The sequence below is a fragment of the Thunnus maccoyii genome, chromosome 10 (genome assembly GCF_910596095.1).
Source record: "Thunnus maccoyii chromosome 10, fThuMac1.1, whole genome shotgun sequence".
NCBI classification, from domain to species: domain Eukaryota; kingdom Metazoa; phylum Chordata; class Actinopteri; order Scombriformes; family Scombridae; genus Thunnus; species Thunnus maccoyii.
The window spans coordinates 14556817-14694711 of record NC_056542.1 but is presented as its reverse complement, the minus strand read 5'-3'; the positions used below and the strand labels follow the sequence as shown (position 1 = coordinate 14694711).

General features: G+C 41.2%; 17 protein-coding genes and 1 long non-coding RNA gene across 31 annotated transcripts in view; 7 read left to right on the top strand and 11 right to left on the bottom strand.

Moving 5' to 3' along the window:
- The window catches only part of si:dkey-17m8.1 (C-Jun-amino-terminal kinase-interacting protein 4), an 11547-nt gene extending 6208 nt beyond the window's left edge, over positions 1 to 5339 (bottom strand). Inside the window, exons 1-10 of one of the 2 annotated variants that reach the window (XM_042425026.1) lie at positions 5191 to 5339; positions 3548 to 3945; positions 3218 to 3412; positions 2974 to 3094; positions 2709 to 2779; positions 2526 to 2590; positions 1490 to 1562; positions 1228 to 1400; positions 768 to 1045; positions 176 to 233 (exon numbers count right to left, since the gene is read on the bottom strand). In XM_042425026.1, the coding sequence (XP_042280960.1) occupies positions 176 to 233; positions 768 to 1045; positions 1228 to 1400; positions 1490 to 1562; positions 2526 to 2590; positions 2709 to 2779; positions 2974 to 3094; positions 3218 to 3412; positions 3548 to 3646 (1133 nt within the window). In that variant the 5' untranslated portion in view covers positions 3647 to 3945; positions 5191 to 5339. The remainder of the gene's footprint in view (positions 1 to 175; positions 234 to 767; positions 1046 to 1227; positions 1401 to 1489; positions 1563 to 2525; positions 2591 to 2708; positions 2780 to 2973; positions 3095 to 3217; positions 3413 to 3547; positions 3946 to 5190) is intronic. The other variant, XM_042425027.1, reaches the window with a different exon arrangement.
- A 3569-nt stretch (positions 5340 to 8908) lies between these two features.
- Positions 8909 to 9483, bottom strand: LOC121906385 (transmembrane protein 100-like). The gene has a single exon (XM_042425228.1). It carries the CDS (start codon positions 9344 to 9346, stop codon positions 8909 to 8911), a length of 438 nt encoding a protein of 145 aa, XP_042281162.1. The 5' UTR covers positions 9347 to 9483.
- A 4132-nt stretch (positions 9484 to 13615) lies between these two features.
- rcvrn2 (recoverin 2) lies at positions 13616 to 17629 on the top strand. The gene is made up of 4 exons (XM_042424585.1): positions 13616 to 13919; positions 14039 to 14541; positions 16106 to 16217; positions 16648 to 17629. The coding sequence occupies exons 2-4, from the start codon at positions 14161 to 14163 to the stop codon at positions 16734 to 16736; spliced, it is 582 nt and encodes a 193-aa protein (XP_042280519.1). The 5' UTR covers positions 13616 to 13919; positions 14039 to 14160; the 3' UTR covers positions 16737 to 17629.
- Positions 17630 to 17737: 108 nt separating this feature from the next.
- si:ch211-149k23.9 (germ cell-specific gene 1-like protein) lies at positions 17738 to 22522 on the bottom strand. Its single transcript, XM_042424691.1, has 6 exons — positions 22185 to 22522; positions 19803 to 19985; positions 19601 to 19648; positions 19326 to 19478; positions 19054 to 19165; positions 17738 to 18940 (listed from the first exon to the last, which is right to left on the bottom strand). Exons 1-6 carry the CDS (start codon positions 22378 to 22380, stop codon positions 18568 to 18570), a joined length of 1065 nt encoding a protein of 354 aa, XP_042280625.1. The 5' UTR covers positions 22381 to 22522; the 3' UTR covers positions 17738 to 18567.
- Positions 22523 to 25095: 2573 nt separating this feature from the next.
- On the bottom strand, positions 25096 to 28612 carry atg12 (ATG12 autophagy related 12 homolog (S. cerevisiae)). Its single transcript, XM_042424130.1, has 4 exons — positions 28432 to 28612; positions 26406 to 26542; positions 26221 to 26283; positions 25096 to 25304 (listed from the first exon to the last, which is right to left on the bottom strand). Exons 1-4 carry the CDS (start codon positions 28523 to 28525, stop codon positions 25245 to 25247), a joined length of 354 nt encoding a protein of 117 aa, XP_042280064.1. The 5' UTR covers positions 28526 to 28612; the 3' UTR covers positions 25096 to 25244.
- isoc2 (isochorismatase domain containing 2) lies at positions 28601 to 32006 on the top strand. 2 transcript variants are annotated; one of them, XM_042424127.1, is made up of 7 exons: positions 28601 to 28692; positions 28854 to 28954; positions 29877 to 30001; positions 30122 to 30334; positions 30589 to 30659; positions 31406 to 31523; positions 31843 to 32006. In XM_042424127.1, coding segments are annotated over exons 2-7 (594 nt in total). In that variant the 5' UTR covers positions 28601 to 28692; positions 28854 to 28953; the 3' UTR covers positions 31909 to 32006. The 2 variants fall into 2 exon arrangements, with proteins under 2 accessions (XP_042280061.1, XP_042280063.1); XM_042424129.1 differs by having other exon boundaries at positions 28602 to 28692; positions 28894 to 28954.
- A 250-nt stretch (positions 32007 to 32256) lies between these two features.
- On the top strand, positions 32257 to 38036 carry foxj2 (forkhead box J2). 2 transcript variants are annotated; one of them, XM_042424153.1, is made up of 10 exons: positions 32257 to 32497; positions 32776 to 33122; positions 33271 to 33345; positions 33476 to 33568; positions 34310 to 34456; positions 34558 to 35044; positions 35379 to 35564; positions 35689 to 35790; positions 36800 to 37141; positions 37318 to 38036. In XM_042424153.1, exons 2-10 carry the CDS (start codon positions 32802 to 32804, stop codon positions 37428 to 37430), a joined length of 1866 nt encoding a protein of 621 aa, XP_042280087.1. In that variant the 5' UTR covers positions 32257 to 32497; positions 32776 to 32801; the 3' UTR covers positions 37431 to 38036. The 2 variants fall into 2 exon arrangements, with proteins under 2 accessions (XP_042280087.1, XP_042280089.1); XM_042424155.1 differs by lacking the exon at positions 35689 to 35790.
- A 501-nt stretch (positions 38037 to 38537) lies between these two features.
- On the bottom strand, positions 38538 to 51990 carry epn1a (epsin 1a). Of its 3 annotated transcripts, none has more exons than XM_042424150.1 (13): positions 51884 to 51990; positions 47503 to 47663; positions 47055 to 47156; positions 46514 to 46672; positions 45874 to 46002; positions 45386 to 45506; positions 45109 to 45266; positions 44845 to 44916; positions 43216 to 43299; positions 41865 to 42174; positions 41051 to 41215; positions 40567 to 40809; positions 38538 to 39807 (listed from the first exon to the last, which is right to left on the bottom strand). In XM_042424150.1, exons 3-13 carry the CDS (start codon positions 47121 to 47123, stop codon positions 39341 to 39343), a joined length of 1977 nt encoding a protein of 658 aa, XP_042280084.1. In that variant the 5' UTR covers positions 47124 to 47156; positions 47503 to 47663; positions 51884 to 51990; the 3' UTR covers positions 38538 to 39340. The 3 variants fall into 3 exon arrangements, with proteins under 3 accessions (XP_042280084.1, XP_042280085.1, XP_042280086.1); XM_042424151.1 differs by lacking the exon at positions 51884 to 51990 and adding an exon at positions 51328 to 51870; XM_042424152.1 differs by lacking the exon at positions 44845 to 44916.
- Positions 51991 to 57022: 5032 nt separating this feature from the next.
- sbk3 (SH3 domain binding kinase family, member 3) lies at positions 57023 to 62448 on the top strand. The gene is made up of 4 exons (XM_042424741.1): positions 57023 to 57431; positions 59458 to 59605; positions 60109 to 60311; positions 61324 to 62448. The coding sequence occupies exons 1-4, from the start codon at positions 57375 to 57377 to the stop codon at positions 62095 to 62097; spliced, it is 1182 nt and encodes a 393-aa protein (XP_042280675.1). The 5' UTR covers positions 57023 to 57374; the 3' UTR covers positions 62098 to 62448.
- Positions 62449 to 69054: 6606 nt separating this feature from the next.
- On the bottom strand, positions 69055 to 77952 carry LOC121905570 (adaptin ear-binding coat-associated protein 1-like). Its single transcript, XM_042423896.1, has 8 exons — positions 77763 to 77952; positions 75927 to 76027; positions 75345 to 75449; positions 75088 to 75169; positions 74858 to 74966; positions 74348 to 74495; positions 72663 to 72771; positions 69055 to 69138 (listed from the first exon to the last, which is right to left on the bottom strand). The coding sequence occupies exons 1-8, from the start codon at positions 77861 to 77863 to the stop codon at positions 69075 to 69077; spliced, it is 819 nt and encodes a 272-aa protein (XP_042279830.1). The 5' UTR covers positions 77864 to 77952; the 3' UTR covers positions 69055 to 69074.
- Positions 77953 to 78088: 136 nt separating this feature from the next.
- On the bottom strand, positions 78089 to 79710 carry aicda (activation-induced cytidine deaminase; the record flags this gene model as incomplete). Its single annotated transcript, XM_042423647.1, has 4 exons — positions 78089 to 78734; positions 78844 to 78959; positions 79074 to 79353; positions 79525 to 79710. Coding segments are annotated over 4 exons (633 nt in total), but the record flags the coding sequence as incomplete, so codon positions are not given.
- A 3736-nt stretch (positions 79711 to 83446) lies between these two features.
- Positions 83447 to 86231, bottom strand: nat14 (N-acetyltransferase 14 (GCN5-related, putative)). The gene is made up of 4 exons (XM_042423895.1): positions 86064 to 86231; positions 85365 to 85523; positions 84372 to 84677; positions 83447 to 84261 (listed from the first exon to the last, which is right to left on the bottom strand). Exons 2-4 carry the CDS (start codon positions 85443 to 85445, stop codon positions 83818 to 83820), a joined length of 831 nt encoding a protein of 276 aa, XP_042279829.1. The 5' UTR covers positions 85446 to 85523; positions 86064 to 86231; the 3' UTR covers positions 83447 to 83817.
- Positions 86232 to 87477: 1246 nt separating this feature from the next.
- znf628 (zinc finger protein 628) lies at positions 87478 to 95539 on the bottom strand. The gene is made up of 9 exons (XM_042422881.1): positions 95406 to 95539; positions 94364 to 94942; positions 93534 to 93606; positions 92499 to 93437; positions 92157 to 92327; positions 91667 to 92000; positions 91248 to 91402; positions 90042 to 90284; positions 87478 to 89898 (listed from the first exon to the last, which is right to left on the bottom strand). The coding sequence occupies exons 2-9, from the start codon at positions 94750 to 94752 to the stop codon at positions 87844 to 87846; spliced, it is 4359 nt and encodes a 1452-aa protein (XP_042278815.1). The 5' UTR covers positions 94753 to 94942; positions 95406 to 95539; the 3' UTR covers positions 87478 to 87843.
- A 375-nt stretch (positions 95540 to 95914) lies between these two features.
- Positions 95915 to 103503, bottom strand: il11a (interleukin 11a). Its single transcript, XM_042423067.1, has 5 exons — positions 103468 to 103503; positions 102516 to 102673; positions 97910 to 98005; positions 97615 to 97776; positions 95915 to 97488 (listed from the first exon to the last, which is right to left on the bottom strand). Exons 1-5 carry the CDS (start codon positions 103472 to 103474, stop codon positions 97309 to 97311), a joined length of 603 nt encoding a protein of 200 aa, XP_042279001.1. The 5' UTR covers positions 103475 to 103503; the 3' UTR covers positions 95915 to 97308.
- Positions 102708 to 121725, top strand: LOC121905093. 4 transcript variants are annotated; one of them, XR_006098343.1, is made up of 4 exons: positions 102708 to 103026; positions 103713 to 103833; positions 104643 to 104737; positions 110439 to 113110. It is a non-coding gene; the product is annotated as an uncharacterized LOC121905093 (long non-coding RNA). The 4 variants fall into 4 exon arrangements; XR_006098340.1 differs by lacking the exon at positions 102708 to 103026 and having other exon boundaries at positions 103567 to 103833; XR_006098342.1 differs by lacking the exons at positions 102708 to 103026; positions 110439 to 113110 and adding an exon at positions 117921 to 118007 and having other exon boundaries at positions 103568 to 103833.
- Positions 114549 to 127350, bottom strand: rasip1 (Ras interacting protein 1). Of its 5 annotated transcripts, none has more exons than XM_042422894.1 (17): positions 124901 to 125218; positions 123624 to 123674; positions 122770 to 122891; positions 122020 to 122471; positions 121578 to 121838; positions 121236 to 121477; positions 120989 to 121153; positions 120207 to 120411; positions 119746 to 120044; positions 119485 to 119646; positions 119040 to 119080; positions 118583 to 118737; positions 118338 to 118450; positions 117911 to 118205; positions 116909 to 117072; positions 116691 to 116832; positions 114549 to 116573 (listed from the first exon to the last, which is right to left on the bottom strand). In XM_042422894.1, the coding sequence occupies exons 3-17, from the start codon at positions 122889 to 122891 to the stop codon at positions 116395 to 116397; spliced, it is 2997 nt and encodes a 998-aa protein (XP_042278828.1). In that variant the 5' UTR covers positions 123624 to 123674; positions 124901 to 125218; the 3' UTR covers positions 114549 to 116394. The 5 variants fall into 5 exon arrangements, with proteins under 5 accessions (XP_042278828.1, XP_042278829.1, XP_042278826.1 ...); XM_042422895.1 differs by lacking the exon at positions 124901 to 125218 and adding an exon at positions 124416 to 124521; XM_042422892.1 differs by lacking the exons at positions 123624 to 123674; positions 124901 to 125218 and adding an exon at positions 127279 to 127350.
- On the top strand, positions 125379 to 126153 carry LOC121905082 (late histone H2A.2.2). The gene is made up of 2 exons (XM_042423069.1): positions 125379 to 125483; positions 125673 to 126153. Exon 2 carries the CDS (start codon positions 125680 to 125682, stop codon positions 126094 to 126096), a length of 417 nt encoding a protein of 138 aa, XP_042279003.1. The 5' UTR covers positions 125379 to 125483; positions 125673 to 125679; the 3' UTR covers positions 126097 to 126153.
- On the top strand, positions 127277 to 129945 carry LOC121905089 (cytochrome c oxidase subunit 6B1). 2 transcript variants are annotated; one of them, XM_042423081.1, is made up of 4 exons: positions 127277 to 127358; positions 128085 to 128223; positions 129150 to 129250; positions 129592 to 129945. In XM_042423081.1, the coding sequence occupies exons 2-4, from the start codon at positions 128118 to 128120 to the stop codon at positions 129643 to 129645; spliced, it is 261 nt and encodes an 86-aa protein (XP_042279015.1). In that variant the 5' UTR covers positions 127277 to 127358; positions 128085 to 128117; the 3' UTR covers positions 129646 to 129945. The 2 variants fall into 2 exon arrangements, with proteins under 2 accessions (XP_042279015.1, XP_042279014.1); XM_042423080.1 differs by having other exon boundaries at positions 127281 to 127369.
- The last annotated feature ends 7950 nt before the right edge of the window (positions 129946 to 137895 follow it).

Here is a 137895-nt window from a genome sequence, read left to right as displayed (position 1 = left end):
AAGATCAGGTCAGGTGAAGAAAGCAAATAGTTCCAACAAATGAGTGACTATAACATTTTTCTCTTCTTGTAAGTTTGTGTCTACTGGAGCAAGAAGTATTTGGAAAATCCCCTGAACACTCAAATAGTCACATTCGACTAGTAACAAGGTCAAAGAACTTAAATAAAAGACTCACTTGGTGACTTTCAGTTCCTCATACTGAGAAAGAATCTCCTCAAACTGGTCGGCACTACCTACACAGAGAGAAAAAGTGTAAAAAAAAAATGCTTGAGCACACACACAACTCTGACAGGAATATGATAATACATCTATCATCACTATTTACTCTGCAATCACATCCGAGAACAAAAGGCTCTGCAGGGAATGGTGCAAACGTAAAGAGGGAAGTAAAACTTAATGAAACCTACAGACAGAGGAGACGTGTTTCACTGATGTACTTGCACTTCATGTTAGCTTGGTATAAACAGTTTCTCACGATTGCCAGATTATTTTTAGACTCAAACCTTCTGTCACCTCCGACGTCTGCGATCACTTACTTTGTGTTTCAATCCAACATATAACAAAAACAGGCTCTGTCTTAAAGATGCGTGTGTTTGTCTGTCTCTGCTGTCGGATGAAAGCACAACTATTTGATTGTGGGTCACAAAATGCTAACTGACTAATACACTTCCTGGCCAGTTTTGTGACCCTTGATCAAACCCCTAGTTACCATGAAGGGAAAGTGCATCAACTGTGTTTGTGAAAAATGTCTATAAATGTGCATTTACCTCTGACGCTGGCCCCTCGGTCTACACTCTCCACATAATCCCGACTCAGCTCTGACAGTTCAGAGAACACAGAATCTGTGTTGCGTAGCTCCCACTCCATGCTGTCATCTTCCTCCACCTCCTCCTCGGCTTTTTCCTTCATCTCTCCTTCCTTCTGCTCTTCTATTTTACACTCCTTCTCTCCTTCCTTCTCCTCCTCCACCTCCCTCATCTCGTCCTCCAAGCTGGTCTCCAACTCATTTTTCGTTGGCTCTTCCGTGTTGGGTCTAACTGGGGAGCTGATGATGATTATGATGATGATGATGGCAAATAAAAGTAAGAAGAGAGTAAGAAATGTGAGAAAATACAGGAATGTTTGATGTGATGTGGTTTAGTTAAGGATTAAACATAATTCACATACTTTCCACTCAAATCTCCAACTGAAACAAACAAAACTAAGTTCATGGTTTCGGATTATTACCTTGCATCCACCCAGCCATGAAATTGTCTCAGTTCAGGAGTGGAGCTTATGATGTCACTGACAAACTGATCTGAGGTGGACTTCACTGCGATGTCAATCGCCTTTTCTCCCTTGGCTAGTAGATCTTCCAGACACGGAGGTCCAGAGTTTGAATGTGGTCTTTGGATAGTCTGCTAAAAAAAGAGCAGGAGACAACTGCTACTTCTCTGTCAGAATATTATATTAAACATGTTCAAAATACAGATAAATAGAGTCTGTTTACCTTATCATTAACACTGGATTCTGACGAGACTTGGATGGATGGAAATTCTGAATTCTTGGGACGTATGTGATTCCTAAATGTGACATGCAGTGTAACGTAGTCGACAGGTCAGTTGAATTAACAATATGAATTTTGTGCTTCTTTCCTACATTTTGCAACACTTTTCTGTAACACTCTTGCCATTACTGAATCATTACTGAATCATGTGACTTGTGATAAACATCAACCAACAACTGTATAGCTTTCTGACAAATTAGCTAATACTTTCTGCAAATATTTCATTTAAATGAAGAAGCTGATATTACTCTATATTTTCCATGTTGTCATCAAATTCCATGAAAACCACACAATGTGTCATCTCTCAATACTTAATAAATCCTCTATCATGTCAGTGGCCCATTAGTTCCCACTGAAGACATAAATTCCTTTTTTTTAAAAAGGCAAAGTCATTTCCTAAAACAACTGGGCACTGTAGTGTTTAGCCAATGTCATTCAAAACAGTAAGTAGTGCATCTGTGTATGTGATCTTTGGATAGGAATGGTAATAGTTTTTGGACAAAAAAGAAGGCCTGTGGCACAAAGGAATAAACTATATCACGCACACAGACAATACGTATTAGTATGATCAATTGTTGGCTTTGGTCTTTTCATGGGATTTTTTGACAATAATCAAAATATAGAAAATCACCAGACTTATGCTTAACAGCAATGAAACATGGCAAATGTGCTCATATGTTGTGTGGCTAGTGTGACCGAAAGGCTAAATTTAATTTACATTTGCAAAAAATGGCCTTCAAACTGTCGTTTTTAGTTTAATACAGTACATACTGTGCTAATAACTAGATATACTGTTGTTACTGTTATGTTATGCAATAGTGATTGTTAAATTCACAAATGTATGGTAACATGCAACAAAGGATTCAATGTAGCATAGACCTGGAGTCTGATTTCTTGATTTTGTTGTTGGCTATGGTCCACAGTAGCACGTGTATGGTTCATTACAGGAAATAAAATAAAATGTTTATTTCAGAACAACCTTAGAGGTGAATCTCTTTCAGAGTCCCTTCTCTTCTCCAACAAATCCCGATGTGTGTGAGCCAACTAAAGTGGAGAAGGGCAATGATATGTCAGAAGGAAAATGCTGACAAAAACATGAGCTAAGTATTGTATGATAAGGTGTTTATGGTGATAGTTTTTAGACTAAACAGCACTATCTGACCTTGTTGTAAGTATGCTTCAGTGTGCTCAGCTCTCTATTCAGGTTCGCCTTCTGCTCCTCCAAGGCCACCACTGCAAGACAAACGCAACAAATGTAGTTTTAGGTGTTAGCATCCCTCTCTAGCGATAAAACAAGAAACAGCAAAGGGATCTAATTTAGTATAACTAAAAACTTTATATCTCAGCTTCAGCAAAGGTTTAAAATATATCTATTCATGATATGCATGCGAAAGATGAAAAAACTGGATTAATATTCAAATACTCACATTGATCAGCTTGCTCTCTCGCTTTCTTCTCTAGGTCTCTCTCTCGCCGTTCTCGCTCCTTTTCCCTCCCTCTCATGGCTCTTCTTTCTTGTTCAGTTTGGTCATCCAGCTCCAGATACCTCTGAAGTGAAACAAAATGATTTAACAGCAGTCAAACACACACTTCAACAGCTTTTAAAAAACATGTAAATTAAATCATGCTATAACATACAACATCAATACTCAAAAATCCATCATTTCTCACCTCTTGACTTTCTTTCCTCAGTGCTTTCTCAGCTTGGTATCTTTCCAGCAGCTCTTCTCGCTCTGCTTTCTCTCTCTCCGCCTCCTCCTCCCTGTCTCTCAGCTGGGCTTTGCAGCTGGCCAGCCCCTCCAGTACCCACACAAATATGGGTACCAGTGACTCCACCACACTTTCACCATGGGTCTCAATAACTGTCTGTGATAGGGCAAAGCAGCAGAGTTAGAAAACATTAGTGTGTGATCACAACAATCTCATTCAAAAAAATAAAAACATTGGCATATTTTCACATGGAAATTCTTAAAAGAAAGAAAAAAATAGGGGTTTCTTTACCTGTAGTTCTGAATACAGTTTTCCTGCCTCTTCACTCACAATGTTGGGATCCAGCTCCACCTCCCCGCTCCCGCACAGAACTCTCTCACTGTACTCCATCAGCCAATTATTTTTATCTGCTTTATTTAGTGTCAAAATGGACTCCCTGACTCAACACCAAAAGGTAAATGATTTTACAATTCTATGAGCCAATTTTGTGGCAAAAAGTTGTTCTCCTGACTATATATCCTTTCCAACTAATACAACTAGTTTCTAACATTTCTCCTAACACCAACACCACCCATCCTCCACAACTTTATGTTCCATTTGTACTTGACAGGAGCAGCATCCTCTTAGGCTGCGTTCAGCTAGCTGTCTGTTAAGTTTATCTGATGTCAGGAGGTGTTTTAGAATCCATCCTGAAAAATAAAAGGAGAAAATTAATGATATATGACGGAAATCTCTTCTACACTGCAGCAACGTAATTGCAAAAGGACAGTCAACTTCTCTGTGCAGTATTCTAGCTTGGACATGCATTTTTCTCTTTTTTTCCACCTAATTTTTCTAAGCTCATAATTGGTGGAATGTGGTCATGTGGTTTTCTGCTATTATAATCCGTGACTAACCCGGTTTGTTTAACAGCAAACAAAAACAAAGTACCTGTTCAGGTAGGATGAAATTTAAATACCAATGGTTTTTGAGTCAAGGTTTATATTCAAAAGACATTATTAAAGATCAGAAACTTATTGAATGTTCAATGAAACCTTCCAGATGTATGTAAACATACTGTTTAGGTTACACTCAGCCACACATTCATGTCTCGATGGATTTCCCTTTATACTTATATCAGCAGTTCAGTGGTTTGAACATACTCAGCCCATAACCTCAACACAACTTAACCAATGGATAGAAAAAGCAAAAGTGTCAAACAATCCCTAGTTTCAGTTTCTCAGTTTTAAAGATTTCCTGCTTTTCATTGTCTCAATTGATAGTGAACTGAACAAGAAATGTCAAAATGTTACTTTGGCCATTTTTCACTGTCTCTTGACGACCAAATTATTAACAGCAGAATAACAGATAATGAAAATAATCATAAGTAGAACATCAATAAGGCTACATACATGGCAACAAAATGGTATCTTATTTCAAAGTTGAATGTGATTTATGGTTATTGTTACAATACTTGTTTTCTTTAGGCTTTCCTACTGTGCTCCAAAGCTCCTTTGGTATGTAGCCAGAATATGAAAGAAAGTGTCTCTTTTAAATATTTAAACTTCTATCATAAGGAGTGAGTGTCCCTCTCTGTCTCTCTCTCCCTCTCTCCCTGTGTGTGTGTGTGTGTGTGTGTGTAACAGCCCCACAAATAGCACACACACATATTAAAACGGTTAAGTCTAAATGTAGACACTCAATCATGACTAAGGACAGCGACAGGTTAGCGTTAGTTACACAAGTCGATAATTAGCCTAATCTGCCTTAACGGCTGGCTAAGAAGAACACAAATCGATTAAAATGACTCACTTGAATTGACATACTGTATAAATTAGTAACATGACTGACAGTGGACACCTTGAGATGTTTGGCCGCGACTTTACAAAGTTGAGACTTTGCCAAAAAAACAAGCCGAGTCGTCGTGCTGCTCAGCTGCCGTTTAACAAACTCACCTTGACGGAGGACTCCGGAGTAACTTTCATTTCATTGCTCCAAAACAATGAAATTCCAGGCGTTTTATATCTTCGTTGGAAGATATCAATTACACATAAACGAGTTTAAAGAAGGGGGTGTTGTTTGATTCTGACGTGCGCGCACATATCCACCGTCTGACCAATCAGAACGCTGTAATTGTAGGCTGTAACCAATAGGCGGGGAGAGGAGGCGGGACATGGGCAGTTTTGTTTTCAGAAGGAGAAAAAAAAGTTTCCTGAAACTTGAACGATGACACGTGACCAAGAAGGCTGCAGCAGGCAGTCAGGTGATCTGTAAGTTGTCCAAGAACTGTACCTGTCGAAATGCCTCACATACCTGAGAGCTGGCTTAAAGCTTATACACTAATTCTACCCTGAAAGACTTTTAAGAATGATGTTAATGTATAGTGTTCATTTTGTTCTGCACATGTTGAAGCTGTCCCTTATTTATTTTGGCATAGTTACTAAAAGGCTGTGACAAGAGGCTTATTTTGCTTTATTGCATGAACATATCCTGTTAAAGTGACAACAGAAAAGAATAAGAAAAGAGCTTACATCATCAAGTTTCATATTCATAAGTGTGATTGCCAACAAGAAACCTCTCTCTTCTCAGGTTTCCATAAAGAATGTGAGCAGTACTTACAGACCATTCAATTATGCACTGATAAGAAGGCTGCAAAACCTGTTGATAAGTGTTTTTAGTGTCTTTCTTTAACTTTTTAAACTTGTTTTATTGTCACCAAGTGCTTGCTCATGGGGAAATGTTGAATCTCTGTAAATAATATTGTAAAGCGGACAGTCTAGACCTGCTCTATATGAAAAGTGACCTGAGACAACTTCTGTTATGATTTGGCGCTAGGCTATATAAATAAAATTGACTTGACTTGACATATTTATTTTATGTATTTATTTTTTATTCATTATTTTATTTATTTATTTTTAACTATTTCTTATGTATTGTTTTATATCTCAGGCATTTTGTTCCCAAGAATGTACCTCATGTTCATTCATGTACTCGATAAAGTGTGAAAAAACACTGAGAGCTAGCTAGCCTCTTTCAATATGTCGCTCCAAGTCAGTGAAACAGTGTCAGAAAGATAACAGTGTTTGCATTATGAATGGTGCCAGTAGATACTATTGTTCAGGTATCAGATTTAATCAAGACACAAGAGATGACAGCAACATCATTTCTTAAAGAAGCATCTGTGCAGAACTTGGGCAACAGTTGGAGCTAGAGTTGCTATTTAACACAGTGAGGGGCAGTTGGAAACAACACTACACAGTATTTATTATATTAACTCATAGCAAAGAATGGATGAGTGTACAGTTCGTTTTACTTCCAGCAGATGGAGATACAAACACATTTTACCTGTTTTACCCTGTCATCTCCTTCCTCTTTCCTCACCCTCTTGATATCTATGGCTGTTGGTGTCTTGTCCTGTTGACTTGCACCAAGAAGCCTTTAAATTTAAAGTCCTTCTTTTTTGACCTTACTTTAATATCTAGTATAGTTTCTCTTGCTTAACCTAAGTTATTCGTAGCAATGCCAGGTTTCACTTTTATGCATAGATGTTATATACCTTTTTCACAGCAGACATTTCGACATGTAAAAACAGTAAACACACAGGTACAATCAAGAATATTAATGATGGCTGAGTCCCAAGTTCATGACCCTGGTATATTACATGGTGGCTCACCAGTATGGCTTCCTTGGACCTTGAATGGAACTGAGCCATTATTAAAGGACAGGTTCACAATTTTTCAAGTCTGTCTTACAACAACAGTCATTTGCCCAAATGAACACTGAAACAGGTTTTTCTTGCCATAATTCTCCTGTTCATACTGACCATTAGAAAATCCCTTCATAATGTACTTACAATGTAAGTGATGGGGGCCAAAATCCACAAGACTCCTTCTGTGTAAAAATGTATTTAAAAGTTTATCTGAAGGTAATATGAAACTTCAGCTGTCCAAATTAGTCAAATCAAGTAGATATCTGTCAACGTTACAGTCTTTTAGTGCCAAAGTTCCTGTTTTTGTTACTATACTTCCACAACAGCTCAACAGGGAAACATAAAGAGGGAATTTTGTGCTAAAAAGACTGTAAATGTGGCAGATATCTACTTGATATGACTAACTCAGACTGCTGGAGCCTCATATAAGCTTAGATAAAATGACTGTGTGGACATGCTGCATTTTGGCCCTCATCTCTTACATTGAAAACACATTTGAAGGGGATATTTTAATAGCCAGTATGAACAGGAAGAATGATTACAGCAAGAACCTCTTTCAGGGTTCATATGGACACCTGATTGTCTTATACAAATGTGAACCTATCCTTTAACATGATCAGTTCCACTTGTCCTTTTCCTGCAATAACAAGTCAAAATGTCTATTCATGCTGTTGCTAATAGCAACCCCTACTGGCACAGTCCTGTAGCAGTTGCAGTTTAACTGACAGTTGTTATGTGTTTTACTCTGAATTTACTCTTTGTACATGTTTACCAGATGAATTATTGTGTTGTACGTCCTCTGGGGACTTATTGTTGTTCTGTTCACTGGTGATACTTGCATGCTAACTAAAGCTATTTTGACTAATTAGCCTTTTTCACTGAAGATAGTTTTGACAGTTTTGACAGTGGGGAATGCACAGATGTAAATAATAAAATCAATGATTGAGATGTGCCTATTTGGACATTTAGTTCTACTTACTTTTATGAATCCTGTTTTCTTGTTACTATACTGATTCATTTTTACAATACCTTTGACTTAACTTTTGTCATCTTTTTCTGATTTGACCCACAGTTGTTGATTTTTTTTGTGTTAAATTCACTACAGTTTTAACAGGTCAACCATTGCTTCCATTAAACCTTAAAGGCCAACTCTTGTCTTAAACCTTTATTGAAAGGCTGCATAGCTGTGCACCTGCACACACAGTGAAGCTTTAAAAAAGCTTTTAAAAATGAAAAATCCTAAGATCTCTCTGTCAACAACTTTCTATACAATCAACTTTATACAAACTGTTGACAGTGATGCCTGTTGGATATCTGCAGTAACCCGACATTGTTTCTGAAAAGACATTGCTGTTGAGTTTCTCAAATGTCATTTTTCAATGCAAATAAAAAACACTTCCCCTCCATTTTATTAAGGTTGTAGCTGAACACAAGTATCTTAAAACCTAGGCAAATAAAACCAAAACTATCTGCTTGGCTAGATACCACTATAAGTAGGTAAGAAAATATGTTTTTGTGTGTGTGACATTCGTGTGAACAAACCTTTTAACAGACTTCTATTCTCTGTAACAATGTCCTTTATTATTTTCATCCTCTTCCTTCTTCCATGTATTAATCCTGTGGTCTGTTTTTCTTTCCCTTTTTTTCCATTTTCTCCATCTCTCACAGACACAAATATATACATTTTACATACAGTCCATTTCTACTATACCATATGAACATTACAAGTTCTGTCTACATGGTACATGCAAAATTGACACTTGTGAGGATGAAAATACTGGCATCATGAGTAAAGGCAGTGGTGAGAATACTACTATGTGCTACTTAAGTAAAGAGTGGTACAGACATGGAGTAGACTTGAGCACAACAGGAATGATATTCCCCGCCCAACATGACCGTGTTATTTAGTCCATTTGGAAATCTGTGCATATTTTTCATACCTTTTCTTAATATTCTACCACTGATTACACTGTGACTTTTTTAATTACTCTCTCATTCTCCTCTACAAGAACTTCTTTTCCATCTTCTCTCTCCTGTCGGGTCATCTCTCTCTTCTTCTTTGTCAGGAAGTAAAACGCCACCACGCTTCCTACCACCACTAAACTGAGGCTGAGAATCACAAACCCCAGGATCAGTAAGTGAGAGGTTCCCCCTTTAGACTGGTTTAACTGGTCCCACAGCCCGACAGCTACACAACTGAATCCAATGAGAGTTCCCCAAAAACCAAAGGCCAGCATACATGATCCACAGGACAGTTCAGCACCCCCGGTCACCACGGTGATGCCCGCCACTGAGACGACCCCTCCTGGTAAGGTCACTGTCTCAGATTTAGGGTCGTAGGTGACAGTAGAAATGACAGCTGATAAAGCAGAAGGATCAAGGGTTTCCATCTTGCTTGTCATGTTTTTATTCCTTGGTAGATGTCCAACAGTGATATTGCATGCAGATTCTTCTTCTTGATTACCCCTAAAACATAACACAGTGTCCCAATCAACCTCTTAACACATTTTCTTTACATAGCTTTAATGTTGGACAAATCATCTTACTTACACTGAGTGAAATATTCAAATCTAAGACTCTTGTTTTATGGTAACACTCTTCCATCAAATGGAAATATTCTAGATGTCTTGTATTATGTTTACACACATTTCCCAAAAATGTATTTTAATTTAAAATAAATATATATGGGTGTGAACAATGTTTGGCTGTACAACACAAATTTGTAATGTCTGGACAACTGGCTAGCTGGGTAAAATAAATACAGAAAAATAATTTAGGAGAAAAAGCCATTTAATAAAATTTTAGATACAAAGTAAAATCTTTGTTTCTTTGGCCTGCCCCCTTGGAACCACTTAAGACTGTAGACTGCATGAATGCCTTATTCAGCAAAGTGCAAAACATAAGCCTCAGTTTCTTCAATCCATTGGGTACTAGCAGGTCTATCATTATATAATCATGTTGTGCAACCAAAATTGTTCAAGCCCTCTAAGCTTTGTCCCTAATTGAAATTAAGATCCCAGGATCCCAAAGATACCTGATATTTTGGGCTGCATATCTTTCATATCAGTTGGATAGAGAATAATATGAGTGGGGTATTTGCTTACACCAGAAATTCGGATGGATTGGTTAATTGCAGTCAAGACAATAGGCAGGACATTGTGTTAATATTGATAACTTTAGAAAAACAAAAATGTTGTATTTTATACAAAAAGTATGACATTGCTTACCTCAGTGTTGAATCGAGAGCTCAGATGTCAGCAGAAAATATCAAGATATATGAGTGATTTCAGCGAAAGCCTAAAAGTGCTTCAGACTTTCTCTTTGGACAATAGATGTAGAAATGGGAGCAGGGGGCCGAACGCTATTACCTTTATCCAATGCGTCACAACATGAGGCCTTACAAGATGGTAGACACAATTGTCAAGATTGTTGTCATCGTTTGTTTGTTCCTCTCTTTCCTTGCGTTCAGAAGGAAGCTCTCGTCTGTCATTAAGCCTCATTATAACCCATTAGCTGATATTTATCTAGGAACTACTCCCTTCCTCTGTTTCTCTATCTTTCAGTCTTAAGAGTTGAGTTGTGTCCCACCAAGGCATTGTTTGAGCTGTGTTTGAGCTATTAAAACATTTTCCTATTTAGCACATGTCAACGGTAGCAACTCTTCCTCCTAAAACTTTGACTCTAATTAACCACGAGACGGTCGTAAAATACGATTGGGAAATATGCTCCTTGAACTGTTGGCTATTCTGAAAACAATTTCTCTATTCTTTTTATTTTCACTGAGCTGTTCATTCACGACAAACCTTTAAATTGCAAACAAATACCTTGTTTGATAATTCACATCAAGAAACACATGAATACATTAACCAGACCCGCTGTGTTGACACTGAGTGGGGCTTATTTGCAGTATATATGTCAGTGTTGACGTAAAACTGTCTGACAGTTCGATGCTGTAACACAGGTGAAGCTTGATAAAGTCCATTAATGCTCTATAATGCTGCCTAGACACCTGGGATCTTGCCAGTGGTGAGTCACAAGTCTAATTGCAGGTATTTATAGATGTGTTGATTCCCGCTATGACAAACTTTCACCTGTTATTACACATTTTTTTATGTGTAGTATATGCAACTGCCTGCAGTGAAATATATATCACATTTAGTGTTGCAGTGTAATAATTAAAGAAATTATTTTCATTTGTTTCTTTATTAAATTATATTGTGCTTAAATGCCAGACATCCACATCACATGAATCCTCACCTTTTCCACAAGGAGAAAAACATTTCAGAAGTGACTACAAATCCCTGTTTGCTCCAGCTCTGGCAAATTAGCCCAGCCTAGGGTATAGGTCAGATGTCGGGGATTGTTGGAGAGGAGGGGGTAATTCTATTGGCCATGGCAGTCACAGGATGATGATGATGCTAATTGGCTAAGTGTTGGATCGGGTGGGACGGGACAGGGCATGAGTAATCCAATAGATGGACTCACTAAGCATATTTATGGAGCAAGTAAATCCTGCTGCAAAACAGGCATGGCTGATGATGGTGCAATATAAAAAAAAATGGTACATATAACAGAGGCCACAAATGCTGACAAACAATACTTTCATCTGCAATCTTTCTATATACACATCCTTTGTAACACATGAGGTCTGCTATGTGCCCCCACTTCCCTGTTAGGTTAACCTAACAGTTAAGACAATCAAGATAATACTTTCAGTCTAATCAAAATAGACACAAAGAAAACAGACTGATGACGTAAATGTGTCTGCCAAAGTGTTATTATTGCTGTGACCCCTCCTGCAGGGTGATGGCTGCTGACCAAAAAGATGGGGGCCATATACAGAGAAGCCTGAAGAAAGACTGAAGAAAAGTCTTAATTTACATAAATATAGGCAGGGAAATCATTGCGCATGTTTGTATTGATCATTGAGTGAAACAGCCCTTTAGTGCATGAACTAGAACTTTGATGAGGAAAAAGGAAATACAAGTTGAGCCTGGGACCAAAAAAGGCTAAGAGAAGGGATGACAGGGCTGCTTAGCTTAGTAAACAAGGCCAAGCAGAAAAGTCAGCAAGAGTAAAGCAATATCATAGCTAGGATGCAGGACAGGAAGGAGGTCATGCACGGAGAAGGCCGGCAGTGATGATGTGAGGGCCGTAGATGGGATTGTAGGTAGAGGGAGAGGGACTTTAACTGCTTGGACAGATGGTAGTCTGGAATTAGTTGTCAGTGGTCAACTAAACCCATTGAAAGGCCACCACTGAAATAGCGGCTATATGCTGCCGAACACCCTAAAGCTAGCTTTGAAACTCTACCAGGAGCCATGTTCACTGTTCACAGGAACATGTTTGCAAATCTGTTTGGCAGTTTACTTTTTAAAGTAATGTTAAGTGTGCGATCAAATTCTTCTCAATTTCATGAAGGGGTCCTCGCTACAAAGGTGCACTGAAAGGCATAGAACTTCTGTTTATTGATTAATATTGAGTTACTAAAGGGAAACTTTGGTATTTTCTAACCTGTACCCTATTTTCCCATCTTTTTGTGTCTAAGTGATCAATGGGGACAACAATTTTTGAAATTGGTCCAGTATTGAGTGAGAACACTGCAACTGGCAACTGTGAAAGAGGCTGTAATGTCACCTGATGGGGCAATAGCACCTTGTCAATGTATATGTCCACTAAAAGTGCTTGTTTTTGCCACTGACATGCTCAGATTATTATTATAAGTGTCTGACACCATTGTGGAAAGGACCCTACAGAGATTTAAAATGTTTTTCTCTGCCTTTCGCTTGATCCGGTCTGTTTGTTATTGTGTCTAACAAAGTCTTGCTCAAGGAGAAGTCTGAAATCTTGCATTAGTTATTGAGTTGATTTTGATATCAGCTAAATATTCAGCCATGACAGAGTTGGAGTGCCAGGAAGAGTTTGTTGTATTGGCATACAGAAAGTGTAGCTTAGTTTTATCTAAAAGATTTTCAAAGTCATGGCTGAATATTTTAGCTAATTTCGACGACAACACAACTCAAGATTTCAGAACGAAACTTATCCTTGAGCAACTTAGTTAGACACAATAAAAAACAGAGTGGCTCAAGTGAAAGGTAAAGGAAAACATTTTATTTCTCTGTATGGTCCTTTCCATAATGGTGTCAGACACTTATAATAACAATCTGAGCATGTCAGTGGCAAAAACAAACATTTTTAGTGGACGTTTACATTGACAAGGTGCTATTGCCCCATCAGATTACATTGCAGCCTCTTTCAGGGTTGCCAGTTGCAGTGTTCTCACACAATACTGGACAAATTTCAAAAAATATTGTCCCCATCAGTCACTTAGACACAAAAAGATTGGAAAATAGGGTCCAGGTTGAAAAACCTACCTATACCTAAGTTTCTCTTTAAATACAATTATTAACTCTCCTGTTGTCCTCGGGTCAATTTTGACCGAGGTGTCATTATGTGCTGTCATCAAAAAAATTGAAATGGTTTTAAAACAGTATCCTGACTAAACTTTTACATATACCAGTCTGCCATAATCCATCAACATATTTTCCTCTGATCTCAACTATAGTTAAAATAATTCATAATTTCTTAGTCAGGATACTGTTTTGAAACCATTTCAATTTTTTTGATGACAGCACATAATGACACCTGTTGTCCTCCTGGTCAAAATTGACCCGAGGACAAGAGGAGGGTTAAGCAATAAATCAGAATACATACAGTTATTAAACAGTTCAATAAAGGAATGAACTGAACACAGTCATACAATGTAGATCTTTCCAGACTTCCAGATCTAATAGAGAAAATTAGGATCTGGGGGTTCATTTCAGTCAAAGGCTCAGCCACCTTAAATCCCGCATTAACAGAATTAACCCAGTCATCCAGAGTAGGAGTGTGTTTCCCCCTGCCCTCCTTATCTCTCACTGTCTTACTGCTGAGACACTCAATTCTTCAGCCATCGTCTGTCCGATCAACACACAGGTAAGCCTTCCCTACACTTTTCATCATTCTGATTGCTGAGTAGTTTTTTATAAATTTAGGATTTCATACATGGACTATACTACATGTGTTTATAACATTCTTTTGCAATCACTTTTCAGTTTGGCCTCTGAAAACAAAAGAAGAGGACAAGCCTGTGAACAAAAATAAAGGAGAAGTTCAGTGGCAAGTACTTGCCGGCAAGTTTGTCACAGAACAGACAGAGAACTGACAATCAACTACCATGGGGAATACTACAAGTAGTGCAATATCAAAGGAAATCCTGGAGGACCTGAAGCTCAGCACCAAATTCACTGAACACGAGATCTGCCAGTGGTATGAGAACTTTCAGAAGCAGTGCCCAACAGGACGTATATCGCCAGAAGAGTTTGAGGAGATCTATTCCCGCTTCTTCCCTGAGAGCGATGCCAAGAGCTATGCACGACATGTGTTTCGCTCCTTTGACACCAACGATGACGGCACTTTGGACTTCAAGGAGTACATCATTGCACTGCACATGACCTCCACTGGGAAGACAACCAGAAAACTGGAGTGGGCTTTCTCTCTGTTTGATGTGGACAAGAACGGATACATCAACAAGACAGAAGTGACAGAGATCTGCCAGGTAAAGGGGTGTGGTGGACACTAGTGATAGTAATGAAAGGATGAGAGATAGTCATGTTATTGTTGGACTGCATTTTACTGTCAGGTTTTTCTGTTATTTTGTCTACGCCTCATAAAGTCCATCTACGGTGTGTTGCCTCTGTTTGAAAGTGGCCATCCCTCTCATGGTATTTAGATCACAGAACAAACTGCCTGCTCATTTGGGCCACAGACTCCCTCCTCCTCTCTGTGATTACAGGTTTAGCTAATGGAGAGTTTGCTCATTATCCCTGAATCTAATCCAGGTTTCTTTTATATGTGAGGCTGTCACTTTGGACTATTTTTTATGCTAATTTTGATAAATGCCAGCCATTGTTTTTCTATAATCAAAACCCAGTCTGATGGGCGTTTCTTGTCTTCTGATTTAAGACAAGTGATGATAGAATCATAAGGGGTTTAGACAGATCAGTCAGGAATCCAGCTGGCATTGTAATTGGATTTAACTCCTGGCCAACTGGCCTGAGTCCATTTGCATTATGTTTACAACCACTATGCACAATAGCTACATTTTAAAGCCTTTATAAAAGCTCAAAAACTTATGACAAAATGAGATTATTCCCAGTCTGTGAAACAGTCAGATCTGCTATATGCACAGAAACTAAGAATAACCCTTAAAGACCTCATCTGCTCTAGATGTGGGTTTAAAGCAGGAATAGCCAATATTAGTTCAGTTCAGTATTAACCAGTCTAGCCTTGAGTACACTCAAGCGCCAGACTGGTTAATAATAAAAGGGTGTAAACAGGGTCAAGTATACTTTAGTTGAGGGTACGCTGCAGCTTGACACTGCTTGGTTTTAATTTCATAACTCAACGGTAAGTACTTGTCATCTACAAGCTCACAGACTGAACTATGCAGACCACAGGATCAGAGGGGCAAGATGGAGGGAGAGCACAGAGAGAAAAGAGATGACATCTTAGTGTTTGGCCTGTGGCCTGAGTCTTGGCACTAATCCATGTTAATCTAGGTGTCTTAAGTGTGGGAGATGAGTGCTTCCTCTCTAAGTGGGACACACACTTAAGGGCCTGAACGTGAAGTACACAATCATTTAGTCATTTAAAATCGTCTGGATTCTAAGTGGCCCATAGCAGATGAACTACATGTGAAAAATGACACACAGGTCTGAATCATGCTGCAGCGGCCTGCTGTATTCGATTAATAATTATAACAGAACCAACAATTTATAGTCTATATGTAGATTGTGATGCTCAAGTCCTCTAGGATAGCTCTTGTAGTTGCACTTGGCAGGCAGATCAAATGTAATGTGCAGGCTACCTTTTTCTGTAAGATTTAATTAATCCAAATTGCACAAATTATACAGTGGCTCCTGACAATGATGCTGGCTGGTAACTTTTCTCTGTATGTAAAAGAATAGAACATCAGAGCTCACTCACTCATCCTAAAGTCGATATGCTTCTTGGCTTGGACACATTTGTATTATGTACTGTGTTGATATTCTATACATTATTTGTATGAGAAAGATGATGGAGCATTATCACCCATCTTATACCCAACCCCCCTCTCACAGGCCATATTTAAGCTGATCCCCAAGGAGGAGCAGGCCTTGCTACCAGAGGATGAGAACACACCCGAGAAGAGAGCCAACAAGCTGTGGTCGGTCTTCGAAAAGAAAGACAGCGGTAATGGAAATAACACGCATGTATATACATTGTGCCCCCACTGTGCATGACAGGTCATTGTGTTCTCATCACTATGTAGTTATATTAGAGAGAGATAAAAATCTGTTTAAGCTCTTACTACCTTTCCTCAACAGCTGTTCCTACATCCTGTAGTGAAGATTACATTTTACAATCAGCTGTTTGGCTTAACAACAATACAAGCAATAAATCCACCTGGTCCCTAGTTACAGCATCACTTTTGTCATGCAAGCTTTATTATACAGCCATAGATGATGAAACCTTAGGTGATTCCACTTGCATGCTACTGTCTCACACACACACAGAAGATAAGACTATATTTCTTAGATGAGCTGTATTGTTGCTGTATTTCTTTTTTTTACTGCTTTCCTCCCTCTATAACATTTCTTACTCTTTCTTTTTTTCCTCATAGAGCGCCTGGCTGAAGGAGAGTTCATCCAAGGAGTGATTGAGAATGAAAATGCAATGCGTCTTATCCTCTATGAACCACTTAAACAGTAAAGTGACCCTCTTTTGTCTTGTTAGACCCTTTCCATACTTCCTCCTCTTCTCCTCCACCAAGTATCGGATGATTTCCCCTCTTTGATCCATCCATCCCCTTTATGTAAATACTCTTCTATGCAGTGTCTTGGTCGCAACTAAAATTTCCAGTAAGTTTCATCATACTGTATGTGAGATTGTTTTACTAATGTTTGTCAGTGCATTTATATCAAATAGAGGCTAATAGAGACAAGTAATAACATAATGTTTTAAAACATGTACAGCCAAGCAATTACAATAACCCAATATGAATGCTGAAGAATATAACCATATACCATATATACAAAGACTGTGTATCATAAATATTACAAATGTTTAAAATGACATTTTGGCTCTAGATAAATTGATTGTTAATAAAAAAAATTATATCAGTCTCATACCTGAGTGTTAGCTCATTAAAGCTTTTTTTTACAGAAGTGGAAATGTCCTACAAGAGGTTTAGCTCTTGTGTGTTGTAATCTATACGCTGTAAAATAAATAAAGGTTCGCTCATACATCTGTACTTTGAAAAAAAGTTATTTATCTGACCCGGGAAACAAAAAAAAATCTGTTTGACCTAGAAACATACTGTGTAACATAATGCTGGGGGTTGACAAAAATGGTGCTTTAGGTCTTAAGTTTTCAATTGTATTTATCCCAGACAGTAAATCCAGGATTATCCCAAATGTATAACCTCCAGACATTCAAGGTAAATTTATTTAGCTTGAAATTTGACAATTTTAAGTTAGACATGTGAGGAGTAGAGTGAAATGTCCATATATAAGTGATAATTACCTTGAAAGTGTGATGTTTTCACTGTACACATCACACTGGTGTTGTTGTTCAAGTGTGTGTGTGCAGTCGGTGGGTGTGCGTGCCGGCGTTTCTTTTCAACTTTGATTCCGACCCCCCCCTCCCTCTCCCTTTCCCTCTCCCTCTCCATCCTTTCACATGCCTCCCATCTCTCCTCACTCTGTTTCTCCTTCTTTCCATCCAACTCGGGATTACTGGTTTACACATAATCTTCTGTTCAACATCAGAGAGCAGACTTTTCGAAATCTCTGTAATCTTTCTATCTCTATGTGTCTATCGTATGGGTTTGTCTGTGCATCTGCAGAGAGACCGTGTTTGTTGTATCATCTGGGATACATGCGTTGCATCAGAATACTCAAAGTTTGACAAATGAGCAAAAACATGGAAGAATCCATGCAAAAACTGACTTCACAAAGATTGCAAAAACAAAAAATGTAGTAAAAGACTGCTCCTCCATATCTGACAGTAGATAGAAGAGTGTGGAAAAGAACACTTTTTGAATGTCCCACTCAGATAAATGAGATTAAATTGCACATTTACTCTACAGGACAGGCTGTTCTGTTGGGTATCAACAGGAGAAGAAACATCCGTTCGGTCTAAGCTGTGAAATAACAGAATTATTAAAATGACTCTCATACTGACACATTGCAAGTTCATCTGAAGGTATAAAGAATGAATAATACAAACATGTATATGCATTTACATACAGAGACATACATTTGCTTTCCTACCATGAGGCACTGAGAAATACCCAGAAAAACATGCAGTCTTGCATGTCAGTGTGGCCTACATACTGTATACAGTACGTTGTGGGTTTCATATTAGATATGTATCAATCATTGTCCTTCAAACCTGATAAATACGTCCAAACTTCACTGAAAGTCGAATGCAGGAGAACAATAAAAGCATCTGTTTGCTCACATTGACTCCAGCATGTCGACAATGTCTTTCCTTTTTCAGTTTTTCAGCCCTTTTTTAGTTGTTGGGAGTAACTGATCTCTTAACAAGGTGAATCAGCTCGGTCCATGGCCTCCTCCATTTCGTCCATCTCTCTCTCACAGTCTTCACACCCTTCTGGCCCGCAGCCTCCTACTAAAACCAACGTTGGCACGTCCCCATTTCCCACTCCAACCACACTGCCATTCGGGGCCCACGCCACATCAATCATGCCGTCTGGGCACTGCAGCAGGCCACTGACAGAGTAGAGCCCGCCCCCTGGAACCACCTCATCGTAGGATGGGGCGTGAGTGGCGGCTCTTGCTTCCTCCAAACGCAGCCTCTGTCTGCGACGGAGCTCAATGATGGTCTTTGTGTAGGAGTTGAGAGTGACCACGGCAGCCCCCATGCAGCAGCTGAAGGACACCCAAGCAAGACTAGAAGAGAAGAGAGGCATATCATAATAGCTTGTAAAGCAAGTATTTTATGCACATGCTTGAACAATATCGGCTTGTAGCATTTATGCTGTTTCTGATTGGCAGCCACCTACGCAAATGACCAGCCGTAGTCCCAGGACTGAGGCCTCCAGTCTTTGGGGCCCACAATGACTGTCATCTGAAATACAGTGGTGTACATCATATGGGCCACCATCCCAAGAAGACCTATATGGGTGATGAAACAAAGAAAAAACTTACAACTAAGTCCAGGAAAAGCAGATGACCAAGTAAATTGTAGATGAAGAGATAGATATAGGATTACTGGTCGTGTAGGGAGAAAAAAGACACAACACAATGTCAAACTGAAGGGTACACCAGATCTCACCTGATAGCACAGTACAGATAGCTGCATAAGCATTGATCTTTAGCGAGTGCATCTCTTTATGGGAGCACAGGACTTCCAGCCACATGAGTAAGAAGCCCATCCCCAGTAGGCCGATGTATGTAAACTCTGAAATGACTGACAGCCAGAGCACACCTGCAACATGTACAAACACACACATACACAATGCACACAAACACATAGAAAAAAAAACTTTAATATTGGTCGAAAAGAAGAATTTAATATTTTTCAGCACAGGAAGGTTCGTTGAAGCTCACCTTGTGTTTCTCCAGGAGTTAACTCAATAAAGCTTCGGCATTTCTCCCCTGCCAACATAATTCACAGATATGAACAAAATGAAAACATTATTCTTTGAGTTGAAGGGCTAAAACTGAAAAGAACCATAAAAGCTGACCTAATATTGAGACCAGGTGAGAGTAAGTGAGTTAATATATGATTGGATGCCTGTGTGCTTCTCACCATCGCTGTGTTTCTCACAGCTCTCCCAGAAGCCGGTGTGGAAGTATCTGAAAGCAAACTTGTCTTCCCCCGTCTCCCAGATGTAGTGAACTGCGTTGGCCAGCTGCCTCTGTCTGATCTTGGCCAGCTCCTCCCTCCTGGCTGGAGACAGCGTGCGGTTGAAGGGGCTCTGAGTTGGACTCTCTGTGTGAAAGCACAAGGTGATGACACTGAGAAGAGCATTTTTATGTTCATTTTTCTATCTTCTTATAATACATACAATATATAATAGAGTTGGTGGCTGGTCAGTAACACAGCAGACACTGAGCGGAGGGCCAGTCACCATCTCTTTCTTCACAGCTCACGAAAAAACAAAATACACCCACATCTGTGAGCAATCTGTATTTTCTAAACCTATCCAGACTTTGCTTTAGAAAGTTGAAGGAAACCCACACAAATGAGTGCAAAATCATGCAAACATCAAACAAACACACTCTTCCTGTGAGATACCATCACAAACAACTGATCCACTCTGAGGAGAATCTAAAACAGAAGCGTACAGTAAATGCATATGCAAGCAAGCAAATACACACACACAAACACACACAGACGTGCATACTATACATGCACATATTGCTCACTAATATTTAATGGATATGTTGACTGAAAAAAAGCAAAACATAATGCACCAAAAGGTCATTTCCAGTCTGCACCTTGCATGCAGGTGTGTGTTGATGGGGAATGAATGGAGGTGAGTATGTCCTTTAGAGTGAGACAGGCAGAAAAACAACTGCAAGTATGCAAATCACACCATAGCCTCAAAAGTAACAAGCCTCTGTGTTTTACAGTAACATGCAGCCACGTGTGTGTTTGAAAATCAGGTTTAGAAGTGTAAGGGGGGGAGTTAAATCCACCACTGTGCTGTTGGTAAAGGTATATCTTATTTTTGTGCAAGTACACAAAGTACATAGTAATCAAAGTTGATTCCTTTATGCAGTAAGAACTGTTAATCTCAGCGTGGATTAAGCATGTCTGTTAAAAAAAAATAAAGCACAGGGAGCAGGCAGTGTAAAACCTCTCTTTAGGAACTACCCTCACACCCCGCAGATTAAATCTAAGCCACAGTTAAATTCGTGGTCAGACAAAGGTGGGCAAAAAGAGATTAAAACCAGGGACATTGAGTTTCTAACAGGGGGAGAATCCAGTTGGATTAGTTCTAGATATTGGTTGTTTTGTTGTAACAGAGTGCAAAGATCAAGAAATTCAATACTTATGTAATGAGGTTCAACAGTCAAGGCAGACTTTTTTTAGCACAGTCAAAATCAGACAGCTGCATTTAGAAGACTTATGAGAAGATACACATGCTGACCACCTGGTCACACACACATAACATGCTGCACTGTACAAACTATGTACTGTATACACACAACAACCTCAGTTTGTCTAAAGAGTGTTTTAAGTTACTAGAAGAGTTTACATTAAGTTTTATATTAAGTATCACGGAAATTGAGTGTGACTACTCGCTGACAAAACTCCATCCATGTCAAGTCCTTTAATGAAGGCTGTGATATTGCAGTTGAAACCTCTTGAGTTAATATTGTTTTGTCAAATAATAGCAATCGTGCAGATTTCTCAGAAGCACACCAATGCCGCAAATATCCTACACTATTTCATTCACTTGTTGCTCTCCTGAGTTGAGACTTCTAAGAGCCAAATGCTAAAAAAAAACAAAAAAACATCACATAACTGTTGACATCAGTTAGGATGAACTGCTGCTGTTTACAACACATTGTGACATGCCCTTTAACGTGTTGCAACAAAGACTGAGATTAGTCACCAGGCAACAATTTTCCCACTCATCAGATATCTAGCTTTACTGTCGTTAGTCTCTGTTCATGTGCTCACTACAGCTTCATGCACACACATGTTCTTAGCTGACAGCATGGGAACCTGGCATGGTCTTTTTTTTCTCAAGGCCAACTCGAAGCTAAATGTTCTGAAATGGTCCTATTCACACAACTGCTGTTGTTTTGCACACCTGCACATGTAGAAAACTATTTTAATGGTAGAGTTTAGCCACAAAAATCCTAGTAGCATAGCTGTTTATGAGATGCAGGAATCTGCATATCTGGCATAATGGTTAGTATTTTAGCCACACATCTTGCTCACTCTAAAGATTAAGAATGAAACCTTGACAAAATGAGAAGAGCAGCTTGTAAAAACTGCAATTTGTACCTCAAAAAAAGTGGCTAGTCAAATGTACATTTATGTAAGGGCTAATTACAGTAAAGCAGCAATCTGAATTATACTTTAAAGAAAGAATAAAGCATCAGTAAGCGCAGCACAGCAGCACAAAACAGTTTTTGATGTGGAGAGGTGAAAGACAATGTGACTTCTCAGTACCTGTGGTGTAAGGCTCGCTGTTGTTCTGACCACAGTTCTTCATTTTGACAGGCGACAGGCAGAGGGGCTTGACCACCTTGTGAGTGCCCTCACACCAGTAGGACGTGCAGAGAGCCAGGATGGAGAGGGCCAGAGCCAGAGTGGTCAAGGTCAGGGAGAGCAGGGAGCGAGAGCGACGTGACATACGCTCCAGCATGGCCACACAGGGGAGGAAAGAGGAGGCAAGGGGGGAGGTTACAGAGAGGGGAGACAGTTGGGGCTGAATGAGGATACTGCACGTAGAGACAAGACAAAACGGGACAGCAGGTATGACTAAAGTCACAGATGGAGCTGGGAGAGTAGGACAGATGCTTTGGTGTGGGTTTAAGATTGCCAGGTTTAAATGGAAAACAAAGATAAATGTGATGTAACAGTACAGAAGATGACAAAGCAATACTGTAAAGTCAGTGTGATTAAAAGAGAGGAAGATAAAGAGAATGAGAGGAGATAGCAGCGGGATAAGATGCCCTGAAGATGATACACGTGGGAAAGGACAGATGGGATGAAAAAATGAACAAGAGGGGATTTAGATGGACACTGGTTCACACTAGGAGAGAACAGTGGGATGCAAGGACATAACAGTATGCTGCTCAGACAGCTTTAGTGTGATATCCTGCTATTGATCCCTGGGGTAACTGATGTGGCCATACATCCTCTGACCTCAAACCTTCAAGGCTTTACACTAGCAGATGTCTGACAGTATTAGAGCAATGTGACCGTACTAAAAAAAGCATAAAGTCATTTAAAAATAATATAATTTATCACTGAATGCTGTGTACATAAAGTGGAGTAACAGGACATCTTCAAAGGCAAATGATCACCTGGGAAGAAAGTAAAATGAAATGGTTGAGCGGAGCACACGAAGGCTTCAGCCAAGGTGTCCATATGGTGACATGTAACTTTGTTGAATATTCCTGGAGTAAGTAAGAGTCATTATACTAGCTGAGGTCATGTAAATCTTCCAGTTGCCCAGCTGTTTTGATAAGAAGGAGTAATGTTTTCTGTCCTGTGACCCAGGTTAATATCCTCCTGCTTCCTGATTTAGACACTCCAGCCTGCCAATCATTATGAACCCTGTCGCTGGACACTAAGTACAAGACAAGTCAGAGGGGCGCAAAACAAGAGATTACTTTTTTGATGAAATTATGGATAAGCCACAGATCCAAATGAAATTTTTGCTAGTAATCCCAGTTAATCTTTAATCTGATAGTGTTAGGTGTGTTTTGGTGTGAAATGCACTCTGGCCATCTCCGCTGACTCTCTGTGTCATGTGATGTCTCCCTGTCAGCCCCTGAAATACAACAAAACACAGGTTAAACCAGCTGGATTTAGTGTCAACAATAACTGATCTACATGAGAAGAGCCCACTCAGGGAGGTTTCTGTTTTCTTTATAACGCTGACCATGAAAAATGGAAATGTATCAAATCTGAGAGGCAATGATAAGATTTCCCTTCAATCTGCACAAATGTGAACATTTCTGTAATCTTTACATAGAATATTTTATAAATATTTAAAAAAATCTATAAAATGTCCAAAGGATAAGGCCGAAGTGTCCTGAAATGAATCAACTATACAGAGAACTACACATCTGTCAAATGATTTTATAAGACTTGAACTCCATACTGCATTTCCCCCATTTATTATCACTATTATCTGCCTCCAAACACAGTTTCTTCTCAGTTACCAACATCACTCTTCAGCCTGGATTTTACAGTCAGTGTTAACATATTATACATGTGCAGAAGTATGACCGATAAAAGTTGGCAACAGCATGTTAGCAAGTTGGATGCAGCCTAATCCACTGAAGATTTTGCTAGAATTATCAACAAGCAGGATAAAGACTTTAATACTAATATTTATTTTTCTAGAGAAAAGTGAAAATTCATTCCTCAACATAAACTGAATTCTGTGATAAACATTAAGTTATTGGTTTTCAAGTGCATGGGCAGGTTTTTCTGTCTTTACAAATAATTAAGATCAATTAAAAACTAGACACACACCATCTGAACCTGCATTCACTTGAAACATATTTAACACATCTAGACTTAAATAACAAGCAACAAGTGTTATATAGTGCAATTATTGTAGAATAATCAGTTACCTACCAAAGACCTTTTCTTGTCCCTTGTAGTACTTCAGGTAAAACACAACGGAACTACTACAGTCAAACAACTTTCCTTTCTCGCAGTCCTCTAAACCTACAATCCTTGGTCCTCTCTGCCTTGTTCAAGAGCCTTTAATCAAAAAGCTCCTTAAGAACTTGATTTTAGTTGCTCCATCTTGAACGGATTCCCCGTGTCACCATCCTCTTCATCTTTTCTCTCTGTATCTGTCACCAATATTCCTCTTCCAGGATGAGCATCAGTGACCCTTACCTCTCCAGCTGCACTCCCCCCTTTAATCCTCCTGGCCAATAGTCGGATGGAGATGCAAGACTGATAGAGCGACTGAGTGTCTGTCTCCTCGCCACTCGACTCCCTTTTCTGTCTTTCTTGGGAATTTATGTCACAAACCCATCCTGAATCATGTAATCCCTCTAAGTCCATCTGTTGCTGTGGTGCCCCCTCTCTTCCTATGTCCTATCCCTTTTCAGTGGCAGTTCCTACCCAACCGTCAGACACCATCGCCTACAGTTGAGGTTCTTCTACATCAAAACTTTGTTTTTCACCTGATATTTAATTGTTACACTAAGAGAAAGGATGAAACTCTCAACCAACTTATCCACAGAATGGGCTTTTCTTATTCTTTTTTCCTTATCAGCACCACTGCTGTACAAAGCAAAATCCTGTGTCCACTAAGTGTTTATTTTTAGATGCCAAATGCGATGCCTAAAAAAAACAAAAACAAATTTGAAAAAAATCACTGAAAAGATCTTTATATAGTCACAATAATTTATTTACAATATGTATATACATAAAAACTTAAAGAAAACAAATTGCAAAGAAGCAAAAGCAACATTATGTGCAAGCTTGGAGGATGAATTTAAGAAAAGGAGTCCCAAATGGAGGTGTAGGAAGCAGTTAGCCCCAGGCTTGAGATTTACAGTAATGTAGAACCAGCTTGCCATCACTGCCAAAACACTGAAAGAAACAAAAAAAACGTACATTTTGATTAGATATCGGCCCGTCAAGTAGTGAAAGCTGTAGGACCTTCAACTGTCCACTGAACTCTGGACTCTGAGGTCTTTACTGTCACTTATGGAGACATTAATCAGTGGCCAGGGACACTGGCACGTGTCACATGGAGAATCCCTCTTATTGCCCCCTCTGCTGGTCAGTGCTCCACATGACCCATCCACTGGTGCGGGCCAGGCCCAAAGGTCTGCCTGTTACCCATGCTATTAATTTATTATTTCATCAAAAGGCTAAGAGACTATATTAAATAAACCACTGTATTAAAGAAAGTTATAGTGGGGGTTGTATCCAAAATTGCTTCCTGATTGAAGCCTGAAAGTTTATTTGTTAGCGCATGTACATATATACAGTATATCTCCTATAATAGGGGGGAGGAGGCAATATTACGACTTTCTACCGAGTAATACATACTTTAAGACAAGAAACAGTCTCAGATAAATTGACTGTTAAGGCTAATGTCATGTTAATAATCCTGAAAATGTCATATATGTAATATCTGAAAGGACATTGCACATTTGCTAAACTTACAAGATTTAAAAAAGTAAAATATATAGTATATTGTTGGCCAGTACTGCCATAAATCTTGAAAAAAATGGTATTTTGTGTATACATGTGTACGACTATGTTGCAATAGCATTTGTGAATATGCTTTAGGTTTGTGTGACAAAATAATCTTAACTCAAAGGTACACGGACTAGCTTCTTTTTTGGGGGTGGGGAGTTCAAAAAGACAAATGTGACTAGTGTTTATCTAATGCTTTTTCCTGCTTAAAACAATCATAGCTAAAAGACATTACATCTGCTTTAGAGTGAGGAAAATGAGCAGTAAATACAAAAAAATACAGTTGTTTATATGTACTCACATCAAAAAGAACCCCTACTTCTTGATCCGGTGAGGGAGCAAAAGATTGGTTAACATAGATGAACTGAAAGAAAAAAAAGAGTTATATGTAATAAACTGAAAGAGAAAGTAGCAGAAAAATGCTGTTGAAGCCTCCAAGATATGATTTGGGAATTGGACAAGCCAGTAAACAAACTTATCACTTACCAGTTGTTCACTGGCATCAAACTTGAGGAAGCGAGCGATGAACTGAGAAAGAGACTGTACCGTCCTTCCCCTGTCCACTGCCCATTTCTTTGTTTTCATTATCGGAGTGTCTCCCACCGCTTTCAACAGCACATCAACTATATAAAAAAAATGGACAGAAATTAAAGGTTGAAACTGCTGCTGGTGCTGCTGCCACCCAGACTGGTCCAGGCAATTCTCAACTTGAACGCTTCAGGGGAATTTCTAGAGAGATGCCAGTTAAATCCATTGATGTATAACAACTATGCTACAGTGCAAAAACAAAAGCTATCAGGGCTCACTTCTACTTAATACTTCAGATTTACATATCTTTACAATGGACCCTCAATTATATGTGTTTATGGTGTAAAAGTGATGTGAAAAGTTTGTGCAGGGGTTAATGCACAATTTGTTATGCTGCAATTTTTTTGTGTCAAGTATTTCCCTTTTCTTTACTCATTACAGATATCAGTTTTCAATATTTTGATTTCCTGGTTATATTGATTTATTCTCAGATTTTGTGTTAGTTGTACCTGAGGAGATTCCTATGTATTTGGATCTTGGAAACTACAATTATTGACTGAATTTCCATATGTGGACTTCCATTAAAGGGCATAAGTGTGCTCAATTTGTTCTCATTAGAAGCTTTGAGATTTCCTTTTCTCAAGACTATTTAATACTTGCATTGAATGTAAGTGTGCTGAGGTTTCCTTTCTCCATATTTTATGCTACAATTTTGAAATCAAAGTTTTTGAATGAAAGACTAGGTAGACAAGGTAACTAGATTCATTTTAGAGTTGCAACAATTAGTCGATTAATTGATTAGATGCCAACTTAAATTAATTGACTACTTTAATAATCAATTATTGGCTTGGAGTCATTTTTTGAGAAAAAAAGTCCAAATTTTCTGATTTTAGATTTTTAAATGTGAATACTTTCTGGTTTCTTTAGTCTTCTGTGATGGCAAACTGAATATCTTTGGGGTGTGAACTGCTGGTCAGGACAAAAGATGTTTGAGGACGTCAGTTTGGGCTTAGGGAAATAGTGATCAGCATTTTCTGACATTTTATAGACCAAACGACTAATCTTTTATTCAAGAAAATAACCCAAAGATTAATTGATAGTGATAATAATTGTTCGTAGTCGTATTTCATTTAATCTATTTATTCTTATGAGGTTATAAAATCTGGATAAATAAAATTTTTTCATCAGGGATTAATTTAATCACAAAAATATATGCTATACTTATGCTGCCCAGACCTGATGTTCAAGTTGGAGCTACAGTTTTTGAACATTGTTTACATTCACAATTGTAGAATTTTAGTCAAATAACTATGTATGATTACGTTGATGATTACGTTAACCGTGACTTGAATATGTAAAGATAAACTTAAATTTAATTTAGAATTAGTATTAGACTAATGATTAATGGTTGTTGATAATACACACATTTAATAAGATATGTCATACAATACTTCAAAGTTATGTGGCAGAGTTGCAAATATTGTTTCCTGGAGTTGAAAGCAATAAGGAAATTTTACAAAGTTTGAGTATTTTTAGCAGTTCTTAAGCAAACTTATGGAAAATTTAAACGTGAAACTGGACATTTCCAACAAACTGGACTGTGGTTTTGACAGTTTTAAAGCTAACTGGGGCTTGTTAGCCTTGATAAATGACCCTTTATACGAGCTGAGTTGTTGATATATATATTTAATAAACTATAGAAACACATAGCCTCTCTGTAAAGTGTTGATAAGAGCAAACAGATGATATTTTGCCTTCATAAACATTAGCTTTAGCTTTAGCTATTCCCCAACCCAACAGTGTTAAAAAGCTGAAGGCTTATTGGCTAAACAAGAAAATACAACCATCCTATTGGCCAACATTACTGCCAATTATCTTTTACGTCACATACCCGGAATTGTTTCCTTTAGCATTAGCAACAGTCCTCGTAAACAACTATTATTCGCTAAGTGAGTGCTAATATCAATATATTACGCTTTCGTACTTTTTTTCTTCTCCTCACTCGTCGTCGAGTCGTCTGGCGGTGACTGTGACTCCTCTTTTTGCGTTTCAGTTGGAGACTCTGCGTTGTCAGACATCTTCAATCGTTCTGGTTTCCGCCTTTCTGAGTTAGCGAGGCTCCTATTGGCTCACAGAAACATCAGTCCCCAGAACACGTAATTCTATTGGTCAGTACGCTTCTTGGAAGGCAGTGTTTATCACAGCGAGACCCTTGCACTAGTGTGGGTTCTTCGTTACATGCAAGGTTAGTTATTATTTTATCTTTGAACTATACTGATTTTAAAACGATTTCAGATATTAACTGTCCATTTGGTTAAGGTTGTGATAATGCTTAACCAAACGATCAATTTGTATCTTCCTCTTTCACCTGCAAGTAAAATATGTACATTTTCTATTGGTTTCCAGTTGGTGGCGTCACCTATGAACTAAAACTTTAACCTTTCAGTTAAAGGCTTCTGCAGTCACCCCCTCCTCCAGCTCACAATCTGACCACTAAGACAACAACAGTAAGTCATCTTTTAAGTACCCTTGAGGGACCTTTGGTTGCAGCATTTACAGATGTCACTCAAATGTAACTTTGTGTATTTATGTTTCTATCATCTTTAGTGTAATCACAGTGAAAAACCTTTGAGGAAATGTATTATGTGCAAGGAAGAAATGTTTCTTCCTTATCAAGTGTATGCAAAATGCAATTAAGAAAAGAAGTTCAGTTTCTTTGACAAAGTTAGAGTCCACCCTTAAAGGATAGGTTCATAATTTTCCAGGAACAGTCAGGTGCCTATATGAACACTGAAAGAGATTTTCATCATCCCCCTGGTTTATACTGGCGATTAAAAGAGTATTTACTAATGTGATTTTAATGAAAATGATCCACAGTGTGTCCAAACAGTCATTTCCGTACAAATGCATTTAAAAGTTCATCTGAAGTTTATGTGAGGTTTCAGCAGTCTGAGTTAGTCATATCAAGTGGATATCTGCCACATTTACAGTCTTTTTAGCATCAAATTCTCTCTTTGTGTTTCTTTGGACAGTGTTTCCCTGTTGAGCTGCAGTGGAAGTATAGTAACAAGAAGAGAGACTTTGGTACTAAAAAGATTGTAACGTTGAAAGATATCTACTTGATTTGACTCATTTGGATGGCTGAAGCTTCATATTAGTTTCAGATAAACTTTTAAATACATTTTTGCACAGAAAGACGACTGGATTTTGTCCCCCATTGCTTACATTGTAAGTGCACTGTAAAGGGATCTTCTAATGGTCAGTATGAACAGGAGGAATGATTACAACAATTCACTTGGGCACCTGACTGTTGTTTTAGGACAGACTTGAAAAACTGTGAACCTGTCCTTTAATAGTGGAACAAAACATGTTGCATCAATTAATGTATCTGAAAACAATTTGTTCTTTTGTGCAATCTTGCTCTTGCAGTGGCAAGCATCGGCAGGCTCTCCACCAAAGATTCAGTGCTGTTGCTGTGTGACATGCAAGAGAAGTTCCGACCCAACATCTTTCAGTTCACCAACATTGTCAGCAATGCAGCCAGACTGCTCCAGGTCGGAAAATGACATTAGTCATACCAGCTATCAGCCTTACTCATGTGTAAATCTATTTGTTATTTGAATAGATATCTCTACCTCTGATTAAATCTGCCTGCTCTCTCTTCCTGCTCATAGGCCTGTCGTGTTCTAGGCATCCCCCCCATCTTGACAGAGCAGTACCCTAAAGGCTTGGGACCCACAGTACCAGAGCTAGGAGCAGGGGACCTGACCGCTCATGCTAAAACCTCATTCACCATGATGACAGAGGATGTGGTGAAGGAGCTGCAGACCCTGGGGAACCCCAAACAGTTCATACTGTGCGGAATAGAGGCACACGCTTGTATCGCGGTAAGAGCGCATCGTCATTTTGGGAGTTTAGCTGTTTACATGACATGACTCCTCCTCTGCGCCATTGAAGAGAACATACAGACGATTGGAAGCTCCTTGCCTTCAATGAAAGCTATTACGCTATATTAATATAATTAGGTGATATTCTTTTCTACCCTGGTGTGTCACAGAGCCTCCACAGTCTTAATAAATGCACAATGAGTTTGGTGTAAATGCTAAATCCATTTTACCTCTGCTCCTTGTGTGTTTCTCAGTGTACAGCGTATGACCTGCTTGAAAAGGGGATGGAGGTTCATATCGTGGCTGATGCCGTCTCATCTAGAAGGTAGCTGTGGGGGTTTTTTTGGGTTTTTTTTGTTATACAGTATTACCATCACTGGGAATAAAGGGGACATACTATGCACATTTACAGTTCTGTATTTTTAATCTGGGACTCTACTGAAATATCTTTGCATGATTTACAGTTTTAAAAACTATTTATCTTATACTGGTTCAGCCTCTGTCTGAAAGAGGTCATTTTAGCTCCTGTCTCTTTAATGCCCACCTCCTGATGAGCCCACTCTGTTCTGATTGGTTAGCCCCCAAAAGAGCTGCACCTTGGCAGACATTTTGGAGGCTATGTAATCAAACAGTAGTAGATTTAAATGTCAACTTCTCAAATGTTCGAGATGAAATCTGATCCGAAACAAACGAGTGGACAGACAGCACAAACAACACATGGAAAAACCTCAGCAACAATCTTAGCATCAAAGGCTACAGAACGGACGGCCGTGTATGGACATGCTCAACGAACTGACATCTGGTAGAAAAAAAACATTGAAAACAAAGTGTTCAGAGCAGGCTGAAGCCCTGACCTTTGACTTGCAGGGAGCATATCTACATACGCCAACCTCAAGTTTTGGAACTTTGACCATGTTTAACATATACATCTGACATCATAACAGTATATAAATAACAGGAAATCACAAAAGCATGATATATATACCCTTCAAATATCAATTTGTTGCCATTTGTGTGTTTAGAAACTGTAGATGAGTGTGTTACGACAGACTTTTGTGCTTCCCTCCACAGCCAGACAGACCGTTTGTTTGCTCTGTCCCGACTGAAGCAGAGTGGAGCTTTCCTCACCACCACAGAGGCTGTTCTGCTACAGCTGGTCCAAGATGCCAAACACCCCAACTTCAAGGAGGTGCTTAGTATAGCTGCTCTCTGTTTGTTTAGATGTGTCATACATATAAGCCTGACAGGAAAACAAATTTTGCATGTCACCACAGTGAGAAGACCGCCAAAAATACACCATTATCACAGACATTGTCAACCAGTTGCAGATGACTTTGTGTCAGGGTGCGGTGAGACAACATACTGAAGTGATCACAGCTAAATCTGACACTTCTTTTCAGTCATAAACCCTTGCCAACATGCCATAATTGATTTCATATTGAGTATACTGCCAGATTAAGTATTGCAAATGACAAACATACTGTATTTTCTTTCAACTTTATCGTCAGATCCAGAAGCTTTTGGCCCACCCGTCCCCCGACACCGGCCTCCTCGCCTTCTTCAGCGCTCTGTAGGGAGATCAACATCTATCGTTCTGTTCTATACATACTGTACAGAATCTCACTGCTTCCAACATACTGATGCTTCAATAAAGTGATGCTGCTACTTTAAATTTGTCTGTTGTGTTTATCTATCTGTATCATACTCTCATGCCTCGTCATGGGTCAAAAATGCAGATACCCTGAGGTGAAACGTATCATTTCTTCCTCTTCCCTGATACCCTGATAGGCCCACAGCTGCAGAAACTTCTACTTCAAACAGTGACAAGCTGGAGAGGTGGGACCGGCCCACAAGAGGCGGGAGCAAAGAGTGATGTCACCAAGGGGGAGGAGTGGGTGACGTCATTCATGTACAGACAGAAAGGGAAGGGATAGGAGAGAGGGAGGGAGAGAGAAAAAGGAAGCTCTCCGATAAGTTTTTGTGTATTTCTCCAAAGTTACACAAACCAAAGGTATGATTGGAGGACTTCTGAGGATCGACATGCTGAAGCGAGAGATCTGAAGGGGAGGACGGACACCAGTTTGTTAGCAGTTGTGCACAACTGATGACCACATAAAATATTAACAGTTTGTAAGGCCTTGGGCCTCGAGTAACTGTAGAGAGGTAAGCAAGTCACTCTTCTTCCTCAGAAATTACAAAGTATAGGGAGCATTGGCACATTCAAATGCAGGCATATTCTTGAAACGTGTTGTCTTTTCTTGTGTCTGAACCAACTGGTTTGTAATTGATGCTGGGTGGAAGTACAGGAACAGAACGGTTGACAGTTTTACATTACAGGCAGAGGGGAATCTACTGTGGCATTTCTCAGTGTTTGTTACAGTGTTTTAAGTAAAGAGAAAGTAAAAACTAACAATCCAGTGCTTTCTAATCTGATGCCCCAGATCCTGGACAGATAGAAAAAGAGACAATGTCTTCTGACTTGGACTCCAGTCTCACCAGCATAGACTGGCTGCCCCAGCTGGGAATCAGCAGCCTGCGCTCGGGTAAAGAGAGAGGAGGAGGGGAGAGGGACAAGAAGAAAGACAGAGGGAGGGAGAGGGGAGACTTCATACCCCTTGTGCCGGACCCCTCCTCTGCTAACTGTAAAGGGAAACCCCCTCACAGCTACGCCACTCTCATTGCCATGGCAATAGCAGCTGCACCTGAGAGGAAGTTGAGTCTGAATGACATCTACACCTGGATCAGTGACACTTTTCCTTATTACAGCCGAGCAGGCCGTGGATGGAAGGTAAGCCTGAATAGTATTAACCATGCTACTCAAGTATGAATTTGTTAAAAGTGATTTTAATATTATTTGCATCACCAACTAGTACGGAAAGAGTGCTGCTGTCTTATTGGCTGACTTATATCATCATATAACTTTGTGTCATTAACAGAACTCCATTCGGCATAATCTGTCCCTTAATAAATGCTTCAGGAAAGTCCCTCGGCCGCAGAATGACCCTGGCAAGGTGAAACTGTTTTTTTGTTTACGAGGATGTTAGCATATAAGCACTTTAGTCAGAGTTTACATCATGTGAGATGGATAGATGATCAGTTAAACGCATGTGAAGCTGAGACCCTGATGTACTGTATATCTAGGGTTCCTATTGGACAATGGATGGACCTGCAGAGGTCAATCAAGTGAGGGCACCCAAACGTCCCTATCCAGAAGAGGAAGAGGAGAGGCTGGATGTATGTCACGCACTCACTCGTTACCATCAAACCTACACTGTCAAAATGCCAAATAGTAACAGGTGTAAACAAACTACATATAGTACAAGAAATGTAGTGTTTTCATTTAGAGAGACATCAGAATTTACACTTAATTGTACTTTTTACTGCACTAAATTTATCTGACAGTGGTGATTGCTAATTACTTGTACCACTTTTACATGAGATACGTTAGTACATTTTATCTTTAATACTTATTTACCTAAAAGAGGTCAGTTTACCCAAATTACAAAAAAAACAACAACAACCACAAAACAAAACATATTTTGTCATTTACAATATATAATATACAGTATCTGTCTCTGAGATTTCACATGGGAATTGAATTCCATTTGTGGTGTTCACAGCATTGCAATAATAAAAAAAAATTTGATTGACTTGATTTTAAAGAAACAACGTCTCTCTTACTCTGGATAATCCACAGAATATGCTCTCAAAAGCAAATAGTCCCTATAAAAACATGATAGCATGATGTGTGGGATATTTGCCATTCGCTTTTGTTGAACTGGAATGTGAAATCTGAGAAATGGGTATCTCAAAAAACTGGAAAAACAAACAAAAGCTATCTGCATATCTGAATGTAATCATTAGAGTGAACTGACCCTTTAATGTGGGACTTTTGAGAAGTGTTTGTACATTTGCTATTGCCACTTTTATCTCGACAATTATTTAATTACTTTTTCCAACATTGCCCTGTTACAGGTTCCACGAGCACCAGAGAGAGAGCCCTCCCCTCATCACCCACAACCAACCCCCCACACAGACCACCAGCTTCTTAAGGCAGAGCCACTGGGTGCCATCCAGCAACAATCGCCCCATCCTGCCTCCCTCTCTCCTCCTCCATGCAAGGTGAAGTCACTTCCTCCCCCTTTTCCCCCCTCACAGCCTAGTTTTCTGAGCATTTTTTAAAAACAGCACCTTATATAACATCCTGTCTTTTCTCTTCACAGCAACAGTCCCCCTACATGCCATCTCCCGTCTCCAGTCTCACTGTCCCTCATCCGTCTGTCTCTCCTGCAGCGGGGCTCCCACCTGCTGCCTCAATGTCTTCCATCAACTCTTTCCCTCCTCCACATCCACCAGGCCCCGTTTTTTCCAACCCCACTGTCTCTGCTACACCTCTGCCTGTTATCAATATTTCTACAGATGACACTCTGTCCTTTCCTACTAATTCAAGGCACGAATCTGTTTCCACTTTCTCCGGTGCTTCGAACTCTGTGCCGGTGCCTGTTTGCACCGTGTCGGGACACACTCACTCCTCTGTATCTGTTGCCCTTCCCTCTGCCGTCCCCTCATCTATCACTGCCCCTCCTGTCTCATTAAACTCCTTTGCTGATCTCCCGCTCCGTTTCACCTTTGATGAGCTGAACTTGCCAGACTTGTACGCATCTTTCAAGTCTCTAGTTAAGACTATGCGGGAGAGAGGGGGCTCACAGTGTAAGTACTGAGTGGATTCAAAGGATGGGTTCACAATTTTTCAAGTCTGTCATCAAGAGTCATATAGATAGATAGATAAATAGATAAACAAGGACTGTGGATTTTGTCCCCCATCATTTGAAAGCGCATTTGAGGGGGATCTTTTAACAGCCAGTATGAACAGTATAAATGATTACAGCGAGGAAAACCTGTTGCAATGTTTATTTGGGCACCTTGCTGTTGTTTTAAGACAGACTTGAAAAATTGTGAAACTATCCTTTAAGTGTATTTTGTGTGCATTAAGTATTCTTTATAGATGCAAACATCTTAAATGAGTAACGTCTTTTCTTTTTAGCGGATGTTGCTCCCCTGGCTGTGCCGAGCAGCGACATTACCCCACTCCACACTCCAACTCTGCTGCCAATGTCTCCTCACCCTGCAGCTGCACCACCTGCAACTGCACCGCCTGCAACTGCACCGCCTGCAACTGCACCACCAGCGGCTGCACACCCTCCTGATACAGACCGTCTTTCGCAGTGCAGTGAGTCTCATGTTATCTTCTCATAAACAAATGTGCTTGAATTGTATTCAAACCAGCAACATAACACAGGAAAGTTCAATGTTAAATGTAAAATCTAATGTTACCTTCCTCCCACTCACCTTAGCGGTGCCAGCTGACTGGTTCAGTAATCCAGATTCTCTGAAGGAGAGCTTCCGCATCGCCAGCAATCTAGACTGGGCAAACATAGACCTCACTGGTCACCCAGGTCTGTGCTGTTTACAACAGTCTTGTTTAAAGGATCAGTTCACCTAAATGACAAATAAACAATAATTTTCTCACTTATCTCTCGGGATAGTTTGGGTTTCATCTGCTGAAGTTTTGATCTGCTGGAGGTGAACAGACTTTCATTTGTGGTTCCCAAAACATTGAGAAATTACATTTAAGAAATTCAGTAGCAATGTGTCATTCAACACTATATCCTGGATAATCTGCAGATCATTGTGTAAACAGAAAATTAATTGGCAACTATTTTGATAATAAATAAATCATTATTATATTACATAAATCATAAATCATTTCATTTTCCCCAAGTAAAAAAACAAACACTTTCTGGTTCTAGCTTCTCAAATGTGAATTTGTTTCACTTTTCTTTGTTATATCTGATAATAAAAGAATGTCTTTGGGTTTTGAATTGACAGTCAGATAAAGAAAATATTTTAAATGTCAACTTGAGCTCTGGAAAACTATTTTGGGCATTTTTTTTTCATAGCCAACTATCGCTCAACAACGAAAATAAGCTGCAGCTCTAATGAGGACACTGTTTATAAAATGACTTGCTGTCAAATTTGTTTAATGTCAGTTTTTTAATGCTGTGACTTCTACAAATGAAATTTCATTCACCTTCATTGCATTGAGGTGAAGGAAGAAATCTCAGAGACAAACATCTCAAAACCTAGTCGAACAAAACCCAAACTATCTGCAGACTACAGATAAGAGTAAAATACATTTTTTTGTCATTTAGGTGAACTGACTCTTTAAGATGTTTGTCTTTTACACCTACTGTAACAGCTTCTATTAACATTTTACCAGCCAGAATGTATAGTTGGTGGCAGCTAATGAGACTTTTTGGGTAATCTGTATTTTTTTAAGTTTTACTACGGGCTTTGGCTCCCATGATAACTTTTTTCTAAAAGGCCACAGAACATTATGGACTGAAAACCTTCATGCAGTGATGTGCCAACCTTTGAAACATTTCTCTTATTTTCTGTTGCCAGACCTGCTGGAGAGCATGCGTCAGGCGGAGCTGTGTGACTGGGCACTGGACCCGGCACTCTTTACTTCCCTCTGTGATTCTCTGAACCGCTTCTTCACTCAAAGGGGCATGATCAATTCTGGGAATAACTCCCCGCTGGCCCTCGGCATCCCTCACTCCTTACAGGTCCCACCATTCTCCTCCAATCCACCTCCTACTCTCGCCAGCCTCACCCACCCCTCGCCCCTCCCCTACTCTCCCACAGTACCCCCAGCCAATGGAGCACAGCTGCCTCGGAGGGCTCTGCATATGCAGGGACACAGCCTCCAGAGACCCCAGATGACACAGCATGCAAACACAGCCGGTAAGTAATTTAGTGGAAGGCTCTTCTTGAGTTTCTATGCTGTTTCTTAAAATAGTAAATGCATGACCGTTATAAAGCAGAAGTTATTTAAAAAAGAAAGAAATCCTTTTCAATATTGCCTCACTTCCTTTTAATTGTTCACTGAATTTATCCATGTTTTTCTCTTTGTGTCTCAGCTGGGATCCAGCCTCAGACTATGGCACCACGACACCGTCCCCCATTAAAGAGTCTCCACAGCAACAGCGAGGAGATCCAGGACGACTTTGACTGGGATTCTCTACTCGCTTGACCCCCTCTCGCTGTCTGTTGGAGAAAAGACAACAGAACTTCTCAGAGAAATGTGACTCTTCACAGCCGTCTACACTAAACTCTATGCAGAGGCTGCCTCACTGTCGTGCATCTTGAAGCTTCTCTGACAGCAAGTTTGGGATCAAGTTTGTCGCATATGACTGAACATTGTATTCTGAGGTTAAACATTTTTTTTATCACCTTCATTCAAATTCATATGCTGTAATCGCTTTTGTTTTGCTTATATTCTGCAGGTAATTGGCAGGGTGATGTTTTCTGTTGGATTGTAGATTTATAAACTTGTTCACCAAAGAAAATAAAAATGTAAATTTATTCTCGTCACATTATTGTACTCAGTAAAGATTTCATATACGGGCAGCATGAAACAAGCCAAACACACATCCTGTGTTTTTTTTTGTTTGTTTTTTTTTTTTATTTCATAAATTTCTTTAATTTTTTTCCATTTTACTTTTCAAATGTGAATGTTCACAGTCAACACCACACAAAGTTCAACCTTACCCGATAAAAGAGATTTTTTCTTGTTGATATAAAATAACAATAAATTCATCAAACTAAATTAAAAGAACAGCATGGAGCATGTCATCAAGTCCCTGTTTTTTTTTCTTCTTCTTTCATTCATTGAAATATTGTCTTTTTTTTTTTTTAAAAGAAGCATCAGTAGCTCTCCCTCCCACGCAGGAAAGAGGGATGAAACACAAGGACAGTGGTGCTCTGGGAGACCTGTTCACCAGGGATCCCGTATGAAAAGTGTGATTGGAAAAAATCTAATGCTTCTGATTAACAAAAAAAAAAAAAAAGTGTGAAATAAGATTGGCAGAAAAATGTGTGACCCTTATAATACCTCATTTGAAATCCCAACATTACATAGTATTAATACAAGTGACAATTTTGAAAAACAAAAATAATGGATGTCATTTCTTCCTTTCTGAGTCACTGAAATAAGATCGAACGCAGGAAAAATGGAGACAGATTGATACATATACACAGAAACAGGCGTTTGCACTATTCCATACTTGCACACTCACAAATGAGCATTCAAAACCTCGTTCACACGTTGCTACACACACACATTCATTCCATCATTTTCCCCCCCATGTCAGAGCTCTCTTTATTTTCTACAATAAATCAGGAAGAAAAAAAAATAAGCATTTGATTTAAATGGCATCGTCGTGTTTGATTTTCCTTGTTTATTTGTTCCCAAAAATTGGAAAAAAATAATAAATTACATTTAACATTAAATTATATTAAAAGTGAAATAGTTGAAACAATTTGACCACATTGTGCCTGAAATGTTTATGCAGGTGTTTCAGTCCATCTCTCAGTCTGGAGTTCGTTAAAAATCATCCTTCATGCACTCGTTTCATTTCAGTGATTCAGTGTTTGTCTTCATTCTAGAAGGAGGAAAGAGGAAGTGGCAGGTGCGACAGTTTCTCTGCTCAGTTTGTTAGTGGCTATTTCCCCTCTCCCTCCATCTTTCTCTCAGTGCAGTAATATTAGAATATAGTAGAGTGACACTTCTGAAAATGCCTCCTGCTCTCACAGACTTACCTTCATCTCAGACAGGACTGAAAAAAAACACAACATGAAGAACGATACAGAACGAAACAGGATTAAAACAAAATAAATAGATCTCTATTTCCCAACCAAAAACATCCCATACTGAAATGAAAGGAACTAAATGTGGAAAAATTACTATGAAATGAAATAATGTAATGTTTTTGAAGGAAAAGATAAACATAATTTTTGATTTTTTGTTTTTTTTCTTTAAATATAGAGATGTAGACATTTTTTTCTTTTTGGACACAAACTGTGTTGAAGGGGGATGAATAAAGGGGGCAGCAGGTTTGACAGGAGGTGGAAACAGGTGAGCGAAGTAGTGGTGACACTTCCTCAAAGAAGAAAAGGATTGGTGCTTGCTCCCGTCGTTCCTCCGCCTCCCACTGGTCCTCCTGCACCCATCACTCCTCCTGTTCCAGTGGACCCACCCAAAATCAGCTGAGGAGGAGCTGCCCCTCCAGGACCCAACATAGTCGAGCCTGGGGGTGCCATAGGCGACAGCCCGCTGTAGGGCATGCCCATGGGGCTGGCCTGCATCATGCCCATGCCAATTCCTGGAGCCCCCATGCCCACACTCATTGGCCCCATGCCCATTCCTGGTGGCACCATGCCCAGCATGGGATTAGGAGGCACAGGACTGGTGCGAAGGCCACTCAGGCCAAGTGATGAGGGCTGAGGTGAGATGGAGGTCATAGGTGGGGCCACACCGAAAGGGTTGGAGGAGGCAGGTGTTGGAGAAACCCCCCTACTGGAAATGGTGCTGCCTGGAGTCACTGCCATGCCAGGAGCAGGAGATGAACCTGAGGGCCACAGAGATGACAACAAAAAGCTCATTACAGATGAGTCTTTTGAGAATATCTAAAGTTTTTTTATTTACACGTTATTCTTTTCTCATTTTTTATGTTTTATTATGTCTTTCTTATTGTCAACAAATCCCATGAAAAGACCAAAACCACCAACATGTCTGTCTCGTCAGTGACCGTAACAGACTCAGTAATTTTCAGCAATGATTTTATACACATTTGGTGCCTTTGTCAGTATTAACAGTATCGTGTACGTGAGATTAACTCCAAATAACCTGCAGTGCACACGTTCATTATAATAAAGGGAAATATCAATCAGAGTAACAGTTTGGCTCATTGATGGGTTTTTAATAGTTTGTGGACAACAATGGAGAATTATGGCAAAAACAAATTATATATCAGGCTTTGGCTACAGAGGAGATTCTTGTTAGTAGGACCAATTCCTTGTTGATTTTAGCGTTTGAGTATTGAGATTTGTTGACAATCAGAAAAGTATAAAATATTGCCAACCTTTTATCCTTTAACAGAATAGTCTTTTCAGCATCTGCATTTTTAATTATTATCGAATTTGACTGTGAATACGAATATTGCTGATATTGACATCATAAATTGTATACTTTATGTGAACCTACATGGCTCTGCCTGAAACAAGACTGATCTCACCTTTCCGTCGACAAAAGTAAAGCTGAACTTAAAATTTGTGGTTACTTCTCGTCTCTCAGATTAGACCTCGTTAACACGATCGCTGTAACTAACCTGTGTTCTGGAGGAAGGGGTTGTGCGCTGATGAAGAGGAGATGGAAGGAGGCGGCGGCTGTTTGGGTTTCGGTTTAGATGACACCAAGGAATCAAGATCAACCAGTGCTGCATTGGGGCCGAGGAAGGATTCAGGAGTCTTACGAACAGGAAGTGAGGAACCAAGAGACGACAGGTCAAAGGGTACCGGTGAGCCTGTGCTGTCACAGCCTGTTGCTGAGGATCCTCGTCGCTCAGGATCTCCTAAGAGGAGGAAATGAAAGTCAGTCACAGACACTGAATAAAAAATGTTCCCTAATAAACCACGATATAAAACAGCACTACCACACATACTTGGGGAGGATGAAATGTAGGACAAGACAACTGTTCTGTGTGCATGCACTTGAAAAATCTGTATATGTAAACTATGAAAAATCCCCACAAAAAGTGTGCACCTGTACCTCAGTGTTTGTGAGAGTCCGTGTAGCTTTAAGTGTGAATGTACCTGTGCCGTTAGTGTGTTTGGCGGTGCCACTCCAGATGTCGGAGGTGATAGGGTCAGAGGCAGGGACAGGCCCGTCCCTTGCCCAGGGGTCTACTGGCCCCCCCGAAGAGGAAGTGCTGGGAGGCACTGGGGGGCCCCAGGGGTCGGCACTTGGGGGGGTCACAGCTACAGGGGAGGGGAGGAGACGCAGGGGAGGGGAGGGTTAACACAACACATTACAGGTACAGTCCACAATAAGGAGGGAGCAGGAAGCTGGGCTGGGTTCCAACACAGGTGTTTCTCTCCTTGACCTCTGCAATGCCACTAACTGGACAAGTGGGGACGGACAAAAGCAGATTTTCTGTGGCTTTTCGCCATGTTACTTTCACCTATTCGGTATCTGAAGCTCAGTGGAGGTAAAGGAGAGATAACAAGATGCTACCTTACACATTAGAAAGGCACAAAAGGGCAAGAGAAGAGAGAGCTCTGGTTGAGACACAGCCACAGTCAGTCCTGAGTAGAAACAAGAGGATAAAAATCCCTGATTTAGACACAGAAGGAGAATGGATTTAGCATGCCTGCTTTCCTTATTACAAACTGAAAGCATGTGAGTGAATGAGAAGATGAATGACAGCATGGTGACATGACAGAAAATGTAACATGTCTGTTATGTAGACAGGAAATGGAACAGTGTAGTGAAGAGGAGTAAAGGTCGAGAGGTCTTCAGATCCTCTTTCATGCACAGAGCAGGACACGCTTCTCTTTTGATATTCTGTCACGAGGACACTCCCACCGACCTGAGAGGCAACACGTGAGCAGAGTTGTAGCTGCTTACCTGAGCTTCCCCAGGGGTCGACATTGTTAACTTTGTTGGACGTCTCTCCCCAGGGGTCTGGAGGAGGGGCTATTGTGGGTGGGGCTCCCCCACCCCAGGGGTCAGAGCTTGTAGGGGATGTGGGTGATGCTACCCCCCATGGGTCTGTGGAGGTTGCGCCCCACGGGCCGGAGGCAGGGGCAGGAGCAGGAGCAGGAGCAGGAACTGTGGGTGGAGGGGAGGGGCCGGCAGAGCCAACAGTGGCAGCAGCAGCAGCACCAGCAGCAGGGGCCCCCCAGGGGTCCACGGCACTCAGCTCCATCAGAGCGCTCTGAATGAGACAATATATCATAGATTATAACATACAGCTGACAAATCTGAGGACACAATCTGCACATATGCTGAGGTTAGCCTATGTATAAAGAGGAAATGCATAAAATTGAGAAGGAGGAAATGGAAAGAAAAACAGACCAACTGACAGTCAGAATAAAACATCAAAGCAATCAATCAGTTCTTAGTTCCTTGTTTGTGCAATGTTGTGTAACTTGATAAAAATGACAAAAAATACTGTAGATTTTTAACCAGAACATTTTTAAATAATTGTCCATCCTTGATAAATGACAACTGTGAGTTGCTGTGACATAACCTGGTGTTTACATTCACTTACACTCCATTTGTGGCTTAAAGGCAACCTGTGTGCATCACAGAGACACAGTTTCTGTAGAAACTTCAGGCACTCGATCAAGGCTGAATTAAGCTAGCAAGTTCAGCATGCCAATTACTACCAATAATCAATAAATAAACTATAAACTATCCAATAACTTCTCAGCGTAAAATGTTAATTACATCTGTAACTATCAAACATAAGCTACAAGGAGTTTCCTACAGTATTCATGAACATGATCAATGTATCCTAAATTCTAAACTCTCACACAACTGATGAGCTACATCAAATGTATATTTGACTTGTCTGGCCTGATAGACAAATATGAATCCAAGGAAAGTGGATTTGGACACACAATTTTGAACAGGTTTTTTACATGGGGAGGAGTCGTAATGCAATAATTATCAGAAACTCTGATGTGAAAAGTGACTTGTCTGTTCCAAATTAGCCAGATCAGTAATTTGTATGGTCGGTGCACTCCTACTCCAACAAAGATTCAGCATTTGGTTTATTCCACTGAACATGCTGTCCTTATTAACTTACTTATTACCACTAATAATTTCAACTTTTTAATGATTAATTTTCAAATTCGTGGCTGATTTCATTAAATAGATTTAAATAACAGCTAACACAATACTCAAGTGCACATGCACATAAAGAGAATTGAGACAGTGATAAATTATCTATATAGACAGATTTTACACACACCTCCTCTGGCTTCAGCTTCTCCCTCTTGCTCTCCTCGATGGCCATCTGCAGTCTCAGGTCATCACCTCTGCGCAGCCGCTCCTCCTGCCAATCACACACACTATGATGTCAGCAACATGAGACACACAACCTTGGGAAGCACACCAAAGGCACAGATTCAGGATCAGTTTACAATTCCACAACTGAAGTCTGAATCAGTGGTGTTGGTGACTGAAAACCTGACCTTTAATTGTTATCTACAGTCAATCAGATAATTAAGGCAAATCGATCAGTTTCCCCCACTGCTTGCGAGAATTTGAAATTTTGTCTGATTCCCACAGTGCTTCTGCAAAAACAATGCTTGTATCTTTTAAAGCACTTTCTAGAAAATAAGCTAATTCAGAACTGCTGTCACAAGGCTACCTAAAATAAAAAAGAAAGAACTGTAGAACTGATGCTGCAGGATGTCTTAGACATGGATGGGATGTGACTCTCCAACATAAACAGAATACTGAGGTTTAAATTCGGTTTCAACAAACAGCAGCACTTTAGAGGCGTGGTACAGCTGTAAAAGCAGCTGTGGTTGGTGTGCTTGCTGACACATGTTGTCATTATGAATACTCCATGGAAACTGCTGGTATTTATCTGTTTGTGGTGCTCGTTATTTACTTGCTCACAACGCCGTGCGTATTTTAGCTGAGTGCAGTGGAGCTTCATCTAACCCACCTGGAGCACAGCAAGTCACAGTAAAAAAAAAAAAAAAAAAAAAAAAAGGAAGGAAATGTACCAGGCTTTATTGAACCATTACCCACCAATCTTAAAAAACGCCTTGATCAGCGCTAATACAGATCTTGTATTCAATCAACTCAGGACACCCCTACCTAATGTCACCTTTTATCATACCTCACTGTGAAGAAGACTGACTGTCAAAAGCACAACACTGACTAATGCCTCAGGAAACCAGCAGTTTCTGCTAGAGAACAGCCTTATGTCTGAGTCAGTCAAAATAACAGCATTATGCTTTAAAAACCCTGCATTAGTTTATAAACTAAACCAGTCAAGTGACAGAGCAGGTTCAGGAATCCAACCACTCCCACAGTAGTTAAGTTTTGCACTCAGTGAACACAGTACAAAGAAGTAACAACAGGAGATTGGTAAACAGTAAAGAAAAGGGCATATTTCAAATAAAGACTACAGTTAAATGCATGCTGTCAGAAAGGATATCAGATTGGAAAGAATAAGAATAAAATCACTAAGTGTTAAATTCAGTCAATTATGATTAATATTTGCCAAGGCCATGCAAATTCAACAATTCAATTATAGTTGATCAGTTTCTTGGGTGCTCACTTTTGTGCATTTTTAATACATCTTGACAAGGATTTGAAAAGCACCTACGTAGTGCACTTTATTTTAGTGTAAGCACTACAAATGAATGTACCACTGTGCAGCAAATGAAATTATCTCAGCAGTATTACTGCAGTCTGATGCAAATTTGTTTCTCAAGGAAAATGACACATGACAAATATGAACATAAATTCATCTTCTTGATTGATCAATAGTTGATGTGTGTTTGAGAAATTCCAATTGACAGACAGACAGATAGTTAATGACTGGCTGGCCAGTCAGCTGGGCACACTCTCTGCCCCTGACCTTTTGGAGCATCTCTTTGCTGAGTGTGATTGCATAGCGAAGCTCAGCGTCCTCCAGAGGGTCCTCGCTTGTCTGGAGGGGGGGGGGGGGTTACATGGTGAGAGCAAAGCTAGGTGTATGTATTGAATAATATCAGTAATATCCCTCTGTGTACAAAGGTGCTGCAACAGATTTAAACTGCAAAGTTAGATACAGTTATACTCCTGCAGTTAGTAGTCATATAACTGTGCATTAGCCTCCCTCCAGTAGGCGGCTCTGTGTTACCTGCTCTGCCTCTTCTTTACTCATGGCCAAAGCCAGCTGGAGCTGCAGGTCCTCTTCTCCAGAGCTCTGTGGCCAGGCCTGCTCGGGGTCTGCCCCTCCAGAGTGAGAGCCCACTGACAGGCTGCCCCCCAGGCTGGGTGCCGAGGGAGCTGAGGAGGCTGGGACAGAAACAAATATGCACAGATGAGAGTCAGTCTCAGGTTATTAACTAATCAGAGCTTCATGCTGTGAGCCAAAACTCCATCAGTTTGAACACTGGTTAAAGCAGCCATCTCACCACTGGAGGTCTGTGCCATCTTCTCTTTGGTTTTGAGGGCGTGGATCCTCTCCTCTCTTAGTCTCTCTTCATCTTTCAGCAGTGTCACTAGCTGTTTGGCTTTCTCTCGCACATTCACCCCCTGGAAAAATACAAGTACAAGCACACAATGACATGCTGAAAATCAGTATAACACTTTTAATGTTAAATACTACAAAAATGGCCATAAATTTAATTACTAATAAAGTTTGTTACACTGCACCACTGATTGTTGGTGTAACGACTTGTAAACTTAGCACGGTTTCAGCTATCACCATCCCATAAAACACTTTTACAACTGGCTTTGTAAGTTTGCACAAGAGGTTGGAAACACTTTGTGGAATGCAAGCACACATCAAACAAGCCTCTTGTGGTTCATTCAAGGACATTTTACAAAGGTGGACCTTACTCACTAATCACTTTAACTTTCGTGTCTATACAGCTCTGTGGGAAGGGGTGTGTTTGTGTACCTGGTCCTTTCCGTCCCTGTCTATGTACTGGAAATCCTTGAGGGTCTGGACTGCGTATATGTTCTCTCGGCACTGTTGGGCAACACGTTCTGAACCCGTCTTGATCAGATACTCCATAAGAGTCATTGCCTGGTGAGAATATGAAACAAAACCAATCACCAACTATGGAAAAGTTCAACCTCTTACTGAGGTAATATAAGTGACCCCATTAAAGCAGTAAACAAGGTCTAATCATTCTTTATTAGCTCCTACATCCATTCACACCCAATGTGAATGGATGTAGGAGCTAATTCAAACCCAATTTTTTTAAGCAAAAATTACAAAAATAAGCTTCTTAAATGTGATGATTTAATGCTTTTCTTTGTTGAATATGATGGTTAACTGGATATCTTTGTTAGTAAGACAACTTGGTTTCAACTTATCAAGAAAATTATCAGTAGATTAATCAATAATTAAAAATAATCATTAGCTGCAGCCCTAATACAAACAGTTACATAGTCTCACAAAATTACAATGTGAGAATTCAAAAACTCTAATTACTACATAAACAGAAAGATTACATAAAAAAATATACAGTACAGTACACTGTATTAATTATGTATCGCAACAATATTTATTGTGATATATTGCCACAACGAACCTTGTACACATGTCTCCAGTTCTTGCCGTGGTCATTGAGGCGCTTCCACACCATGCTCATGATTTCTGAGAAAGCCACAACATTGTAGGTCAGATCAGCTATCTCTGACATCAGAGAGCTGCTGGGGCCCCATGGGTCATTGGACGTCGCCTCTCTAACCTGAACAACAATAAAAAAACACAGCAAGGGACAAACTTCAGTTAACCACTACCCAAACTGTCTGTGATAAGGATCATTTTGATCCATTACTTTGTTACTTTTTTACTGTTCTGAGTAACAATGCAAACTGTATCAGCACACAAGACGGAGAGACGTAAAATAATGAATGGACTATATGATCAGATTAGCTCATATTGTGTGCAATGAGAGGAAAGAGTGAGGAGGTTGCTATAAAAAAAATATTAGATTATCAGCTGTGACATAATGTCATCTGTGCTACAGAGACAAATGGGCTACACTTAAATCGTGGACACGCAGGGGGATGTGGGTGTAAACGTGAGAGGAGAAGAAGAAAAGCCAGATAAGCAGAGAGACACACAACCTTGATTTCAGCCTCTGAATAGTTGTGGACGATGTTCTTTACTTGTCGCCGTAGCGATGAGGTCGACATGGCAACCGGCGGGCCTTCGAGTTCTGTTGCAATCTGAGTAGCAGATGGAGAAGACGGGTTGTAAAACATAGTTTATCACACGATACAAAAACAAACTACTTACTGGGCAAAGGACATTGATATTTCCAACATGGACAAATTTATAAGACTTGGTTAATACTAACAAAAGAAAAGAGCACAAGAAGGATAAAGAGTGAAAAGGAAAAACAAAGAAACGAGAAGACTGGAGGAGATGTAGGCGAGCATAAGAGTGAGTGAAAAAGAGTGTGGGACCTTGAATAGAACAATCAGTGTGAAAGATGGTGGTTATACCAGATATCAATCTTAAATCATGTGGCCACTTGTATCAGCGAAGGTAGAAAGACGGCGTCATGCACACCTGTTACACAAGAATGATGCAGAATAAGGGTCTCTCCTTTCGTTGTCCGTTGGTTTTTCTATCTCGTGCGCCACTCATTCACGGACTGCTGTGTCTCAGTTTGTCTTTTTCTTCCCGTGGCAACATTGGGTCCCAAAACCACAGGCACAGGGAGATGAAAACTACGGAGCAAGATTGAGATCAACATTAAAAATGAATGCATAGTCATTTAGAGGTTACAGCTGAACAAACATACAAGAACAAGCAACAAGCTCCAAAGTAACCATAATAAAATAAGAACAAAGCAGATATTCAGCAAGAAAATCACATGATTTGTGGCTGATCCACAAATGGTTGATAGTCAGAGATAGAACATATTTGTTATAAGCTTTATCTTACTTATTAAAGTCAAGGTTCTTCGACTTTTAATTCTGTGAGAATAGAAAATGAAGGCATTTAATTAGGTGGTACGAACAGACTATTCCTGAACCAACACAGGCCACAGGGGGAAATTAAAAGCCTCTTGCATTGCTCGTCATACTTTAACAGACTCAGAAAATAATTTAATTTGACAAATCTAAATTGTAGCAGTGGGTTTTACATTAGCTGAGCTGGACTGTGCCAAGCGTCTTGGGAATAAGAAACTTCAAGTCCAGATTTTACCATCATTTACCAACTTGTGGGCCATTCAATACCTATGTTCACATTTTCAAAACGTCCAAGCTACATCAACTGTATCATCACTGTAAACTATGTAACATTAGCGCCAATTAACAGAAATATAATTTTTAAAGCCATTCTTACATGCGCTCTGCTGCTCATCACATAAAACATCATCATTCTTTAATATACCTCATCCTTAAATTGATACTATAAATGATCATCCTGAACATGTGGTGTTCAGGTGGATCAAGAGTTTACCAAGTCTGAGTTCCAAAAACAACGAAAACGTGATGAATGACAGTCTTTTTTTTGTGACAGAGGTCATAAGAGTATGGCAAGACTTTTTAAAGCTAACAGATGGGCCACAAATATGCAAATGTGAACTCAATAAAGCGCCGTGGGCAAGGGCACCTCAGAATATAGTTACTCTGCTTCAAGTTATAAAACCTTGAAGCAATTGGGCTGCAATAGAGAAAAAAAGGTTTTACTTCTGTCAACTATTAACATAAGACATGGCTCTGCAGTGAGAATATTATCAGCAAAACGGAATGATTGACAAGCGGGAGAAAAATGTCTGGTGCAACAAATGATTAATTCTACTGTTCCACACTGATGGCAAAGTCTGAATTTGACATAAACATCCTGGCTGTCGCTGGCGTAATGGCATGCGGAGAATGATTTCATGGCACAATATCGAATCCCTCGGTACCTACTGAGCTTTGTTTGTGTCTGATCGCTTACACAGCAGAGCGACACGTTGCTGCTGACCAGATGCATCCTTCCACAGCCACAATCTCCCATTTTTCCCACCTTATAGATGCTACTTCGGTCCGTGTCACAAAGCAACAGAGGGAGGCAAAACAATGAAAACTTTCTGAAACTGGCGTCAGAAGGTAACCAAGTCATCTACAGAACTAATTTTGCTGTCAGTATATTTAAAAGCTCTCCACACATACACCAATCATTATTCAATTATTCCTTTGCCTCTTAAAAACTACACACTCATTAGATCACTGCTTGTGTTTGGACATGGTTTTCTCTTTGGATGCACCAAAGGAAAAGAGAAGGAGTTGGAGAAAGTTCAACAGAGGATATTAAAGATCATCTCCAAACGCAGTACTTGGCGACTCCCTCAGCTGCCTTCTCTTAAGGGAGGAAGTCACAAACTCTTTACTGAGGACGATGATGAATCCATCCCACCCGCTTCACGACCATCTCCCTCCAACCAGGCCAATGAGCACTCACAGCTCTCTCCATTCCTCCGCCTCCAGCAGTACTTCTTGGATACACAACAGTGACAGGGAAGTACAAAGATTGACCTCTGAACCATTTGATAGGCACAAAAATATGAGATTATTTAATTATTTTATGGATTTATTCTTTTTTAGATATGTCAAGAAGAGTGGACTTGAGACTCCTATCTGTGTAACACATTCTTAAATAAGCTGTTCTCAACTATTTAAATTAATCAACTTATTCAAGACAAATACACTGAGGCCATAACTGTCCTGTTTACCTTCAAGTGCTTTAAATCAGCCTGACACATATAGCGTAGCATACATGTTTATAATTGTAGGTCAGACAAATATGAGACCACGTTGCATAACTGACCATGAGGCAACAGTTGCATCAGTCAGTTCAGAGACTCCTGAAGCTCTGTTTCAAAGTTCAGACATGCCAACTAATCTTTGATAAGAGACATGTGTGCATGCCTTTTGTATCTATTGCTGCTCGCTGTCTTGATTATGCTCCACAATCCGTGACACCCTGACCAGAAAAAGTTTATTTACCAATATTATAATTCTGCGGGGAAAAGAAAGCATGCACTTAAAACAAAAGTCAGGTGCCCAAATGAACATTGAAATAGGTTTTTCTTGCCATATTCCTCCTGCTCATACTGGCTATTAAAAGATTCCTTCGTAATGTACTTATAATGTAAATGATGGGGGTCAAAATCAACAAGCCTCCTTTGTAAAAATGTATTTCAAAGTTTATCTGAAGCTAATATGGAGCTTCAGCTGTCTAAATGAGTCAAATCAAGTAGATATCTCTCAATGTTACAGTCTTTTTAGTGCCAAAGTCTCTCTTCTTGTTACTATACTTCCACTGCAGCTCAACAGGGAAACACAAAGAGGGAATTCGGTGCTAAAAAGACTGTAAATGTGTCAGATATCCGCTTGATATGACTAACTCAGACTGCTGAAGCCTCATATAAGCTTCAGATCAACTTTTAAATGCATTTTTGCACAAAATGACTGTGTGAACACACTGTGGATGTTGGCCCCGATCACTTACATTTTAAGCACATTTGAACGGGGTCTTTTAACAGCCAGTATGAACAGGAGGAATGATTACAGCAAGGAAAACCTCCTTCAGTGTCCATCTGGGCACCTGACTGTTGTTTTAAGACACACTTGAAAAATTGTCAACCTATCTTTTAATAACAGAAAGCTTTGCTTACTTAGATCAGCACATAAACAGCTAAGGACACGCTAACAACTGCTGCCATGTGACTGAGTGCCAACAAATCAGTTACACCTAACCTAGGCTATGAAATGTAGCCGATAGGCTCAATAAGTAGCATTTGTGACATCACAACTACTTTGTTGCAAATTGTGTCCCAATATTCAACTTCCACAAGTGTGATGTGGAAACCTGAAACCTCCAGTGCACAAACACAGAGAATCAACATTACAGTGAAGTAGGAGACATCTTGTGTTCATCGTTTAAACTTTTGAAATGAAAAACATTTGCTATAGATTCTGGATTTGTTAATGGAGGAGAAGGAGTAGATGTCATTTTAAAGAATTTAACGAGGTGACTGAACTTTGTTTGTGGAACAACAACATCAGACACACATTATTGTTCCAAGCAGAGTATTTTATACACATCTTAAAACATGTCTGGAGGGGATCTTTAAGTTTACCAATAAGCTGAAGAGTTTCCAGTACACCATAGCTAATGTCTCCTATCACTTGCACACAGTTGGCGTTACACAGCTCCATGGAGAAGTTACCTCCACCCAGTTCACTGAAGACAGATAACGATAACAATCATTACTCAGCCGGACCACTGCAGCTTTTCCCCGTCACACCTTCCAAGTTATCTAACTAACCAGCAACCAGTCAAACTTAACGCTTGGTTGTTGTATGTCTAGACACAGAGTTAATTGGTTACCCTCACCTTATTCAAACAGTGTCATCCACAGCAGCGTAGAAACGAGCACGTCTTTGTCACGGAGTTTGTAAGCACAAAGCAGGTCGACGAGCAGTTAAATAAAGTTGATTGATCCAAAACTAACGGCTGCTGTCGTCTGCTAGCTCAAATTAGCCGCACCAGGGTTTGGATGAAGTCTGGGTGAAGTATAAACAGGCGTATCAAGAAGGTGTAGCTGGGTACGAATGAGCGGACAAACTATCATTCAACAAACGGTGGTGTCCTCATTTCATCAGTGAATCATATACAAACGGACGTTGGTGTTAGCGACCAGCCTGAGTGGTAAAATAAATCACTTGCTGCTGCTGCTGCTGCTGCTGCTGCTAGGAGAGATTAGCTAGCTAGCAGCTAGCTGGTGCTAGTTCGCAACTGGCAACAGGACTGCTAGACTGTACGAGCTTCAACGAGGACACGTCCCGCTTCAGGACAATGCGGAATGTACGCGTTCAAATCACAAGCCAAAATGTCAAAAAAATTGTTGACAACACAGCACAATAAATATCCAAATCAAGTGTGTACTGACCCTGTTGTAGCCTGAATGTACGAGGAGATGGCCGAATTTCCGCTTCCGCTCTCGGCTACAGGAAAGACCGCACCCCCGCAGCTTTGTTTTCCTGGGACGGCACAGTAGTGAATAATTAATATAACTTTTTAACAATGAAAATTAAGAAATAAAAGATACAAATATATACAAAATAACATATTATTAAAGATCCCCTCCAGACATGCTTGAAGATGTTTTTTTAAAATACTACTTCGAATAATAATTCGTGTATAATATGGTTTTTCCACCCAAAAAAAGTTAAATTATCTTGTTAAAATCCTTAAAATTACATATGCAAATATATTTAATTTCATAAGTGTAACTGTTGGACACAAGACGTCTCCTACTTCACTGTAAAGTTCATTCTCAGTGTTTGTGCACGGGAGGCTTCAAGTTTCCACATGTTTAAGTTGAATATTAGACCAGAATTGGCTTCAAAACTAGTTGTGATGTCACTAATCATGCTTGTATGCCCGGCCTTTTAAATCGGATTTTCACTGAGCACAGAGAAACTTTCCACTTTCAGCAGATGAACATGAAAACAGCCTTCTAGTGTCAAAATCTGCACATACAACATTCTGCACAGTGAAGCTCAAACATTCAACTAAAGGAACAAGAAGTTCCTTTAGTGGAGGGGGACTTTAATGTTTATAGCCATCCAAGGAAGGACAGAGACATAACTTTTGATTGGCTGTGTGTAGGGCTCCAATTAAGATCCAATTAATCTGTCACTTATTTTTCTCAATTACTGGATTTGTTATTTGGTCTATAAAATGTTAGAAAATGGTGAAACATGTTAATCACAGTTTCACTGTTTGGCCTTGTCTTTTTTATTGTGGCTATCAAACTTATGTGTCAGTGGTTTTATCGTTCCGCCTTCCCTGACTTCACCTGATTGTTTTATTCTGTTTTCTGGGTTTTAATATTTTATTTATTGTCAGGCTGACTTTTTATGTTGCTCATTTAGAACTTTTATAGCTGTGTTTTTATGTGATTCTATGTGGAGCACTTTGTAGCTTTGTTTTTGACAAGTGCTATATAAATAAATATATTATTGTTTATTGATCTTATTTGTGGATGTTTCTTTTGTTTGTTTTTTGAATTCCTTTTGTCCTTTGGCTGCATTTTGTATTATTTTTTTGTTTGTTTGTATGTTATTGTGTTGTGTGTACAACAAGCTGCTCCAAGCAAATTGCCCCTGGTGGTTAAAGTTGTTTGTATTGTAAGGTGACATCCTCAAATGTCTTGTTTTGGACCAACAGTCCACAACCCAAAGATATTCAGTTTACTGTCACAGAAACCAGAAAATATTCACATTTCAGAAGCTGAAATCAGAGAATTTTGACATGTTTTTCTTAAATGATTTTTCTTAAAAAATGACTCAAAACAATTAATCAATTATCAAAATAGTTGGGGATTAATTTAATAGTTGGCAACTAATCAATTAATCGACTAATCGTTACAGCTCTAGCTGTGTGATTTTTGGCCAAATTAATTAATTGTTCAAATGTCACTGTCATGTAAGGAAAGATTTCAAATCCTCTTTCATGCTCTTGTGTATTTATTTAATGGTTTGTAGCTGTTGATTTATTTATTTTTGTTATTTTTTGCATACTAGTTCCACAGGCCTATCAGGGATCAAATAAACACCTTGACTGGGTTTATAGCTACATCCACATGGAAAGTAACTAAGTACATTTATTTAAGTATTGTACAATTTTGAGGTACTTTCGCCAAAAATCAAAGATTAGAGAAAAAGTCTAAAAACTGAAAACAGATTTGTGTATCATTGTTTTTTCTTCTTTTCTCTCCCATTAATCATCTCATGACTCCTCAGATTTATCTGGTGACCCTTTGGAGGGGACCGACCCCTAGGTTGGGAACCACTGGACTAAACTAGCTAACTGTATATAAAGTAGTTGAAACTAGCTCCACCTCCAGCAGCTACAACAGTAACATGCTGCTCTAACACTGATGCTTCAGTATTAATAATCTAATGATGTCATATATAATAATATATCAGTCAGAGGGATGAAATGAGGACTTTTACTTTAATACTTTAAGTACATTTTGCTGCTAATACTTATGTACTTTTACTTAAGCAGGATTTTTCATGCAGGACTTTTACTTGTAATGGAGTATTTTTACATTGCTGTATTGATACTTTTACTTAAGTAAAGGATCTGAATACTTCTTCCAACACTGAGCAGAATACTGTAGCTTCTTGAGGCAGATGAGAAGACAACAATACAAATACATCATAGGGATGAGAGAGTGAGATAATGTAGGCTATAACCTGATTCTGTAACTTACTGTAATGCTTTATTTTACAGGTCTCTTAACTTTATACTAGTTTCCTGAAATTTTTTTAAGAAATTTGCAGCTATTTAATGGTTCATTTTTAGGACATTTTACAGACAGGGTGTTGCAATTTGGTACAAAATATTTTAAAAATGGAAAAAAAGTCTGTGTTGTCCTCAGTAATGCAATAGCACACACTGTCCACAGAGAGGCACCATTGGATTAGTTCTGCTTCAAACCAGAGCAGCTTCATTCAAAGTCGCCTGTCTGTGGAACCATAAATAATACACATAAGCCCTGTAGATCAGAACGACACAGTAACAGCTGGCATGCATGTGTGTTACAAGCGCCCCTTTCATCCTTCATCTCTTAATCCTTTCATCTTTGCCTTCTCTTCAGGGAGGAGGGGGCTGAAGAAAACAGAAGAAAACATTGCAGCAAGCAAACTATATAACTGTGATGCATTGCTGCACTGCTGTGGAAACACTAATCTCATAAAGCTAAGGGAAAAAAGCAGGAGATTATAACAAGCATAAAAGCTATTTTGACAGGTGCTGTTCCACTGTTATGTCACAGAGACACTATATTTCCTTCACGCTAAACCCCGTTACAAAACCATGACTGTGTTTCAAAATTAAGTACTTCAACAGACCTGAGAAGTGACAGTTGCACAAACAACTGACATCCTTCTAAAAATTAAACAAGCTCAGGATTGTTAGCATTGAGGTCACTCTAAGAACACAAAGTCAGTGTTTTCCAGTCTTACATCAACTCACGCTTCTAAATCTCTGGGTAAACTACTTAATGTCTGTTATACTGATACTTTTTGTTACTGGTTTGTGCATGTTAATGACCGTCATTAGTTTTAAGTTAAATATATGATTCAGATATTTGAAGAACAGTAAGAAGGTGCTAAATAATGAATGAGAACATCATCTTGAGACAGTTTTAAGTCAGCAGTCATGTCTGGTCCAAACATTCTGCGTTATCTTGAAACTAAAACAACACTCATCACATGATGCTTCTTGTGTCTCAGTTTTCCCTCATTCATGAGTGTGCCTTTCTGTGATATATCCTATTATCTACAACAACACTGAGAGACTGTGGGTTACATCAATACCTTTACACTGTACATCATAGAATTATGCTGAAGTTGTAATTTGGAGGCGACTTTCATTCAGAATGTTATGAAATACATGAGAAGTTATGTTATTGGCACAATTCACATTGTTTAAACTCTCTGACAAGTTTTCCAAACTGTTGCTGTGTTAAAGTGCTTAATCTTCTCTTTAAATCTGTGTTATTCATCCGTCATTCATTGCACCATTCTCAAAAACACGTACCAGAATAGAAACATTAGGGGAAGTGTACGGTAATAGCACTAATAGATTTAGTTAATGTAAACAAATAAGACACTCTGTTATGAAATATTTTGTCATGTTTCTTTTTTAAAAGAGCTAAAAGAGATGATAAAAGTCTTGCTGTCTGCTCATGTTTGTTGTACACCAGATTTGTATATATCTCTATCTAGAAGCAAGAGTTAGAAAAGAGACCATCTCTTGTGTAAGCATTTTCCCTTTTTGGTGGTCAAAAGCACTCAAAATACAGAAGTGTAACCAAATAGCAAAGACATTTGTTATGTAACTTGCTAGGAACTGTCAGCAAAGATGTCATGAGCATGTGTTCTTTTACATATGTGCCTCTGCACACCAGTAGGATATAATTGTGTGCATTGTCTCTGCATTGTGCGTGTGTGTGTGTGTGTGTGTGTGTTTTGTATTTGTGAATGAAAGAGAAACCCTCTTAGTAAAAGTGATGAAAGTTGTGTTTTGGTGGTGGAGTGGCGAAGGTTGTCACAGCAGGGGCCAAAGGACCCTATGGTGCAAGTACAAACATGGAAGTACATGTTGGTCTTGACCGGTCGCAACACAGCAGTGGTAGTAACTTGAGCGGGGGATTGGCCGTTGTGATAGCAGCGAGTGTTTGTGTTACATAACACAGCCATTGAGCCAGTTGCATTAATAGTCCTGTAGTATGTAGTACCAAGGGAAATCTATCTGAGTAGACAGAAAGAGGAGGAGGGTGTCGAGGGATCTGGAGATGAGGTCTGACCTGCAGTTGGCACTGGGTAGGAAACAATGCTGGCATGTAGACAGCAAGGTACAGAATGAAGCTGTTTAAGGCAAAGTTTTCAGCTGTTAGCCATGTCAGCCTGTGATGATAGGAAATAATATGCATTTGGAAAGAGATAAAGGGAGATGGATTTTATGACAAGAGTAAGATGAGTGGGAAAAAGTTGTTGTTGATGGTGATAAAAAAAGAGGGAGATTAACTGAGTCAAGAAGTTAAACGTGTCATGGGAGGTGAAATAAATCTCATGTATTACATACATTGTTGTGGCTCCTGACAGGAATGCAATACAGGGAGAGCGGACAATGATACTGGTCAATAAAAGGGTCCACAAGTTGCACACTTGACTGTATCCTGTAATCCCAGTAAGATGCAGGGATCACGGATACAACTCGTTGGCCTATTCCGATCATTCCAGCATACCTGTTGATTAGATGAGGAATCCTACACTGTGGGGGGAATTCACTGACTCAGACTGACTGAGAGGGTGAGAAAGTGAGAGAGATATGGGAGGAGAGGGGGGCGTATTTGGGTAGAAACTGAATGACAGTTGAGGAGAGGGGAGGAAGGAGAGCGATGGGTTAATCTGGTCTGGCTGAATGACAGATTTAACAGTGGGACATTAACACTGCTGTATAGTGGGGGAGGGAGGGGGGGACGTGCACACAAGGGCAGAGAGAGAGAGAGGTTTGAAATACCTTGTTGCTGGTTCACGCGTATTTGCAGGCATAACAGGCAAGAGGCAGAGAGAGAGAGAGTTGGCACAAGAGTAGGAAAAGAGAGAGAGAGAGAGAGAGCAGTGTGTGGGTCTCCTGGGGAGAAGCACACAGTCAATATCCAGGTCTCCAGTAAACATCTATGAGCCTCCATCTATAAAGCTGCTGTGCTACTGCATGGGAGCAAGGAGCAAGGGCAAAAATATCTGCTTCAATTCCAGTTTCATTATCAGTCTGGTCGAGGACAAACAGCAGCAGATCTCCAGCATTGGACAGTAGCTAGTTGCAGCGAGAGCAGCTTGTTAGGAGGTCTTTTTCTTTAGATGCTGGAAAGTCGACACAAAGTGAACAGAGATCAATCAACTGAACAGAAAATGACAGTAAGTACTGGACTTTATAAAAATCCACATAAATACTTAAATGACAGCCTGCTCGGTTTAGAAATATTCATGAAATTATTATATTGTGCAAAAACACAAAACAGACAAACTGCAAAACACACACAACTGTAATTATATGCCGTTTGTCCAGATGGTCGGGTGTGTGTTTTTGCAGCTACAGGTATATGATGAGATGACATGCAGGCATGGCTTCAAGGCTGCAAAGGTTTGATAGACAATGTCTCTGAAGGATTTTCAGCTTGTAACGTTGAGCTCTCGCTGGACTTCAAAGTTGTTAATTATGTTAGCTTGTGCAGAGCCCTCGGTTAAATCATAGAGACTTTTTGAATCTCAGATCTCTTGCTGCTCTGCCAAGAGGCCATTATCTAAGGGGTTTAATTAATAATCGCCTCCTGCTTACAAGGACATGTAAATATCAGGATGCTCTTGCTGCAAATGTTTTAGATGCATCTGTGAAGATTTATCATCTGTTTATCATTTATCATCTGTTCAACCATGACCTGGCTAAAAGCCATTTGCAAGTAATTTGCAAAATGTAATAATTTACATTCACTGCAATTTGGCAGTGGCGGAATGAGGAGCAGCTGAAGAATGTCATAATATGACAAACATAAGATGTGTTAACTGCTCTGTAAACGATACCAAACTGAGATTTGAATACAGAAATTTAACACTGCATGTGCTTTCAGTTCTAAACCCTGAAATGGCATAAATGATTTAACATAGACACCTTTTTAATGTGATTATCCTTTAATATGAGTTGACACGATACAATATCTCCAATTTGACTTTCCCTGCATTTGGTAATTGTCTCAAGTGCAGTAAAAGTTGGAGATACAAACTGGAGGCTGTTGGTGCACCGATAGAGCAACATCAGTCCGTACACCATTGATCTTGAAACAGGTGGTCATCTGCCCTTATTAAAATAGAGCTGTCTTGTTAATATCTGTGCCAAGCAGAACACTCTGACCAGATGAAACTTGCAGTCTTATTTTTGGTTGCACATCAGATTCATTTGTTTGTCAAAGAGCAACTCATAACTCATAAGATCCATTCATTTTCTGCACTGCTTATCTTTTTTGGCTTTCAGGTAATCTCCTAATATAAATCTTAATTGTAAAATGGGACCATTTCATCTCTTATCACCACCTGAGATTTATTAGTGATTGGAAAATCACATCAAGATTAGTTTAATGTTCATAAACTAACCAGTAACCACCAAAAATGTGTTTGCAGGGTAGAAACAAGGCTAATTCGATCAAAAGCAAAATTGATTGCCCTCTAAGGTCAGTTACGCAAGTGTACATGTGGAAGGTCAAAAGTAAAAATACGTTTATTTTTTGTGTTAAGCTGTGTGTCGTAACCGTACACACCCTTCCTAATTTGCTGGGGCATGTGGTAGAGGATCTTCTTCTAAGGATGTCATCATGGATGTGACTTCATGAAACATAGAATGACGATGGAAGCTGAGTGACAGCGCCAAATGTTCTGATCGCCCTGATAAGACATTGTATTGATGTCTGAAGTTTATCCTGTCTATAGGACACTGGAGATCATGCCAGATCAACGGAACTTAACACAATATGTTCCACCAGTTTCCACCAGTCAAATGCATGCTGGGATAGCAACAGTTCCTTCAACTCTTAATAAGAATAAGCATGCAAAAGTGTTTTCCCACCTTTTATAACACAATGAAAACCCCTTGCAACTCATGAGAATGGTTTTAGCACATTTCTATAGCAAGGAATGAGATATATGTGATTTTAAGTTGCAGAGTTTTTGTTTCGCAATGAGCCGCGTAGCAGGTTCAGGTAACACGCCAGCATACACAGCCTCCGATTCAAACTTCATTCTCTGAAGTTATCTATCATTAACATCAACACATGCCAGTCAAGCTGTGGATCTTCTTTCTCTTGACGCCACTGAACAAATCATCATCTGACTGCAGGGATCATGCAATGACATTTAATATTGATTTGTGTATGCGTGTGTGTGTATCCAACAGGCTGCAGCAGGTCAGGAACTTGACGAGCTGTGTTACCTGTCGGCGCAGTCCATGTCGACCCTGAAGGTCTCCAACCACTTCCAGGTGGTAAAACTCCTGGGAGAAGGATCCTATGGAAAGGTCATGTTGGCCGTACATAGAAAGAGAGGTTAGTGCAAGACTTAAGGTTAAAGGTCATGGCAGTTTGAGCTGGTTATACTTCTATTTAAATCAAATTTCCTAATGCTTGTATTTCTAATTGAACTCCTACTGCCTAATGTGAAATCAGTGAAATGGTATATCTCCACTGCAGTACATTTATCTCTCAGGTTTCACACTCAGGTTTTTCTCTAACGAAGAAAGTACACATGTGTTGGCTCAGTGCTACAGTTATGTGAGAACAGATCTGTCTTTTGAGAGTGTTCACTTAACCTTTTGCACTTCTGTGGCTGTAATGAAGTGCTTTGGTACATTCTTTGGGATAGAGTTGCTGCAACTGTGGTGTAGCTGTGTAATGCAGTCGCCCCAAAGGGGAAGTTATATTTGTTCACAGTGTTAGTGATGGATAGTACACTCATTCCTTCCATGATGACAGTTTTTTGACACGATTCAAAGCTAAAGCTAATGAAATATTTCAGAATTCAACAAGTTGTCTTGCTTAATTTCTCGTAGGAACCCCGATGGCTCTGAAGTTCTTCCCTCGTGAGTCTACCTCTCTCACCTCTTTCCTGCGTGAATACAATCTCTCCCTTTCTTACTGCACCCATCCTTCTCTGACACGGGCGCTTGGCATCTTCTTTTCCACACCTACCTACTATGTCTTTGCCCAGCAAGCTGGTCTCTATGGTGACCTCTACAACGTAATAGTGTCAGAGGTCAGTTTGGGTGATGTGTGTCATTAACATTGTAACATTTTAATGATTGATGTATCCAGCCTGATGAACTTTTGCTTGCAAAATGAAGTGCAGAGGATGTTTCCTCTAGTTTCAGCAGAAGAAAAGCTTGCATGTGCTCTGTTACTGTTAGATATTAACTTTAGGTTGTAATATTAATTGCAATATTACTTGTTAGAGGCTGCAACCTTGTCTCCCAGGCATTATGTTTATATCCTACTAGTTTGCCACAGTAAATATGTTTTGAAAGAAACAAATGAAGAAACATTATGATAGTTTATGATACTAAACATATCTGCAGAACATTTACTGACAATGTCTGTCATTTGTTTTACCTACAATATCCGCTGCAATACAATATCCACTCATAGCAACTGAAGCATGATTAAACTTGTTTATAATTGGAAAAAGATTGTGGTCTTGGTTTTATATTTAAAAAGTGACTTGAAGCAGGAGATGGGAAGTGTTTACTTTAAGCACTTTTGTACTAGAAAAAGTTATGCCTGTGACAAAACAAATAAGAACTAAGTTATATAAGCGTAATTTTAAGTAGACACAGTTGTAGGCTGATCTGCATGACAGAGAGAATCAGATGCAATAGTCCATTAGACCATACTATATGTCTGTACTGTTGCTTTCTCAAAGGGAATTTCATGGAAAATGTAACTGCTGACCCTGCCCTTTTTAGTTCTCATTTGTGTCAGTAAAAACTTGCTTCATAAAGGCTTTCAGCTCTCCCTCTTCTGTATTTTGTCACTGCCAGTAACATTAAGAGGGCTGATAAGAACAAGGGCACCCTGCTCACTGACTGAAGAGGGAAGCATGTGAAGTAAAGCAGGGGTTTCCAAGAGCGTCACGAACCACTTTGGTGACGCAGATTTAGTTTGTCTTACACCAATGATGTGGTGTTCTTACCAGACTTCACCTAAATGACACCTCTCATATAATCTGAAATGTTACGTTATAAAGAGTATGTTTTCTGTCTCTGTTTTAGGACGGGGTGGATGAAGAATGTGTCCAGAGGGTGATGTCCCAACTGAGCGGTGCTGTTATGCACCTCCACTCTCTGGGCTTCGTGCACCGTGACATTAAACCTGAGAATATCTTCCTGTGTGACAGTTCCTGTCGCTGGGTCAAGCTGGGTGACTTTGGTCTCACCCGGGCCATCGGCTACACTGTTCGCGGCGTCTGGTATGACTCGCCCTTCTGTACTCCCGAGGTGGAGCCTGCCAAGGAGGCTCAGAAGGAGAGGGAGAGGAGGGAGTGTGAAGGAACTGAGGAGGAGATGGAAGACCTTTGGATAACAGTGGAGCCCTCTATTGACAGCTGGGCCCTTGGTGTACTCATCTACTGCCTATTAACTGGCTGCTTCCCCTGGGAGGAGAGCACCCATGATGACCATGGCTACAGAAGATACAAGCAGTGGTTTGACCAGGAGGAGAAGATCAGGGGAGGCGAGTGGAGGGGTGAGGAGGACATTGACAGTTACACAATCATGAAGGCAAACCACAGTGACAACCCTCCGCCTTCCCAGTTTGAGGGCCTCAGCCCATTTGTGATGACTCTTTTCCGCGAGCTGCTCCACCCGCAGCCCAAGCAGCGTGGAAGCCCAGAGGAGATCCTGAGTTACCTGGGAGGGCCATGGCTGATGGAGACAGCGATAGAGGAGAAGAGGAAAGCAGAGGAGGCAGAGAAGGAGGCCAGAAAAATAAGAGAGGGAGGAGGAGTAGGAGAGGAGCTGGTGAGGGAAGGAAGGGGGGAGAGATAAACTTTGTCTGTATAAAATGATTCATATTCATGGAATTGTTTTGATAGTTTTTCGATGAATGTTTGACGTTGAAAAAAAAGCTGCAATATCTTTTTTATGTATGCTTATAGATATGAATGTATACAGTACGAGGTGCTGTATTTTTAATATTTTTGTAAATATTCTTACTAGAGTTATCACTTCTATTGTTGTATAAATTCCAGTATGTATATGTGTGTCTTAATAAGAAGAGTCTAGATAAAACAAGAAAAGTTTGATGTCTGAAAGCTTGAGTTGTATTACAATGCCTGTAAAAAAAATTGTATTGGAGTTGTTGTCTTAATAAAATAAAGCTCTTGTAATTAAATTAAATCTGGAGATGGATCTCTGAAAACACACAAAACGCTGTATTGTGAGGACAACTCCACTCCTATTGTAACTGGAGTCTGTCCTCCCAAGAAAAACGACCCTATAGGGTGTATATTCAGTCTCCCAAAAAAACCTATAGTTACATTTGAGTGACAGACGGCATCTAGCAGCCGTTATAATTATGACCTGGAGAAGTGACGTAGTTAAGATGACGTCTATATAAGGTAACTTCTTCATTAGGAGGAGGTGGCTTGGGTGGATGTCTAGATAAATAGAAAAAGTGGACTTAAGCTGCAGGAGACTGCTGTTTGCTTCCCATTTCCAACTGTGAGTTGTAGCATGGTGTTAACTGTTGCCATGACGAAGACAGTTGACTTACTTCAAGGAAGTAGTGACTCCGGTTCAAGTGAATATTTTAAGGCAAATCATGATCTTTTTTCGGAAAGCAGCATATTACGCTCCAATGGGTGGTTCTGCAGTGCAAGTACAAACAACCTATGTGGTCATTTAATTTGGATGACTTGTCAACATATTACATTAAATATGGTTGCCAAATTTAAATCATTTAAATCATTAATGTTCTCCCTGTACCAAATTTCTGAACTACAAATCTATTTTTATTCATACTTTATCAGTCATTAATAAATGAGTGATTAATCCTTAATGACGCTTTCAGAGAGCAGAGAATGTGTATTCTTTGGGTTTTCAACTATTTAACACTATTCTCTGTCACCTTAAACAGTGTACAAATTTTTATTTTATGTTGAACTATTTCATTTTTTGTGCCAAAGGTGTTTTTATTGCTCTCAAATGTCAAATTAGGCCAAATTTGACCTGAACAGTATGTAAGTGTTAAGGACTCCTCCCAAAAACTTTGATCCCTGACGTTGGAATGGAGCCCGCTGCAGGGCCCAATGATAGACAAAACATCATTTATCATGAACACTGGGCTCCCCAACTTTTGGCACGTTTTACTGTGTTTTGATGACAGTCTATGTTTCAGTTATGTATCAACAGAGCTCACAACCTTGCAACCCCTTTTTTCATATTTTGCAATATAATTACTTGTTAGTGATATATAAAGAATAAAAAACTTTCATAATAAACCTGAAGAAGAGCACCTATGTGGAGCAGTGACATCTCTGACGTAGTGAAGCAACAGGTGCTGTTGAACAGAAGAAGTACATCTAAAATTGGACTGAACAATACAACCTGATAGTGACACCAGTGTGATCTCTTCCAAGTTTCATTGATACAGACCTCAGGCATACAAACTGCAGTAGGAAAGACATGATATTCATTCTCACTTTCTGTATACATTATTTTGAAGCTAAAATTGCTTTTTTGTCATTATAATATACTGTACTAGGATACATGACGGACTCATGTGTCGACAGAAAAACAAAGCTCACGTGAAATATACACAGATGGCAGGTTGACCTCCATACTGTTCATGGGGACTCCTGTCCTACATCTGTCACAGAGGGCAATTACTAGTTGAAAAATTACCTGCACTCCAGTTACGGTGCCCTCAAAAGTATGCTTTGGTATTGCTAATGGCCACTTTGTACACTTAGGCCAATACTGAATCATGCTATGATGATACCAGCTGTCTGCTACTGCAGAGGCAAAGGACTTGGAAGTCTAAAAGTCTAAAATAGTACAAAAACTTTCTTCCTGGCTCTGTTCACTTCTGATGCAATCACTAAATGCAATGCATGGCAGGAATTTAACTTTGCAACTTTAACTTTTACATAACAGCGTGCAAAATATTACAGTTTCAAATTGGAGTGGATCCCTGTTGGTAGCAAGCTGCTAATGTGCAGTGTGTATGCCAGTAGGGCTTGTGCTAACCCCTGCTAAGGGCCACTCCAGATGGATTTATAAATAGACCCCAACCCCATCTATTTACACACCATACACATCATCACCTCCCTCTGACTATCTGCACCCCACAGCCCTTCAAATGCAAAAGTCAGGCTGCCTTGGCGACCACAAGCCTGTAAAAGCACAATCTAATGGAACACTGTGACCCATCTCGCCTGTTAACTCCCTCGTTTCTGCTCTCTTTTTATCTCTTGCTGATTACTTCTGCCTTGTGTTTCTCCTCTCATGCCACCCTGTGGTTTCCTTTCATCTTTGCTTCTATGGTCACATCTACTTTGTGCACCCGTCACTCTTGGCGGCCTTTATGCCCTCCCTTTTTGGACTTCTCTCTTCTCAAGACACCGCCAATGTGAACCAAGAACTGCTTTAGTTGTGTCTCATAGTACGTTTACATTAAAACACTTGATATCTCCTTTAGATACGGCTGTCTGGGATGCGTTGTTTTCTGGGAACAGAGGAACAAGGCTCATGTGACAGCAGGGTGGGGAGTTAATGGAGGAACACAGTCTGACAAATGGAAACACATGGCACGGTACACAGAAACAATGGAGTGCCAACACAAAGATGCTGATCGAGGTGCAAATCCAAAGTCCGTGAGGACAGATAGCAGGGATGATGAAAACAGGGGAAACGATGACAGCTTTACATGCGGACTGCTGTCCTGACTAAAATACAAATAAAATGTCACAGAGATTACTTCAACTCATGTAGGTATATCTAGGTCACAACAGTCCCTTTCAGACGCTTGTGAAAATGGAAGACATACTGTCCAATCAAGAAAACCACAACCTCGATTTAGATTTGCAACATCAGGAAGATTCCAGTTTCATGATGCTCACCAAAGTATAAAATATTATGAGGGTCTACACGGTGTCACATTCACTGTCTATAAAGCGTCTTATTTTATATCTTATATCTCACATCACATTACCTTGTTTCTAGCTTTTGAAGCGAGTTTCTTGTGTTTTTTTAAACTAATGTTTATCTTTTACCATAAACAGAGAGGGTATGACGAAAATGGGGTGGAAACCTATATTAGATGTAACCGATATTTCGACAGATATCTGATAAAAGATGTCACATGTTGCAAGAATGATGTCTGGAAAAACACACACCGATATAAGAGCCGGATTGATGGCTGGAGTGGAGCAAATAAAGATTTCAGTGTCTGAAATGTATCCCTGCAGTGAAGAAAACCACTCGGGTCATCACGGCCTAATATTTCACTTACGCTCCAAACTTTCTCTGCGTCCACCCTTGTTAACGTTCAGCGACTTTAATCGTTTTAGCAGGATCGAGAGCGATGATACTGGTTCAGTAAGAGAGCCTCGAATTATCGCTTTTGCACACTGAGAGGCACTGATGGGCAACACTGGATCTAGTTTATAAGTTATGAATGAACAGTTACTGAGAATTGCAATGTGCTAGTGGGAGAGTTCAGGTGCTCCCCTGAGTGTGTGCGCGTGTTTGTTTTCATGCAGAGAAAACACAACAACGATGAAAAATGTATCAGCTGGTTGAAGTGCAGAGACGAGGAGACATCAGAGGAGCGTACTGGGGTGAAAAGGAGGTCAGTGAGCGAGTATGTATTGCAGACCTGGCATGCTACATGCAATGCCATCCAACTAATAAACAAGTCAAGAGATTATCATGTGTTTACTATCTGGCATGTTTACCATTCTGCATTGCTTTCTGGCTCCCCCAACACCTGACTACTTTCTTGTCTTCCTTGTATTTCTTCATCTTTAGCCTCTCCCAGCTCCCTGTTGCTCTCACGTTGAAGCAGCATGGGCAGAGTGGCAGGATGATGTGTTCACAGGATTGACCGTCGCTCTTGGCTCCACTTCTCCTCTCTTTTGCTTACACTGCCTCCATCTGTCAAGCTGTCATCAGCCTCCCCCAGTCGACCTTGTTAGGGCCACCCCGCAGTACGTGTAGCCCCGATATGTCAAGGGGATGATGAGTGTCTCTCTCTTGAACCAACTAGGGCCTATGGGGTGGGAGCCAGTGAGAGTTTTGTTGTCTGTGACTTCAGGGGTATGTGTAGCAATATTTATATTAGTCAAGCCCAGGGGAGGCAATGCAGCATCAAGTTTCCCTTCCAATGTAGCTATAACAGTCCCAATGAAAAGCATCTTTTGGGATCTTGGAATACTTGAAAGGTAACTTATGTAAACTGGTAATTGAGAAATTGCGGTTTAGGGAAGACAGATATTTAACATACAAACATAAATTGTCCACAAAAAAATGTTAAAATTCCTTAAACTCCTATTACTTATTTTTATCACTGAATTGAGTGCAACTACTGCTGATCAAAGTTGTCATTTTGCAGGAAACTGTGCCACATCTATTGTCTTTTTTGAGGAACTGGACACATTTTTATGCATAAAATGTCAAAGTTGGTCTCACCGAGCTGATGACAGAGAATTAGTGACTTGACTTCATCATAGATCACAAACTTTCTTGGCATCTATGTAGTGACACTATTTTTATTTCAAATAGGTCATCTGAGCAAATACATTTGTATAAAGATTTACTTGTGCAATTCTAAGCTTGCTTTACTTTATGGAGGGTATCCTCTGTTAATGTACAATATTGAAATGTGGCTTTTCCAAAATCACTCACAGGATTAAATAAAGAATAAATAAAGAAGCTAAAAATCACTGTTATGACAGACATCATCTCCCTGAATACATTTAATCTTTTTGTTTCAACAATTTCCCCCTAATAGAAGATAAACATTCCCCAAAATCCAAATAAACCAAGCAAGAATTAATTTATTCCTCTAGCAATAAACCATGTAGTGACAGAGAAGTTACATGTAAAATAGGGAGTTGAAATCCATGTTAAACACATTTAATTATGTCGGCGAAACTCACATTAGACTAATCCAGTATCAAACCTAACAGAGGCCTTAACTCAACTGTTAGTAGCATTGACAAGTGTAACAGTCAGTAACTTCGACTGACCTCTATGTTGAGGCCAAAGACTGCTTTTCTAAGTATGCTGTTCCACCTGCTGGTTATGTCAAAAATTGCAAAAGTCAAAGCTGAGGCCCACTATTGAGTGGTTGGATACTTTTGTTAATTTATGTCCTTTAAATCTGAGCTGATCTCATGAGAAAATAAAATAGCCAAAATTCATAAAAATCTACCTGCTCTTACAATAAGAGTAGCAAATCTATCCAGACAAATCATGCATCTCTGATCTTTTTATCTTATAAAACAGTTAGTGTTATTTTTACATAATGTTTACAAGGAATTGACTAAACGCGAGAGTATTTATGGAGCCCTTTGCCACTTGTGTACCTCGACACATTTAACGTAGCCTATCTAATGAACAAGAACACCTGCCCTACTTTTTTTGGGTGAGGACAGACCGAATGTTTTGCTTTGTGTGTTGGTCCAGCGCGCTGTAACTGAATATATATCTAACTTAAAATACTTAAGATGGCCATAAAAAGCCGTATGAACCGAAGAGAAAAACATGAAGACATCAACCATACATGCTGAATTTGTCACCAGATTGGGGTAGGTGGGAAAAAAAGTGAAAAGTAAGAAAATTATGATGGGAAGGAGGCTAGGGGGAGGAGGAGGAGGAGGAGGGAGGGAGAGAGAGAGAAGGAGAGAGAAGGAGGGGAAAAAACAGAAGACAAAAGATTCATAAAAACTAAAGAAGTTGTGGACGACAGCAAAAGTTGTGAGTACAAGTTAATTATGCATCTTTTTCACCTGATTTTAACACATTCTGTAGGAAAATACATCATCTGCAGATGTAAAATAACACATCCAAAGATATTAATGGAGGGATTTCATATTGATTAGATGAATTATGAATGCTTGCCCGATTAACTGATTCACATCAGAATTTGTAGTGTATAGTTAAGTGGTGTGTGGTTGCATGCAAAGTTCAGTAAGTACAAGCAGTGAAAAACATGTCACTCGAATAAACAAATCAACAGAGGCATGCACTGAGTTAAACCAGGACAACCCGGAGTTTCAAATTTCCCTAAATGCAAATGTATGACTCTGGGACTGACGGTTGCTGCAGAAAAGACTCAACTTGTGGCAAAACTGTCATGCTCAGAGTGGCTGGTGATGATCGTACAGTTGGGGAAGCACTAATATGTCCTATGAAGAGAGAGCTGGAAAAGAATGTGCGACTGTAACAGAGGAGGGGTGGAGGGGTGCTTAAATAGGGCACAAAAAACACATTCTTTTGAGAGAACTCACATCTTGGACTCCAAAGTTACACTGACACATCACGAGAGGAATGATGCAGGGCGGGAGAGAAGAGAGGAGAGGGAGAAAGAGGAAAAAAAGGATAGAGGAAAACAACTCTTTAGAGCTAGAAAAGGTTTAATAGTGTCATTTTAAACTTTTTCTTTACTTGCCCCACTGCTACTTTATGTAGCTGTTTATTTGCAGTCCAATTTATACTAGGATACACTGTAGAGCCGATTATTCCACATGAAGCAGCATTACATCAGGCATTCATCAACGATGACAACCTGTCTGTTATCCAAAACATAGCACTCCTCTACACGTGTATTTTCAGCTGGAGCAAAACTTTAGGGAAAACATTACTGTGACGTGAAGTGTTGGGAGAATTTACCTGCAAGGGGATTAAAGAAAACATAAACAGCACAAAAATCCTGAGTGAGGATATTGAACAGTTCCACTCTGTGAAATCATCCTGACTCTTTTCCTCTTTGGTTTCCTCCAGCTCGTAAAGCGTACCTCTTACAAGTTGAAGGAATGGGCATCCTTCCAGTGGTCCTGCTTCTCTGCAGTTTCCACGGTAACTCTGCCAAACAGAACACACAAATCATCTTGTTTAATTATGGTTGAGTCGCTGTGTGTTTGTTTTTAATGCTGTGAAACACTCCCCTCATGTGGTTTCTGTTCCACAGCACTCACAGCTGTAGTCCAAGCCCAGGAGACGGGTAATTCTCTTCTCTTCATATGAGTATATATATATATAAGTCACATTTTAGATCAGGACCAGTTATGCTGCATATCATCTGTCAGTCTGTGAGTCATTGCAGTGTGTCACTGCTAAGATGTTTTTCCCAATCTGATTGTGTGTCCTCTCCTTGTTTCTAGAGAACACTGAGGCACCCTTGCCAGCCAGTGAGTGACTACAGAACAGCGAGGGCGTCTAAACTAAGCTCTTGGCACAAATACTCACCAATTTGCAAGTTTCGGTCTGCCTCATCTTGTTAGTGTGCTTGATACAATTTCAATACGTCATGTAACTTTGTGTCTCCGCAGACTGCAGGGAGGAGATGTATCCTTGCACCAGGATGTACTCAGTTCATCGGCCCATCAAGAAATGTATTGGTGGGCTTTGCCTCTACAGGTGACCTGCAGTTTTTCTACAGAAATACTTTCTAATTCAGTAATTCACCTGCAGAGTGATTTATACATTTATGAGTGAGACCAAAAGTTGGGGGGACACTTAAAACACACACAAACACACACAGGCTCTTGCAAAAATCAGTGGTGAAAGAAGTACTCAGATCCTTTACTTAAAAGTACTCCTGCATTCAAATTATTATTTTCAGTAAAATATACTTAAAAGTATAAATAATGAAAGAACTCATTGTGCAGCAGAATGACCCTTGTCAGTGTTTTATTATAACAGATTGCATCACTGGATTAATATTAATGATGCATAAATGTGTAAGCAGCTTTTAATGTTGTAGTTGGCTGAGGTAGAGCTGATTTTAAATACTTTATATAGTGTTGGGTAGTTTGATCTAAAAAAAAATGTATGATCTTGTTTTGTATGTATAATCTTAACCTGTTAAGTAACAGTAACTAAAGCCATCAGATACATGTAGATGGAATAAAATTTACATTATTTGCCTCTGAAATGTAGTGGAGTAGAAGTATAAAGTAGAAGAAAAATGGACTATTTGAGTAAACTTTGTTGAACTGGCAGCAACTGATTGATACATTTTTGTTACTGTAGCTGGACTCAAACTGTGTCACAATATTCCCTGATATTCATATTTTATTCTGTTTCTGACACAGCCATCCTCGGGTCTATGTGATCAACAATGAGATCTGTATGAGGACAGTGTGCCAACAAGACGAGTATCTGAAAGGTAGAACAGTCGTCATGTAAAACAAGCACCATGACGTTGGGTTCATTACCATGCATTTAGAGAAATAACCTGTCTGCCTCTTTTACACTTTACAGCTGAACTGTGCAGAGAGTTGTCCGGGTGGCCCAGGCGTGTTGAAAGGTCATCTAATAAGAAACGGTGTCGCAATCGCCGTAGCAACCCCCAAACTTGGGCAAACAAGGCCAAAGATGGCAGCGTGACCACCAGTGAGGATGGAGCCCTTTAGAGACATAAACCGAGGGTCGTCGTCATAAAAGGCAGCCCATAACACCGTAAATCCTCCGCTCAACACCTGAGGGTCTCTTTCTTTCTCTTTCACACATACGTGTGCTGAGTCATATCTATGTTTATGTATTAGTCTTTTAATTGTCTGTGAATATGAAAGGAGTGCTCATTTCGTCTGTGTGTTTTTGGACACAGATCATGTCTTCCATGGTTTACGATCCATTTAAGGTACTGTAGTAATGGGCCTATAGCAGCACTGAGTCATTTCATTGTACAAAGAAAGACAATCTGTCGTGGATTGTAAGGTACTCATTGCCAATCCAGTATTATGTGCACTATTGTATCCAATAAAATCTAACAAAATTTGTTTATGAGTTAATTTGTTCTTTTTACTGTTAATTTAAGGAGAAAAAAACAACAAAACAAATTAAAGATCTGGTCATTAAGTGATATATTTATGTTTTTCTTTGCATATTCATTTCCATAAACATATACAGTTTGAATAACAAGTAACATTTGGGAGAAATGTATATTATTTGAACAGTAAACAAACACTGACGAACATAGTTAGGGCTTTACACTCACAGTCTGTGTGTCCTATCATGACACCACTTGTCACTGCACATCTGTCACAACATGTGTGCACATGATATCAAGTGTCACATAATCCATCTGTCTGCACAGAACAACATCACAACAAAACACTGCATCTGACAAAGACTAGCTTGGTCCTGTCAGAATACTTAACATTACATCTTAACATGGAATTGAAGTTCACAGTTAAAGCTGGTTTGTACAGTACAACATGCTGTGGTTGGAGGTCTACGACCTGCTCGCCTTCTCATAAAGAATTAAGGAGAGGAAGGCCTCCCCGGATGGACGGGACTGAGCAGAAACACAGACTTATTCATTGAGCAGGAGAGAGGTCATGACCTAAATGACTCACCCAGACTCAGCTAACAGCTGTGCTGAGTAGAGATGACATAACATGGACTAAATCATCTCTGTTCCCCCTTGAGGCAAAGATAAAAGCACTTGATGCCTCTCTTTCTTTTTGTTAACACCATATCCAATCCAACAGTCCTACTTTCCTGTCTCTTTGTACTGATTAACAATGGCCTTTAGTTAAAACAAGTTGCAGCTCAATTTGACATCTCACTTAAAATGATGCTATTGTGCCAAAAGAGCCCACTAGAGAGTGCTAGAGAGCACAACTTCTACAGCTTAGCAGGTTTCTTTCAAGTATAATCCTGTGGTGGTAAACTTCACTACAACCTAAATCTAATATTAGAACAATCCCTGCGTTAAATGCAGACTTTATGCATTACTAACTAGATAGACAGACTAGACTGTCAGTCAGTGCATATAGTCAGTCCCCTAGTGGGGACTTAGAGAGAAATAAGCTACAGGACATCACAACACAATGACAATAATTACAAACTACTGACAATATATACATTTTAAATAAATATTCTCTGTACATAAAATTCATTCATTGTTATATTTAATTCTAATTCAACACCAGATTGTTTCTGATTATGACTCTCTTGATCATATATCTGTAATGTATACTCTACGATAAAAATGAGGGAAAAACATTTCAAGGAGGAGGAAAGGAGCAAAGGCTGAATTCTATTGAGAAAATGGAGGCTAGATTGATAGGAGGAATATGTAGAGGAAAGGAGAAGATGAAGATCCAAGAGAGGTATGAGGATGCAGAGTCTGTTGAGTTGAGATGGCCTATAGCTCTAAATCTGTCTGGTTAAGACTAGACTGTACGGTCTGGGGATATCTCGGGTTAAGATCGGAACAAAAGCCATGAGGAACTGAACTAAACTGACTAGTACAGGGGGTTACCCTGCTTGGCAGGGAGAGATACGGGACCCCATAATGGGGAAAACAAAGTTGCAAAAGTGCTGCATAAGTTTACAGAAAGATAATAGGGAGAAAGACCAAATGAATCTCTCCTCACTTCGGGGATACAGAGTCAAAATCTCCCCACAGGTCGGAGCTGGCTGTGGTGGTGGGGTTGGATGGAGCTGCTGAGTTTGAGTTAGTGGAGTCCAGGTCTAGCAAACAACCTGGTGGATAGAAAAATCAAACAAAACAGAAACTTAATGCACCTCTAAAACATTGACAAAAAAATACAGATTTGTGGTTATTTGTTTTTTTGTCAAAGACTAGCAATTTTAGAAAAGATTTTAAGAAACTGATTTGTAAATTCCACTAATAGACAGCAAGAAAATCGGTCTCTTACATGTTTATCTCACCTACTATCAAATCTATCAAAGATTATGTTATTACAAAAAAAATTCAAAAAGGGTCAGTTTACCCAAATAAAATTTAAAAAACCACAGTATTTTCCACTTACCCTGGTGGTGTCTAGCCATGCAGACAGTTTCAGTTTTACATGCTTTACCTCTGAAACTTCTGCCACCAGCCAATCACAATGGAGAAGAATGGGATTTCATTAAAACTGCACTGAAAAAAGCACCGAAAGTTACTTGTGAAACAAAACAACAATGAATGTTTCCTGAGATAGCGTTCTGTTTACTCCAAATAACTTCGATATTCTCGGTTTTCTTGGGAACTACTTCTTCAGTATAAAAGTAGTTTCAATGGAATCTGTCCACATTGAGGTCTGTGGATTATCCTGAGAAAACCAGGACATTGTTTATAGAAAAAATAATTTTAATAAATGGAGCATCACAAGTAAAATTCCATTTGCCTCCATTGTGATCAGATGGCAACAGAAATCTCAAAGTTATCTTCGATCAGCACACAAAAGCAAATCTGTGTGCATGGCTAGGCTAGTTGTTGCAGGCAATTTGTGTAAATCAAGTAAAAAACTGTTAATGTGACAACATTATGTCACCTGTTTTCAATATAAATTCTCTTTAAAAAAAAAAAAAAAAAAAGCATCTGTAGTATGCTGGGCGAGAGAGGACAGGGGCAGAATTTCCAGTATTTTACAACAGGAGTCTATTTGTCATAGTTTTGGCTAGCGTGCCTATAGGTCAGCATAACTCTGCACTCACCACCTTCAGACTGTGACTGTGTGGACACAAGTGCTCCACTGGAAACAGCTTTACAACAGAGTCCATTGGGGCCAAGGAAATATAAGCCTTACACTAGTTCTTTCAACAATGAAATAACTTTCCTCTGCTTCATGTTGACCATCTTCATAGACTTTCATTCTGTATGACTTCTTGGGTGTTATAGCCAGATCACATGCTACATTTCACTGTAAACGAAACTGTGGCACCCATTCAGATCACGCCGCAAGTTGAACATGAGGAAGAGCTGCAATGCCAGACAGTAGTAATGGAATATCTGAGTGATAATATTCATAGTCCACCTTTGTTTAGACTTCCAAAAACTGCTTTTAACAGCTGAGTAAAGATTTGGCTGAGCTGTTTCCAGCAGAGGGTAAAGGTGCACTATCTCTACATTGGTGACCACTATGCTACACTAACTCATAGATATGTTGGCTTTTTTTCATGATCACAAGGAATCAATTTAGTGATCTCAACATAACATACTCGCTTTTTGAGATCACAAAATAATCTTGACATCACTGGAAAACAAAACACGAGACAGACTGTAATTTTGTGTCTGACCTCTCCAGCTTTTCCATGTGGGGTTACAATTACCTACCGGTGTCACTTCCTCCTGCAGACGGTTGTGTGTTATGACTGTTAGATCTGGATGAAGGAGGCGGGGCTAGCTTGCCTCCAGGAGGAGGTGGAAGGAGCCCAATGCCACCTGAACTCTGCGGACGAGACCTGTCCTTCTTTTTTGATTGCTAGAGAAGGTAAACAAAACTGGGTGAGTGTGTGGGCTCATGTTATTTGGCGGAAGGCATGTCTAGACTGCAGATACAATAGATTAAGGCAGATTCTTAGCTGGGGTTTTAGACTCCAAGTTAAACTAATCAAGAATTAATTCTTAACTATCAGTGTGGTAAAAAAAATTGCAGTATACCTTTGATGGTTAAATCATCAAGGGCAAATTTCCTCTAAAACTATCAGAGCTGTATTCAACCTACTTGAGTTTAATGAAGACAAATTTCTACAGCATTTCAAAACACTCAGGACCAGACTGCAATTTAGCTGTTGCACTAATGTTCCAATTTATAATCATTATATTCAATAAAGATAAGGTTACCCCAATATTGAGAGTGATGGTCTGTCCTTCTTTGAAGCCCAGGTCCAGTTTAGGAGTTGAGTCTGGTGCCTGCGCCTGCTTGGTTAATTCATTTTCCTGTTTCACCCACCTGGAGAAAGTCGAGGGAGGAAGACAGACATGCGAAAAGGTCGACTATAGTTTCACTTCAATAAATTAATTCACTACTGAATTAGGTTTGATTCATGACACACTATGGAGCAGCTGCATACTTGAAGTGGTCCTGCAGTGCAACATTGAAGTCAAAGGCATCGCCTCGGTCTCCAAACCCAATGCCTATAAAGGCACTGCGTCCTACAAGAGAAAAGAAAACAACAAATAAGAATAACAGCTGCAATGGATGTTTAGCTAATGCACAAATAATGTGGTTCCATGGTAGTCTTTACGCTCTGAAGCATCCTGTTCAAACTCATTATCCTTTTGATTATGAGGAAAATGTTTATGGCTTAGCAACAAACAGTTCACCCACCGTTGTCATCCTGGATGCGGAGCACAAAGTATCGGCTTGAGTCGCTCACTGTTTCCACTGTGATGCCGGGATACTCCTCCACTGGCGCCTGGGCAAACAGCTCCCCTGTAGATTACAACAAAAGAAAGATGTTCATTATTTATTTGGCAAAATGGTCCAGTGGATCATGAAGATACATTCAAAAATGTACATTTACTGGGCCAAATCTCACCTAAGAAAGCTTCAGATTTAAAATAGGAACAGAAATTTTGTTTTTTGTTTTTGTTGTGCAGGTCATAATATTCAAGATAGATTAAATTTCCAGTATTCAGTGCGCATCAAAAATTGGCCAATATAAGGTTCAATTTGAGGACAACGAGCATGCACAGTTCCTAAAATGCACTGATGGAGACAGAGATTATCAGCTTGTTTACCAATAAATAATAAAATGCTTGCTTGGACGTGGGCTGGGTCACCTTGGAATAGATGAGTAATAGAGAGAGGGGGTGGGGGGGGCGAACCGGAGACTACAGAGTGAAATGATTTACAACAGCAGCAGCAGCGCCGGTAAACAATGTCCTGTCCTGTCTGCTTCTCTCTCACCAGAGATTTTGTCTTCCAATTTCACGTAGGCCACTTTGCCCCGAGCCGTCACACGCATGCGTCCCGTCCAGTCAGGAGCATCCAGCTTCCAATCGGCAGCCCTACGACACACACATGCACACACACACACAAGGACAGTGTGATGTAGGTGAATGGGTGACAGCGCTTTATTGACATTACTATTGGCACGAAGGGAGGACAAAAGGCAAGAAAAACAGGATACAGGAAAGGAGATTTTTGTTTGTTGTGCGTGTGTTTGTATGTTATTGTTTTGATCTACCCTACACTCACACACACTGCACTGTTTGCTATTTTATGGTAATGAAATGTGACTCAAGCACTAGAGGGGCTTTTCCCCGAAACCCAAGGCTGAAATATTACATCATCACACTGACTCACTATACATATTGTCACGGATTAACCATCATGTGGTCTCATGGGACTCAGGCCTATGCTACTGTGTGGTTGGTGTCATGTCCACTCAGATGCAGCTGTGGCGGGTCAGGCAGGAGCACCAGCCAATGAAAAATGTGATAAGATAAGATGAGCCTTCATTGTCTCCCTTTATTTGTCTCGGGTATTTGAGAGAACACAGGTGATGTAGCAGCACACAGCCTCTCCATATACACACAATATATTCATATACATGTACAATCAAACTACAGTTAACATGCAGCATCACACACAGATCCATATACACCAGAACATACACATCAAGAACACTGCACGATGCCCTACACCAAAATATTGCACATTTCCCCCACTCAGAGCCGTAATGTTTATGGCTCACACACACACTTCATCTCTTACTGTTCAATAGATTGATAGTGGAACTAAGGAAAATCTAAACCTGTTGAATTTACAGTTTGGTAACCTGTACCTCCTGCCCGAAGGCATCAGCTTATACTCTTTGTGAAGGATGTGGTTTGGGTTACAGGTGATTTTAAGGCCCTGCCTCCTCACTGTCTCCTCAAATATCTCCTGCAGAGACGATGGGGGCAGCATGCCAATTATTTTTCCAGCCCTTCTGATCAGGTTTTGGAGTTAGAGTGATTTGACTTTACCAAACGAGGTTACCAAACCATGTTGTGATGCTATAATGAATAATAGATTCAGCGGCTGCCATGTAGGACAATAACATAATACTTCTATCCACCCCATGGACCCTGAGCCTTGGCAGATAATGCAGACATGTAAATGTGGTAAACAATGTCAGCCTTTTCAACAATATCTCTACTGCATGGACGCTCATACACGTGCAGAAAAGTCTCTTTCAAAGCAACACTGCATTTCAACTGGAGCATCCATGTTTGAGCATCTTGACGTCAAACAGCATTGACCTGCTGAAGTGTCCTTGAGCAAGACACTGACTTTACCGCTTCAGGGATGCTGTTCTGCTGTGTTACCTACTACTTAAAAGTCAGAATATTAAAATGAGAACCTCTAAAGAAAAATAAAGCATCATTAGCTATCTAGTTGACTCCAATCAAGCGTTATTTCTCCTCATAGCTGCTATTGGACGAAGGCATATAAACAGGCGACACTGACAGGGATGTAGATACCACGCTGTCCATGTTTAATAGCTAACATTTGTAGGCAGTGCAGGTAAAAACCCAAAATATTGGTTACGTGTTTTCCATGACCTTGTGGATACACAGCAGAAACAACCAGCACATAAACTACGGGCGCCGTTGCGTGAGGCTGCGTTATTAGGGGACAAGCTCGGTAGGTAGGTCGCCGAGGCAACGAGGCAACGGCTCCTCTGCTTTCCTCTAACGGCCGCAGCTCGCGGATGCTGGGTTTGGGAAGCTCGCTGTCAGGCCGCTGTCCCCTCACCTGATCGCCCGGTTGGATGCTCTCGGTGGGATTCGGTAAACGTTGACTTCGGGTTTGACACAGAGAACCGACTCGTACTCGCTCAGACCCTCGGTCGCCATCTTGACTTTAATTCAGTCGGTGTACGCCGGTGGTGGTGGTGGTGACGGTGAGTGGTGTGTCCGTGTGGCGTTAACGGCTACGTGACCGTAATGGACGATGTATTTGCGCACCAACAGGCGACTCTGCTGCAGCTTCAGTGATGCCCCTAAAGGAGCATTTCACCGCTTTCACAGATAAAGGTCAGTTTTTGCACCACTGTGGGTACTCTTCAGTCTGTCCAAGCAGTTGTATCGTCTGTGGCTCTGGAGGAGGTTTGTGACGAAAAAGCCTTAATTGGAGTTTGAAGTACATTTACCAGACGGGTAGTCTAACAAAAAGATGTTTTTGTCTGCATTATGGGAAATGTAGGATACAGCAGTTTGACTTTAGCATATCTTCATCTCTGCCTCTGCTCTGCTTTGCATAATTGCTTTTTAAACTCTTTCACAAGTACCCAAATTTTATGAAAGTGGTGGATTAATCTGCAGTCAGCCCAACAATGCTCTGCAGTTATGACCACCACCAGTTAGCTGAATATACTTTTCTATACAGATTAGGAGATGTAGTTCTACAACTTTTTACAAGGTAAGTCTAGTTATTGTCAATATCACAAGACAATATGACATAATATGGTATAATATTTTATTTCACGTATATTTTCATATTGCTACAGAAACAACAAGCAGCAGCAACTTAACCGTGCAAGCCTTGCCACAACTAGGAAGCAATTTTTTTTCACAGTTTTTTTTTATTCTCAGTTCAGCAGTTGTAGTGATGGACTAACACCAATTTTACTCTTCAGACTTTCATAGTAGCAACAGAGGAGGTCACAGATATGTTTCACAGCCCAAGAAGCTTGAAGGCATCTCTTAAATCATCAGTGTCACAGGGCTGAAAGAGAGAGAAAGAAAGAAATCATCATTATCATTTCAACACATAATTATAGGATTGCCCTCAAACGGCTTCACTAAAGGAAAAACATGTATGTTAACTGCTGTACCTGGAGTATGCGGTTGAGTGTTCTTGTTAGGCGAACAGAGTTTCGGTGCAGCTCTTCCCAGGCCTTGAATTTGCTCTGATTACGAGCTACAAAAGTCTGCCAGCAGTAGAAGAAGTCTAAAGGGAATAGACAAAATAATTATGGTTGTTGACCTCTACGTGCTGATAAGAAAAACAATATGTTAATTTGGATTTAGATTTGGACACAGATTTATAACCCTAACCCTTCACCTTTGTAACTCATGACTGTGATCCGCACGCCAGCGTTTTTTAGCAACCTCAGGCCGTCTCTCTCACGGCTGTCCTCCAAGTCACAAAAGTAGAGGCGTGATACGAAGATCCTAAGGCGAACGTTGGGTACCTGGCTGAGGAACTGGGCCAGTCTGCGAGAGCAGTTGGCACAGGGAGACCAAGAGCAGAACCAGGTGATGGAATAACTGATCCTCTGTCCAGTATTTCCATACCCCCACACACCAGGGCACAAGGCTCCCAGATATCGCAGGAACAGCAGCTATAGGGAAATAGAAATGAAGCATATATGGAAAAAAGAATTAGAGGAATGCACCAGAATGTGATACTTAAAAGATAGTGGGTAAATAAGACATACATTCATCTTTTCAATTGCTATTTTTTGCCCCTCCTCTTGACGAGCCCTCCTCCCATCTTCACCAATGTTACCCACCTCTACATGGCAGCCATTGCGATTACGCAGGTGTCCAAAGTCAAAGGATAAAGAGTCTGGCCCCACTCGCCTCTTCACTACAAAGCAGAGGTATGTTTCATGCCGTCCCCTTGCCCAGCGCACATTCTTGTAATGGTAGATGAACTTTTTCCGGGGCAAAAGCACACTGAGACAAAAGGAGACAAGGTATCATTTTTAGTAACTACTGAAATGTTGTGTAGGTAGAACAGAGACACCCAGTCTAGTTGATACAAGAATATTTACCAGGGGTTTTTTTTCAAAAAACTACAGATTCATTTAGAAAAAAAAACACCGAATTCACCAGTCAGTATTTCATCAGCAAGAGTTGCTCTTTTTAAAACCAACATCTTCGGTAGGCTGATACTATTTTTAGTATTTACCACAATTTCATGCCAGGCAAATAAAAAAAAAATTACCATTACCAATGACCAAAATAAATTAAAAAAGACAAATTAAAGTAAATGACTGTTCTAACTTATTACTCTGATGTGTTGCACATGAATTCACGTTTTAATCAAGTTAGTTAGCACAATAAACTAATGTAAAACCTGTGGTTAACCAAACGTGAATGATGGACAGTCAGAATGCCGCTAACATTCACTGCTTTTTGTATCACTCTCACTTTCACAGCTTTTAGCGAAACTAGGACAGTTGTTAATCAATTATTAATACTGAAACCTCAATCGATAGTGCTCAAAAGTGGTATACTCCTATAGTTATTTAACCAGGATTCCATTGTGCATTATCTTATATTAATAACATATTATTAATAAAAAAAAAAATCCTGATGCATTTCAATTAAAAAGCATGCATGCACAATCTATATGATTTTTACCAAGTAGAAAAGCATATACAACATATATAGAGAATTTATCTGATTTGCTCACCTGTCTAGTTTTGTAATCATTTCGAAAGACCGGCTCTGTCAATCACCGGGTGTGGGGAATGAATGGAGGTAAATGAGAAAGAGTGAAAGTGTGTGTAAGGGGGGTGGGGGGGTGTGGGGGGCAGAAGGAGGGAACTGAGAATATATACCTCTAAACATAAACATCCTGCGACCAACAGAAGCAGCTTCTGGTTGGATAGAAAGATTTTTCAAAGTAGGCTTTAGGGGCGTGATGCAAAGGAGATGGATGGTCTACATTGTCTTGCTGCAAGACAAATGAAGCTAAATGAATAATGACTCATTTGCTAAATGTTTTCTCTTTGCCACTCCTTTGTTTTCTCTTTTTTTTTAATGATTTCACATAAATGAGACTACTTAGGCAATAATGGATTTTTATTGGGGAGACAGATTACACAACACACATTTTTACAAAGGAATCTGAGCGACCACACACGGAAGGAGGAGTGTTTGACGTGATTTGTAACCTTTGGAGTTTCTCACATACGTCAATAAACTGAGCCAAATGGCTGGAATTTTCCTAACACTTTAGACTCACCCAGTCCCCAGCCCCTCCGCTTTGGTTTTCCTTGATCATTAAGTAAAATCTTCCAGATACCTTCTCACCTTGAGCTACAGTGGGATTGCCACCGACCCCTCCTGCTACTCACCCTTTCCACCTAGCAGGTCCCCCCACCTCCTCAGGGGCCCCAAGATTTGGTGGAGCCATAAGCGTTCCCAGACCTCAGAGGCCCTAACACCTACTTCGGCCTCTGATCTGGGTTTTCCCAAACCATGTCAAGCTGGGAGCAGAACTGTAATCGACCTCCCTCACCCGACGTGTCTGCTAGACCGGACGACCAGCTGACCAACCACAGTTTGTGGATAAATCTCACTCATAAGCCTTTGAACCATCAGATGCTGTCATCTACTCGTGCCAAATCAGGATGTGTATTATTTTGCTCTCGTCTTTTCTTTGCTCTGTCTGTTTTAGCTCTGGCCCAGTCTGCTCACTCAGTGGCACTGCATGCAGGCATCCTGCTTTCCCATGACTCCCCTCACCCTCTCATGCACTCTGTGGTTTTGGGAATTCACCGTTTCCCAGGGTGGCTGTTTTTGGAGCTCATCTGTGTGTGTATGTGCACATGTGTGTGTTAACCATCTGTATGAGCATGTCATTAACACAGTCTATATGTTATACATCATCTGGAACAAATTTATCTAATTTATCCTGTGATTGTGTGGTGCCCAAAACTTATGAGTGATTCAGACTTAGAGTGTATGTGTGTCTGCAGGCTCTGAGCAACCTCACATCATATTGCATTACTCTTACGGTGCACTAAGTCTAATGTCTCTGCACATTTGATCTTGTGTGCATGTGTCTTTACGACTTCAAGAGGCTGATCAAATGCCAAACTATATGTAACCACTTCCCACCCAGCTCTCTGGGTCTGACCACAGTTGACCAAGGTCATCTCACAGTCACACATGAACGCTCGTGTGCACTCCCACTCCTCTCGAGCACTGTGTGTGCACGTGTGTGTGTGTGTGTGGTGGAGTAGTACAGTATGGCCAGACACGGCTGTGCATTTAACCCATAGTCAGGGGCAGAAACCGGGTGTAGGAAATGCCAAGTCATACTTTCCGAAACCCACCCGCCCACACCCTGCACACGCGCACACTCACACACAGCCATGCCGTGCAGACGCACATGACCACAGTCACAAACAGACTTTCTTTCCAGTGTGTGAACTCACATCTGTTTCCTGACAACAATAATAGCTACAGATCGGGCGGGTAGAGGCCCAGCTAACAGGTGTCTGCTCTTTTGACAGTCATGCAGAAACAACCTGGTGAAGTGTCACAAGTAAAAATACAGCTTTTACAAGGTGAAAATGACCTGACCACACACTTACTCGTGCATATTACATTGTTGTGTCACTAGGTGTCTCAGCTTTTTCATCAAAGATAATCAAAGGATAGTGATTTTCCACTACAGCTTGCATGAACAAGAGTTTGCAGTCAAGTATAGGCCTATAATTGTCTACACATCAGGTGAAATATGCCTTCTTCTCACACACGTTAGCATTGTACAAACTTCCTGTGGTGTTTATCTGTGGCAGACTGATGCTACACTGACACAGTCTGAGGTTAGCAGGAGGGTGGATTCGCAATGCAAGAGTGAAGCCTGTTAACCATATTAAGGTTAGCCTCAGTCTTAGGCCATGTGCATATACCTCCTTAGTCACATAAACTGACATTCACCTGCAAACCACACACATTCTTTAGCAAGATTATCTCTGCATATACAATTTTTCTGATGTGATAAAATCTACAATGCAAGTCATTTATAAAAACAGTGTATAGCACACATCAACTGGTGTGGTTTTGATGTATTCTTTGTAACCCATTAAATATTGACAGTGCTTATATTATCTACTAATCTATATTTATAATCAATCATTTTGATATTGGTTTGTAAGTTACCAGAACATTATGTCATGCCCTAAGATTGGTTTTTGGTCTGACCACTATTTAAAAACTCAAATGCATTCGGTTCACAATGTGAAAAAACATACAAATCCTTACTTTTGAGAGCTTGTAACCAGAAAATGCTTCTTGTTTTTTACATTGCAAATCAGATAAGGGGAAAATCAACTTTCAAATCTTTCAGTCGTTAAACCAACCAACTATTTCAGCATCAAAACATTGAGTGCAGAATTTGGAAATCTCAGTCAGTGATTTCCCTTCCTTCTCTTGAAAAACAACAAAGAAAACCAACATGAAAAAGCTAAAAAGCACTGTTTCTGCTGACTCACATACTGTAGATGAAGGTGAGCAGCAGCAGCCACGGTGCAGAGAGGTAAAGGCAGTCGAATTCTGCAGATTCACATGTACTTCCTAACCACATATACTTCCTATACAGTAACTGTGCATCCTCCTACAAATATGTATGGTTTCACACCTACCCAGTTTCTGCATTGAAAGGTTTGTGAAAAGAACCACACAAACACATATTTAGAAACACACATTTTTCATAAATATTTTACTTCATTACAAGTGATGAGAGAACAGCAAGCCTGAGGCATCATGAGGTCACTTTTGAAACATTAAATAATAAATAACCATGTGTTTAATGCTAAAAAGGTAAAAATATACTTAAAACAAACTAACAATCAAAACAGCAACACATACAGTACAGTAAATACTGGCATAAATAACACCTGTTTCAATAAACCATTAACTTAAATATCCTAAAATGTTGCAACAATGACACCATTCTCTTCAGCAAAGACACAAACACAGTTTGTGCTTATGTGAGCTCTTTTTTTAACCTTTTATCACTCCTGGGCTCACTTTTTTCTCTCCAGAAGTCCATCCTCACACAATCACAAGTCTTTGTAAAACACCTTAGTGAGCGAGTATCCCAAAAAGCCTCTCTCTGGAGTCTCCAGCTTCCTCTCTCCATCTTCGTCTTCATCAGTGCCTTCCCCCAGCTGCTGATAACCCAGTTTCCTGAAGAAGGCCTCCCCCACCTTAGAAGGGTAGGGGACATGCGCGTACACTCTGTGTGCACCAGTTTCCCTCTCCCTCTGCTCCAGACTCTGGACAAGAAGCCGGCCCAGACCCTCCCTGCGGTACCAGGAGCCCGTCACCAGCCTGCAGATCCTCCTTATACCTGCTCGTTGCTTGCTCTCGCGGAAAACGCAGCCCAGGATGTCCCCGTCACAGTCTGCCACCCACACCTGCCCCGCTTCCTCTTCCCTCTCGGGAGTGATCTTCTCTGTTGACGTATCCTTGTCCTTTTCTTTGGGTCCAATACTGCGCCTTGACTGAGTAAAAGAAAGACAATTATATTTTATGGCTGCTATATCTGGTTACTATAATTGTTTGATTATAACTTGAAAAACTGTCAAATGAAAAAAAAGCAAACAAGACTAACCTTTTTTGTCACTGGTGTCTTGCCACTGATCCTGCAGAAGGGATTCTGCAGAGTTTCATCCTGCGTCCCCCTAAAGCTGCTACCTACATAGTCCCAGTAGGGGCGACTGCTGCCCAGAACCCCTGTGGACCGTGGCATGGTGAGTTTGAGAAAGACAATTAGCAGGAAGACAGGAATAGCGAGGGCCATGATAAAGGAATGCACAAGGCAGCGCAGGATTGAAGAGAAAACTGCCAGAATGAAAAGGCAGAGCGGACGAGTGAGGATGTGGAGAATGAGACGGTTCTCTGTGCCTTCACAGCCCTCCTGGAAAGACATAAAAAATAATCAGCATAAACTTCACAAGGTGCATGCAATGGTCATGTGCACATGTCTACACAATCTCCTCTGAAGGTAGTGTGGTGGAAAACTGCCTTTCCATGATCAAACGAATATGCCAGTGAGAGTGCAAAGATAATGTTTACGTCAATAAGAGACAATTCGCAGGGGAATTTGGAAGGGGATGATCAGTAATGTCACATTTTGATTTTCTGTGTGCAATGACTGAAGGCTGCTAGGCCATGTGTATTGTGAGAAATGTGGAAGCTGCCAGATACAGTTGATACATGTTAGAGGAGTTTGAGACACCCTTTTTTTCTGAGATGAGTCATGTCTGGATTTCTTACCAAAGTGTCAAGGTCAAGCAAGGTGGGGTTCAGAAAATAAGCTCAACATTATGAGGGGTTATGAGAGGTATATAATTTAATATTTTATGATTTTGCATTAGGTTCTTTATCCCGGGATCAAGGCCTCGGTTTGCTTTGTATTGCTCTTTATGCAGAGTAAACTAATTCACATTGAACTCTACCAGCCTCCAGTGTATTTCTTTGAGTCGTTCTCTCATAAGTTTTGAGTTTAATGCTAAGTTGTGGGTGACCTGAAGATTTATTGGCCCATTTGAAGATTTTCCCACAACAGTAGTCTGTGCAAAACTTCTGAGTGTTTTGTACAAACCTTGATGAGGGCTTTGACTATCTCAATGTCGTCCTCCTTCATCCTCCTCATCACCACTTGATCCAACTCCAGCCTCACCATGTTTAGGCTTTATGCTCTCAACAGGCGTGCCGTACCACTGTTCAACCACATCCACCATCCACACTGTGCACAGAAACCCTGCAAAAACACACACACACACACACACACAGAAAACAAAAACATACACAAACAAAAGGCTGTATTTTAATGGTTAAACAGCTGAAAAATTAAATACAGTTTGGGAATGTTTGATACTAAATCATGCAGGAAATTGACACTGTTGTGAACTGACAGATACGTATTGTCATCTGAATTATGACATAGCAGTTCCAGTTGAAATGGGTCAATGTATTTAATCTTTTGCAATGCACAAGACTTCGCTTACAATGAGCCAGCAGTTGAGATGACACATCACACCCACGCTTGCCCCAAACAACAAAGACAGACGGGGATTATAGATGATTTGTAGCATGCATGTATCACCATCATCCTGTCTAATGTGTATCATTCGTGGTTTCATCTGCACGTTTAAACAGTGATCATCAAAGGTACAGTCGAAAGCGAAAAGACCTCGTTCAGAACCTTATATGGTTATTACAAAGAGCTGCCGTCTGTCCTGACACACATAAGACCCCCTTACTGTCGTGAGCTCTTGCTCTAAACCCCGGTTCCGCTTACCTCCTGCACCACGCAGCTCACATTAAGCTGAAAGAAGAAAAATAAAAACTATGTATCTCTCAGTTTGTTGTGAAATCCGTGCAGGTTTGGCACGTTTGATTAAATGTCCACAGCCGTCTCTTCGCAAAGAAGGTATTCTGTATACAAACGTACTCAGTTTTGTCCGCCGTTACACATTTACAAAGCGTCGATCTACGCCATTTACGTACGTACAATCCGCACTGCGGAAAGGGTACGTGAATGGCAAACGTAACAGCGTAAACCACGCTCCAAACCGTTGTATCTTAAGTTGAAAAAAAAAGTTAAAGAGGATAGATTTACAATTTTTCAAGTGTGTCTTAAAACAACAGTCAGGTGTCCATTTGAACACTGAAAGAGGTTTTCCTCTCTGTAATCATTCCTCCTGTTCATACTGGCTATTAAAGGGGACATATTGTAGAAAGGGAGGTTTCCATTTCTTTTTTGATTATAAAGCAGGTCTATGTGCTATATAAATACTATGAACATATCAAAACGCTCAGTCCACGGCGAAACGCACACAGTTCGTATTTAGAAACAGTGCCTTTAAACAAGCTGTTTGGACTTCTGTAAGGTTGTGATGTCACAACTATACATTCAGCATTTCCCCTACCATTGCCTTGGAGGGGCAGACCCCCATCCCTCCTGAAAGAAACAAAATATGTTTATTGATGTAATTTATGTGCACTTGTTTCATTTCAGCTCAGTGTGAGAGTCTACTGCGCTTTGTTGTCATTTATCTTCTGCTTGTTTCTCTCCTCTCCTCTGCTTTTGCAGCATTTCCTCCACTAAGGAAATTCTGCAAAGTTATTGGATGTCAGGAAGCAAATTTGTCATTGCACAGCCTTCCAAATGTTAGATAACATTTTCCTCAGCGGAGGCCATCACAATTTACTGGTGAGTTTTACCCAGAGCCCTGGTTTTTCCTAGCTGCAGTAGGCTTCAATCCGTTACCTATGGTTGGTCTGGGTGTGCGTCACTCAGAAAACACTCAGCCAATCAGAGGAGAGGGGCAGTGAGCGGTCACAAAACAGTCCGTTTCAGGCTGAGTGTGACAGAGGGGCTGCCTCCATGGCTTGTACAGCTGTAACTATGTGCTTTTTGACCATAAAACCATGCAAATGTTTGTAAATAGACCACAAAAATCAAAATATTAAACTGGGATAGGGGAATCTCTTTAAAAGATCCCTGCTTTCAGTGTAAGTGATGGGGGCCACAGTGTGTCATTTTATGCAAAAATGCATTTAAAAGTTTATCTGAGGCTTATATGAGGCTTCAGCAGTCTGAGTTAGTCATATCATGTGGATAGCTGCCCCATTTACAGTCTTTTAGCATCAAATTCCCTCTTTGTGTTTCCTCGGACAGTGTTGAAAGGAAGCAAAAAAGGCAAACAATAAAAGGTATTAACAGATTTATTAATAATTAGTTTAATTACTATTTACTATTAACACTGTGAGGAAAGTGGACCATGTACATTTATTCACAAAAACGTATTTACTTAATAAACAAACTGCAAATGACAGTATCATTTAAACTAATATATTTAGGAATATTCCAAGGTCCATGTACAGCCTTTGAATGTATAACATTTCTAGTATGTGGCACCATGGCATTACAACACAGTACTCATCTAACTGCATGTTCTCGCTCAGTTCCAGGAGACCTCAAACTGACTAAAGTGCTAACACACCGAGCCCACAAAGAGTGAGGCATTCATTCACACATACAGTTTCTTCATCTCAAACACACATGCAGATTTCATTTAGTTAGAGAACTGCATCTCTTTAGAGTTAGGTATAGGTCCATTTCTCATTGTATCTTCAGTTGATGTCTGTACCTCTGAACTGTCTGTAGAGTTGTGTTCTTTTACAGACTTTTCCTTTGCTTCTGCTGTTCCACTCTCATATTTCACTTCACTGCTCTGTGAGATTTCCCCATCAACTCCTCTCTCTATCCTTCCCTCTCTTAAGCTACTGGTGCTGACCTCAATAATGACAATTTCCTCTCCTCCTTCTAGTTGAAAGATACTTTCCATAGCTCCTCCACCCTCGGTAACCCGACTGTTTGCAGCACTGCAACCTGCCCCTTCTTCTCCCATCATTCCCCCTTCACCTTCAATCAGGGCTATCATCTGCATGCCCTCCTCAGTTTCCTGCTCTATCTTGGTCTCACCACCAAGTTCAAACACCACCTCCTGCCCATCAAGGGGTACCAAACCTTGGGTAGGTGTGCAGGAAAGCTGCAGGCTGTTGTCTTGCCCTTGGCTGAAGGTAGCACTGGATGGACCACTGTCCTGCGACTCAGTGTGGAAGTGAAGGACATAGGACTCTCCCTGGCTGCCATCCTCTCCTGTCTGTCTCTCACCCTGCTTTTCTCCTCCCCAATCATGCAGAAGTGACATCATCCCTCCTTTATCTCCCCCCTTTTCTCCCTCTCCTTGCCCATTGGTCTTGAACTGCAGCACAAGTGACTTTCCCTCCCCACCCATCCCACCATCCACTGCCTCTCCTGATGCGTCCCCTTCGAACTGCAACACATACGACTCCCCACCCTCCCCAATATTCATCCCCTCCTTCGCCCGTCCTTCATTATCAAAACATAACACAAACTGTTTCCCTGTCATGGTCTCCCCTGTCCTTACTTCCCCCAGTGTGGTCGGGGGTTTCCCTTCAGGGGTAGCAAGAGTAGAAACTGATGTTGTGGCTGCTGTGGTGGCTGGTGTAACCATGGTAACAGATAATGAGGATCCTGAGGTATCCACTGTGGGGGCTACAGTGGTGGAAGTTGACAGACTTGGGATAGTAGTGCAAGATATAGACAGAGGACAGCGGGATGCTGTGGATACAGATGATGGTAGTGATTCTGTGGTGGTGTTAGCAGCAGTAATACTCTGCCTCTGTGCAACACTGGTTACATTACAGTTTGTTACTGACACAGTTCCGCCTGCAGTCTGACCGACGAGAGCTGTTACAGATTTCTGAAGAGCAGTTTTTGGTTTGCGTCCCCGTCTGCCCCTTGCTGTCCGTGTGCTTTTCCCTAGTATAGGCTTGGTCAGGAGAGAGTTGGCTGAGAGGTTGTGTGTTGGCGTGGCAACAGGAGTGCTTGCATTGTTATTATTGTTGGTGATTATGATCCTGGTCTGCTGTTGTTGCTGTGACACAGTTGAAAACTGGGGCATCGGAGTCTGTGTTTGGTTTAGGACAGGCTGGAGTGCTTGGAGAGTCTGAAGCACAGGGAGAGTCTGAGGCTCCGGGGCTGGTGGAGGGTTGTTTGCTGTAGGGACGAGGATCAAGCTCGACTGGCTGCCATTGGTGGAGGGGCACTGCAGGAGGAGGAAGTTTTGTGGCTGGGACGGAGGTGGTGGTGGCGGAGGAGGTGGTGGTGCAGGTGGAGGGGATGTCAGAGGAATGAGCTGCAAGCCGCTGGCTGTCTGAATCATGAAGTAGTTCTGGGAAGTGTTGGGGGGAATATTTAGTGCTGGCTGGGACACAATCAGGCTGCCACTGTTTCCTGAGGCTTCCAGGGTGATGGGGTTGAGCAGAGTTGTGGTGGTTGTTACGCCTCCAACACTGGCTTTCACTGCCACACCTTCTTTACCTCCACCACCAGGGCAGGGCAGAGGAACACCACTACCGTGGGTTCGGATGTGCCTCTGCAAGTAGGAGTGCATGACGAACTCTTTCGAGCAGTACGGGCATTTGAAGTCCTTGCGTGAGGAGTGTGTACGAAGGTGGAGCTGGAGGTTGGAGGAGTGTGTAAAGCTTTTATTGCAATGTGTGCACTGAAAGGGTCTCTCACCAGAATGGGTACGTTCATGCTGCAAACAGAAAAAAACAAAAACAGAGAGGTTGGGGAGGAGAAATGGAAAAACAGTATTAGTTAGTACAGTAACATCCTGTAAATACAAAGGAATAAGAATATGAATGAGATCACAGCTGAATGTGTATAGGCTGTACTGACCTGTTTGAGGTTTGACGTCTGGGAGAAAGACTTGGAGCAGATAGAGCAGGTATGAGGCCGCAGTCCAGAGTGCATCTGACTGTGTCTGCGCAGGCAACTGGTGTTCTTGAAGGACTTGCCACACTCCTTACACACATAAGGCCTCTCGCCTGTGTGTTGCCGCAAGTGGTACTGGTAGTGAGAACTCCATTTGAACGTGAGAGGGCAATGAGGGCACTGGAAGGCCCGTACGCCTGTGTGTACCTGGGTAAGTGGAAAAAATTAGTTCATAGGTCATCTTCAGAGAATTTGGGATTTTATAGCTAAATAATTAGTTATGTTTCACCACTACACTTTTGGTGTCTTAAAAGTCCATTTGGGCTGGGCACTTGTATGTGCATTACACAATAAATAACTAACTTATTAGCTTTGTAAGACAAAGGTTAAGTATTTTGTGAATATTTCATAAGCCATCACCCATTAACATTAGCGTAGTGTTGCAGTGAACTCCTGCACTAGCAAACAAGCTGACCATCCAACACACACTGCTACACTTAAAAAAACTTCAGCCAACTCTGGTCGGGTTAAGAAAATAACCCAGTCCACAGTCTGTTTAATTTCAAAGCCCTGCAGCTGTACAGAGTTGTGGATAACGATGGGTTTCCCTGCTACTACTGTTACAGCATAGAGGATGTCCTCAACTGCTGGACACTGAAAGTTAGTGACAGCACAGTGGAGTACTCCGCTTTTTTCTTACTCCAGCACTCACACACACACACAGAAGACTGCAACATGCTTTCAAACGATTGTATCCAACTTTTCTTAGATCAGTTAGCTTAACTGCTATTTATGTTTCATATAGCAATTCAGTGGACTCTGTGGATTGGCACAGAGTGAATCGGAGTGAGACCCTGAAACTAGTGCCCCCCTTTTCTATTTATTAAATCAAGAGTTGATTCAGAATTGAATCATGACACCAAGACTCAGAATCAAATAAAACTGAGTCGTTCCTGAAGATTCCCACCCCTTAATAGCTGTGGATTGTGTTATTGCACAAAGAATATGTTTTTATCGATTTCTTGCATTCTGCAAAGGTGTATACAATTTTCAAGAGCCACAATCCCTGTAAACTAGAGGAATGTACAGTTCTACAGTTGAAATTCAGTTGGTGGGTCTTTCATTTGGAAACTAAACTTGTGCAAATTCTTTGTGAAGAGTGAGCCTTACCCTCTGGTGGATAGAGAGCAGAGAGGACCTCTTGAAGCTCTTTCCACACTCAGTGCAGCGGTAGGGCCTTTCCCCAGTATGATCCCTCATGTGGTATTTAAGTCCCGATGACCCTTTAAAAGCTTTTCCACACTCTGAACAGCGGTATGGCCTCTCTGTACGAGAGATAGTAAAACATGGTCCCACATTTGTGAAAATGATCAAACATTTTAGGTTTTAACAGTCAAGATCACAGTTTTTTTGTTAAGTAGTGTTCATGGATTAAAATGAAACAGAAACACAAGAAAGATCAATAAGAAAATCCCTGGTTACTAACCAAAGTGGCCTGGCTCAAACTTCTGATTGTATACTTGATTTCTAAACATAAATCTTTGCCTAACATCTGTTCTTTGTCTGTTCTGCTATATAAATGTCTTTACCTCCAGCAGGAGTACCCTTGCTAGCTCCTGTCTTTTTGGGGGCTTTGGCAGGTTTGGTCGGCTGCTCCTCGTGCTCCTCGCTGACGGTAATGATATCAACATGGATCTTCCTCTGTCCTTCCTGCTGCTTGTCAGCCTGACTGGGAGAAGAGGGAAGCGGGAGAGACAAGGAAAGGGAAGGAGGGCAAACTATCTCGGCCTCTGCCTCGGCCAGGAGACGTTGCTCAGGGGTGTGGGAGTGTTGATGGGTAAGGAGTGAGGAGAGAAGGGGGAAGGAGCGGTCGCAGGCGGAGCAGCTGAACTGGGAACGGGACTGGGATGAGAGAGAGTGCATCTGGACAAACAAAAGATGAACACAGGAAGTAACGATTATGTTAGGATAGATGACTCAAACTGCAATATATTATTGTTAGTACTCAATACACAGTACTGCATATCAGTATTAGCATAACAGTGTTAATAGTAAAACAATTAGAACAGTCATTCTCACCAGTGACACATGTCTATTGAGGCCTCCACTGGTCTTGAAGGTCTTATTGCAGTAGCCACATGACAGCCCTGCCCATGTGGTTCTGGCCTCTGGCTGAACGGACTCAGAGCTCTGAGTCACCTCGGTGAAGCTCTGCAGCAGGTCAAACTGGGCCTGGGTGGTGCCCACATTCTGAGGACAAACCAAAGGAAGTGATACATATCATCAGATCTAACTCCTGCACTTTGTAGACTGACGAGTGATTTTTTTAGTACTAGATATACACTCCGCAATTTTTATACTGAAGTATTTTAATTTAATATGGGAAGGTTTTATTCTTCTCTTCTTGTATTCATCACTCACTGCATTGCTTCCATCTGCTCCTTCCGTCAGTCCAAGGAGCACCTCTGTCGTGTGTCCACTTTCAGCCACCGTGGTCGTCTCCACCACCTCCTCAAAATCAGCCAGCAGGTGGCTGGCTCCCACCAGCCCATCCCCAACCTCCATCCCTGCCCCAGGTCCCGCTTCCCCACTGGCCCTGTGTTCCTCTGGAGCCATGTGGATGGCCTGGTGCTCCTCTAGCTCTGTTCTTGTGCCAAAGGTGTGGCTGCAACTGCCACAGCTGTACAGCAGCACACTGGCCCCGGTGTCCATGCTCAGGTGAACCTCTGTCCCGATGGCCCTGGATGCACAAACATTCTCCCCAGAGGAGGTGAGGGTGAGCTGGGGGAGAAGGTTTGGATTCTGGCCGGACGAGGTGGTTGACAAGAACACTTCCTCCATCCCCACCCCTACTCCATCGGTCCCTGCCTGGCTCACAAATCCCACCATGTCTGTCAACATGGATGATGTCACTTCCTCTGCCCCTACCACCACCTCCACTATGTCATTTCTAGTTTGTGCATCCTCTCCCCTCTTTCCCTCCTTCCCTGCTGCATTGAGGTTGGAGTGAGAGTTCTTGTGCAGGGCCAGGTTTGATGAGTGTGTGAAGCTGCGTCCACACTCACTGCAGACGTAGGGCCTCTCGCCTGTATGTATCCTCATGTGCTGCCTCAGGTTGGTAGACTGAGTGAAGGATTTGTTACACACCGAGCAGGTGTAAGGCTTGAGACCGAGATGGACATTCTTGTGTCGCCTCAGACTGCTTGAGTTCTTGAAGGCCTTGGGGCAAGTGTCACAGGGGTATGGGCACTCTCCAGTGTGCTGGCGCAGGTGATACTGGTAATGAGAACTCCATTTAAAGGTCAGGGGGCAATAGGGGCACAAGAAGGTACGCACTCCAGTGTGGACACTCTGATGAACCTATGGATAGAAAGACAGATACAGAAATATGAAATCCTTCTCAAATTTAAGCATTTTCTTTACTCCAAAAAAAAAAGACTTGGTTTGAAATCCCACCTGGAGCAGAGACGAGCGTTTGAAGGCTTTGCCACAATCTTGACATTTGTAAGGCTTCTCCCCTGAGTGAGACCTTCAAAAGAAAAGTAACTATTGAGGTGGAACAGCATAATAAATTATGTACAATCATAATACACTGGTACCAAATACAGGTGTTTTTATGAAGGGAATAAATTATGTTAATGGTAATCTGAATCTGATGAGTTTTCTTTAAACGTAAATTTAGACAGATTAAACAAATTATAAAATCAGGCAGAGGTGGGTCCAGTCTTTGCTTCAGTGTCAGTATTCTGTTCTCTGACTGTTAAAGGTATGGTGATATTACACTTCTTCAATTAAACTCCATATGACAGCCAAGTTCAACTATGCATCTCATGTTTCTGTGCAATCTCCTCCAATCTGACAGGTCAGAGTTAACATTTGACCAACTCTGACCTTTGAATTGAAATAGTCAGCCAATAGAGGCACTGACGCACCGTTTGAAAATGGAGAAGTAATTATTCTAGCAGCACACCATCAACAAGTTTTATAAAATACAGTATTACACTAATATTAAACTACTACACTAAAATATACACAGTGTTTTACAGTTTGCCATTATCCATTTTGGACAACTCATGTTTTACTGGGGCTGAGTAGGGGGAACTTTCATTGAACAGAAGACTAATGCGACTGTACCTTGACGCCTTTGGCTAACTGATTACTATTTGAATGATAGCACATGTGTGAAACCTGACCAGCTCATTCCAGATGTTGGATTTTGTTTCAAGTCATGTTTGTTCATTACAAAAATACTCAAATATTAGCTTGAAACTATTATATATGTATACCGTTGATGGTAGAGCAAAGCGGAGGAGCCCTTGAAGGCCTTGGGACAGAGGTTGCAGCGATAGGGTCTCTCGTTGTTGTGGCTCCTCTGGTGGTGGGTGAGCCTGGACGACCACCTGAAGCTCTTGCCACAGTCCAGACACTGGAAGGGATGGTCCGACTGCTCGGGCTGCTGGGCCGGGCCTGACACAGCCGACGTCACCATGTCCAGAACAACCTCCTCTCCGCCCTCCACTACACTCTTGTCTCCATCCACCAGCTCCCCCCTCTCCCTATCATCCTCGCCATCCTCTCCTGAACCAAGAAGGGATGGGAAAGGAGAGAGGGAGGCGGTGGACTGAGGTGGTAAGAGTTCTGCTTGGACCACTAAAGTGGCCACTGAGTTAGCCATTACCAGAGGAAGCTGGTGGCAGATGAGGGTATTCCTTGGATGCAGTCGTGGATCAGTTTTGGGGCAGTATCATGGTTGATTTTTTCACCTTTCCTTCGTTCATTGTTGCCTCAGTGTCTTTGATGAATTCCTTCCCTGACAGCCACTGGAAACACCAGCTGTCATCCCAAGTAGACAGCTCAGGCCAAGTCTGACATGAAGTCAAATGGAAATAAATACAGTGTTATAACTTGGTAACTCTTGTGAAGAATGTCCCCTTTAAATTCCGCCTCCCTCCCTCCTTCCTTCCTGTCTATGAAGCTCGTCCTCCCCTCCCTGCTGTCTTTCCCCTGGCCGTCATTCCGTTTCTGTCCGTCCCCGCAGTGCGGTGCTTACTAGCAACACACATACAGAGGCTACTGCTAAGTTACACATTAATGTACTTTATGAGTGTATCCTAACCTAACTGGTCAGCCCTACAAACCAACAGACAACACACATATATATATATACACACACACACATACACACACAAAAATACCGGTTTTTACAGTATCAACAATAACAGTTATTGGCCTGCATTTAAAGCTAATGTAGCAGCCGTCAATGCGGAATAGCCTTTTTTAAATTGCTCGATAAGGATTTGCATGAACACAGGCTGAAGCAGTACTCACCGGCCATCTTTAACTCATTTTAAAGCTATATTGTTGATATTATGAAAAGGGAACTGAGTACCGCAGTGCTAATCCACACAACCTTAACAATAAACACAGCGCAGACTAACAGCAGTCCTCCACCCGATGCCGCCTTCTAAGAACAGCGACGGTGATTGGCTGTTTGCTACAATAGACGAGCTACTACGATTGGCCAGGAGCTTCAACAGACAGATTGACGTTTATAAACATCACTTAAAAATATTTACAACGTCTAAATTTGACTAAATGTGCGTATCGATAATTTACTTACATTCCAGACCTTCAAAAGGCAATATATGAAGCTCTATTCACATTGGATACGTATCGTTTCTATTCTAACTGTGGCGCACAGACTTCTGGGTAATGTAGTATCTGTCTGTGTCTGCCCCCAGCATGCGTCTGTCAAAGTTTGAGTTGCAGGTGGATATAAATGATATACTAAAATCCATTGTGCACATTCTTTAGTATTTATTTCACCAAGGCACATATTTCACATTGAGGCCAATCAGTGTGTGGAAGAGGCATCTTGATGTTACAACAATAATTTAAACATAATGATATAATAATAGTAAATAAGAATAAAAACTGTATAAAAGTACAAAAAGATAGGAGACTGGCTCCCTTGCAGCATAAAATAAATAGTTCCACCAAGTTACTTAAATAAATAGTCAATACTGTAACAAATACTAGAATAGGAATGAACAAAAATTATAGTGATAAATTGGTAAAGTATTCTACATTATATTGTAGAAAAAAACAAAATACAGCAATTTACATTCATGTACATTTATGTACACCTGTACAGAACATAGTGTCACAATACATAGTATTTTAAGGCTTTGGGTGTTTAACTTAAAAAACAAACAAAACAAACAGGAAAAAAAAAAAAAAAAAACTTTTCTACCCCAAAGCACAGGTTCAAAATCAGCCATCTCACTCATCCAAGAGGCTAATCCTAACAAGTTTGTGCAAAGAATCTAATCAGGTCCATCAGTGCTCAGCAACAGGGCACATTCAAACAACTTTACCACAACATTAGATATGCCTCCTCATGCAGAACGCGAGAAACAGGCATTGAAAATAGACACTCTGCCTCTGGCAAAAAAAAAAAAAAAAAAAAGTATTCACTTCTCTTTGGCTACCATCCTGACAATTACACATAAATGCAATTTATGTCATAGGCCATGAATTGATAAATTAACACAAGGCACATTAAATATGGTTCGAAGTTTCCACTAACATCTAAAATGTTTACTTTAAGGGCACTGTTAAGTGAGAGACAGTGAAAACCTTGGCTGTCCCAAATGTATGCTACATCTACTGGAAGAATTATTGGCTAAATAAATACACAAATGCCATGTAAAGTGAGTTAAAGTAAGAAAAATCATAATCAGAGCTATAGGTTTAGGAAGTGCTACTGTGTTTTCCTTGAGGATCAGTGAGACACAAGACAAAAAGAAAGATTACAAAGATGTGGGGAAATAAATTCACGATAATACAGAAATAAAGATGAGAGTGACACATTACAACTTCAAATAAATAAAATTAAATAAATTACTAACAGTCAATAAATAAATAAATACATAAATAACATGGTCATGAACAAGGCCTTTAGGAAAGTTTAGGAAATCATGATCATCGTAGTTAAACTGATAGTTTGCTTTAATCTTGATGGTCGTATCTAGCTGCAGTATAATGCATCCTCTTTGGCTCTGATGGAAAGACACATTCTTCAACACACATGTCATTGGTTGATGTCTGGGCCTCGTATGGGATGCTTTTGACTACAGTGCACACTGGTGACATGGTCCTGATTTCCCTCTGGCTGAGGTGGGATTCCATGCATTCTCACTGGCTCTGCAGCCTTTTAGTTAATGGATTATCATTGAACTGCAGAGATTTTGGGTTTAAGGCTGAGAAACGCTCTGTACGCCCAATCGCAAAAGAGCTTGAAGTGTTGGAGAAGTTCATGGCTTGATTGCAGGACGTCAAACTGATAGGGGAGATGAGGGGGGAGGGAGGGCGTTGCCGGAGTCAGCTTTGGTGCTTCAACCCTCAGCATCTGTAGGTGAGAAGAAAAGCAGACAGATTAGAACAACCACTAATTTACTGAAGACTAAAACTCCCGCACACTGATATAAGTTAAACACTGAAAACAAGTATCAACAAGGGCAACTCAGCTCTTTACCTGACGGTGCAGCATGTTGATGAGAGATTTCATTTCTTTGATCATCTCTCCCAGCTTGGGCAGTGCGGGGTGGTGGTGCTTCTTTGAAACCCTGCTCAGCCACTCAAAGTGGTGCTCATACAGCTTCAGGTCAGCATACAGCTGAGAGAGTGTGGGCTTCAGCTGGAAACAACACAGACATACTTTAGAGACTTAGCATGGGTGTGGCAAGATGTAACTGTGCGGATAGAAACAGACCAACCCCTGTCCCCTCACAAGCACGCACTCTAACACAAATACATTATCAGAGCATTACCTCAAGATTGTTGAGGTCATTGGCTGATCTGTTGCTCATTTCTGGCAGAGACCTGAACCTGTGGGGCTCGACGTCTGAGTCGAATGCATGCTCCTTCTGAAAGAGAAAACAAGACACACACACATACACACACACATCAGCACAATTTTACTCATCCTGAGACAAGTCACGGCAACATGAGGAAAGTATTAGTCTAGCACCTCGATTGGGTGACTGTTTTCTGTGCTTGGAGACAGTAGCTCTCACTGAGGAGAGTGTGGTCGATCGGGTCAGAGTGAGTTCACCCACATTCAGCCTCCCCAAATGTCAACAATAAGAGCAAATGACCTGAACCCACAGGATGTTTTCTACAGGGAGAGAGGATAACAACATATGCAGTGACTAAGAAAGCTCCAAGTGGGACAGACAACACAAGGCTGTAGGGAAACTCCAGGGTCACAGCTATAAAAAGATGGAATGACGCAGTGCCGCTGCCCAGCTCGAAATGTGTTGTAAACTACGTCCAGACGGGAGATGTAGTGCACATCATGGCCACCAGAGGGGGATAAACAACCTGACTGCAGGTTTATGGAATTCTACCTCACAAAGGCAGCTGTGCTCATCAGCTGTGCAATTTAGTATTAAAGGTGTATGCCTGATTCAGTAATGAATGGGAATGAATGGAGATGACTGATGTGGCATGCGTCATTTCCAATCAGCAGAGGAACATAACAACATTAGGATGATTAGTGCCCAGAAATGTATTGTGTAAACAGGTTGTATGTGCTTAATGCTTCCTTAACCTGTTATTCAGTGTTTTCCTTGTTGTGCTGTTTGCTCCAGTTCTCTGTGTTGATGTTTTTAGTCATGAATGTGCTGCATTGTCTCTCATGTCGCTCCATCAGCCTTTCATAAGAATTCACTTATGTTTGTGGTCCAATGTTTTGTCTCTGTTGCTTTTGTCCTCTACCATCCCTCGCTTTGCTCCTCTCCTCTCTCTCCCCCTCTCTCTCTCTCACTCATACCAGGTGCACAAGCACATGCAGCATCACGTGCACATGTGCATGCATGCACACACATACACCACTGGCTTGTCATCTAGCTGGCCCTCTGATCTCTTCATCTCTTGTGGTTTTTGCTCCATCTTTCTCAGCCTTTAATTCTCCCTCTTATCCTCCTTTTCTTGCTCTCTCCATCGTAGATCATGACCTCACCCGACAGAACTTAGCATCCAGCCTTTTTCTTCCTGAATGCAAATACTGGAATGTGATAAATCTTTTTGATTTTTATCAAGTCACTTTGCTGTGGCGACCAAAAGCAAAACACTAAACACCGCACCTACACAACCATGACTATTTACAGAACCCTCAGTGCACACACACACGGCCACAAAAATGCATACACACAAATGCATGCACACATATAGACATTTGCACCATTACAGTATGCATGCAAACACACACACACACACAGACTCACTCACACACATACACAGTTTGCGTCAGTAAACTTATATAGACCTATGTGTATACACTCACACACTTCTCTCCCTTTAAAGCATCAGTTTCATTGCTTTTTTTGCAGGGACTTTCCATGGATTCCCATTTTATTTATCTTTCCTAACTTTGTCCTCTCTTTAGTGGAATTCCACACAATAAGGAAAAAAAATTAAAAATAAATCTTCCATGTTACTGAACACTGTCTAATACTGTCCCCAACACCCTTTGATACTGCTGGTTTCTTCACATCTGGACCCCAGGTTGGACTACTGCTACAGTGATAACCTGTAACATTGTCTTAAAGCAACAAACCCACACACACTTTCTGAACACTATCTACTGACTAAGACTAGAGAGAGTATGTGGCTATTTTTGATTTTATCCCCTGAACAAAAGAGTTTTGAGATTTGCATAATGCAAAAATAGAATCTAGATCAGTCATGTGTAACCAAAGATCCAGAGATATGATCCCGCTTTCTTTTCACCTGTTAAAACACTGTGCTGCTACACAATCACCAGCTGGAGCAAAAGCTAAGTCCTCAAATCTGATGTTCCTACCCACTTGACTTATCAACAAAATGAGATTTCTAGCCAGACTTGTTCGTACAATATGTGCAAGTGAAACTTCTTCATCTACACATCCACCGTCTAGCCACAGAACATAAACATGTTTCTATATAAACAGGCATGTAGACATACGTGCTTTGCTGTAATTTCATAGATGGTATGCTTGGTAGTTTGGGCCCACTTGGATGCAGGTTCAGTGTTAATTTGTAAAATTGTCCTGATGGGAGATATAAAACATATACCTAGGCCTATGTCTATGTCTTGTTTCTCTATCCTAGTGAACCCTTCATGTCTCTAAGTAGCCTATCATTGTAAACGGGTGCTAATTCTTACATGAGCAATCACTGGCCTCCATGACCACCAATCTTCCTGGTATTGCCACCAATCAGGTGACCAGGCAGACCATAAGGTTGCTGAGTCAGACCTCCCCTCCCTTCCCAGTCCAGTGTGGATTAAAAGTGAGATCACTCTGTCAAATCTCCCCTGAGGCTTTTGCTACCCTGATGTAAGCATGGACTCCAGCCAGTCTGTCATCAATGAAAGCAGCTTAAAGGGGAACTTTGGTATTTTTCAACCAGGACCCTATTTTCCCGTCATTTTGTGTCTAAGTGACTAATGGGGACAACAATTTTTGAAATTGGTCCAGTATTGAACGAGAGCGCTTCAGCCAGCAGCCGCAAAACAGTCTGCAATGTAATCCTTTGGGGCAATAGCGGCCCGTCAATGTACGTCCACTAAAGTGCTTGTTTTTGCCACTGACAGGCTCAGATTATTATTATAAGTGTCTGACAACATTATGGAAAGGATCCCTACAGAGAAATAAAACATTTTTCTTTGTCTTTCGCTTGATCTGGTCTGTTTGTTATTGTGTCTACTCAAGTCTTGCTCAATGGTAAGTCTCACGACAGTTAAGTTGTTGTCGAAATCAACTAAATATTCAGCCATTTTAGATAACACTAAGCTACGCTTTCTGTACTCCAACACAACATACTCCTCTCGGCACTCCTCTCTCCGACTCTGTCATGGCTCAATAGCTGATTTCTACAAGTCAATTCTTGTGAGATTTCAGAACGAAACTTCTCCTTGAGCGAGACTGTGAGCATTTTCCTTCCTTCCTCGTTTAAAAGACGTTTAAAAAAAACGTCTATGGTCACCAGTGAAAAGACGTTTTTAAAACAGGTTCAAAAGTGAAAGTTTTTTCACCAACTATTTGAAAAAGTTCAGATTTAGATCATATTTCACTGGGACTTGCAATACTAGCTTTCAGCTGAGAAATTTGGATGTGGTTTTTAGTTAGGCCCCAAAATGATGACAGGCTATTATTTGCACATTGTAGAGGATGAAAAATTTCACTATTGCAAATCCCAGTGAAATATAGTATAGCAAAGGAAGATTCCCACACCAGGTCTCAAACCCCAGTCTACCAGACCACAGACAACTTTGCTGACCACTCAACCAAAGTTCAGCTCTGCCTGAGACACAGACCTGCAGCTATTTATACATCTGTGACACAGAGACAGAAAGCAGAGCGGAGCAGAGGAGAGGGATGGAGACAACGATGTAACCTCGCTATGCTACGAGTCCTGACCTGCATGCTGTTATTTGATATGTATTTTTTCTCTAATAATTTTTAAAATATTTGCATGAAATGAATATTCGTAAAAACACGCTATTTGTGCTCGGATTGAACTCCACCCCTACTATAGAGTTCCATATTTATGACATTTAATACAAAACATTAAATGCATTAAAAATATGTCTTCCTGTAGACCACATCACCTACAAGTGCAATATGACTTTGGACAAATACCTTCCCACTAAGCAATATTGTCTCTTTTTCAAGCTACAACTGAACAAATTATCAAAATGACTAAACAAATTTGTGTTTTATGACACCTTGATGTTGTAACTGCATTTGAAATCCTGGTTGGTTCTCACTGGGAATAACAACCAGCCCTGATCAAGCTAAAGATAAAGAAAACATTTTATTTCTCTGTATGATCCTTTCCATAATGTTGTCAGACACTTATAATAACAATCTGAGCCTGTCAGTAAAAAAACAAGCACTTTTAGTGGACGTACATTGACTGGACACAATTGCCCCAAAGGATTACATTGCAGCCCATTTCGCGGCTGCCGGCTGAAGTGCGCTTGCTCAAAATTGGACCAATTTCAAAAACTGTTGTCCCCATTACTCACTTAGACACAAAATGATGGGAAAATAGGGTCCGGCTTGGAAAAATACTGAAGTTTCCCTTTAACTCAGACTGGAGTCCTGAGCAAATCTGGTGTAGTTCAGCCCAACAACTTTTCCACAACTCTGCATGATGCAAAAGTTGTGCAGTTTTAAGTGTGAGGGCACCTAAACTGAGAGGTAACATTAACACTAAAATGCAATTAGGCAACGATTAATTAATGCAGGCTCTGGCGTATTAACGACCCGCATCCTCTTCCACCTTCGCATTAACAATTCAATTAGCATAGGGCAACCAGGCCCTCATTAGTCTCTCCACCAATCAGTAGCTGAGATTCCTAATCAGCATGACGACATGTTCACTTACCAGCAGTTCTTGGGTAAGCTTCATTAGATTTTTGGTCTGATTGGACAGTTTATCCATGTCATTGGGCCGCCGCTGAGGGACTGGAGAGGCAGACGTGAATACAGGCAGCTGAGCCAATAACAGCGAGAAGAGGAGAGATGAGGAGGAGTCGAGCAGCACTGTAGAGGCAGAACAAAACGGAAGCAATTAGTGGAGAGGCGCTGTCATCTCGCCATAATGATAATGACCTCAGGCCACTGCTGTCAACTCCAGGGGAAGATATTGCACCATAATATAAACAATAGCTGCAGACTTGGCAGAGGAATCCTGTAGAGCTTCAGTGTCAGAGTCATGTTTTCACAGGCTGAATGCAAATCATTAAATCATTAAAAGCCGTGGCTTTGACACTGAATATCACCATCACTCCTTTACCATAAGCAACGCAATGAATGCTGCTGATTGTCACACCTGCAACTGGATAGGGACGTGAGCTGGTGGTATAAATTATATAGACCAAGCCAACTCTCTAACAGTAAGCTCATTCATTCTTTTCCTTTCAAGTTCAAATACAAGGTAGACTAAGTATTAAAAGGGAACCACAGTGCTGTTGAAATGATGAATGCTTGATAATTACAGGTGAACCACAAGAATCACAGCCAAAATAACACTGCAGGAGCATCTGAGCTGCCTGCCCTATAGTCTAACTTTAACCGTTGAAGGATCAACATAGAAGTTTTCCATATCATCAGTCAAGTCATAAAGTGAGGCAATTGTTTAGGATTTAAAGCAAGTAAATAATTTAATTTAGTCTGCATAGGGACGATTAAAAAAAGCAGCAACAGTCACATAAACTTTACCCACAATTTAAAAATATTAGCGTTAAGAAATAAAATAAGACAAACCTGTAAAGAAATGTTAATTAAAAAAAACTTGAGCATTTCATGAATTAAAACACACTCACACAATCACTTACATCTCATATTTGGTTCGGATCCAAGAGAACCAGCAAACAAACGTGGATAAATAAATAAATAGGAAATTAATAAATAAATTGAACTCCGGAAATTGTCACGTGCTCCGGTTTCTTCTTCTTCGGTGAGGAGGAAAGTTGTCAGGACAAGAGAGAGGATGAATGAGAGAGCAGAGTGACGACTGAAGCACTCAGGAAAAAAAAATCAATATCGTCAAACTTTCTGCTTTTTTTTTTTTTTTTTAAAGTAAAGTTTGAGATGAGCCCTTGTAGTCTTTATGGAGTGCTGAAGGCAGAGAGACACTTAGACAGCTTGGAGAGAGAGAGAGAAAGAGGCAACAGAAGTGCATAGAGAGGGATGCGAGTGTGGTAAGTCCAATTTTTGCGCGCAGTGAAGTGTTTAGGCTTGTTTAAAACTTCCTTTATAAAGACGTCGGGCCTATGACACATCGGCAGTGACTCACTTCATTCATAAAAACACACACACACACACACACAGACACACGCTCTCTCTCTCTCTCTCTCTCTCTCTCTCTCTCCCTCCTCTCTCTCTCTCTCTCTCTCTCTCTCTCTCTCTTTTCCTCCTCCCCTCCCTGCTGCCTGTCTCCCTTTGCGAAAGTTTAAAAAAAATGTTCCGTTGTTTTTTCTTTTTTTTTCTTTCCTCTATCACTTTCTCCCGTCCTGTCCTGTCCCTATCTCCAGCACTTCCTCCGTCGCATCCCGCTACCTGCGCCAATCAGTCCCCATCTACCTCTTCTTATCTCCCCATCTCCAAATCTCTTCCCCCCTCTCTCTCCCTCTATCACTGCAGACGTTTTAAAAAGCCCATTGTTTTCATGTGTATCAGCACATCTCATGTAACCATGTCTCTTTTAGAGCCTGTGTCCCTTTTTTTTCTTGTGTTCCTGTAGTGTGTTTTGTGCTGTACTCAAAGGGTGAAATGTCACAGAAAGTGTGTTCTTGTTTGTGTTATTCAATTTATGGGCTCTTGTAGGCTACACACAGACACATTCCCTGTATTATAGCTAATACGCAGGGCAAACACCTTTCTCTCCCTCCTTTTCTCACCCCTTGCTCTTTTTTTTTTTCAAAGCCCCTCCTGAGACAGCAGCCTGTTATTTCCACTGCCCCCCCACACACCTCCTTCTCTTTTTTTCACTCCTTCTCTCCCTCTCCAGGGTGAAGGAAAGAGTGAGGAGTGAGAGACGGATAGGGGCAGGAGAGAGGTGTTGTCCAGACCAGAAGGGGCCTCTGAAAGTGTTGCATAGAAACAGTGAGCGGACACACACACACACACACACACACAAAGTTTAGGACAGACACATGCTGGAGGGGTTGCAGGGTGGTTGATGGGGTCAAACATGCACATGGATGCACGCACACATGCTGTTAAAGAAAAACATCTAACAAACCAAAAAAAAGCACTAAAACATGCAGAAACATAGCAGCCTCCACACACAAACATGATTTCTCACACTATCTGTACGTCTCCGCTTTCTGTTTGACACACACACACGCACGCACGTAGAGCGGGGCAGCCTGGAAACACTCAGTCAGGTGCAGTAAAGCGTGGCCCACTGTTGCAAAGGGCAAAAATGAGTTTCCAGTCATCACAGAGGGACAGTTAATGCATCATACTGTACGCATACAGTATATCGCAAGGGAGTCAGAGGCACACGCACACACAAAGGGAGAGAGAGGGAGAGCAGGGAAAAGGAAGAAAGCGTTTTTTAAGTCTGGGTGTGAGATTAGGAGACCCTCATTCACAGACATACACTCATGGTGTGGTTAGAAAATAATTAGTGGTGGGCCTTGTATGCGCACAATCGCACACTCATACACACACAGATTTGCCAGTCCGGTGGTGGGCCTACACAGACAAACAAACACCCTGCAAATGATGAGGGCCTGGTGGCAGCGAGTGGGTGGCGGTGAAAAAGGGTCATGCGCTGTTTTCTCAGGTCAACAGTAGAGAAGAAAAGAAGTGAAAGGAGGAGAGCAGGAGAAGAAGGGGAGGAAATAGATGAGTGCGGTTGGACGTAGGGAGATATTGACACACTCACTCGCTCTTTTTAATTTCCCACATCAAAGGTCCGTTTGAAGACACAGCTGGGGAGAGAAGAAAAGAAAGAGTGAAGTTAGTCACTCTCCCTCATTCCCTCTCTGGGCTGCCTCTCATGATGGGGGTCTCCTGGGTGGTTCTGAGGCACACAGTCTCCTGTTAGGCCATCCGCCGACGCTGATCACTCACACACTATGACACCGGGTGGTTGCCCTTTACGTGTGTGTGTGTGTGAGTGTGTGTGTGTGTGTGGGAGTGCGTGCGCACATGCATAGATGTCAGCGCGCAAAATAAGGGTTGTGTATCTTTGTTTAGACTTTTGTTTTCGTGTGTGTGAGAGCGAGCACACACTGGCGCATGCCTGTTGGAAAAGGGGGAATCCAGGGTTTGTGTAAATGGGTGTGCGTACAGTATATGTGTGTAATTATGGGTATGTGGTGGTATAAGTGCAGTGTCTGTATAACGTGCATGAGCATCAGTGTTTGTGTGTGCGTCTGCGTGTGTGTGTGTGTGTGTTTGTGTGTGGCCTTCATATGCTACCCATTACATCACCAATCTGTGTAAACCACCATAGGAGGAGAAACAGAGTGAGACACTCAGACTACGACCTCAAAGACATCAGAGAGGAAGGGGAACCTGTGACAGGGCCCTGCCAGGCCTCACTGCCAGACAAACTTTACTCACACAAGCTTCACTCAATTCAGTCATGCTTTACACTAGGTTTCCTGTGCGCCATGGCATGTATTCACACATTATTACGCAGGCTTCAAATCCTTTGAATGCCTCGCACTCTTTGCTCACCTTTTTGCCAGGCTGTTAATCCCGCAGTTACTCAATTCATGAGGCAGCCTTGAACGGAATATCAGTGTTTTATTATATCATAATTACTGACAAGGAAGAGCTTGAGCAAGAGTAGATTTTTTTTTATGTGGGGGGGATTTTGGTTCGGTGTTTATTTAAGTGATTAGGCTGTAGTCTGATTATGAGAACAAATACCGACTCAGTTCATTGTGATATGGTTGGCTTTCCCATAAATGTTTATTGCCACCAGTTAATTTCCATGTCCAGGTGATAAAGTAGTCTTGTGGATTTTAGGGTTAAGTCTCATGTTCTGCTTACCTCAGAGTGTCATATGTAAACAGTGAAAATGTTGGCCATGACGCAACGCTGCTCCGATGGTAAAAAGGATTATGTGAGAAAGAGTAGTAATAAATTCATCATTTTTTTATGTCGCACCCTCATTTCCTCCAGGGAATTCCAGCAGGGCTTGAGTAAACAAACCCGGAGATTACGTTCAAAGAGAAAACCAAAGGTCCGACCTATTACTGTTAATATTTGCTCTCCTATAACAGGACCACTTTCAAGTTTCCCCATGACCTCCTCCACCTCCTCTCCTCTTCCTCTCCTCTCCATCATTCTATTCCCCTCCCGTTCATTTTCTCCGGCTCGTTCCCACGTGCGTGACTGCGGTGGGGCATCCTATCAGGGGAATTGTCATGGTAATCTTACCCTAACCCCCCCCCTTCTCCCCTCCAGTTGCCCTCTTATACTTCTACGTACGTCAGAGAGCAAGTGAGTGTGTTAATAGTTGGGGGGGAATAGTGACACACAGGAGGGGGGGTGCACTCATTGGGCAATAAAGTGACGTCTCTGACTCTCTCTTTCTCACTGTCAGTAATCAGTTAGTGTGCTGTTGTCGTCTTTTCAAACAGATATATTGGCAAAAAAAGACCCTCCTCCCATTTCCCCCCCGCCCTGTCTCCCCCTCCGCACTGCCAAGTCTTTAGTTGGGAAAACTCCCCACGGACGTGATTTACAAATTATGCGTGTCAATTGCTCTCTTCCTTTTCCATGTGCACGGTCCACTCGAGACAGATATGGCTGTTGTGCATCTGTTGCTCTGCTTTTTTTTTATTGGACCATTAAAGGAGGACATTAACCAGTATCATTATTGCAGTTTTCCTCCACTGGCTCAGCTCACAGAGCCGCGCAAAGGGCAGGATGCAGGGATGAAAGGGAGAGCATGAGGCAAACGTCTCTACCGGCACAAACTGGGGGGTTAGGGGATGGGGGTGGGGGGGGGGGGGCAAAATGTTTAAATCACCTCTCTATTAAACACACATTTACGAGGCTCATTTTGTTTGGAAACCAAACTCTATGGTATGTGACAAAACACAGTGTGTGTATGTGTGTGTGTGCACGTGTGTGCGTGCATGTGTTACAGCGAGAGTCAGCCCTCTCCCTTTCTCTGACTCTTGTGTGTTGCTCACCTGCTTACGTCCCCCTCTCCCCCCCCTTTCACTCTCATTGCGTCTGGGCAGTTTTGCGTCTGCGTCTGTGAGGAAATCTCTGAATGAACTAGTTGAAGCAATAGGTCACAGACAGAGTGTGAGAAAGAGAAGGGGAAGGAGGTGGGGAGGAGGAGAGGGGAAGGGAGGGGAGGGTAGGGGAGGGGGGTACAGCGGGAAGCAAGCAACCCACGCAAAAAGGAACTTTTTACTGTGCAAACACTCTTTCCATCTACCCTGCTTGCTCCCTCCATCTCAGACTGGTGTTAATACACTGGAGAGCCCAGGCCAGTCTCAGAGCTCCCGCTTTCTCCTCCGGCTCTCCCTCCCGCTCCTCTCAGCGCCATTCTCAGTCGCCCTAAACATTCTTTCCTCTCCTGTCATTGCGTGTCCTGTCTGCATCCCTCTCTCTCTCTCTCTCTCTGCCCCTCTCTCTCTCTCTCTCCTCAGCTCTTCCTCCTTTCAAAGTGCTTCCCCTCATCTCACTTTCTCTTGCATACTCGCTCCCAGTTGAGAGCCCTCTCCTCTCCTCCTGTCCTCTTTTTTCTCCAGTGCAGTCTGGAGCGCAGTAGTATCAATGAACTATAAACAGTACAAGCTTTGAACTACCAAAGCATATGTAATCAAACATGTGCATGTAAACAGTGAATCGTTTCATCACCTAGCTGCAATATCTCGGCCTCAGTGACCCTGTCAAAAAAAAAAAAAAGAAAAAGTAAAACAGAACCAGAAAAGAGAGCAGAGTGAAAGTGAAGTTCTTATTTTGGTGCATTCCTCAGCGTGCAGAATAGTTGCCCGGGAGACATTACTTGTGCATTCTCTGTCCTTTTGTCAGTCTTGCACCATTTCTGTGGTGAGTTACTACATCTGTGTGTGTTTGTGTGTCTGTGAGTGATGTATACTGTATCAGAGCTGACCACTACTTGCCGGCGCGCCGTGCGTCTGCGTCAGCCACACACTGAGCCTGTTGTCGTGTTATTCTACGGAAGCTGAGAGCTGCTGACAAACACTCAGGGGAAATGGGGAGGGGTGTGTGTGTGTAAGGGGGCAGCGGAGGCCTGGAGAGACGACGGGGAAGGAGTGTAGGGAGCCGGGAAGACAAAGGGAAGAGAACTTGTGTGACGTCGCAGTTTGCCCTACTGAGTGACTCTGTCAACGTTACGTGACCCCAGTCACATGAGGGGGTGGGAGGATGCCCTTTTGCAGATGGTTGGACACACAGATACACACGTATACAAATACACACGTATGCTTACGTCTGTTAGACAGTTTACTCCAGCATTTAAAACAATTTATAACCCACTACCCATTTTAACTTGACATGGCCTGGCTGTTTCTGTGAATGCTGACGCACTTCAGGCCCCTTCACCACTGGCCATTCATTAAATTAACACTCATTACACGCTGGCAATCATAAATCAACCTCCCACAACAATGATAGCAGATAACACAACTTATAACAGCACGCATGGGCAGCTGTATTGATTCTACTGTCCTTCCACCAACCACTTCCTGTGCGTCAGCCATACAGAGTGTGTAAATTTCATCATAACTAAGAGCAAACACAGGAAAGGAAATTTCATATCCGCATGTTGTCAGTGTTTATGTTTTGAACTAGCGGATGGACGGACTGGCCGAGCTGAGCACAACAGTTTGGAGGCTGAGTGCATTTGAAAATGTTTGGAAATCAAAAAGACTTCTCTCCACATTCAGTAGGCTGTGCTTTGACCGCACAGGGAGGGGAGGCGGACCTCAAGTTCACTGAAATGTCAACTTTGGTTTGAAGTGACTTTGACTTAAAGCGGTGCAAACACGGCACAGAAGATACACTGTCTTCCCTTTTTTTTTGGGGGGGGGGGGGGTCGAAATTCTCTGCAGTTGTTGTTGTATTGCAGTTTTTTGTATTCTTTCTCGGAAAGAAAGCCCTTACTGTAAATGTTTATATAAACTGCGAACTATCTGTCCCTCATACTTCTTGGATGGACTATCTTATCTCTGGAATAGTGAGAATAAGATATGGAAGTAATGTGTTTGCATGCATTCTTTTTAACCACCATTATCATTATCTCCAGCTGACAAGTCTGAGTCTGACGGCCATCTTTCAGCTGTACATCAGCACGAATTGTCACAGCCTCAGCGCCTTTCCGGTTTTATTTTCTTGACCTTTGTTCATTCACTAAAGCTTTGTTTAGTGATCAGTCAGTGGCCTACCTTTATCACTGGAGGGCTGTGACTAAGAGGAATGACACGAAAGTTATTCCAATCTCTCTATTCTTGTTTCCAGTGTTTATTTGCACTTTGACCCCCTGCTGCTTCCAATTAGCCACAAACTGCTCTGTCGGGAGAGCTTTAAATGCCTTACATTTCTTCTTTCATCAATAACAGTCTGTGAGTCAAGGCCTTAGAAATGAAAGCTATCCAGAATTTTCTATTTTTGGCACAGAGTTCACAGACATTACCATTACAGCCCCGCCGCCACTGTCTTTTTATGTCTTCCCCTCCCTTTTCTCCCCGGCTCCTCGTCTTCTTTCTGTTCATCAATCACACTGTCCATCCTCATCAGAAGGTCACTGCTGGATGTATGAATGGTATTGGTTTGCCTCAGCGCCTGCCTTGTATTACAGACGCCCTCGCATCTGGCTGGACCCCCGGTAGTGCCAGGAAGCATGCCAGGAATGCAAGGAATGGCTCAGTGAACGATAAGAAGGAAATACCCTGCAGCAGAGTGGACTGAAAGCCCAGAAACAACAGGCGCATGGACAATCACTGGGAAGAAAATGAAAGGGATGACGACAAAGAGTGGGATGGAAGGGGATGGAACAGGATGCCTGGACAGACATAGGTCTAGGTTTGACACTAAGACAATAAACACAGTGACAGCGGCTATCCAAAGAAGCAGAGACTGATGACGAAGATGGAGTGGTGACACATGAAAAGGGGAAAGGAGAGGAATGGAATGGGATACGTGGGTGGGGATGACTGGATTGAGATAGGTGAAACTGTCATGGAGAAAAGAGCTAATGACCATCGATAGAGATGGATGGGATGGAGTAGGATTAGAAAAAACAAAGGGATGGAAGAGAATGACGAAACAAAGATAGTGACCGTAAAGACGTAAAACAGACTATCTAAAGGGTGTTGGGCTAAGGGCGAGGGAATACTGTGGGACAGGAAGAAAACATAAGAGATAGCGACATGTCACAGGAAAGGCGAACCCCTTTAATCAGGCCCTGATTGGGTGACAGTGAGTGGGAAGAGGAGGAGACACAAAAGACACACCACACAGGAAGATTTTTGGCTGGTGAGTCCCTGAGTTTGACTGACAGCACCTCTTTATGACTCACTGACCCGGCTTTTCTACTGTCTCCCACACACTGTGCCATCTGCAGCGGCTTTCAAGCTCAGTTTTGAACACCGAATGCAACATGGCCAAACCCTGATCCAGATTACCCTCCTCTTTGTAGTGACCTACTAAATCTGAAGTTACATCAGTGTCTACTAACAAGCCAAGTCCCTTTGTCTGACTGCTGGTGCTGATTTGGGGGCAGCTAGTCGGTAATTGTTTTGAGCTGCTAAATTGCACCAGGAGGGATTGGATTACCTACCACCAGGGTAGTCCCCCTCCTCAATGTTTCCCTGTTTCCCCCGGATTACATCAGAGTTTATGCTCCCTCATCTGTGAGTAAGCACATACCTCACAGTCGAGGGGAGGCCTGAAACACGTCTAATGTTTCAGGACAGAAAGGTAGATAATAGGATATATGGAGGTGGGCAGGAAGTGTAAAGAGTCATCTGTGCATGTTTTTCTATTCATTTCTTATGGAAAGATAAGAGATAGGTTGATGGTGATCAAATTTCTTAATATGCATCCTGTCCTGTGTATCTGTGTGCATGTGCGCTTGCGTGAGTTCTTATTGTTCATATCTGGCCTAAACCCAGTTTTTTTCTGTATTCAGATCATAAATAATGAAGGAAATGAAACATTATCCATATAAAACTCCCCAGGGTGCCTTATCTTGTATGACATTGATTCATGCCTGTAATATCATGATCACAGCACAGACCTCTGCCAATTACAATAAGAAAATCGACTTGGATAAACAATATTCCGGCCACAATCTGGGCTGCTTTTCTCAAAAGCTACGTACTAATTAATCTTCAAAGCGAAAAGCATTCTTGCATGACAAAGCAAGTCCTGTAAGTAGCCACTCAAAGAACACTTTCCTAGGTCAGATCAACATTGTAAAGCTCAATCGAGACACGGTAAGTGCAGAACAATATGATGAGGGACAGCACATGAAATTATTTGTGCTTTATGGTGTGGTTGCACAGAACAAAATTGGGGTCACAATTCAATCCAGTGAATGCGGACAGTTCTGCCTCACTCTAGCACTTTTGGGTCAAAACCTCACATAATGACTTGGTGTGGTTCCTTGGCTTTTCGACCCATCTGAAACAGCTGACACAAGGCAGATAGGTGGGTGTGTGAGTTTTGAGGTGAGGCAGTGAAAGGCTCAGGCCGTGCAGACAAGGAGAGGTAACTCTGTTTTTTTGGTAACTGCATTAAAAAGAACCCCTGGGAAGTTTGGACCTCTTACAGCTGAGGTGGAGCCTGGGGCAGCCAAGCAGCAGGGAGAATGTTTTCATGTGTTTATGTATGTGTTTTCCTTCACTACTGGGACTTATATGTATATGGCCGCAGGGCTTTCTCTCAGGTCCGCAGCTGAGTGTGACGGGGGTTCACTCAGGGGTATAGGAACAGGCTCCGGGGACGACCTGTGGAACACCCCAGTTATCCTCCAGGGAGCGATGCTATTTAGGTGCGGTCCCCCACCACCCTTCACCTCCAATGTGCCGAATCAGTGGAAGGCAGAAACCCAGAGAGTATCCCTGACACTAATATGGAAAAAAGCCTGTTTGGAGCGAATATAAGGGCAAATATTATTCTTCCTGAGCGTAACCACGGCGAGCACCTCTGACCTGGCAGTGAAAGTGCTGAAACAAAAAGCCCAAAGACTTTTTCTGCTCCATCAAAGGAGAGCTACATAAAATAAACATGGCCATCAGATTACCACGCTGAACACGGGGCCACGTTAGCCTACACTGGCCGCCCTGCCGCCCAACCCCATAGCTCTATGGGAGTTAAGTGTGGGGTCCGCTCAGTCAACACCATGACGCAAAATGGAACAAGCCTCTGACAGAAGCCCCAGGCTGATGGAATAAGGCCCCTACCCACAGGCCCACAGGCCCCCCGGCCCGAGAGAAACATACTGAGCGAGAATGAGAGAGAGAGAGAGAGGCAGGAAAACAGGAGGAAAGAAGAGGAAAGGAGGGAAAAGGTAAATGAGGACATTTTGGAAAAGAGGAAAAGACCACCAGTCCCAAATTGGTGGCACTGGCCCCGTCCCAAATTGAAAAGCACACACATAAATGCGCTGCAGCCCTAGAGAGCCAACGGCAGGCCAGGACAGACAGCCGCCAGTGGAGAGGAGGCCGGGGCAGGGCAGGGCAGGGCAAGGCAGGGTACAGTGGTTGGTGGTGGTGGTTGTAGCTGCCAGTGAGACTGTGAGGCTTAGCTGGCTAGTCCGACTAACAGTGGACAGCCTCAGCCCGTTGGATCTGACCTCACAGGGGTTCTTTTATATCCCTGCATGTGCCTGCGTGCATTTGTGTGTAGGGGCATGCATGTGTGCACCAAAAAAAAAAAAAAAGGAAAGTTTGTTTGTTTATGTGTGCATTTCACGTTTGGGTGATGTAACCAGAAGAAAACAGAACTGTCTCTTGAGGAAGACCAAGGCTTTTCTCTTGGCCTTTTAGTCACTCACTAAGGCTCCGCTGTCCATTTCATCTATGAGTCTCCCCATCTCCAACCTCAGCAACAGTCTGTCGTCTGTCTGCATCTGACTGATTTCCCTCCCGGCACCTCTGACCTTCTCTCCACTCGTCTCAAACCTCACACAGATTCCTACACCCCCAGTCTGTCTCTTTGTCTGTCTGCGAAGAGATTCGCCTGCTCCCCTGTTTACTTCCTGGCCTTAATGCAGGACTTAGCCCGCAGCCATGAACAATATTTCACTCTCACTTTGTTTCAGTCTGTAGCTAGCTCCCTGACTCTCTAGTGACTGTGTCTCATACAGCCAGGTCCTTACATATTTTCATTCTGGGACCCAAAATGATAAAATTTACTTTATTTCTTGTGAGCCAGAGTCATAAAAAATAATATTGCTCCCCTTTTCATGTGGGACCAGGATAAAGAAACTATTTGGGTCCCCACCAGGATAAGAAACCAGATTCCGCAATATTTGGTAATGATGACTACTTTGGACATAAACCCTCACACTTTCCCCCTCCGATTTCCTGATAGTGCATGTCTCACAACCTCCATCAGTGGCCCTACAGTCATCATTTTCTACCCTTTCCCCTGACGCATGACTTGAAAAACCTCCTTATACTGCGGGCTTTACAATGACGTAGGGCTCAGGTAAAGTGTTACCAGATCACAAATAGATACTGAGGTTGTGCCAAATTGTGGTTGTTAGGGTTAAGTGTGAGAGCCATGGGCTTTTTCTGCTTCCTGAAAATGACTCCTGTGTGTACAACAATGAATACAATCCCTGTGGTCCACTGGGCCTCATACCAGCAGCATTGCATTACCGTGCTTGCCTCCCTACTGTTCTCCGTTTCTTTTCATCCTTCTCTCTTTTCTCCTCTGACTCAGCTGTTTTGTAGGAAACTCCATCTCTTTGAAGAAGGGAAGAATCTTTCATTACTCGACAGCAGGGAGAGAGAAGGAAAGAGGGAGATGATAGGGAAAGAATAACTGCCCCATTGTCTTCAGCCCCCTCCCTCCACCCACCAATGATAATTGTGTTGAGCTAATTACAGAGAGCCGCTACAACAGGTGTGGGACTCTGCACCTGGGTGAAGAAATCTACCAAGTGTGTGCATGTGTGTGTGAGACAGAGAAAGAAGAGAGTGTGTGTGTATGACTGTGCAACTCTGGGTGAAAGTGTATGACATTTTGTCTGTGTCAGTGATTGAGATCACAGAAAACTGTGTGTGTGTCACATGCTTACTAAACCTTACATGTTACTTAACAGTAGTCAGACATTGGTCACTGAATTGTATCATAGACTACTGTACACAATATCACACAATCACTGTGGACCTATACCAGTCTGAGCCCCATCTGTGTTAAATTATAAGTCCACAGACTACATCTGTATGACATTACTGGAAAGTTGAAATTAGCACACAAACACAGTCTCACTCTCACTCATACACCGCATAGAATTTCAAATGAGAGTGATTACAATCACTTAATTGATAAATGTAACCACAGGGTGCCTCTCCTCATGATTCATAATCTATAAGCGGTCTTTTTCAATGGCATGTTTTTAGATGTCAGCTCAGTGAGAATATCAGGGAGACAGAACCGGAGGCAACAGTGATGATGTAAGCAGGGGTCTCTCACGGGACTGATGTTTTTTTGGGCTTTTTACCGTAAAAGAATTCATCTGTGAAGCTGACCGGAAGAAAGGAAGCCGTATGGCCGGACGCCAGAGAAGAAACATGATAACTTGAGTTTTCGAGACGTCATAGAGCTTCACTCTCAAAACAAAGAAAGCGGGGAACTGTTTTCTAAAGCTGTCTGGCTGACCAGACAGTGAAATTAACTGGATATTACAGAATTGTGACAGTAGCAAGTTTAAGTTAAGCTGTTACTCATTTCAAACGATGATATCACCTGTCTGCTGTCTACTCATGGACAACCACTTGCTAATTTATACTTGATGAGCTGCCTGTGGGACATTTCTGTATGGCCACATTAATGAAATGGGAAACCCTACTGATCAGACCACTTGTGTGTGTCACATCAACCAAAGGGAAATTAAAATCTCCCCAGCTTTGACCTTTTATGACAGCTTACCTTAGTAAAGGTAACCTTTGTGTGTGGTTGTTACAGTCTCATTTGCTTGCTTGAGTCATGACCCTGCGTAAAATGCTACCATTATTACAGGAAATGAGAGTGTGCTTTTGGAGCAGACGATAATGTAGTTGTATGATCGCCTCCTTAGTCAAGCAATTCTACCTGCAGACTCATCATTTAACGTCACAGGGGAATGAGTCCTGCATCGCCACCTTGTGGAATCTTTGGTGTTAAGGCTGAGGCGAATGCCAAGTCCCAGGGGCCCTACTGTGGGAAACAAGCTTGTCAAAGATCATATGGAAACTGTAGGTCTTTTAGACTAGAATTCAGCATTTTATTAAAAACAAGTAGTTCAAAAACATACATGGAAGCCAAGTAAAACAGTCACGTAAAGCATAACACTACGTGGCCCAGCCAGACATGGAGTTTTTACTCCCTGCTTTAAAATAAATTCTATAAAGACATACCAAAGCCAATGTATTTCTCTTACTTGAAAATATCTAAATGAGTAAATGAATTGATATGGAAATGTCATGAACAAACACACAACCAGGCAGCAAAACATGTCCAGTTTGCATTTTCTGTGCTTCTTCTGGTGATATCCTTTTTACTTCTATATGATATCCATAAAGAGACAAATTTGGGCTTGCTCAAAGCCGAGTCCTCTGATTGGCGGGGAGCTCATCCTGGTCGAGTCCCCACAAGAAGGTGCGGAGACGTGTCACTTCCTTTTGGAGCTCAGGGCTCGGGATTGGCTGGGAGAGGTCAAGGCGTGGAGTCTCATTTGGCAGGATAAGAGGAGGATGGTCCAGGAAGCTCTCAAATATGTCTAAAAGATCAGAAAAGGAATAGAGATAACTGACTTGACAGATAATTTAACTGTTTCATTGCCTCACTTGCATGTTTGAGTTTATACCCTCACTAGTTTTATCTATTTATTTCTTACCTCCACTCAGCTCTGTGCCAGGTGGAGGGGCCCAGGATGCTGGCGGGGCTCTGGTTGGTCCCAGCTTGTAGTGAGTGAGCAGGTGGTGCAGCTGGGCAGGGCTTAACAAGGTATGGTCCTCCTGTAAACTGATCCAGGATGACTGGAAGATGAGAGAAAAAATGCCGTTATGACTCCAGGGGAAGGCTGATTTGGCACTCCACATGTAATTATATTACCTGAATGAGTCGGGTCTTGGGAATACACAGAAAGTTGACTGTGATTGACAGCTTCTTCATAAACTCAGAGGCAATGTCTCCTAATCCTGCTCCCTGTAGCCAGTCCAGAACCAGGTCCAAGTTTGTACGGATTTGGACTGCTCTGGACCAAGAAAACAGTCCATCTTAAATAAAGTAATGAAGTAGACAAGGGAGAGAACAGAAAGAGAAAAAATGAGTTTTTTTTGTTTTTAGTGTGATTAAGACAGGAAATCATTCTGTCTGGTTATCCAAGAAAGCACTTTTGACATCTTTATAATATACTGGCCCCTAAGGTGTGGCTCAGAGGAACCTTTAGGGATAGGTTCACAATTGCTCAAGTCTGTCTTAAAACAATAGTTAGGTTTTGTCTGCTGTAATCATTCTTCCTGTTCATGCAGACCATCAAAAGATCCCTTACTAATGCGCTTTCAGTGTAAGTGATGGGGAACAAAATCCACAGTCCTATTTCTTTTATATATATATATATATATATATATATATATATATATATATATGTATATATATATATATATATATGTATATATAGATGCCCCAGTTTATCTGAAGCTAATATGAGGCCGTCCAAATTAGTCAAGTCAAGTGGATATTTTAACTAGCAAAGTTAAAGTCTTTTTAGTACCAAATTCCCTCCTTTTTCTACTCTCCTTCCACCTCAGCTCAACAGGGAAACAAAAAGAGGACTAACTCTGGAAGATATCCACTTGATTTCACTGACTCAGACTGCTGAAGCCTCATATTAGCTTCTTGCTCAAAATGAGGACTGTGGATTTTGTCACTTACATTGTAAGCGTACTATGAAGGGGTCTCTTAATGGTCTGTATGAACAGGAGGAATGATTATAGTGAGCAAAACTTCTTTCAGTGTTCATATGGGCACCTGACTACTGTTTTTAGACAGACTGTGAACCTATCCTTTAAAAAAAGAAACTGTGAACCTATACTTTAACCCCTGTGTTCTCACCTCTCTCCAGCAAAGTATTGAGCAAAGAGGTGTTGGTGAAGAAGAAGAGGTAGCCAAAGGTTTGGGAGGTGAGCGGAGGAGACAGACAAGCTTCGCGTGACAGCATCAGGGAACAGCGATACACTTCCACCAGCCCCGCAACTTTGGGTGGCAAAGCAGACACGTCATCCACCTCTGCCTCTCCTTCTCTTTTCTCTTCTCCCTCTCCACCCCTTGCTCCGTCCTTTTCTTTCTCTTTCTCCTCACTGGAGAAAGGGTTGGAGTCCAGTAGGGCTGGAAGGAGTGAGTACAGGGTCTTTGTAGACAGAAATGAAAGGAACTTGTTAATTTGTTTTTGTTACAGATGCACCACAGGAACAATGGCGGATGAACAGAGAGGGCAGATTAAGTTGGGATCTTTTCTTTTTCTTTTTTTTTCTTTTTTTACCTTGGTGAGGTGATACACACACTGCTGGAAGGTGTGCATAATGACATCATCTAGCTGTGCCAGGGCTTCTGAACAGGTGTCCATGTCAGCCGTCAACACTGGGTCGCCGGGGGCTTTAAAGGAACAATCATGAAGATACATTAAAGAATTTCTACTGTATGTCCACTGTTGCTGTAATACTAAAGTATTTCTTTGAAAAAGTAAATATCATCTTTTCTCTTTAATCACTTTCAAATCACCCTCACCTTCAAACTCCCACTCTTTCTCCATGGCTTCGACTTTGACCTGGAAGAAGTTAAGAAGCTCTGTCGCATTTGACATCCAGAACATCAGGGGTCGAAGGTCAGATGACAGTTTCTGGACATTGGGCAAGCTAATCTCACCTTCTTGTTCCGTGGAGCTGGACACAACATTTATGAAATGCCAAAGTTAGGTTAGCTGGGAAATTATTCTGACTATTCTCCAGTCAGTTTTTTGTTAGTGCTTCATAAGATCAACACACCATACTGTGAGTAAAAATAGAGTGAGTTATTATTACTCAACTATATTTGAGACATTTTTCAGCATCACTGTGCTAAAATGCTTTCATCATACCACAAAAATTTACCAAAGACATAACAGCACAAGCACAAATGTATCATGAATCACTCAGCAGGAGATCTCTAAACAGAGGAAACATGACGTAGAACAAAATGTTCTTACTTTTGCGTGGGATGCTTATCCCCAAATTCCTTAATGTTATCCTGTAAAGAAAGTTGGAGACAGAAGAGAGGAGAGACATCTCGGCTTAGTGTGGGGGTGGAGGAGGGGGAGCGGAGTCTAGCTCTGCAGCCAGGACAATTACAGCACATTTTCCAGCAGGAGGGAAGTGACATCAGCTCATCCTCACTCCTGTCCACAACCTAGCAGGCCACAATGAAGGACATATGTCTGTCTGCTGGTTTCTCTGTCTGACTGAATGTGGCAATCTCAATCTGCCCACCTGATGTTTTCCTGCCAAGCTCGTCTAACTGTGGTCACGACCGTGCAGTGCAATCCCAAAAAAGGCTTATGGTTCATTTGTTAAAGCTTGACAGATGAACCAGGATTAGACCTCTGAGATATTTAATCATTTTACTAAATGAACATGGTGTGTTCTTTTACCTACCCAGACAATTTCTTTTATTAGGTTGGCTGCCTTGAGTAATATCTGTGGTGTGAGAACAGGGTCCAGGTGTTTGGAGGCATGATCTATCATGATTGACAGGAGATAGGCAGGAGCTAAAGGTCCTCCTCCAGAGTCTGGAGAGGAATTTTTGGAGATGATCTCCTAAGAGAAAAGTGAGGGATATACATAAATTAATTCATTTTATATTGTTCCAGGACAGTTAGAAAGAGTTTGCAAAAATTCTCTGTCTTCCTGTCTCACCTGTAACAAGGCATCAGCATGACGGGGATGGAACTTCAAAATTGCCTCAGTAGATCCCAGGTACTGCCTCAGTACTTCCTGTCTGTCCCCCAACCCAGAGGGGCAGCAGGTGGTGGAGGCATCAGCCTGCCATGGCAGGGTCAATGCCAGCGGCGGAGCTGGAGTCACACGGGGGTCACGGTACAGGAAAAGGAAGTGGTTCCCCACACCAATCACATCCCCAGGCTTTAGCACTGTCTCCCTGTAAAGGGCCACTCCGTTGTGTGTGACGGCACCTCCTCTGAAAGGCCGCATCAGAGCTGGAATAGAATAAAAGTAGATAAAGAGAGTGTACATGAAAAACTGCAGCAGTTATCTTGGATTTAGGTCAGTATAGATGCCCCAGTTTTGAATTTTGTAAGGCACCATGCAGAGATAATTGTAGATCTTAAAGGTATGATTTGAGCCAGCTCTGTTTGTACCTTGTCCAGTGGGCGTCTCGGGAACAGCTGAGTCTCTCCTGATCAGTAAGTGTCTGGCCAAAAGGTCAGGTGCAGACAGGAACGTGTCCACCTTCAGGGGCCTCTTCCCCTTCCTCTCTCTCTCTCTATCCTTCTCTCTCTCCCTCATTGTGGGTTTTCTCCCAAACACATGCGTATGTCCCGCCATGATGTACAAAACAAAATCCTGCACAAAACACATAGTGGAGAGCAGAAGAGAATCAGGGAGGTCTGTTATCTTTTAAGTGCTATGGTTTATTTCCATCTTCCATCAGATGTTGTGTTTAACAGAAGGCGGTTGATAACGTATGAAGTGTGTCACAGTTTGCTACAATGAAGACCTGTGTGAGGTCATTGTGTGAGATGGAGTGATGTACACAGAGGGGTTTTGTGCTTTCGTTGGATAAATTGTTGAGGCATTGTGCTGCTCTGAGGATGTTTTGTGCTGGATGCTGAATGGGAGAGGCTTGTAGAGGGATGGAAACACCGATGGTATGCAGCGATTACAGACATGCAGGTATGATGTCATGTCAAGGGTGTGTGCATGCATGCACCTCTGCACCAATTCTCTACAACATGCCTATTACTTTGCATACGTGCACATCAGAGTGTACGCTTCTTGCTGTATATTATACCGTGTGCATGTCTGTGTGTGGGTTACATTGTGTCCTTGTGTGTCTGTGTTTACATAGTGTGGAGTACTTGTGTGTGGGTGGTGTTTGTGAGTATTTGTTTGTGTGATACCATCTGTCAGCATGTCTTGCCTTGCTCTGATCGTAACCCTGCAGCAACAGGAAGTAAGGTCGGTCTGTGGGTGGAAGGATCAGACTTTGTGACATCACTTCCAGGTCACAGCTGGAGTAATCTGTCTCGTCCTGTGCCGGCTGGTTCGTCCATCCAACCTTTCCTTCAGCTTTTGATGCTCTAACCTGAAAAAGTGGGTCAAAACGTGATGGTTAGAGGAGCAAATGCACCGTAAATTCTTTTTCTTTCCCATAGTATCTATCTCACCTCTCCTTGCTGCGGGTTGATCATGCTCACAATGTTCTTCCTGTCCTGCACTCTTCCATTGTTGTTGGGCCGGTTGCCAGAGCCACGTGGGTCATTACTGACGTGGTTGCCTTGGCGACGCCGCAGACTGAGGTTCATGTCACTGATGCTCCTCCTGAGCTCTGTGTTCCTTCCACGGTGACCGCGTTCGCTCTCCTCGGGTCCCCCTCCTGATGACATCCTGCTTCGTCGCCAGCGCACACCTGTTGCCAGAAATATTCAGAGGATCAATCAGTCCGTGCAATGTAGAGAGATGATTTCCTTTGCATACAAGCATACCTGTCTTTTGTGTAATAGACATACCTTGGTAGTTCTCTCCCTCCCTCTCACGCTCCTTCTCCCGCTCCGTCTCCTCTCTCTCATAGTCTTCCTTCCTTTGGATTTCAAAGCGCCGCTCAAATCCGTCCTTTGGCCGCCACATGTCCACTAACAACAAGGGACATTCCCATGGGGCGACACTTCTCCGGCACTCTGTCTCCCATTTGATAGCTCCATCTGGCTGCTGGATGGGCTTTCCAATGACATCACACAACAGGAAGTCCTCAGGGCTGTGTTTCTGGAGAACTAGAAGGTAATGGAGAAAGGGAGGGGAGGAGGGGGGGAGGGGATAATTATTTTTCCATAACACTGCTGTTTGTGGTTATATTAAGTCATTCCCAATTGGTTAAAAATATTTTGAGCAAACAATTCCTAGCAATGGATCACAGCAGAGGTCCCAATGAGAGAAAGTTTCCCTCTCTTGTACCTGCGTCATCTGTCTCCTCCCTCTCTCTCTCAGTGTAGCGAGTGATGACCTGGGCGATGAGCTGCCTGGCTGTGGAGTGGATGTTGGCCAGTAGGGAGCGATAGTTGGCCCCACTGGAGAGGGCATCCCCATAGATCTTGATCAGGCCAGGGGCAGAGGAAGAGGCAGGGGGCAGGTAGTGGTGGGAGGAGGGGGCAGCCGAGTGGGCCCATACCTCTCTCTCCTTCTCCCCCACCGCCCGGTCCCGGTCACTGTTGGAGCGCCCCCGCAGGAATAGATGGGAGAGGCGCTTTGTGCGGGACTGGGGCCCGGCAGGCCGTGGCCTGAGGAAGGCCGGGGATGGAGATGGGGATGGGGTAGGGGAAGCCAGCGAGGGGGTGGAGTTAGAAAGGGAAGAGGAAGGAGCAGAGGGGGCCTCGTGGAGGGAGGCTGCGTCAGAGCTGGTGGTCGACCTGAGAACAACAGAGGAGGGGAAGACAGATGGAGGAGAGAGGAAGGAGAAAGGAAGGGACCAGTCAGCTGTGAATTATGACTGACAAAACACGGACAAACAACAAGGACTAAAATAAAACAGGGAAAGGTTACAGGGTTGAAAGGATACTAATGACAGTGGAAGTGAGATAAGATGACATCAATGTATAAAATGTTTTGAAAATGTTTAGCAGACACTGAATTCTAACTAAACAGTAACTGGCATGATAAGTTGAATATGGGTGACACAGAAGCAAAACATTTTAACTTAAGACTGACTTCACAGAGATAGCGCTGGGCCAGCGACCCCCTAGCTTGGCAAAATGTTTCCTGGGAGAGTTGATCCACAGACCCACTGGGAAATGGAGTTTTCTGAAGCGAGGACTGCCAGACCCCTCCATCTGACAGAAGGAGAGAGATTATTAAAGATACATTCAACTTTTCAATGTAATAATCTGCAGTATGTCAAGATATTGTAAATGTCAGGTTTCCTCTAATCTGCTTTTAATCTACCTCAACGCTATAGTGAGAGATGTGTGTCAGAAGTGCCACAATTGAAACAATATAACAATAGAATGATGTCACCATCAAGAAATATCAACAGGATACCTACAGTAAGATGTCAACAAGGTGAAAGCAAACAGAGAGAAATTAACCCCGGCCCCCCCTTCCCCCCCAATCAGCCCCTGAAAAACAAAAATGTATTCCCCATTCTCAAACAGGAAGCATCTTTTGTAGCAGCTGTCGCGGTGACAGGGAAAAACCCAATCCAGAAGGTCACTGCCTGCCCCATTGCTCCATGTTATTTTCAAAAAAGTCACCATCTGATTTGAAGATCACACTTGCCTTTTCCTACTTTACAGGTGGAATTCAAGGGCCTAAAGTTAATCATTGTATTTCCCTGGAAAACTTCTACCTTGTAAAGCAAAATTTCCGATAAGATTACAAATCTTATCAGGTTTTGACATGTGTATGCACATCTAAAATCAGTTGTTGTGATTCCAGGCAGAAAACACAGCAGTTTCTAAGGCCATCCTGTCCTAGATTATGCAGTGGAACATTTTGGAAAACTCAAAAAATCAAAATAGCACAAGATTAGACATTTAAAGGTATTAAAATTTGAATATACTTACCCAAAGTCACGTCTGATCCTTCTATACTGTCTTATTATCACCCTTCGCCACCTAGATGCAAATATTCAGCTCAAAGTAATCTAATAACGTTGTAAGTTTCCTTTTCCCAATGGTGAAATTCCATTTTTTCAAAGGCCTCAACCGGTCACAGGTCTACATACGCATCTTTACTTCTTAACATCCATTAGTTTGGTCTTCTGTTAACTAAAATACCCTTTTCTTTTGTTTTTCACGATAACTGGACAGAATCTGCTCGCTCTCTGTGGCTCTCAGCCTCTCTGGGTCTATAGATAGAGAAACAGGCCCATTGTTCTAAGTGACAGAATTTCCTTCCTTTGCAGTGGACAACACCTATATCCTGACTAGGAGAGAGAGAGAGAGAGAGAGAGGGAGAGAGAGAGAGAGAGACTGGTAGAAAGCGAGGAGAGAAGTGTGAATTTACACATATATGGGCCTTTGAGAGCTTGTTGGGAATACTATAGTGTATAATGTACTGTACACTAAAACCAATCCATATCCAACATCTATTTGTTGATCTGTCTGAATTAAACAGTAAATGTAATATGCTATTTTATGCTATAAAAAAAAGTTTAACTACATCTAACATGGTTTCGGAGCCATAACAGTTTCTCAAGTCTCTCCACTGTGTTGTGATTTCTGATCAGAACTTACAGTATATCATAGAGCATCTCAAAACAACCAGAAAGGGGCCTGGTTTGAGGTTTTTGCTGGAAAGAGGATGAAGGAAACTCTCACAGTGAGACAGGAAGTTAGAGTGAGCGACAGAGACACCTGCGATCTTTGACCTTGTCCTCGACAGGAAGATGGGTGATGGAGAGAGAAAGCGGACTGTCACTGTGTCCCACTTCAGGGCCTGGATCCTCCGCACTCCGTATTATTAGACTGACTATGTCATAATGGGGTTTACCCATTTGAACAGCTTTTCCGCTGTTTCAAAGTGTCTGCATTTACAACAACATGTACACTAATTGTAACATTAGCCTCATAATCAGAGTGAATAACTAGTTTGCTTTCTTAAATTTAACCACCGAAGAAACATGAAAAAGAGATGAACATGATTAAGACATCTGGAACCTGATCTGTTGCATGTTTTTCTACAGCAGGTTGAACCTTCAGGGCATCATCAGTCGTCACTGTTGGCATCATATTGATACACCAAATCAAATCTACCTGTTTTTGGTCTCCCTTGTCAATCATATTCTTGAGAGGTTACAACCCTCCTTTATTTTAAATTGTAAAAATCTAACCACAATCACCTTAATCAATAAAGAGTGCACCTACAAAACATCATTCACTGTCATTGAAATTGAAGGCTAAATGTCTCATCAGTTTCCCTTTTTTAGATTAAAATGTCTCCCCTGGTTTAAACACTATATACACATATATAAACAAGTTCAGCTATTCCTTATACTACTCTCATTGCTAACATCCACAGGTGCTACAAGCTGTACTTTTTGGTCAGTTTTTGTCTGAATGAGGTGTGTCGTTTTCCATTTATTGCTCACAGCTTTCTGCTGTCACAAAACCGTCCAGCTCACAAAGGTGTTTGGTGTTCGCCTAATTAGACTTCTCCCCCAGGAAAATGGGTTCTTGTGCCCGAAAAGTACAAAAAGTACGCTGTTGCAATCTGACAGAAGAAACAAAAGTCTCAACTTGCACTTGTCATTTATTACAGTAAATGTGAGAGAGAAGTTGGGCTCCTACAGATATCAAACAGCTATAATGTTGGAGAACTCAGCCAGGTGTCATCAATCAACAAATTACTGCCTGACTCATATAAAGGCAGCATTGTGAGTTTCAGTGCGCAATTCCCGTCTCATCTTTGAACAAACAGAACTGGTGAGTGTTCATTAAATTGTGTATTATAAGCTGGAGTTGGCTTTAATGTTAAAACATGTCGACGCTCCTCTTCAAGCTAATCCTCATGACCCAACACTCCTCAGGCCTTTATTTTAATCATAGCAGCTGTTTTAATGATTTGTTCTTTTCTAGTTTGAGTTAATTGAAATAATTTCTCTCTCATCTCAGCCTGAAGATGTCTGGTCGTGGGAAGAAAGCTGTGCCAAAGCCAAAATCCGCAGTTTCCCGGTCTTCCAGAGCAGGGATCACTTTCCCAGTAGGCCGCATCCACAGGCTACTCAGGAAAGGCCACTACGCTGAGCGAGTTGGAAATGGTGCCGCAGTGTACCTCGCAGCTGTCCTGGAGTACCTCTGCGCTGAGATCCTGGAGCTGGCAGGAAATGCCAGTCGTGACAACAAGAAGCAACGCATTGCTCCTCGCCACATCTTGTTGGCAGTGAAAAATGATGAGGAGCTCAACAAACTGCTGGCAGGGGTCACAATCTCAGATGGTGGTGTCCTCCCAAATATCCAGGCAAGCCTTCTCCCCAAGAGGACCAAGGCACTCAAGGATGATAGCTCTGATAAAGATGTTCAGTCTCAAGAGTTTTAATATAAAGTTTTGAAAATTTTTTTTTTTGTAATGCAATAAATTGTCTTTTTAAAACTATGCTTGCCCTTAATTTAATACTGATGTGAGTGATCAACATTAAATGAAAGATGACTACTGAGATTCAGTGTGCTGATGTGCAAACACTGAAGGCAACAGGTAACTCTTGGGGAAAATTAACAGTTCAAGACCGACATTGTCTTGTTGGCAACTAGAATGAGTTGCCCATGTTCAAAACTCTTTATCTTTACTGTCAAAAACTGATCTAGTCCCTTTAGTCTTCTCAAAACACTTTACAGACTAGGCTATATTTAGCCACCAGGAAGTCTTATCGCTCACTATCAAAAAACTGATGTATCTCACCACACTAATAAAATGGAATTATCTGATAGTTTCACATGTGTGATAGCTTCAGTTGTGTGAAACAGGAAAATGGAGAATAAAGGCCTACTGTGTTTAAAAAGAAATGACTGGAAGTTATGCTAGAGTTAAGTACTTGCGTCATAAAAGTCCTTAGGGGACTTGAGTAAAAGACTTTGACTTGAGTCAAGAATCTGATGATTTTTTAGATGCCACACAAAATAAAATACTTCACTTACTTTAAAATTAGGCCTCTGTTTATCATGGCAGAACAGAAGCAGTGCATTTAGCTATATTAGGGAGAAATATGAGCACACTGAGAATAGAGATGAGCAGCAGAGAGTGATGTCTGTATGCATTTGAAACGTTGCTATGCATATTTTGAGACTTTTTTTTTTACACTATAAAAATGTTCAAGCTGACCAGCAGTTCTCAGGGGAAAAGAAGAAACTTTACTAATCTTAAATTCAGTACTAGATTTTGCCAGCCACCGTTCAATCCAACGAGCTCATCATTTAAAAAATGATATATTTTGTGTGTGAGAGCTGAGAAGTTGTAACTCAGTTAATTAATAAATTGATTAATTAGCTCTGTTGTCAGTGAGGAGAGGTGATTTTTGCTTTCAAGATAGGTAACCTAATGTTATGATTGTTTCACTGCTACAAAAACAACAATCATTTTTACACAAACACATAATAAGAAGAGAAGACAAGCGAGTGATAATTGTTATAATCGTTAAAGCTCAAAATAACTTGTTAAAAATTGTTGTTGTGCTTGTTAGTGCTGTGACGCTCGGATGTCTGTAAAATATAAAGGTATTCTCACGACTCTATATCCCAGCATCCTCTGCGCGTAGACGAGGAAGGACATCTTTCCGGAGAGGACACATCAAGAAACGTCCCAAGGTTAGCTATCGGTAACTACACAATTTGGTATTATTTTTCATACTTTAAGTGGATCTTTTAAGGCTTTCTTGTGTTTGAAATCACCACAACTCTACAGGAACAAACGGGGGTTCTCACATGTATTAGCTAACCATCAAATCCAGATATGTTAACATGTTAGCAACGAGCTAACATTGGCAAGCTGACTGAACACTGTGCCAAGCAATGCTCACTATGCTAACTTGTTTCCAAAGCTATTTGTTCGTCGACGTAACAACTATTAAAGTTAGATAGCTGCCATTCTTAAGCTTGTCAGTTGGTCTGACTTCAAACCAACTAATACAACTTTAACTTTGACTCACAATGCTATAAACTGAATAGCTTAGCCAGCTAACGTTGTACATTCTGATGAGGTTACACCGTCATTGAGTTGTTGTGTAAATATGTAGAGCTGTAAAGTGTAAATTTGCTGGTTTCAGCTTCTCAAATATGATGATTTTTAATATTGTCATACATGATAGCAAAGTGAATAATTTGGGTTTTGGACAAAAGAAAACACTTGAAGGCTTCACCTATAACTCTGGTAAATTATAAATGTCATTTTCTACTATTTTCTGACATTATATAGCTCTAACAATTAATTGATTACTCAAGAAAATAATTAACGGATCAATCTATAATGAAAATAATCGTTAGTTGCGTGCTGCAACTGCAAGTTAATACACCCTGTGCCTTGCTCTGTTTTAGCTTTGTTTAGGTATCTGACTGAAGCTTACAAAGATGGCTGAGAATATCGAGGAGAAGATCAAGAACTACAGGACCGCTCCCTTTGACGCCCGATTCCCCAACACTAACCAGACCCGCAACTGTTTCCAGAACTACCTGGGTGAGGACATGGATCAATATGTTGTGATCACAAGTTGATAAAACTCTTAAAAAGCTGTTCAGACCTATGGTATAAATGGACAGGTTGCCTAAACTGGTCATTATTTATATAACTATGCTTCTGCAACACCTATAATAGGTTCACAAACAAAATGAAATATGTATCAGAGCACTTAAAAACAGACAAATACATTTATTTAATACTAGGTGCCATCACTAAATTGTGCTTTTGTTAGCAAGTTTGTGGCTGTTGAAATCTTTTTATAAATCTGTAACACAATCACAAAAATTCACATGGTGCACCACAAACTAGCTTGAAGTTAATGAAATATTATAAATCAGTCATCATTCAGTTATTTTTAGTTATTTAAAACATTTTCATGTGGAAAAGAAGAGGCTAAAATATGACCTTCATGTAACATAGGTAGTAATCAATAATGTATTTTGTTTTACAAACTCTAAATAAATTACTGATTATAAAATGAGCTGGAGTCACTATTCTGATTCTGTTGGTCATAAAATAAATGAACTCAAACAACACTGGCCAATTGTCTTGTCAGTTAAAAAATACCAAAGTGATAATACAGTAAGTGTTTGTGCTCTAACTAATAGGGTGAAACTTTGTCTGGGGTGCCATCCCTTAAAATGTTGCAACATATTTCATCAGTATTATGCTGAAGCTAGTCTTATAAAAACAACTCTTTCAATATGTGGGTGAGATTAATCACTTAACACTTCACATTGAAGCTTAAACAACAAAGTGGGCAACAGAGATAAGCTCTGTTGTCCACTTGTTCATGCCAAGACTGTCTAGTGCCAAACCTGTACTGTCAGTCCTTCAACCTCTTTGGCTCCTTTTTCATGGTGCTGTTGGTGTGAATGTTTTCAGATAAGTAATATTAAACGTTTTGTTGTTCTCTTCTCCAGACTTCCACAGGTGCAACAAGGCTCTGTCAGCCAGAGACCAGGATGTGGCTCCCTGTGACTGGTACCAGAGGGTTTACAAGAGCCTTTGTCCCATGAGCTGGGTAAGTTGTAGGACTGCAGGATCTGTTTACTCTATGTTCAGATGTTTTGTTGGGGAATTAGTATACAAAAGGTTTTTTTCCCCAAATAAAGTGTCAGACTCATCATTTCCTGTTTAGCATTTTTGTGTCTTGTGCTTTATTTTGCTTCCTTGTGTTTATGTTGATAAAGTATCACTGAGACATTCATTGCGCAGTTTATGAAAGGGGGCTATAAAATCATACAAATTACATTCCTGCCCCCCCGCTTTTATTGGCATGTTGTAGTGATTGACATTAAACCGCTGTGGATGTAAAGCAACAGTTCCACTTTAATGTAATGTTTTCTCTGATTTCTCCTTCAGGTCGCTAAATGGGACGATCAGATAGAGAATGGAAGTTTCCCAGGAAAGATCTGAAATTGCCAACCAAGACAGTCCAGTGCAGGATATTCTGTTACTTGCACCTTTACCTCTGTAGTGTGCCTGAGGACATCTCCAAACAGCTATCACATCGTCATAATCATCATCACTGATGTTACTGTTATTAACTTAACTATAAACACGCACAACTTTTTACCCTGCATGTTAAGGTCTAAAGTTTGTTTCCTGTTTCTATTTTAAACTACTCTTTGACATTGTTAATTCAATAAATACAGTACAGATGTAATTAAAATGGTGGTGTTTATTATGAAGTTTCAATAAACTTTGTTGTATTGATTTATGCAAGTTAATCTGACAACTGACACTGAAACTTAGACTGCCCAATAGAAAATAAAACACTTATATAGTATACTATATAGTTATATTGTCAAACGATACTGTCATCTTCCTTTTAAAAATATTTAAGTCAGCTACCAATGAAGAAGAGACACGCCATCACTTCATAGTCCAATAGACAATCACTTTGTTATTCTATCTATAATATATTCCTATACTTCAAATTATAATCTGTGGGGGAAAATCTTCACCCAAAGTCTCAGGCTTGACAAGTCTTGAAATCTATGACTTAATTAAAATTGCCTTTTGTGACCATATTTCTGAAATGTACGTGTCTGTGTGTGTGCATAGCTTATAAAGACAGGTGACAAATTAAAGGAAAAACCAACATAAAGTGTCGTGAGGTATTGGGCCACCACGTGCCACCAGAACAGCTTCACTGCGCCTTGGCATTGATTCAACAAGTCTCTAAACTCTACTGGAGGGATGAACGACATTCTTCCAAAAGATATTCACTCACTTGGTGGTTTGATGGTGGTTTGATGAGAGCGCTGTCTAACACGTTGGTTCAAAATCTCCCATAGGTGTTCAATTTGGTTGGGATGTGACTGCGAAGGCCATAGCATATGATTCACATGATTTTCATACTCATCAAACTATTCAGTGACCCCTCGTGCCCTGTGAATTTCCTTGAAGAGACCACTCCCATCAGGATAGAAATGTTTCATCATAGGATAAAAGTGATCTTCCCTTGCAGTGACTCTTCCCTCTAAGGGGACAAGTGGACCCAAACCATGCCACCAAAACACCCCCCACAGCATAACAGAGCCACCGGATCCCCTCACTGTAGAGGTCAAGTGTCCAGACCTCTACTGGTTTATCCTTCAATTTACTTGTCTGAATTTTAGGCAGCAGTTTCCTTTGGTAGTGAGACTAGCTTTATATTTAAATTCTGACCCTCTGGATCATTCAATTTAGTCTTCAGTTGCCATGATTTTGCATCCATGTCCTCCATTCATCAGTTTTACAGAATATAATAAGACACCACACATGATATCTGTAAATGTGTTTATGTAGGCGTCTACGAGACACCCATTAGGTCTGTCTTCTGTGAAGACCGAAGGGTTCAATAGCAAAGTTTTTCCAGAGGGTGGCAGTGGTGATGAAATCCGACACTGATTTTCATGTTATTGTCCATTTCAACCACACTGTGGTACTGTTGGGCTGAGAGCGGTCTCTCTCTGGCCAAACTATTTAAACATGGGCCTCGATGCTGCTGTTACCCTTTGAATTTCAGGTTTTTATACGATACAATATCTTTTATAATACATCTATTTTCAAGGATGCCGGATATCAATTACCTCTTAAAAAGTGATGAAATATAGGCTTTGCTAAATCACAAATCCTTCCAAAATCCCCTTCACTAAATTATATGACATGCTAAATTCACTAAGGTGGGTGCTGTCAACCACAATGTTTCTTAATGCTATATAATATATAATAGTAAACTTTATTTGTAAACTTTTAAAAACAAAATTATACAGTGCTTTACATGGTTGAACCAAGATCAAAGACAATTCAAAGTAAGACAAAATAAATGTAATAAAATACCCAACAATAACATAAGATAAAGCCAATAATAATTATAGAACAAATAAACCAGTGTGCTAGCAATTAATGAAAGACTTTTTAAAAAACAAAGATGTCTTTGTAACACATTTATTTTATTGGCCTTAGGGATCAGTCAGATGAATGCATTTTAACTTGCACTTTCAATCTTTACAAGGATTTTAATACTTGTTCATGTCTGTTAACTTCACATTTAAGTGTTTTGAACCTTGAGGGTCATTTGTAACAGGCAAAGACTTGACTTTATCAATTGCACTGTTACAGCATCCAGTTGCAACACTAACACATCCATCCCCAGAGCACAGCTGTAATCTCCCTTTGATTATCATCATTGGTTCACCACATCCTCTACCGGCAACACTTTAACTCAGCTATGCTCTAATACGTCCTGACACGCCCGATTGGGTGTGTTTTCTTCCTCTGTGCTGGTTTGTAGACCAAATAAATGGTCGTAATTGTTTTAGTGGTGATAGCCGAAATAACTAATGTTTCACTAGAACATTAAGTGAAAGTTTGCACAAAACCAAACACTTATTTCAAAAGATTGAGTCAGGCAGGGAACTGTGAATGTCATTGAAGGATGTACTTATCAAGTCAGGGTCAGCGTACACATGGAAGTCAATGGTAGTGCATAAACACAGGGTGGCACTGTTGTATAAGTCTTAGATAATTCACTGCTCCATGATCCCTCTGTAGCCTGCCACAGTCTAAATCCCCTTGTAAACCAGTTGACCCTGAACCAGCGGATTTATAATTACAAATGTTTATAATATTCACACATAAGACCCCAAACTTAACAAAGATACCTAATATGCCATGCTATTTTTAAAAGAAATAGTATAAAAGTATGTAAACATTTAGAATATTACAATTTGATGTAATGACGTAAAACATGGTTTGACTGTGTTTTAGTATTTTGCTCTATGTACCACAGGCCTATAGGAATAAGAGTATTAAGAATATATAACTCATATTCTAAATGTTTTCTTTCTCCAACTTTTAAACCATCTAACAGAAGATTTCTGGGGAAAATCAGTGGTTTGCGAGGTTCATTACATTACATATTCATATTTGTCAATGCTTTGTGTTGCACAGTAGTTATACAGAGATTATTTAATTAAGAACATAAAATGTATGTTATAAAACAATTGAAAAGTAAAATATTTTTAAAAAATATATACTGTATGTAACACCTGTCCCATGTAGCTATTCAGTTAGTAACTACATAACAAGTGTTGTAGTACTATGGGCGGGGCCCTGGGTATATTAACCTGTGGCTGGCTGTGCTAACCTGTGTAACCGAAATTAAATTACCAGCTTTTAAACTTTTTAACATGATTATGAACTACAAAGATATGGCGGAGCCTCCACTTAGCAGGAATGTAAAGTAGGAGTCACTAATTTTAAATGTTTTTTGAAAAATGTATGTTTTTAAGTACTATTCTCTGGTTTTTAAACTCAAATCACACCTTAATGAAATGTAAATATGATACAGACACAGTACTTTGAATGCAAATAATGAATTTAGTTGATGAAAACCAATATTTAAACCAATTAATAAAATAAAAAAGTATAAAAATATTATACAAAAATTAATGCGTTTCCCTTTTGCTTTCAAACCTTTCTCAGAAGTTATGACCTTATTTACCAATAGCGAAGCTCCTAACTAAAGGGCACACACTCATTCTGAAACCAAAATGAATTAAAGCTGCAAGCAGCGATGATCGGGCCCTCGCACCCCAGCGCATGTCGAAGTGACGCTCAGTCCAAGGGCTTTTGTCAGTGACTTGTTGTGTAAAGTTTGAGGCAGATCCAACCATGTACACTCAAGTTATATCAATTTCCTCTGTCATGGCGAAACATCAAAACTCAACGCCACGCCACGGCCAAACCATCATGATCATACACTACTCTAGATGACACACACTGATTTTGAAGTCCTTACGATGAAATCTGTAGGAGGAGTGCGTTAAAATACAAGGTATGCGAAATGGCCAAAAAAAGGCGAAAATGTACCAGTTTTTCAAGATGGCCGACTTCCTGTTCAACTTACAATAAGGTGTCAACAGACTTTTTTGTGCGTCTTGACATTATACGTGTGCCCTGTGAATTTCATCTTTCTACGTTAATCTGGAAGGCGGGGCTGCAATTTTGAAATTTTAAAGGGGGCGCTGTTGAGCCATTTTGCCACGCCCATTCAAAGCGACCACATAGGATTTTAGCTGACATCACTCTAGACATGTGTGTCAAGTTTCATGACTGTAGAGCAATCCCTTCTCCCTGAAAAACAGTATCATATTTCATGGCGAAGGATGTGTCGCCATGGTAACAGCATTCAGTTTTGGGTCATGAGCTGCCAAATGTAGCATCACCAAGGTCTCGTTTATTAGCTGACTTAATTTCAGGTGCATCAGCCAAATTTCCTAGGAGTAATTAGACAAAGTACGACGCATGATACTTCCTGTTGCCAGTAGGTGGCGCTATGACTTTCGCTAAATATGAGACTGAACATGTGTTCAGATTGGGACTCTTAACAAGCATATGAAATTTGGAAAAGATCAGACCACGTGGAGTCAAGTTATAAGGCATTGAAATTTCATGGCGTCACATCGAAATTCGCCGCGTCGCCATGGCAACACCTTTCAACGAAGGGTCACCAACTTCATAATATAAGATCTCCAAGGTCTTGAGGCTATTCTCAGTAAATTTCAGCTGGATTCCATCACCGTGCTGCCCACAGGGCGTCAGAGCGTAAAACATGTAACTTCCTGTTGCCAGGAGGTGGCGCTATGACTCATATCCTGTATTGTCACATGGACCCGTTCAGGGCGGGACTCTTATGAAGCACAAAAGGTTTGGCTCTCTTAGGATCATGTATGCCGGAGTTATAGCCGTTTCATTTTTCATGGCGAAGGATCGAAATTCGCCGCCCAGCCACGCCCCCTAGGAAAGACTAATGAGAATTGTTTTAGCAACTTTTAATCTCCTATGCCTGTAGATGATACGGACCGAATTTGAAAGTCCTGGGGTCAAATCTCTAGGAGGAGTTCGTTAAAGTATGCGGGCTGGAAATGACAAAATCGGTGCAAAATTTCAACTTTGATACAAAATGGCCGACTTCCTGTTGGAGTTAGGCTATGTGTCCTTGAGACTTTTTGGTGCGTCTGGTCATGATACATATGCATACCGAATTTCGTTCTCCTACGACAATCTGTATCGAGGGGCTCAATTTTCTTGACTTTCTAGGTGGCGCTGTCGAGCCATTTTGTCCCGCTTTATTTCGAGACCCATAAAATATCGAAATTTTCGCCAGTCCTGACATCTGTGCAAATTTTCATGAGTTTTCGTGCATGTTTAGGCCCTCAAAAATGCGTTTGTTTCGGAGGAATAATAATAATAATAATAATTAAAGCTGCAAGCAGCGATGATCGGGCCCTCGCACCCCAGCGCATGTCGAAGTGACGCTCAGTCCAAGGGCTTTTGTCAGTGACTTGTTGTGTAAAGTTTGAGGCAGATCCAACCGTGTACACTCAAGTTATATCAATTTCCTCTGTCATGGCGAAACATCAAAACTCAACGCCACGCCACGGCCAAACCATCATGATCATACACTAGTCTAGATGACACACACTGATTTTGAAGTCCTTACGATGGATTCTGTAGGAGGAGTTCTTTAAAATACAAGGTATGCGAAATGGCCAAGAAAAGGCGAAAATGTACCATTTTTTTCAAGATGGCCGACTTCCTGTTCGACTTACAATAAGGCTTCAAGAGGCTTTTTTGTGCGTGTTGACATTATACATGTGCCCTGTGAATTTCATCTTTCTACGTTAATCTGGAAGGCGGGGCTGCAATTTTGAAATTTGAAAGGGGGCGCTGTTGAGCCATTTTGCCACGCCCATTCAAAGCGACCACATAGGATTTTAGCTGACATCACTCTAGACATGTGTGTCAAGTTTCATGACTGTAGAGCAATCCCTTCTCCCTGAAAAACAGTATCATATTTCATGGCGAAGGATGTGTCGCCATGGTAACAGCATTCAGTTTTGGGTCATGAGCTGCCAAATGTAGCATCACCAAGGTCTTGTTTATTAGCTGACTTAATTTCAGGTGCATCAGCCAAATTTCCTAGGAGTAATTAGACAAAGTACGACGCATGATACTTCCTGTTGCCAGTAGGTGGCGCTATGACTTTCGCTAAATATGAGACTGAACATGTGTTCAGATTGGGACTCTTAACAAGCATATGAAATTTGGAAAAGATCAGACCACGTGGAGTCAAGTTATAAGGCATTGAAATTTCATGGCGTCACATCGAAATTCGCCGCGTCGCCATGGCAACACCTTTCAACGAAGGGTCACCAACTTCATAATATAAGATCTCCAAGGTCTTGAGGCTATTCTCAGTAAATTTCAGCTGGATTCCATCACCGTGCTGCCCACAGGGTGTCAGAGCGTAAAACATGTAACTTCCTGTTGCCAGGAGGTGGCGCTATGACTCATATCCTGTATTGTCACATGGACCCGTTCAGGGCGGGACTCTTATGAAGCACAAAAGGTTTGGCTCTCTTAGGATCATGTATGCCGGAGTTATAGCCGTTTCATTTTTCATGGCGAAGGATCGAAATTCGCCGCCCAGCCACGCCCCCTAGGAAAGACTAATGAGAATTGTTTTAGCAACTTTTAATCTCCTATGCCTGTAGATGATACGGACCGAATTTGAAAGTCCTGGGGTCAAATCTCTAGGAGGAGTTCGTTAAAGTATGCGGGCTGGAAATGACAAAATCGGTGCAAAATTTCAACTTTGATACAAAATGGCCGACTTCCTGTTGGAGTTAGGCTATGTGTCCTTGAGACTTTTTGGTGCGTCTGGTCATGATACATATGCATACCGAATTTCGTTCTCCTACGACAATCTGTATCGAGGGGCTCAATTTTCTTGACTTTCTAGGTGGCGCTGTCGAGCCATTTTGTCCCGCTTTATTTCGAGACCCATAAAATATCGAAATTTTCGCCAGTCCTGACATCTGTGCAAATTTTCATGAGTTTTCGTGCATGTTTAGGCCCTCAAAAATGCGTTTGTTTCGGAGGAATAATAATAATAATAATAATAATTCCTTCAGTTCCAATAGGGCTTCGCACCGGTCGGTGCTCGGGCCCTAATAATTCCTTCAGTTCCAATAGGGCTTCGCACCGGTCGGTGCTCGGGCCCTAAATAGTGTCCTTTAAACCAAAAACAAAACGTTGCAGGCCTGAGTCATGCTCGGGAGCATAGAGACCTGAAACAAATGCAAGTTGTCTAATAAAATAGCAACTTACAATTATCCCAACCCGTCCCATGTAGTTACTTAGTTAGTAACTGTCTAACAAGTGTTGTAATACTATAGGCGGGGCCCTGGGTATGTTTACCTGTGCCTGGCTGTGCTAACCTGTGTAACCGAAATGAAATTACCAGCTTTTAAACTTTTTTAACAAGAATACGAACTACAAATATATAGTGGTGCCTTCATACTAAGAAATGTATAGTAGGAATTACTCATTTTAAATCCCACTAAGAATTATGTGTTAATTAGCCTACTATTTCCTTGTTTTAAACTCAAATCACACCTTAATGAAATGTAAATATGACACACACACAGAGTACTTTAAATGTAAATAATCGATTTAGTTAATGAAACATATATGTAAACCAATTAATGAAATAAAATGTGTATTAAAAATATTATACAAAAATTAAATGCGTTTCCCTTTTGCTTTCAAACCTTTCTCAGAAGTTATGACCTTTTTCTATCTTATTTACCAATAGCGAAGCTCCTAACTAAAGGGCAAACAGTCACTCTGCAACCAAAATAAAAATGTGTCCTTTAAACCAAAAACAAAACGTTGCAGGCCTGACTCGCTGCTCGGGGGGCGTAGAGACCTGAAACAAATGGCCGCTTCACTTGCAAATGCAAGTTGCCTAATAAAATAGCACGTGCACTGGTTAGTTGTTACTCACAAATCCTGTGGTGGGCGATGGATGGGAACTGGGCGATGCATGACGAGGGGAACGATGAGTGAGGTTACAGGCTGGTGGGCAACATCAGTACAGATGAAGTGAAAGCTGAGCGGGAGACACCTACTCTTCCATTGAGTCCAAGTAGTGTTTCCTGGTCCTCAGTCACTTAACTCGTCCTAAAGCTCCTTGACTTCTCATGCCGTGTGCATTTTGAGCTTTAAACTAATTGACATTAACACATACTAGCAACAAACGGTAACATTAGCTGCTACTACGGTGAAATATGTGCTAATATAACTAGGCCCTAATGCACTAATCACGAT

Coding starts and splice junctions, on each gene's coding strand:
- rcvrn2 (XM_042424585.1), top strand. CDS start 14,161: ATGGGGAATACTACAAGTAGTGCAATATCAAAGGAAATCCTGGAGGAC. Junction 14,542..16,105: donor AAGTGACAGAGATCTGCCAG/GTAAAGGGGTGT, acceptor CCCCTCTCACAG/GCCATATTTAAGCTGATCCC. Junction 16,218..16,647: donor CTTCGAAAAGAAAGACAGCG/GTAATGGAAATA, acceptor TTTTCCTCATAG/AGCGCCTGGCTGAAGGAGAG.
- LOC121905082 (XM_042423069.1), top strand. CDS start 125,680: ATGTCTGGTCGTGGGAAGAAAGCTGTGCCAAAGCCAAAATCCGCAGTT.
- nat14 (XM_042423895.1), bottom strand. CDS start 85,445: ATGGTGAGGCTGGAGTTGGATCAAGTGGTGATGAGGAGGATGAAGGAG. Junction 84,678..85,364: donor TAGTCAAAGCCCTCATCAAG/GTTTGTACAAAA, acceptor ATGTCTTTCCAG/GAGGGCTGTGAAGGCACAGA. Junction 84,262..84,371: donor AGACACCAGTGACAAAAAAG/GTTAGTCTTGTT, acceptor TCTTTTACTCAG/TCAAGGCGCAGTATTGGACC.
- sbk3 (XM_042424741.1), top strand. CDS start 57,375: ATGCTGGAAAGTCGACACAAAGTGAACAGAGATCAATCAACTGAACAG. Junction 59,606..60,108: donor GGCCGTACATAGAAAGAGAG/GTTAGTGCAAGA, acceptor AATTTCTCGTAG/GAACCCCGATGGCTCTGAAG. Junction 60,312..61,323: donor ACAACGTAATAGTGTCAGAG/GTCAGTTTGGGT, acceptor TCTCTGTTTTAG/GACGGGGTGGATGAAGAATG.
- isoc2 (XM_042424127.1), top strand. Junction 30,002..30,121: donor ATGCAGCCAGACTGCTCCAG/GTCGGAAAATGA, acceptor TCCTGCTCATAG/GCCTGTCGTGTTCTAGGCAT. Junction 30,335..30,588: donor AGGCACACGCTTGTATCGCG/GTAAGAGCGCAT, acceptor TGTGTTTCTCAG/TGTACAGCGTATGACCTGCT.
- foxj2 (XM_042424153.1), top strand. CDS start 32,802: ATGTCTTCTGACTTGGACTCCAGTCTCACCAGCATAGACTGGCTGCCC. Junction 33,123..33,270: donor GAGCAGGCCGTGGATGGAAG/GTAAGCCTGAAT, acceptor TGTCATTAACAG/AACTCCATTCGGCATAATCT. Junction 33,569..34,309: donor AGGAAGAGGAGAGGCTGGAT/GTATGTCACGCA, acceptor GCCCTGTTACAG/GTTCCACGAGCACCAGAGAG.
- si:ch211-149k23.9 (XM_042424691.1), bottom strand. CDS start 22,380: ATGCTGGAGCGTATGTCACGTCGCTCTCGCTCCCTGCTCTCCCTGACC. Junction 19,649..19,802: donor CTGTGAGAAACACAGCGATG/GTGAGAAGCACA, acceptor TTATGTTGGCAG/GGGAGAAATGCCGAAGCTTT. Junction 18,941..19,053: donor GACTACGGCTGGTCATTTGC/GTAGGTGGCTGC, acceptor CTTCTCTTCTAG/TCTTGCTTGGGTGTCCTTCA.
- LOC121906385 (XM_042425228.1), bottom strand. CDS start 9,346: ATGACAAGCAAGATGGAAACCCTTGATCCTTCTGCTTTATCAGCTGTC.
- il11a (XM_042423067.1), bottom strand. Junction 98,006..102,515: donor AGCTTACCCAAGAACTGCTG/GTAAGTGAACAT, acceptor TTTCTCTTTCAG/AAGGAGCATGCATTCGACTC. Junction 97,489..97,614: donor TCAACATGCTGCACCGTCAG/GTAAAGAGCTGA, acceptor TCTCACCTACAG/ATGCTGAGGGTTGAAGCACC.
- znf628 (XM_042422881.1), bottom strand. CDS start 94,752: ATGGCTAACTCAGTGGCCACTTTAGTGGTCCAAGCAGAACTCTTACCA. Junction 93,607..94,363: donor GCTTTGCTCTACCATCAACG/GTATACATATAT, acceptor TTTCTTTTGAAG/GTCTCACTCAGGGGAGAAGC. Junction 89,899..90,041: donor AGACGTCAAACCTCAAACAG/GTCAGTACAGCC, acceptor TTCTGTTTGCAG/CATGAACGTACCCATTCTGG.
- LOC121905089 (XM_042423081.1), top strand. CDS start 128,118: ATGGCTGAGAATATCGAGGAGAAGATCAAGAACTACAGGACCGCTCCC. Junction 128,224..129,149: donor CTGTTTCCAGAACTACCTGG/GTGAGGACATGG, acceptor TCTCTTCTCCAG/ACTTCCACAGGTGCAACAAG. Junction 129,251..129,591: donor GCCTTTGTCCCATGAGCTGG/GTAAGTTGTAGG, acceptor TTTCTCCTTCAG/GTCGCTAAATGGGACGATCA.
- rasip1 (XM_042422890.1), bottom strand. CDS start 124,555: ATGGGTAAACCCCATTATGACATAGTCAGTCTAATAATACGGAGTGCG. Junction 121,839..122,019: donor GGAGGAGACAGATGACGCAG/GTACAAGAGAGG, acceptor ATTACCTTCTAG/TTCTCCAGAAACACAGCCCT. Junction 121,478..121,577: donor GGAGGGAGAGAACTACCAAG/GTATGTCTATTA, acceptor TTCTGGCAACAG/GTGTGCGCTGGCGACGAAGC.
- LOC121905570 (XM_042423896.1), bottom strand. CDS start 77,863: ATGGCGACCGAGGGTCTGAGCGAGTACGAGTCGGTTCTCTGTGTCAAA. Junction 76,028..77,762: donor GCATCCAACCGGGCGATCAG/GTGAGGGGACAG, acceptor TGTGTGTCGTAG/GGCTGCCGATTGGAAGCTGG. Junction 74,496..74,857: donor CCATCACTCTCAATATTGGG/GTAACCTTATCT, acceptor TACCTTCTCTAG/CAATCAAAAAAGAAGGACAG.
- atg12 (XM_042424130.1), bottom strand. CDS start 28,525: ATGTCTGACAACGCAGAGTCTCCAACTGAAACGCAAAAAGAGGAGTCA. Junction 26,543..28,431: donor GAGTGAGGAGAAGAAAAAAA/GTACGAAAGCGT, acceptor TTTTTTATATAG/TTGATGTGCTGTTGAAAGCG. Junction 25,305..26,220: donor AAGTAGGGGTTCTTTTTGAT/GTGAGTACATAT, acceptor TGTTTCTTTCAG/TGTTTTGGCAGTGATGGCAA.
- epn1a (XM_042424150.1), bottom strand. CDS start 47,123: ATGTCGACCTCATCGCTACGGCGACAAGTAAAGAACATCGTCCACAAC. Junction 45,507..45,873: donor ACAGGGACGGAAAGGACCAG/GTACACAAACAC, acceptor GTATTTTTCCAG/GGGGTGAATGTGCGAGAGAA. Junction 41,216..41,864: donor CGACCCCTGGGGAAGCTCAG/GTAAGCAGCTAC, acceptor CCTCCCCTGTAG/CTGTGACCCCCCCAAGTGCC.